This window comes from Mobula birostris, chromosome 9 (assembly GCF_030028105.1).
Source record: "Mobula birostris isolate sMobBir1 chromosome 9, sMobBir1.hap1, whole genome shotgun sequence".
NCBI lineage: Eukaryota > Metazoa > Chordata > Chondrichthyes > Myliobatiformes > Myliobatidae > Mobula > Mobula birostris.
In genome coordinates, this window is record NC_092378.1 from 28845334 (window position 1) to 28989512 (window position 144179).

At 41.0% G+C, this 144179-nt stretch overlaps 2 protein-coding genes across 5 annotated transcripts in view; both read left to right on the forward strand.

Moving 5' to 3' along the window:
* Positions 1-17427: 17427 nt before the first annotated feature.
* On the forward strand, positions 17428-101783 carry LOC140202620 (protein mono-ADP-ribosyltransferase PARP12-like). 3 transcript variants are annotated; one of them, XM_072267686.1, is made up of 12 exons: positions 17428-17812; positions 22877-23012; positions 28555-28819; positions 36434-36529; positions 44403-44526; positions 45253-45421; positions 47591-47681; positions 59561-59657; positions 70712-70805; positions 79812-79942; positions 83661-83815; positions 101393-101783. In XM_072267686.1, exons 1-12 carry the CDS (start codon positions 17478-17480, stop codon positions 101395-101397), a joined length of 1698 nt encoding a protein of 565 aa, XP_072123787.1. In that variant the 5' UTR covers positions 17428-17477; the 3' UTR covers positions 101398-101783. The 3 variants fall into 3 exon arrangements, with proteins under 3 accessions (XP_072123787.1, XP_072123785.1, XP_072123786.1); XM_072267684.1 differs by lacking the exon at positions 101393-101783 and adding an exon at positions 87784-91794; XM_072267685.1 differs by lacking the exon at positions 101393-101783 and adding an exon at positions 85660-85935.
* Positions 101784-134779: 32996 nt separating this feature from the next.
* The window catches only part of LOC140203345 (uncharacterized), a 14464-nt gene continuing 5064 nt past the window's right edge, over positions 134780-144179 (forward strand). The window contains exons 1-3 of one of the 2 annotated variants that reach the window (XM_072269376.1): positions 134780-134861; positions 135181-135265; positions 142323-144179. The exon at positions 142323-144179 is cut by the window's right edge and continues 2120 nt beyond it. In XM_072269376.1, the coding sequence (XP_072125477.1) occupies positions 135211-135265; positions 142323-144179 (1912 nt within the window). In that variant the 5' untranslated portion in view covers positions 134780-134861; positions 135181-135210. Of the gene's footprint in view, positions 134862-134910; positions 134974-135180; positions 135266-142322 lie in introns of those variants that run through there. The other variant, XM_072269377.1, reaches the window with a different exon arrangement.

Genomic DNA, 144179 nt, shown 5'->3' on the forward strand with positions numbered 1-144179 from the left:
CAACAAGGTTGTAACGAGGATTCAGCACCATTTTTCCAGAAGATTCCGTTATGTTTGGAACCTGGAATCATTAGCCTGAGGGAGTGGTGGAGGCAGGTACTCTCACAACATTTAAAAATTATGTAGTTGAGTGCTTAAAACACCAGGCCCACGAGGGTTATGTGCCAAATGCTGGAAAATGAGACTAGTATTGTGAAGAGCACACACAAAACACTGGCGTGTCTGAAAATTTAAAGAGTCAATATTTTGGGCTGAGACCCTTCTTCAGTATTGGAAGGGAAGGGAGAAGATGCCAGAATAAAAAGAAGGGGAGGGAGGACTAGCTAGAAGGTGATAGGTGAAGCCAGGTGGGTGAGAAAGGTAAAAGGCTGGAGAAGAAGGAATCTGATGGGACAGGGGAGTGGACCATGGGAGAAAGGAAGGAGGGGCACCGGGGGAAGTGGTAGGCATGTGAGGAGAAGAGGTAAGAAGCCAGAGTAGGGAATAGAAAAAGAGGCAGGGGAAAAATTACTGAAAGGAGAAATTAATGTTCATGCCATAAGGTTGGAAGCTACCTAGATGGAATATGGGGTGTTGCTCCTCCATCCTGAGAATGGCCTCATTGTGGTAAAAGAGGAGGCCATGGACTAACATCAGAATATAAAGCATTAGCCACCAGGACATTACACTTTTGGCAAATGGAATGGAGCTGCTCAACAGAGCAGTTCCTCATTTTATATCAGGTCTCACCAACGCAGAGGAGGCTGTGTTGCGAGCACCGGATACAACAGATGAACTCAAACAATTCACAGGTGAGGTGTTGCCTCACCTGGAAGGACTGTTTGGGGGCCATAATGGAGGTGAGTGGGCAGATGTACCATTTCTATCACTTGCAGGGATAGTTGCTAGGAGGGAGATTGGTGGGGAAAGATGAATGGACAAGGGAGTCGTGGAGGGAGTGATCCCTGTGGAAAGCAGAGAGTGGGTGTGGGGTAGATAAAGTTGTGTTTGGTGGTAAGATCCCATTGAAGATGCTGGAAATTATGGAGGCTGATGTGTTGAATGCAGAGGCTCATGGGGCGGTAGTTGACTACAAGAGGAACTCTATCCCTATTAAGGCAGCAGGAAGATGGGGTGAGTACAGGTGTCCGGGAAATGGAGGAGTTGCGGGTGAGAACAGCATCAAAGATGGAGGAATAGAAGCCTTGTTCTCTGAAGAAGGTGGGGGGGGGGGGGGGGGCATTTCTGATGTCCTGTAAAGGAAAGCCTCAACCTGGGATGAAGGAACTGAGAAAAAGGAGTTGCATTTTTACAGGAGACATGGTGGGGTCTTAGACAAGATAACAGTGGAGACAGATCAAAAAAGGGGAGAGAGGTGTTAGAAATGGAGCAAGTGAATTTAAGGGGCAGGGTGAAAGTTGATGAAATTGACAAGCTCAGCATGGGTGCATGAAGTCAATGTAGTGCAAAGAGAGTTAGGGAGCATTGCCAAGGAAGGCTTGTACATGGACTGTTCTACATAGCCAACGAAAAGGCAGGCATAGATGGGGCCCATGCAGATACCCATGGCTACCTCTTGTGTTTGGATGAAGTGGGGAGGAGCTGAAGGAGACATTGTTGAGGGTGAGAACCATTTCTACCACATGGAGGAGGGTGGTGATGGAGGTTACCTAGTTAAGTCTTTTGTTGAGAAAAAAGCAAAGAGCTTTAAGGCCTTCTTAATGGGGGATAGAAGTGTATAAGGACTAGACATCAATGGTGGAAAAAAAGGCAGCTTGGGCCAGGGAATTGAAAGTTGTTGAGATTGAGAGTATGTGAAGTGTCGTGGATGTAGACGGGAAGGGACTAAACCAAGGGGGTAGAAAGTAAGTGGACAAGAGTTCATTGAGGCAGGAACAGGGAGAAACAATGGGTCTACCCATTCAGGTCTATAGATCTTGGTTAGGATGTAGAAAAAGCCACGTGGGGTAAGGGAACTATGAGATTGACAGTGGATGGAAGTTCTGAGTTGAATAAGGTTGGTGATGGTGTCAGAGACTATCTTCTGATGGTCCGGAGTGGGGTCCTTATCAAAGGGTAAGTAAATGGAGGTGTCTGAGAGTTGCCGCCTGGCCTTGGCAAGGTAGGGGACAGTCCACCACACTACAACAGCACCCCCTTTGTCTACAGGTTTGATGTTAAGGTTTGGCTTGGTGCAGAGAGTGGAGGGTAATGTGTTCCAAGGGTAAGGTTGGAGGAGAGAAGAGTGCTGAAGTTGATCCAGTTGATGTCTCAATAGACAATAGGTGCAGGAGTAGGCCATTTGACCCTTCGAGCCAGCACTGCCATTCACTGTGATCATGGCTGATCATCCACAATCAGTACCCTGTTCCTGCCTTCTTCCCATGTCCCTTGACTCCGCTATCTTTAAGAGTTCTATCTAACTCTTTATTGAAAGAATCCAGAGAATTGACTTCCATTGCCTTCTTAGGCAGAGCATTCCACAGATCCACAGCCCTCTGTGCGGAAAAAGTTCTTCCACAACTCCGTTCTAAATGGTCTACCCCTTATTCTTAAACTGTGGCCTCTGGTTCTGGACTCCCCCAACATCGGGAACATGTTTCCTGCCTCTAGCGTGTCCAATCCCTTAATCTTACATGTTTCAATCAGATCCCCTTTCATCCTTCTAAATTCCAGTGTATACAAGCCCAGTCGCTCCAATCTTTCAACATATGATATTCCCGCCATCCCTGGAATTAACCCAGTGAACCTACGCTGCACTCCCTCCATAGCTAGAATGTCCTTCCTCAAATTTGGAGACCAAAACTGCACACAGTACTCCAGATGGGGTCTCACCAGGGCCTTGTACAACTGCAGAAGGACCTCTTTGCTCCTATACTCAACTCCCCTTGTTATGAAGGCCAACATGCCATTAGCTTTCTTCACTGCCTGCTGTACCTGCATGCTTACTTTCAGTGACTGATGAACAAGGACACCCAGATCTTGTACTTCCCCCTTTTCCTAACTTGACACCATTCAGATAGTAATCTGCCTTCCTGTTCTTGCCACCAAAGTGGATAACCTCACATTTATCCACATTATACTGCATCTGCCCACTCACCCAACCCGTCCAAGTCACCCTGTATTCTCATAACATCCTCCTCACATTTCACACTGTCACCCAGCTTTGTGTCATCTGCAAATTTGCTAATGTTACTTTTAATCCCTTCATCTAAATCATTAATGTATATTGTCAATAGCTGTGGTCCCAGCACCGAGCCTTGTGGTACCCCACTAGTCACTGCCTGCCATTCTGAAAAGGACCCATTAATCCCTACTCTTTGTTTCCTGTCTGCCAACCAATTTTCTATCCATGTCAGTACCTACCCCCAATACCATGTGCTCTAATTTTGCCCACTAACCTATGTGGGACTTTATCAAAGGCTTTCTGAAAGTCCGGGTACACTACATCCACTGGCTTTCCCGTGTCCACTTTCACAGCTACATCTGTACGGGGTCTTTCTTTTTTTGTATGTTAAATTTAAAATGACTTCTTTGTTATGTTATACCCAGGAATGCTTCTTTGTTATGTTAAATGCTGAGAAAGTCTCCAGCTAGACAGTTGCTTGGGTTAATACAGACAGCAGGGTGCTATTAGCCAATGGGTGGTCATGTATCGTTTTGTTTTCGGATGATAATGCTGTCTCATATGAGTGGGAACTGGGTTTTTGGGGGGAGTCGGAGGAGAGACGGGGAGGACGGTGGACGGGGTTTTTGGCAGGGAGTCGGAGGAGAGACGGGGAGGACGGCGGACGTGCAGAAAGACTCCAGTCAATCACTTCGGGTGGTCCCGAGCCGTGAGTTGACAGGATCCGGGTGGTCGTCAGGAATCGATTGAGCTCCAACGGTTGCATGCGAAGAACTTGGACTTTGATAAGTCTTGGCACCTTTTTTTTTCATTACTTCCTTTTCTGTATCGAATTTATATTAATGTCATAGACTTAGTAATATCTATAAAGTGTACTTGGTAAAACGTACTGGGTGTGCTGGCTGATGATTGATGTTTGGGATTGATTCGGGTGGCAACCGACTTCGTGGGAAGCGTTGAGGCAGGTGCTGGGTGGGATTTCCCCTAGACATATACGAGCCAATATAACTGAGCGTTACACATCCTCAAAAAATTCCAGAAGATTAGTCTCGTATTGGGAGGTATTTGATAGCTAGTATGAAAATGGTGGACTGAAGGGCCTGTGCAATGCTGTATGAGGGGTGATTGATATGTTCGTGGCCTACGGGAGAAGGAGTCAATTTTAGAAAACCTAGCACATTTATTTGTCAACATAGTCTACTCCTACATTTACACACTTCGTCCAGCGGTTGTGGGCATACGGATCTTGGACCTCCAGAAAGTGTCCACAGATGGGTGATTGTTAAGTTTGTGGCCTAAGCTAGAAGGAGATGAGTTATACAGCTCTCATTACATGCACATGCAGGTCAACTCTGAGTGATTATGCAGAAAATTTGAAGTTAATAACTCATCTCCTTCTACCTTAGGCCACGAACTTATCAATCATCCCCATGGGTTATTAACTTAAAGCTTTCTGCATAATCACTCAAAGAATTGAACTGCATGTGCATGTAAAGAGACCTGTATAACTCATCTTCTACCTTAAGCTACAAACTTATCAATCACCCCTGTTATGGATGCTTTCTGGAGGTCCAAGATCCGTATGCTCCACGACTGCTGGGCTAAGTGTGTAAATGTAGGAGGGGACTATATTGAAAAATAAATGTGCTAGGTTTTCTAAAATTGACTCCTCCTACCTTAGGCCATGAACTTATCAACCACCCCTCGTACAACTCTTAATTCTTTAAAAAATGTTTCTAGTTATTGTTTTAGAACTATACACAACCCAATTATTTTATAGCTGTGAACTCTTAATTTCTAGAGTGACCATTTAGAGAATCAATAGCTAGTTCCTGTTTATTGCCAGGAATGGAATTTTAAGTTAGTGGATGTGGCGGTTAAGGGAAACTCAACCTGACTAATTGAGGCTAGGCCTGGGCAGCCTTTTATAGTGGATTAAACTGGGGTCAGGACTAGGATTTACAACTCCAATTTATTATATTTGATCTGAATTCTGATTTGATCATATTTTTGGTTACCTGGTGCTGCTGACATTAGTCACTGAAAATATTAATTGCATTTCCTTTGGTAAACTCGACATTAGGTTCTGGATAAAATATTTCAATTTTGATCTGGAGTAAATTGGCTATCAATTCCTATGATTCAAAAAACACATTGCAAATGTTTAAAATGTTTATTAATATTTAATAAGTTTGGCTATGTTGAAGCAACTATATTATTACAACAATATGTAACTAATATCCTGTGATGTATTCAGCACAGTGAGAAGCAGGAAGTGTTCTAGTTCAGCAAAAGCAATATAACTTCTAACTAAAGTCTTTATACAGCTTGTCATTTTAACAATGCATAGAGGGTTTTTTAAAAAAAAACAGCTTTCAGTTTACTGACTCATAACACAGTTGAAATCCAGGCTCAGTGAAATGAGCTCAATCCACACAGTAGTATCAAAGCTGCCCAGCTGTCATCAGGAAATACAGGCACACTTTAATTCTTTTCCTCCTGTATTGCATTATCTTTGCCTCCTCTCTTGTCTCCCCTCCCAGTTTGTTTCTCTCCCTCTTTAAGGGAGGAAGGCTGGGAATACCGGCTTGAAAGTAGGAAGAGTACATCAGAAAACGCTGAGCAGCGTAAGCCGAAGTAAGTTGGTTTCTTTGCTTCAACAGTATGCAAGAGGGCTAAAAATATTTGGAGCAGAAGATAATTGGAAAGTGTGTAGAATCAGGATATCTAAAATCATTATTACACATCGACTAAAATTGCTGTGATGTTGATTTCATTACTTTTTAATGTTGATGTCTCACCCCTATCCAATTCTATTCATCCCACAAGTTGTAATCACATTTCACCTACAAGCAGCAAAAGCTAACATGCTATATAGTGAAAATCTGAAATAATGCAGAATGCTAGAAATACTCAAGTCCTTCATCAAAGAGGCATAGATAACAATAGTTATAGATATCACCATGGCCTTCTATTTTGAATCTACCTTTAAAAAACATAATAAAGCTTTTAAATACTTGAAAGAAAACGACAATAGCTAACAAATCAATTGATAACGAGCATTGATTAGTTAGAATATCATGTATTTCAGACTGAACGTCAACCAGAACATTATCCCTCCCCACTCATCCCCTTCATCCTTCCCTTCAACCTCTCCACCCTCCCCCTCTTCAAGTTACTAATGCCTCAATAATGAGCTGAACTCCTGCACCATATCCCATGTGACTGATAAGAATTTAATGTTTATACAAGTGTCAGTGTAGAACCAAATGAGAGATATGGTAGTGGCAATGCTAACAACACAATACCACAGAGAATTGCTCCCATACTGTAGAAATCGAATAGAAGCAAGCTAGGTAGTTTCTAGGAATAGGGCTGCTCCAATAGCATTAGACTATTGATTTCTAACCCAAGGTATCTATCCCAGACTTCCTAAATTCCCTGGAGGTTCAGTGACTGGGAGGCAGTGAGCGTGTCTCATGCTTTTATCTCATTTTCAGACCCCAGACAGTCAGATTGGCAACAACATCTCCTCCACAATTTCCATCAGCACAGGTACACCACAAGGCTGTGCGCTTAGCCCCCTATTCTGCTCTCTTTACACTTGTAACAGCTCCAATGCCATCTTCTAGTTTGCTATGACACCATGGTCATAGGGTGAATCAAAGGTGGTGACATATCAGCATGTAGGAGGGAGATTGAAAATCTGGGTGAGTGGTGCCACAGCAATAACCTCTTACTCAATGTCAGCAAGACTAAGGGGCTGATTATTGACCGCTGGAGGATGAGACAGGAAGTCCATGACCCAGTCCTCATCAGAGGTGGAGAGGGTCAGCAACTTTAAATTCCTTGGTGTTATCATTTCAGCAGACTTATCCTGGGTCCAGCACTTGAGTGAAATTCCAAAGAAGGCACGGCAGCACCTCTACGTACCTAGAAGTGTGCGGAGATTCAACATGACATCGAAAACTTGAAAGAAGTTCTATAAATTCTGGTGGAGAGTATATTGACCGGCTGCATCACAGCCTTGTATGGGAACGCCAATGCCCTTGAATGGAAAATCCTATAAGATTGTGGATATGGCCCAGTCCATCACAGGTAAAGCCCTCCCCACCAGTGAGCTCATCTGCACAGAGCATAGACTCAGGAAAGCAGCATCCATCATAAGGGACCCCCACCACCAGGTCATGCTCTTTACTCGCTGCTGCCATCAGGAACCTCAAGGTACAGGACCTTCAAGACTCACCATCAGGTTCAGGAACAATTATGATCCTTCAATCATCACACTCTTGAAGCAAAGGGGATAGTTTTACTCAATTTCACTTGCCCTATCACTGAAATGTCCCCACAACCGATGGACTCACTCTCAAGGACTCGTCTTCCCATGTTCTCTATTTATTCCTTATTTATTTCTTCTTCTTATTATTATTATTTGTATTGCACAGTTTGTTGTCTTTTGCATTCTGATTGTCTGCCCTGTTAGTGTGATCTTTCATTGATTCTATTCTGATTATTGGATTCGTTGAGTATACCCACAAGAAAATGAATCTCAGGGTTGTACATGGTGGCGTATATGTACTTTGATAATAAATTTACTTTTTGAACTTGGAGTTTGCCTAAAATCAGAATTAAGCAGCTACAAATGAGTCAAATTGGGTAAACAAATTAAGAGTAGGAGTAGGTCAATTGGACCTTCTTGACTGCTCCATAATTTAAGAATTTTACTCATCTGTCTAACCTTAACTCTGTTCTTAAGTGCCTGTGGTGGCCTTTCATTATAAAGTTTATTAACTCAGAATCAAGTTTATCACTGATATCCAAAGACATACAAATAATTAGTAGGTTATTTGATCATTGTAAATTGTCCTGTGATTAGTCTAGAATTAAATCAGGGGGTTGCTGGGCAGTGCAGTTTGAAGGACCAGAAGGACATATTCCACTCTATATCTTTAAAATAAAAATATATTAAGACAATATTAATAGGAGCAGAAGTAGGCCATTTGGCCCATCGAGTCTGCTCTGCCATTCAATTATGGGCTGATCCAATTCATCTAGGCATCTCCTGCTTTCACCTCATACCCTCTGATGCCCTGGCTAATCAAGAACCTATCTATCTCTGCCTTAAATACATCCAATGACTTGGCCTCCACAGCCACTCATGGCAACAAATTCCACAGATTTACCACCCTCTGACTAAAGTAATTTCTCAGCATCTCAGTTCTAAAAGGACGTCCTTCAATCCTGAAGTCGTGCCCTCTTGTCCTAGAATCCCCTACCATGGGAAATAACTTTGCCATATCTAATCTGCTCAGACCATTTAACATTCAAAATGTTTCTATGAGATTGCCCCCCCCCCATTCTCCTAATGCAGATCAGTGCATAACATAACAGTTATTATAAATTACTATAAAATATATTAAAATAAATAGTGCAATATGGGAACAAAATAGTGAGGGAGTGTGCTTTAGTTCTTGAAGTGTTGAGATATCCGAGATCAGAAGTGAAGAAGCTGTTCCCAAAATGTTGAGTGTATCTTCTGGCTCCTGTACCTCCTTCCTGAAATGGTAATGAGAAGAGGGTATGTTCTGGATGCTGAGGGTCCTTCATGATGGATGCCACTTTCATGAGGAATCACCTTTTGAAGATATCCCCAGTGGTATGAAGATAAGTGCCCATGATGGAGCTGGCTGAATTTGCAACACTCTGCAGCTTTTTCTGATCAGGTGCATTGGCACCTCCATACCAGATGGTGATGCAACCATTCTAAATGTTCTCCAAGATGCATCTGCAGAAATTTGCGAGACTTTGGTGACATGCCAAATCTCCTCAAACTCCAAATAAATTTCTTTTTGTAATTGCATCAATATGTTGGTCCCAGATGGATCTTCAGAGACATTGACAGCAAGGAACTTAAAGCTGCTGACCACTTGATAGGGCAATTGTGTGTTTTCCTGATTTCCTCTTCCTTAAGTTCACAATCAGTTTGTTGGTCTTACTGACACTAAGTGCAGGTTGTTGTTCTGACATCACTTAACCAGCCACTCTATCTCACTCCTGTCTTCTTCTTTGTCACCATCTGAGTCTGCAATGGTGTCATCAACAAATTTCTAGATGGTATTTGAGCTGTGCCTAGCCTCATAGTCATGCTGGAGAGAGTCCAGTATAGTAGGCTAGGCTTACATCCTTGAGGTCCACCTATGTTGATTGTCAAGAAGGAGGAGATGTTAGTAACAATCTGCACTCACTGGGGTCTGCTGATGAGGAAGTCTGAGATCCAGTTGCGGAGAAAGGTATAGAGGTCCAGGTTTTAAAGCTCGTTGATTAGTATTGAGGGGATGATGATGTTAAATGCTGAGCTGTACCAAGTTCTGTCTGAAAAAGTGTTCAAAAGCTCTACTTTCTCAAGCCTTTGCAGGAGTGTTTGCAACTCTCTTCAGAAGAAACATATTCACATTTCTGTTGAAGTATTATGCTTTTCCTGCAACATTAGGCAAGGGACCTGGGTTAAAATAATGGATCTGGAAGAGATGACTTGGAAATACAGCAGTGCCATCTAGTGATGAGAGTGCACCAGTGGTTTTGTACATTGAGGCTTTATATTCCACCAACTCTTGGCAATTTGTTGGGATTGAGGGTGACTTGCTTATACTGAAGTTCTGAATTAAACTGAGACCATTGTGGTAACTGGCATAATTTGGGCACCAGGTGCCTTGTGGGGTGAATGGGTAGATAGTTTAAAAGATGGTGTGCTACTTTTGCCATTTTTATGAAGTTTCAATTTCAAGTTTATTGTCATCTGACTACGCATATGTGCAACCAAATAAAACAATGTTCCTCCAGACCACAGTGCACGCACAAAGCATATGTCATATACTGCACATAAAACAAAATATTACCACATATTTTAATAATATAATTCAGAGTGCATGTAGTGCAAAAACACAGGTAAGTAGTAATATGTTGCTTTCCTAGTGACGAGACGTCAGATGCGGTAGGGTATTCAGTAGTCTCACAACCTGAGGGAAGAGGTCTGGTTGTCCTTGTCCTGATGTTCGTGTACCTCCTTCCTGATGGTAGTGGGCCAAAGAGATTGCGGGATGGGTGATAGGGATCCTTGAAAATGTTTCAGGCCCTTTGTATATAACACTCCCAATAAATGGCAGAAATAGGAGGGAGGAAGATGAGATGGAGTGGAGGGCCAAGGCTAGGGCATCATCAGTGCGCTGGGTTGAGTGGTGGGCAAATTGGAAAAGGGTCCAATGAAGCTGGAAGGTGGGATGTTACATGATTCATTACCAACCACTCAAAGCACTTCTTGATTGTTGAGGTCAGTGTCACTAGGTAGTAATTGTTTAGGCCAGTTACCGTCACTCTCTTGGCCACCGGAACGATGGTGGCTGTGTTGAAGCCTGCAGGGGCAGTGGACTGTTGCAAAGAGATATTAAAGATGTCTGTTAGTTAAGACCTGTGTTGGCTGAGTCGCATATTCTCTCAGCACCCAACCAGGTACGTTGTCCAGCTCTGCAACTTTGCGTGGGTTTACTCTGAATAAGATCCTCCTCACCTTGGCTGCTCCTCAAGGAGAGAGGAGGTTTTCCTCATGTGTTACACCATTCATTGCATCAAATCATGTGTTAAAAGCATTCAGCCTACCAGGATAGGAGGCATTGCTGTTGTTATTGCGTTGGGTGGATTTGTATATCAGTTATGTTTTGTATATCTTGCCACATGTGCCTTGACCCTGGTGTCACAAAGGTGCCTGAATTTTCTGTGAGTACTCCCTCTTTACCATCTTGATGTCACATAAGAGTACAACTTTTGCTGACCTTAGAGTCATTCTGTTCTCTGATCTGAAGGTAGTGTCCCAATCCCGAAGCAGTACACAAACCTCTACAGTCAACCATAGTTTCAGGTTTCCCCTAGCAGTGTAGTGCTTAATCACAGCCACATCCTCAATGCATTTTACTACGTTTAGTAGTCAGTTACCAAACCTGCATTTTCATCAATGTTGATGTGATAATCGTAGGTAGCCACCTTCTGGCCAGGTCCTGGTCTTCCTGCAAACTGGTTTGATTCACTGAACCAGTGGTCTGTATGCAGAGATTAGCAAAATGGATATGTGGTCAGAGTATATGAGGGCAAGGGGCAGCCTTGTAGGCTTCATGAATGTTGGTATAGACAAGGTCTAATACATTTTCTCCTCTGGTTGTGAAGTTGATATGCTGGTAGAACTTCAGTGTACTCTGTACAAATGGACTTCAAGTTCTCAATGTCATCCCAAATGTTCCTCTGGTTTGAACAGTCATAAGGTACACATTCCCAAATTCAGGAGGGGCATATCACCTTTTTCACAGATAAAGGCAAGCGAACAATATCCTGCCCACGTGAAAAGATGAAGTATATTTGAGAACGTTGACCTTGGAGACAACATGAGTGCTTATCTTGCTAGGCATGATCTGGAGGATTTTGCAGAGGCAGTGTCGCTATTATTGCCACAATCATTTGAGGTATTTCTTGTACACATTCCACAACTCTGAACTACACAGGCAGACAAGATTATTCCTGCCTGGTATACTAGGAATTTCGTTCAGGTTTTGAAGTTTGAACTTTTTTCCTTAGTGGGCCGAAACCTGTCCCAGCACAGTCAAGGCGGTGGTGAATTTTATCATTGATGTCTACCATTATTGAAAAGTAACTTCCAAGATATGGGAAGTGATCCTGGTGTTTTTCAGTGACTTGTTCAGGGAGGGGTGTCGTATAACAATAGTCAGGTTGGTAGATTACGTTTATTTGGTGAATATTACATCTGAGACCCATTTTGTATGCTTCAGTGAACATTTGAGTAACGTGGAATTCAGTCTTCAAATGTGCTGGATGCAAATATCATATTTATATTTTCTGCACTTCTCTTTAGCCTCCCTTCTTCATATAGATTGTCAATGCAAGTAGACATGTTTCAATAGTAATTTTGCTGCAGGGCAGAAAGTTGGTTTGTTCATTTCAAATGAATGATCCATACGCTTTCTTGATTGTATAAAGTCTGCCACTGCCGAAATTAGAAATAAGCTTTATCACTTCACTAAAGTACATATATTTATTCGGTTATCACCTACTGGCTAACCCAAACAGGAGGCTGCATGATCTGACATCATTGTCCCTTACAGGTTCTTGCCGTAAGACCATAAGATAGAGGAGCAGAATTGGGCTTCTTGGCCCATTGAGTCTGCACCGCCATTTCATCCAATTTTCCTATCAGCCCATTCTCTTGCCTTCTCCCCGTATCCTTTCATGCCTTGACCAATCAAGAATCTATCAACCTCTGCCTTAAATATATAAATATAAAGACTTGGCCTCCACAGCTGCCTGTGGCAAAGAACTCCAAAGATTCATCGCTCTTTGGCTAAAGATATTCCTCCTCATCTCCATTCTAAAAGGATGCCCCTCTATTCTGAGGCTGTGTCCTCTGGACTTTCCCACCTTAGGAAATATTTCTCCACAGCCACTTTATCGAGGCCTTTCACCATTTGATAGGTTTCAATTAGGTCACTCCTTCTTCTGAATTCCAGTGAACACAAGTCCAGAGCCATCAAACGCACTTCATATGACAAACCATTCAATCCTGGAATCATTTTCTTGAACCTCCTTTGGACCCTCTCCAGTTTCAGCACATCCTTTCTCAGATAAGGGGCCTAAAACTGCTCACAATTCTCCAAGTGAGGCCTCACTAGTGCTTCATAAAGCCTCTACATTACATCCTTTTATGTATAGTCTCGTCCTCTTGAAATGAATGCTAACATTGAATTATCCTTCCTTGACACAGACTCAATCTGCAAATTAACCTTGAGGGAATTCTGCACAATTATTCCCAAGTCCCTCTGCACCAATTTGTTTTGGTATTTTCTCTCCATAGCTTAGTTAAGGCTTAGATATAGTAATAATACTGGGCACAGGTCCATTAGCTCCAATTAGCACATTCCTCCAGGGGTCTTCTAGTATCTCCTACCTCGTACTCTGTAAGTAGCAATCTCCTTCACCTACTTTCACTTGATACCACATATCCACTATTACCTTGCAGCATGTTGTTACTGTATGCAGACGTGATTGGCTGGTTATGAATGCAAGCAGGCTTTTTCCACTGAGGCTAGGGGAGAAAAAAAACAGAGGACATGGGTTAAAGGTGAAGGGGGAAAAGTTTAAAGGGAACATTGGGGGGGCTTCTTCACACAGAGAGTGGTGGGAGTGTGGAATGGGCTGCCAGATGAAGTGGTAAATGCAGGCTCACTTTCAACGTTGAAGAAAAACTTGGACAGGTACATAGATGAGAGGTGTATGGAGGGATATGGTCCAGGTGCAGGTCAGTGGGACTAGGCAGAAAAATGGTTCAGCACAGCCAAGAAGGGCCGGAAGGCCTGTTTCTGTGCTGTAGTGTTCTATGGTTATCATGGAGGCACCCTTGGAATAAACTCCATTATCTTTCAATACATTAATAAAAAAAAACACTTGATGATCTTGAAAATTACTAACATAATAGCTTGTGTCATTATGTCAACATTTTGCTACGCATGTCACTTCACTTGATGAGTAGAAATGCATGTGTCATGCACACAAGAGCTAGCAGTCATACATGGTGTCATGTCATATTTACTGCAATTAGATTAACCCTCAGTACAGATTACCCTGTGTGTGATCTCACCACCTCATGGAGAATTTCTCAGTCAAAGTGAATCAAGGTAAAATGTATTATCAAAGTGCACATATGTCACCATATACAACAATGAGATTCATTTTCTTGTGCGCATACACAATAAGTCTATAAAATAATAACCATAACAGAATCAATGAAAGACTACCCAACTTGGGCGTTTAACCAGAGTGCAGAAGACAACAAATTGCAACAAAAGAAATAATAATAACAATAATAATAAATAGGCAATAAACTTCAAGGACATGAGATGAAGAGTCTTTGAAAGTGAATTCATTGGTTGTGGAAACAGTTCAGTGATGGAGTAAGTGAGTGAAATCATCCCCTTTAGTTCAAGAGCTGGGGGGTAGTAACTGTTCCCGAACCTGGTGGTATAAGTCCTGAGGGCAGCAGTGAGGAGCGAGCATGTCCTGGGTGGGGGGGGGGTGTTCCCTGATGATGGATGCTGCTTTCCTGCAGCAGTACTTCAAGTAGATGTACTCGATGGTGGGGAGGGCTTTACCCATGATAGACTAGGCCGTATCCTCTACTTTTTGCTCGATTTTCCGTTAAAGGGCATTGGTGTTTCCATACCAGGCTGTGATGCAGTCAATATACTCTCCACTACACATATACAGAAGTTTGTCAGCGTTTTAGATGAAATGCCGAATCGGCGCAAGCTCTGAAGGAAGCAAAGGTGTTGCTGTGCTTTCTTTGTAATTGTACTTGCATGCTGGGCCCAGGACAGGTCCTCCGAAGTAATAACAAATTTAAAGCTGCTAACCCTCTGCACCTCTGATCCTTCAGTGACCGCTGGTTTCCTTCTCCTGAAGTCAACACTCAGCTGCTTGGTCTTGCTGACATTGAGCAAGAGGCTGTTATGGCACCACTCAGCCAGATTTTCAATCTCCCTTCATCACCACCTTTAATTCGGCGTAAGACAGTGGAGTCGTCAGCAAACTTGAATGTGGCATTGCAGTTGTGCTTAACTGTACCGTCACAAGCGTAAAGTGAGTACAGCAGGGGCTTGAGCACATGGTCTTGTGCTGATGGAATTCTAAAGTAATTCTTAACTAGGATGTGCCAACACTGTTGTAGAAAACATCCAACAATTCCCTCATCTGTCCTTCTTATGAGCTATCTTAAGGAAACTGAGAATTTTGTATTTTTTTTCTCTTTGCTATGTTCATTTTGGTTTGACATTCACTTTAAAAAAAAACCATAAATTTATATAAGTAACTTCTTATAAATCTATATGCGTGCATGTGAAAATCAAGCAACAGTCGGTGTTTTTTTAAAAAACTATCACCAATGAGCAAAACTTTTGTAATAGTCCTGCTCATATGGTAAAGAAATATAATTATTCACACAACACACACAAACTGCCGGAGGAACTCAGCAGGCCAGGCAGCATCTATGGAAGAGAGCACAGTCAAGGTTTCGGGCTGAGACCCTTCATCAGGACTGGGGAAAAAAGATGAGGAGTCAGAGAAAGAAAGTGCGGGAGGGAAGGAAGAAACACAAGGTGATAGGTGAAACTGGGAGGTGGGGCCGGGTGAGGTAAAGAGCTGGGAAGTTGTTTGGTGAAAGAGATACGGAGCTGGAGAAGGGGGAACCTATTAGGTGAGGACAGAAGGCCATGGAAGAAACAAAATGGGGAAGAGCAGCAGAGGGAGGTGAAAAGGTGAGAGAGGGAAACAGGAACGGGGAATAGTGAAGGGGAGGGGTGCATTACTGGAAGTTCATGAAATCTATCTTCATATCTTCAAGTGGGAGGCTATCCATATGGAATACAACGTGTTGCTCCTCCAACCTGAGTGTGTCCTCATTGTGACAGTAGAGGAGGCCATTGACCAAAATGTCAGAATGGGAAATGGAATTAAAATGGGTGGCTACTGGGAAATCTGGCTTTTTCTGGTGGACAGTGTGTACATGCTCGGTGAAGTGGACTCCCTATCTGCATTGGGTCTCACCGATATACAGGAGACCACATTGGGAGCACCGGATACAGTACATGACCCCAACAGACTCACAGGTGAAGTATCACCTCACATGGAAGGGTTGATTGGGGTTCTGAATGGTAGTGAGGGAGGAGGTGTTGAGGCAGGTGTAGTACTTGTTCCACTTGCAAGAATAAGTGCCAGAAGGGAGATCAGTGGGAAGAGACGAATGGACAAGGGAGTCGTGTAGGGAGCTATTCCTGTGGAAAGCAGAAAGTGGGGAGAAGAAAAGATGTGCTTGGTGGTGGGATCACACTGGAAATGGCAGAAGTTATGGAGAATTATGTGTTGGACGCAGAGGATGGTGGGGTGATAGGCGAGGACAAGAGCAACCATAACCCTGGTGGGATAGCAGGAGGATGGGGTGAGGACAGACGTGTATGAAATGGAAGAGATGCAGTAGAGGGCAGTGCTGATGGTGGAGGAAGGGAACCCCCTTTCTTTAAAGAAGAGACTGTCCCCTTAGTTCTTGAATGAAACACCTCATGCTGAGAGCAAATGTGACAGAGGTGGAGGAATTAAGAGAAGGGGATGGAATTTTTACACTGAACAGAGTGGGAAGAGGTATAGTTCAGGCAGCAGTAAGAATCAGTACGAGTGTAGATAAGCTGTCTCCAGAGATGGAGAATGTAAGATTGAAAAAAGGGGATGGAGGTTTTGAAAATGGACCAGGTAAATTTGAGGGCAGGGTGGAAGTTGGAGGCAAAGTTGATGAAATTGACAAGCTCTGCGTAGCAGCATCAATGCGGTCATCAGTGTAGCGTAGGGAAATTTGGGGGGGGGGGGGAGCGATACCAACGTAGGCTTCGAACACAGACTGTTCCACGTAGTCGACAAACAGGCAGGCATAGCTGGGACCCACATGAGTACCCATGACTACACCTTTTATTTGAAGGAAGTGTGAGGAGCCGAAAGAGAAATTATTAAGAGTGAGGACAAATTCCACCAGATGGAGGAGAGTGGTGGTGGAGGGGAACTAGTTGGGTTTGGTGTCCTGAAAGAAACTGACAGCTTCGAGGCTTTCCTGGCGGGGGGATAGAGATGTATGGGGACTGGACATCCATAGCGAAAATAAGATGATTAGGACCAGGGAGCTTGAAATCATTGAAAAGATCAAGAATGTGTGAAGTGTCACGGGTATAGGTAGGAAGGGACTGGGGCTGGGGGATAAAGTGGATTTGAAGTATGCATACAAGTTCAGTGGGGCAGGAACAAGCTGAAACAATAGGTCTACCTGGACAATGGGGTTTGTGGATCTTGGGTAGGAGGTAAAACGGGAGGGGGGGAGCGGGTTAAGGGAACTATGAGGTTAGTGGCAGTTAATAAGGTCGGTGATAGTGTGGGAGACAATAGTTATTCACATGGCTTTTACAGACTGTAAATAATTGATAGAACAACATAAAGCAGGCCAGGTGTACTCATACTCTACTAAATAGCTTTCGCCATCGCCTACATTTAGTACTCAGTACAAGAAATATTTATCATTATCTGCCAATGTACTGCTGCTACATACAGATATGCTCCTGGAATGAATATGAACGTTCAATTAACCTTCAGCTGGTGGTTGCATAGTCACTCCCATTTACTTAATTAATTATACTATTCCGTCACTAGAATAGTTTCACTTTCATTTCTTACGTTTCCGACTAAATTGCACTTCCTTTATTTTGAGATACAAGTAAGAGCAACAATGTCTTTCTCAAAACTCTCTAAGACTGTCTTCAAAGTTCTCTGTTCAAATAGTGGGTCTTTGGATTATGAAGACCTCCTCAGTATAATGACCCGCATCGGTGCGGTGTCTGATTTGAATCTGAAATCAGTATTGTCAAACCATCAGCTTTTCCTCGTCGTCCCAGGACCAGGGAGTGACGCTTCTACATCTGGGATAACCTTGGATAGTCGAATAATTTCCACCTCCTCCATAAGGCTGTGTAAAAAATATCCAAACAAGGAATGCCGAGATTGTGGAATGCTTCACCTCTGCAGGTTTTTTATACTTGGCAATTGCAAATTTGGAGTAAAAAGGTAAATCATGTTGATAGTAATATACAGGTATTGAACCAATATGAATTACTAAGATAATCTAAAACAAAGTGAGTATTTGTAGTTACCGATAACAGTAATAAGTGCTAATTGTAGTTTTGCATTATCGACCTCCTTACAACGTGAATTATAAGTGAAATGTTCACCTGTAGAATTGGCAGTAAAAGTAAGGAAGCAAGACTACCTTCACTAGCAAGAAGCTTGCCGTGTCAAGTAGCAGTGATGGCTGGGCTGACAGTTACCTGTTCTATTCTGTACGTCAGCACAGGTCTGTATAAACGCCCAACAGCAGAAATAGTATACTACCAACACACCATGACTGTATTTTGCACCATGAACCAACGAGGTGGTAGGAAGTTCCTCTATTTGCATTCCATTCGGAGGGCGGTACGGGCACTGTGCTCGTAAAACTGCGGCTTGACGATCCAGAGACCCCGGTTCAGTCCTGACTTTGGTGCTAAGTGTGGAGGACTTCGGCATTTTTTCCATGGCTGTGGGTTTTGTCCTCCCACATTCCAAAGATGTGTGTTGGTAGGTTAATTGTCCATTTGCAAATAGTGTAGTGGTTAGTGGTGTTAGTGGTAGAATCTATGGGAGTGTGCAGAAAACCAACTAGGATTAGTGCAGAAAAGTATTTGGGAAATTACTGGCCAGCTCTGATTTGATAAGCAGTGTGACTGTCTTTATGATAGTTTTACAAAAAAGCATTCTGCACGGACAAATACTGTTCTTATATCTGCTCTACCTATTTGCAGAACTTTACAGCTTTTGGCCATTCCATCATTTAGAGAGTCCTGGTTTTAAGTTCCTGGAAGATTTGTTTTCCCAAAGTAAAGTATTTTTTTAAAGCACTTCAACTTCACTGTAATGTTGGTTAGTTCGCTGGTTTATAGTGGTGACACATACCACCATACAGTGAAAAGTTTGTCTTGCCAACTGTTTATACAGATGAAATCATTTTGGGGGCTCCCAATCACGCTGGTAGCCATTAGCGCAATAATATTACAGCTCGGGGCACCGGAGTTTGGAGTTCCGGGGCGTCTGTACGTCCTGCCTGTGAACGGACTGAATTTTCTACTGGTCCTCCGGTTTTCGGCCACAGTCCAAAGACGTACCGGTTAGAGGGTTAACTGGTCATTATAAATTTTCCTGCGATTAGGGTAGGGTTAAATCGGGGGTTGCAGTCCGAAGGATCGGAAGGATCCACGCTATATCTGTAAATAAAAAAACAGCACATTGAGCTCGAATAAGGTAAAACAATAACAATGCGGAATAAAGAGTAAAAGCTACTGGAAAAAATGCAGTGCAGGTAAACGACAAGCGCAAGATTATAATGAGGGAGATTGTGAGGCCAAGAGTCCATTTTTATCGTACAAGGGGCCCATTCAAGAGTCATAGAAACCCTACAGCACAATACAGGCCCTTCGGCCCACAAAACTGTCCCGAACATGGCCTTACCTTAGAAATTACCTAGGGTTACCCATAGCCCTCTATTTTTCTAAGCTCCATGTACACGTCCTGGAGTCTCTTAAAAAACCCTATAGTATCAGCCGCCACCACCGTCACCGGCAGCCCATTCCATGCACTGACCACTCTCAGCGTAAAAAAACTTACCCCTGACATCTCCTCTGTACCTACTTCCAAGCACCTTAAAACTTTGTCCTCTTGTGCTAGCCATTTCAGTCCTGGGAAAAAGCCTCTGACTATCCACATGATCAATGCCTCTCATCATCTTGTATACCTCTATCAGGTCACCTCTCATCCTTCGTTGCTCCAAGGAAAAAAGGCCAAGTTCAAGCAACCTATTCTCTTAAGACATTCTCCCCGATCCAGGCAACATCTCCTCTCCACCCTTTCTATGGTTTCCACATCCTTCCTGTAGTGAGGCGACCAGAACTGAGCACAATACTCCAAGTGGGGTCTGACCATCATTACCTCTCTGTATAGCTGTAACATTACCTCTTGGCTCCTAAACTCATTCCCATGATTGATGAAGGCCAATGCACCATATGCTTTCTTAACCACAGAGTCAACCTGCGCAGCAGCTTTGAGTATCCTATGGACTCGGCCCCCAAGATCCCCCTGATCCTCCACACTGCCAAGAGTCTTGCCATTAATACTATATTCTGCCATCATATTTGACCTACCAAAATGAACCAGTTAACACTTATTTGGGTTGAACTCCATTTGTCACTTCTCAGCCCAGTTTTTCATCCTACCAATGTCCCGCTGTAACCTCTCACAGCCCTCCACACTATCCACAACACCCTCAACATTTGTGTCATCAGCAAATTTACTAACCCATCCCTCCACTTCCTCATCCAGGTCACTTATCAAAATCATGAAGAGTAGGGGCCCCAGAACAGATCCCTGAGGCACAGCACTGGTCACTGACCTCCATGCAGAATATGACCTGTCTACAACTACTCTTTGCCTTCTGTGGGCAAGCCAGTTCTGTAACAGTGTATCACTAGTAACAGAGGGACAGAGGCTTCTGGCACATGCTTTTGTACCTTCTGCCTGATGGGTGAGGAGAGGCGAATGTCTGGGTGGGTGGGGTCTTTGACTGTGATGGCTGCATCACTGAGGCAGTGAGAAGTTTTACCAGATTCCATAGAGGAGAGGCTGACCCCTATGATGTCCTGTGATGTGTCCTCAACTCTGCAGTTGTATCAGCCATGTGGAGATCAGTTGGGATATCAAGCTGTTATGCCTCCAGACAGAATGTTTTCTATGGTGCATCAGTGAAAATTGTTAAGTGTTGATGGAGACATGTCAAATTTCTTTAGCATCTTGAAGAAGTAGATCCACTGATGAAATTCTCAAGGAATTTAGCAGGGCAGGCTGCTACTGTGGAAATGAAAAGAGTCAACGTTTCAGACCGAGACCCTTCATCAGTACCGGAAAGGAAAGCGGGGGGGATAGAAGCCAGAGTCAGAAGATAGGGAGAGGGGAAGGAGCTCAAACTAGAAGGTGATAGGTGAAGCCAGGCAGTGGGGAGGGGGGAATGAAGTGAGAAGCTGGGAGGTGAAAGTTGGAAAAGGGAAAGGGCTGGAGAAGGAATCTGATAGTAAAGGAGAGTGCACCATCAGAGAAAGGGAAAGAGGAGGTCTGCCAGGGGAAAGTGATAGGCAGGTGAGGAGAAGAGCTAATGGAGAGCCAGAGTGAGGAATTGAAGAAGAAGGGGGGGGGGGAAGTTTTTTTGCTCTACCTATTTTAACTTAACTATTTAATAGACATATATACTTTAATTCATTTTTTTCCTATGTTTATTTATTACGTATTTCATTGTGCTGCTGCCGTAGAATGAACAAATTTAAAGATATATGCCGGTGATATCAATATCTATCTATCTATCTATATATATAAATATATTACTTGAAGTTGGAGAAATTCGTGTTCATGCCATTAAGTTGGAGGCCACCTAGATGGCATATGAAGTGTTTGCTCCTCCAACCTGACAGTGGCCTCATCATTGTAGTAGAGGAGACCATTGGCATACATGTCAAAATGGGAATACGAATTGGAATTAAAATAGGTGCCCACAGGAAAATTATGCTTTTTGCAGATAGAGTGGTGCTGCTTGACAAAGCCGTCCCCCAATCTACGTCGGGTCTCACCAATGTAGAGGATGCTACATCAGGAGCACTGGATAGAATGGATGACCCCATCTGATTCGTAGGTGGTGTGTTGCCTCATCTGGAGGGACTGTTTGAAACCCTGAATGGAGGTGAGGGCGGAAATTAACAGGCAGGCATTGTACTTCTGCTTACAGGGATATGTGCCAGGAGGGAGATTAGTGGGGAGGGAAGAATGGACAAGGGAGCAATGGCTGCAGAAAGCTGAGAGTGGGTTGGGGGGGGAGTAATGATGTGTTTGGTAGCAGGGTCCTGTTGAATGTTCAGGAAATGGAGGCGATGCAGTTGGGGGGAGCGTCAGTGGTAGAGGAAGAGAATCCCTGTTCTTTGAAGGAGGAGGACATCTCTGATTTTTTCTGATGTCGAGCACCTTTGCTTTATCCACACAAAAAAACAGAATTTCCCAGTGGCCAACCATTTAAATTCCTATCCCCATCCCCATGATCAGGTCACTTTCAGGTTGGAAGAGCAATGCTTCATATAATGTATGGATATCCTCCAACCTGATGGCATGAGCATCAATTTCTCCAACATGCAGTAATTTTTCCCCTTTCCTCTTCTTCCATTCCCTACTCTGTCTCCTGTCTTAGCTCTTCTCTTCTTCTCACCTGCAGGGCACTGGTGCTCCTCCTCCTTCTGTTCTTTCCATGGTTCACTCTCCCCTCCTATCAGATTTCACCTTCTTCAGTCCCTTACCTTTCCCACCTACCACTTCTCAGGTTCTTACTTCAAACCCCCCCCCCCCCACCCACCTGGCTTCACCTATCACCTTCTGGCTTGTACTCCTTCCCCTCCCCCCCCCCACCTTCCTTTCCAGTCCTGCTGAAGGGTCTCAGCCCGATAAGTCGACTGCTTATTCATTTCCATAGGTGCTGCCTGACCTGCTGAGTTCCTCCGGCATCTTGTGTGTCTTGCTCTGGATTTCCAGCATCTTGAGAATATAACAAATGTGTTTATGAAGGATTGGTGAGCCTTCTTGGCCGTGACATTGATATGGTTGGACCAGAATAGGCTATTGGTGATGTTCCCACCTACAAATGTTCATTGAACTGAGCTGGAGTGAAAATGCAAAGTGGTAAGCAGAGATAGAACCCTGGCTTGTCAGGAACAGTGCAGAAGGACACATCTGGGCACATCTGACCTCCAGCACGTTCCACACATCTGCTGCACTCTGCAGGCTTTAGAATGCAAAGCACAATCTAGGCAGCAGTGCCCCATGGACCCAGTGGTTAGCCATCGGCAAGATGTCTTAACCAATGAAATCATCCTTCGTTCTCCTAAACTTCCTCTTTGGACTGACTGGGTTTCCCACCAGGAATGAAAGTTAGGCTATGATCTCTTGGTACGAAAGTAATCAAAAAGACCAGTTTTCTTTCTTCCTTTATTAATTGTTCCTTATTTATTTCAGCAATCCTTGCAAACATTCTCATGACATCCATGATTTCCACAACTGGAATGTCCTCAGCATGAAATCTCTCCAGGAACTGAGTGTGAATGAACTGCGCATTCTTCTGCTTCAGAATGACCCATCGTTTCTACCTGAGGTAAATTCATCGAACCATGTGGGCTCCTCAGCTCATTGTAACTGTGCCAACCATCACGTATGGCAGTCTATGCCATAGCTTTTTAAGAGTTTATCTATAAACTTTATAAATAATGTGTTCCTGCCTCCACTCCTCCACCAGAGATCTATGTTCAAAATTTGCTACACTCTACATTTGACAACTGAGCAGTTCGTGCCTTTCTAAAAATTCCAGTTACTAAATATGATGAAATGTTTTCTGTCTTCTTTAATGTCTCTGTTCTGTGTTAATATGAGGAGGTAGAGGGGGTGGCACCATTTTAAAGTGATTGGGGGAAAGTATAGAGAGGACGTCAGAGTTAAATTATTTACATAGAGTAGTGGGTGCATAGGACACCCTGCCAGGAGAAGTGGTAGAGGCAGATACATTAGGGGCATTTATGAAACTCTTAGATATGTACAAGGAGGATAGAAAAATGGAGGGTTATGTAGGAAGGAAGGACTAGATTAATCTAATTGTAGCTTAAATGTTTGGCACAATGTCATGGGTGGAAGGACGTTTACTGTGCGGTTATGTTCTATATCTATTTGATGCGAATGTTCATCTATTTTAATATCTTTGCATGTAGAGTTAGGGGTGAGAGTTATAAAATAGATACTGGTATCAAACAATGGAACAACTGAAGTGATAATAACCAGTACAACTTAGTTTGATAAGCTATAAATATTAGGTTGGACAATTAAGCTTTATTGAATCCCTCAGATATTGATTCAGTTTGATCCCATCAGACCCAGCAGCATTTTTTTAACTCAGATATTGGGTTAACACCTTTTCTTAAACAAGGCTAATAAACTTGACTTGAGATTATTCTACCACCAACATAGAGCCTCTCTGACAGCTTGGATCACAACATAGAGCTCTGTTCTCTGAGTTGAAGTTGCTGATAACCGGGCTCCACATTGGGCATAGAGCTTTGCTTGAGACGTGTAGAACTTTGAGAGTATACCTCTTATCTTCTGATCAGCTTTCAGTGTCATTCAAGAGATGATTGATTTCTTGCTGCCAATGAAAAAGAACATTGCGTAGATCAAACCACTGTTTGATCTACAGTAGTCAGGGTTCCTACTGGCAGTTGTCGTGTGAAATTACTAGAGAACTTGAATCATGTTTCATCCCCTATCTCAAAACCTTCCTATTCCACCTTCGTAGTCTCCAACCAGATAAACTTTGATTTCTCTAACTTCCAGTAAACACTGTCTACCTTTATCCCTTTATTTCTTTTCATTTCCAATCCCTGGTAAAAAGTCTGATTTACATTTTAGTCCCGATAGGGGTTCGTGGTCTGAAATGTTGACTGTTAATTCTTGTCCATAGATGCTGCCTGACCTGCTGAATTCCTCCAGCATTTTGTTTGTGGTTGCTCTAGATTGCCAGCAATGCACAATCTGTTGTGTTTCCATTTTAGGATTTCCCAGTCGGCATCTGCAGAGGGAAATGTTGAAGTTTTGAGTAGAGACTCTTCATCAGGATTGGAATTAAAGGGGGAGAAGTTGGTATATAAGTGTAGGGGGAGGATGTGGAGCAAGATCTGGTGGGTGTTAAGTGGATCCAGGTGAGTGGGGTGATAGGAAGGCAAGGGAGGGGGCAGAGATGGAATGATGTACATAGCTGGGAGGTGACAATGGGATCTCATAGGAGAAAACAATGAAACATAGAATAAAGGGAAGGAGGTGGGGAGAGGATCCAGTGGGAAAAGTGTGTTGGTGATGGACAGACTGATAAAACATGTGAGGGGAAAGAAGTGGCGTGGTGGGGAAAAATAAAGGGGGAGAGTGTTTACTGGAAGTTAGAGAGATCAATGTTTATCAGGTTGGAGGCTACAAAAGCGGAATATGAAGTGCTGGTCCTTTAATCTGTGACTAGCCTTAACTTGGCAGTAGAGGAGGCTATAGACAGACATGTCACTGTGGGAATGGGCCATGGAATTAAAGTGGTTGAACACTGGGAGATCCTAGCTGGTAAGGCAGACAGAGTGAAGGCACTTGGTGAAGAGATTTCCCCCAACATGCGTATGCTCTCAGTGATGTAGGCAAGGCTGTACCAAATACACTAGATGCAACAAACCACCCCATGGGATTCACATGTGATGGATTGCCTCACCTGGAAGGACTGGTAAATTACCTATCTCCCCTCTTCTTTTCCAGTCCTGATTGAAAAGACTTGACCTAAAACATCGCCTGACCATTTCCCTCCACAGACGCTGCCTGACACACTGAGTTCCTCCAGCTCCTCGTGTGCTGCTCCAGATTTTCAGCATGTGTGGACTCTTGTGTCAGGCCCTCTCTGTTCTGGTTCCCATCCTAATCCAGTTTTATATCTACTGCTAGCAATATTTGTAATGGATCCCGTTCCCAAACTGAGCTGGCATTAAATGCACAAAAGGGCAGCTTCTATTCACAACGGGAGGTAAAAAGCAAGACTTGACAGGCTAGTTTGCTTAACATTTGTCAATGGGAAAATGCTGGAATCTATTATCAGGGAAGTAATAGCAGAACATTCAAAAAAGTCCTGGTACCACCTAGCAGTTGACATGAGAAATTTATTTGAAAAACTTGTTAGAACTCTGGATGTATAACAAGCAGGATGGATAAAGGGGAACCAGTGGATGAAGTGCATTTATATTGTAAAAAGGCATTTGATAAGTATCACATATAAGATTATTATGTGCTCTAGGCATTGGCATAATAAATTAAATATACAGCAATAGAAAATGGAGATCAGTGCAAACGTGGTATGCTCAGGTGAGCAAGCTGTAATTAATGGGCTGCCACAGGGAACAGACCATGGATTTCAACTGGACATGTTTCACATTAATGACCCAGATGAGGAGGCTGAACTTATTGTGGTATGATTTACCGACTGCATGAAGAAGTGCAGAAGGAAATATTATGAGGAGAACACAAAGCCACAATTACACACCGATGGTGAGCTCAGGCTAGCTGTCAAGTATGTAGCTGCGGCGCAAGAATCTGCCCATTCATAACTTCCATATGTGAATCAGTTCATCCTAAGATGACGGACCTGGTACACTTTATACCTTTCCCCTCAGCTTTGGGCCAGCCATGTCAGCTTTTTCATTCGTTTGAAAGGGTTATCAACCTCAATGGATACTGTCAGTGAAATTCCCAGTCTTTTTTAATGCTAATTAATATCAATGTTCTTAATTAATTTTTGAAGAAATTATTTTAAGTGAATGTATTCTTGATAAATATTCTGTTTTACATTTCAATCTGTTTCAGTTGATTATAAATGCCTCTGAATGTCAATGATATTTAGAGGCAATTGAGCAGGTTTTTGATTGATTCCACATACAATTCCGATGGTTAGTAGGCAAATAAAAGCTTGTGGCAGCAAAGTCTAATTTCAGACTAATCTACTTTCTAAGAGGGATGGTAGTGAAAAGATGTGAAGATTTTAATTAAAATATGTATGATGAATATAAACTCACATGAAAGTAATACAAAATCTAAATGAACTGTTCTAACATTCTAGATTTATACCATTAATATAAATATAATTGACATCTAGTTTGCAATAAAAATTATTCACACCATTTATTTTATCTGATCTTTACTGTCTCAAGGGGGAGTTGTATTGGCAATGGTAAAAGAACTCAGATATTTTGCGTATGATGAAATTATTTAACCACACGCATATATAGTAATCCATTCCAGTCATAACTTGTGGCCAAATATATTTTCCCATCTTGAAGGCTGAAGCCAATTGTGGTGGCTATCCTCCCATTCCAAATGAGGTCATCTAACCTCATCCAAATGAAGTGTTAGTTCCTGGTCCTTTTTATGTCATAGTCATAGTCATACTTTATTGATCCCGAGGGAAATTGGTTTTCATTACAGTTGCACCATAAATAGTTAAATAGTAATATGTAAATTATGCCAGGAAGTAAGTCCAGGACCAGCCTATTGGCTCAGGGTGTCTGACTCTCCAAGGGAGGAGTTGTAACTAGGAGTTATGGGTTAGTAACCAGCTATTCAGAAGTAAATTCAGACATGTACTGTATATGCCTACAGCACATGACCTCAGAACACACATAATATAAATTGCACGTAGATTAGACATGAACTTGGGCTATACAGTGTAAAAAAAAAACACTGCAAACACAAGACCTTAATGCAAAAAAAAAAACAATCAAAGTCAGCTTCATGGTAGTGTAAGAGTTTGTAGCGTTTTGGGGCTGATTTGGGGTTAGGGTTTAGAGTTAATTCTAGGAACTAGCTGTTTCAGAATCTAGTACTGTGGGACTTCAGGCTTCTGTAAGTCCTCCCGGACAGTAGCAGTGAGAGGAGGGCATGACGCAGTTGGTGGAGGGTGCTTGATAGATACTACTTTCTGGAGACGATCAATTTATCCTAAGTTTCCCATTGATCTAATCTGCACAAAATATAGGGAGCCTGAATATAAAGCAATTCCGTCTTTCCATATTACTTCATGACACAGAAAGAAGCCATTTCAACCTCTCTAGTCTCGGCTGTCTCATTTAGCACTATCATTCCCTACTCATTTGTCCTGTGACCTATTCCCCTAGACTCTAACAAACCAGGAACAAATCACAGTGACCAACTAATTTACCAAACTGCAAATACTTGAAATGTGGGAGCCACCAAGAGCATGCTGATTTTCAGGGTGATCATGCAAGCTGCTGTGGAGTCATTAGAGTTGTAATGCATCAGCTGCACCAGTGGTACCACCGTTCTCTCCTTACAGCAAATTTCAATAGGTTTCAAAGGCACATTTAATGTCAGAAAAATGTGTACAATGTACATCCTGAATTTCTTTTTCTTCACAAACATCCACGACAACAGAGGAATGCCCCCAAAGAATGAGTGACGGTTAAATATTAGAAACCCAAAGCACCCCCCCCCCCAGCTCCCCCCACCCAAGCATTGCAGCCATACCACAGGCTCTCTCTCTCTCTCCCTAATAAAGGGAAAAAAGGTGTCTCAGTTTCACAGCGACAGGGGAGACATAACAAAACAACTTGCTGATTTATGGTGTTAAAGGCCTGTTGCGTCGCTTTTTCCGAGTTCTGTGCTCAAGGAACTCAGGTCCCCGGGCACACAGCCGGCAGCCAACTCGCTGCTTTCGATCTTCCATCTCCCACGACGCACCAGCTGGTGGCACTGACCTTGGGTCCGTCCACCTCCAGAGCCACGGAAATCCGGCACCCTGAGGCGCGCTAGTCTTCTGGGCCGCGTCCTTGACATATCGAAAAACGGCCAGTCGTGAGACCTCGAGAGAGGGTCCCATTCCTGTAAAGAACCAGTCAGTGTGTAACTCCAGGTCAGGGTCTTCAAAAGAACCCTGAAATAGAAAAATACAGATATTAAAGATGGAAATAGAGCTGTTTCCAAAGATGCAAGCAGAGGAGTTGCCGTTAGGCACCATCGTCCTCCAAAGCTCTGCCCTTCAGTTGCAGAGAGTAAAAGGTCTGAAAAAGTCTTTCTCTACAGTTCAAGCTAATTTTGAATTTGAACTCTTCCAGATCTGCTTGCATTACAATAAGGGAAATGAAACTCTTCACCATGGAATCTGTTCCCGTAAAGAGGCCTGTAATAAACTTCACATCTGCTCTCACTATGTCTCAGGAAGTTGTAAATTTGGGGATCAGTGTCGACGTTCTCACAGCTTGTATGATGATGACATTTGTGTCCTACTCAGAAAATTATGTTTGGATGAGCACGTGATGCAGAATCTGCTGAAGATATATCAGAACAGGAACTACATTAAGCAAGTTAACAGCACTGACGGTAAGCATGGGACATTTCTAATCTTTTTGCATGTACACTGGAATACACCTCTGTGCTTCCAAACCATCCTGCAGCCTGTGGTGATGTCAGTTTGAGCCCTAGGTTCAGGCAGTTTCAACTCGGACAGGGCAACAGTCGAGAAGTTTGTTGTTCTCCGCTTCCTTGCTGATGAGTGTGGAAGTGTAGGGGACAGCTGATGACAGGATTGAAATAGAAACAGGAACCATTCACCTGGTCAGGCAGCAACTCTGGAAAGAGAAACAGAATTCCGAACAATGATCGTGGGTGTGGAATGTTAACTCTGTTTCTCTTCCTGCAGATACTGTCTGACCTGTTGGGTGTCCCCATCATTTTCTGTTCCTTTTCAGATTTTCTGCATTTGCAGTTTATTGATTTTTGTACTTAAATGGCCTGGTTAATTATACCACAATATGGCTATAAAGTGTTTGTAAATATGAAATATTGGATTTGAACATACAATGCGTCATCTTCATATCACTCCCACAGCTCTCTACAATTGCAATTTTCTTTGTCTCAGTTCTTGGTTCATTGTAAACTAATTGCAATGAACTATCAACGACTCCACTGTCATTGAATCATGTCACTATGAGGGAAACAGAAGATAAATTAACCTAATACTGCTCAGTTCACTACTCCTTCCATGACACAAGGCAGAGCAGGCTCTGAGCAATGGTGACTGAGGCTCTGGCCGTGTGTCTTGTTAACGTTACCTGTTTACTTTGCTCCTGAGAAAAGAGTTTGGCTTGCCCTTTTTGTAAGGGAATAGTAATTTTAAATAATATATGGTCTCCTTTATTTGCTACCTTTTTGTTATTTGCTACCTTTTGCCACCCAAATGCCAATTTTTTGTTATTGAGTAATGTTTTTGTAATGCAAGCAATTAAATAGTTCAGAGCAACACCCCCAAAATAAGATATTACTTTAGCAGGTCAGGCAACAGCTATGGAAATGAATAAACCGTCGAGGTTTTGGGCCAAGACTCTTCTTCAGGACTGAAAGGAAGGGGGAGGATGCTAAAATAAAAAAAAGTGGGGAGGAGGAAAAGAAGGATAGGATAGCTAGGAGAGGATGGGTGAATAGATGTGGTTGGGTAAGGTAGAGGACTGGAGAAGGCTGCAACTCTCAGCTGACCTCTACCTTGCTGAGGCATGGAGCAACTCTCAGGCACCTTCTCTTTCTTACCCATTGAAAAGAACCCCAGAAAATTGTCTCTGACATCATCACTAATCTTATCAATTCTGGAGATCACCCATCCACTGCCACCAAATACATAATTTCCTCTTACCCCACATTGCTTGTTTTTACCACCTACCCAAGATCCACAAACCTGACATCCAGGTAGGCTCATTGTCTTTGCCTGTTCCTACCCCACTGAACTCATGTCTGCATTCCTGTCCATTCTATCCCCCTTGGTTTAGTCCCTTCCCACCTACATCGCATGCTCTTGATCTCCTCAACAACTTTCAATTCCATGGCTCTGCCGCCTCATCTTCACCTTGAATGTTCAGTTGTTATAAACTTCTATCCCCTATCAAGAAGGCCTGAATGCTTTCAGCTTCTTTCTCAACAAAAGACCCAACTAGTTGCTCTCCACACCATCCTTCTCCATCTGGCAGAACTGATCTTCACCCTCAACAATTTCTCTTTTGGCTGGTGATGCCTCCCTCCCAGATGCATTGAATAACTTCTACACTCGTTTTGAGGCGGAAAATGATTTGGCAGCAAGGAAGACCACCCCTCCTCCAAATGACCAGGTGTTGTGTCTTACCGTGGCTGATGTGAGGAGAACCCTGTGCAGGGTCAACCCACGTAAGGCTGCTGGACCAGACAATATTCCTGGCAGAGTGCTTAGAGGATGTGCAGACCAGCTGGCAGATATTCTCACTGAGATCTTCAACATCTCCCTGAGCAGCGCCGTCGTTCCTACATGCTTCAAGGCTGCCACCATCGTCCCCATGCCGAAGAAGTCTTCAGTGTCCTGCCTCAATGACTACCGTCCTGTTGTACTCACATCCATCATCATGAAGTGTTTTGAGAGGCTCGTCATTAGGCACATCAAGACCCTGCTGCCCCCCTCACTGGACCCCCTGCAGTTCGTGTACCATCCCAACCGTTCAACAAACAACGCCATTACCATCACCCTTCACCTGCCCAAACCCACCTGGACAAAAAAGACACTTACATTCGAATGCTGTTCATAGACTTCAGTTCAGCATTCAACACAATCATTCCTCAGAAACTGATTGGAAAGCTGAGCCTACTGGGCCTGAACACCTCCCTCTGCAACTGGATCCTAGACTTCCTGACTGGGAGACCTCAGTCAGTCTGGATTGGAAGCAGCATCTCCAACACCATCACACTGAGCATGGGGGCCCCCCCAGGGCTGTGTGCTCAGTCCACTGCTGTTCACTCTGCTGACCCACGACTGTGCTGCAACACACAGCTCAAACCACATCATCAAGTTCGCCGATGACATGACCGTGGTGGGTCTCATCGGAAAGAACGATGGGTCAGCATACAGAGAGAAGGTGCAGCAGCTAACGGACTGGTGCAGAGCCAACAACCTGTCTCTAAATGTGAACAAAACAAAAGAGATGGTTGTTGATTTCAGGAGGACACGGAACGACCACTCTCCTCTGAACATCGACGACTCCTCAGTAGAGATCGTTAAGAGCACCAAATTTCTGGTTGTTCACCTGGTGGAGAATCTCACTTGGTCCCTCAACACTAGCTCCATAGCAAAGAAAGCCCAGCAGCGTCTCTATTTTCTGCGAAGGCTGAGAAAAGTCCATCCCCCACCTCCCATCCTCACCATATTCTACAGAGGTTGTATTGAGAGCATCCTGAGCAGCTGCATCACTGCCTGGTTCGGAAATTGCACCACCTCGGATCGCAAGATCCTGCAGTGGATGGTGAGGTCAGCTGAGAAGATCATCGGGGTCTCTCTTCCCGCCACTACAGACATTTACACCACACGCTGCATCCGTAAAGCAAACAGCATTATGAAGGACCCCACACACCCCTCATACAAACTCTTCTCCCTCCGGCCATCTGGCAAAAATCACCGAAGTATTCAGGCTCTCATGACCAGACTACGTAACAGTTTCTTCCCCCAAGCCATCAGACTCCTTAATACCCAGAGCCTGGACTGACACCAACCTACTGCCCTCTACTGTACCTATTGTCTTGTTTATTATTTATTGTAATGCCTGCACTGTTTTGTGCACTTTATGCAGTCCTGAGTAGGTCTGTAGTTTAGTGTAGTTTTGTGTTGTTTTACGTAGTTCAGTGTAGTTTTTGTATTGTTCATGTAGCACCATGGTCCTAAAAAACGTTATCTCATTTTTACTATGTACTGTACCAGCAGTTATGGTTGAAATGACAATAAAAAGTGACTTGACTTGACAGAAGGGGAAGCCATGGGCACCCAAAAGGGCCCCAGCTATGCCTGCCTTTTTGTTGCCTATGTGGAACAGTGCGTGTTCCAAGTCTTCCATGGTAATGCTCCCCAACTCTTCCTGCGTGGCATAGACAACTGCATTGGTGCTGCTTCATGCACCCATGCTGAGCTTGTTAATTCATCAACTTTGCCTCCAACTCTAACTTCCATCCTGCCCTCAAATTCACTTGGTCCATTTCTGCCATTCTCTCCTTTCTTGATCTCTCTATATACATATCTGGAGACAAACTGTCTACCGCCATCTTTCATAAACCTACTAATTCCCACAGCTATTTTGACTATACCTTTTCCCACCCTGTCTCCTGTACAAATGCTATTGCTTTTCTCAGTTCCTTCATCTCCAATGTATCTGTTCCCAGGTCGAGGTTTTCCTTTCCAGGACATCAGAGATGTCCTCCACCTTCAAAGAATGTGGTTTCCTACCTCCACCATTGTTGCTCACTGCCACTTATGCACGGGAGGGGAGAACTGGGGGGGACTTTGGGGTTCTCATGTTTAACTGTCGTTCATTCTTTGGGGCACTTCTCTGTTTTTGTGGATGTTTGCAAAGAAAAAGCATTTTGGGATGTAGATTGTATACATTTCTCTGACATTGAATTGGATCTTTGACTTTTGAACCTTTGCTGCCCTCACCCGCAACTCCTCCATTTCCTGGATGTCTGTGTTCATCCCATTTTCCCACTGCCTTAAAAGGGATAGAGCTCCTCTTGTCCTCACCTACCACCCCATGAGCCTCTGCATCTGACACATCCACAGTTTCTGTTCCCTTCAGCAGGATCCCACCACCAAACACAACTTCACCTCACCCCAACCCTCCGTTTTCTGCAGGGGTCGCTGTCTCTGTGAGTCCCTTGTACACTGGTCCCTCTCTACTAATCCCTTTCCTGGCACATGACCCTGCAAGCGATGGAAATGCTACATCTGCCCATTCACCTTCTCCCTTACTTTCATTCAGAGCCCCAAACAGTCCTATCAAGTGAGGCAATGCTTCACCTGTGAATTTGTTGGGGTCCACTATTATATTCGGTGCTCCTGATGCCGCCTTCTCTGCATTGCTGAGACCTGATGTAAATTGGGGGATTGTTTTGTCGGAACACCTTTGCTCCATCTGCCAAAAGTGGAAATTTTGGCAGGCCAGTTGTTTTCATTTCTACCTCCATTCCCGTTCTGACATGTTGGCCATGGCCTCCTCTTTTGTGACAATGAGGACACACTCAAGGTGGCAGAGCAACACCTCCTATTCCATCTAGGTAGTCTCCAACCTAAAAGCAGGAACATCGATTTCTCCTTCGGATAATTTTTTCCCTCCTCCTTCCCTCTTCTATTCCCCACTCTGGTCTCTTATTGTTGGTTGGTGCATGGAATGCACTGCCTGAGTCAGTGGTGGAGGCAGATACGCTAGTGAAGTTTAAGAGACTACTAGACAGGTATATGGAGGAATTTAAGGTGGGGGCTTATATGGGAGGCAGGATTTGAGGGTCGGCACAACATTGTGGGCCGAAGGGCCTGTATTGTGCTGTACTATTCTATGTTCTCCACCCACCTATCACCTCCCCCTGATGACCCTCCTCCTTCCCTTTCTCCCATCGTCCACTGTCATCTCCTAACAGATTCCTTCTTCTCTAGCCCTGTACCTTTCCCACCCACCTGGCTTCACCTACCACCTTCTAGTTAGTTCTCCTTCCTCCCCGCCCTCCAACCTTTTTATTCTGGCAGTTTCCCCTTTCCTTACCAATCCTGAAGAAGGGTCTTGACCTGAGAAGTTTCCACTGATGCTGCCTGACCTGCTGAGTTCCTCCACCATTTTGTGTGTATTGCTCTGGATTTCCAGCATCGACAGAAGTCAGCATCTATGTTTATAATGACCTAATTCAGCAAAAGCTTCTGCATCCTCTCCAAAGTCTCCACACCCTTCCTGTAATGGGGTGACCATAATTGCACACAATACTTCAAGTGCAGCTTAACCAAAGTTTTGTACAGAGGTAGTACGGTATGTGTTCCAGATTCTCATATTCAGTGTTCTGACCAATGAAAGCAAGCATGCCATTCACCTTCTTTCCCACCCTATCTACTCGTGTTGCCTCTTTCAAGGAGCCATAGACTTGGACCAAGACTCCTCTGTACATCACTTCTTCTAATGGATCTACCACTTCCTGTTTACTTTCCCTTTACATTTGACCTGCCACAGTGCAACTTGTCGCATTCATCTCCATCTGTGATTTCTCTGCACCAATCTGCAATTGATTATATTCGGCAGTAGCCTATGACAACCTTATTCACTCCCCATACTACCACCAATTTTAGCATTGTCTGCAAACTTACAGCCCAAATACATTTTCATCCAAATCATTTATATATTACAACAAGAGATCCTCCAGTTAGGGTAACAGCCTTCTACCACCACTCTCTTATTTCAGCACATAGTATGGGCTGAGGAGTCTGTTGTAAGCTCTATGTTCTATCTCTATGTTCTGACTTCCAAGTCCGAGCCAATTTTGAATCCAATCTACCAAGTCACTGTGGATCCTATGCGTCTTAATCTGGATCAGCCTACCATGAGTTACCTTGTCAGATGCCTTAGGAAAGTCCTTGTAGCAGCATCCATTGCTCTACTTGTGCCCCCCACCCCCCTCCCAAGTTTAGTTGCAACCCATCCTGGGACAGTTCCCACCTGCTCTAGAAGAGAGCCCATGATCCATGCTCCTTCTGCACCAGCTCCTTAGTTTTGCATTTAACTGTACTACGTTCTGATTTCTTGTCTTGCTTGCCCATGACGCAAGAAGTAATCTTGAGGTTACCACCTTTGGAAGTCCTCTTTTTTTAACATTCCACCTAACTCCCTAAATGATTTAACATGCAACTAAAATAATCTAGGAATTCTGAGGCTCTTTCATGTACACAGGTTTCATTTCATTTAAGCAAACTGTTATTCATCAAAACAGTTACCTCTTTCTGCCTATATCATTAGTAGCAAAATGGACCATGACCTCTGGCTGTTCACCTTCCTCTTTCCGAGTGAATTATGCCCACTCAGAGACATTCTGGTCCCTCACACAAGGGAGACAACACATTCTATTAGAGTCTCGCTCACAACTACTCTTGTCTGTGCCATTGAATGAAGAATTCCCATCATTATTGGTCGCCTAGATAATGCCCTGTCCTGCTGTGCAACAGATCCTGCTGTCGTCATTTTCCCCGGTAAGAGACTAACCCTACTACCCCAAACAGTACACTTGTTCGAGAGGGAAGCAGACACAGGAAATCCTTGTGCTACCTGCCTGTCTCACCTGGCAAATTCCCACTTAAGTGGAAGAAACTTTAGTGTAACCACTTCCCTAAAACTTGTATCACTTTATGCCTCCAGTATCTTCCTGAAAGAGTCAAGTTGCCTCTTCAGATCCATATAGTCTGAGCATCCAACTTGTTGGTAATCTCTCCCCTTCCCACTTCTCTCTTTTCCTATTCCCCATCCTGGCTCCCCTCTTACCCCTTCTTCTCACCTGCCTGTCATGACTCTGAGGTGACCCTTCTCTTTTCCCCAATGTCCACTGTCCTCTCCTCCTATCACATTCCTCCTTCTTCAGCCCTTTACCTCTTTCACCTATCCCCCTTCTCACTTTACCCCTCCCCCCTCCTCCCCGGCTTACCCACCCTTCCCACTCCCTGGTTTTTCCTATCACTTGCCAACTTGTATTCCGGCCTCTCTCCTCACCTCCTTATTCCCCCTTCCTTTTCAGTCCTGATGAAGGGTCTTGGCCCAAAATATCGACTGTGTATTCCTCTCCATAGATGCCCCCTGGCCATCTGAGTTCCTCCAGCATTTTGGGTGTGCTGTTTTCCCTCCTCACTGTAGCCCAGTATTCACCAAATCTTGACTTAACCTGCCAGCAGCACTTTCAACTCAAAGTAGTTCCTCTTGAAATAGCTTTCCAAGATGTCCTTCCACTGTAACTCATTTATTTCCAAACATCTCAGACCATGATTTAACATGCAACCATAATAATCCAGGGCTTTTTGTTTCCTTCATGTGCGCAGGTTTCATTTCAATTGAGAAAACTGTTATTTGTCAATACGGTTACTTCTTCAAGAGGAAAGTACCATGGTTACAACTGTTTGTGATTTTTTTTTTGTAGGAAGAAGTGCTGCCACAGGACACGCTTGCGCAGGTATCAACACAAATGATCAGGAGATCTGTCTCTACTTCATCCGAAAACACTGCAGCTTCAAAGGTACCTGTAAAGGCTGTTTTAGTGATATATTTTGCCTCTGACTTTTAATTAAGCATTTAAGATGTTTTTTTTTTAATCACATTGCTTTGCACTTGTGTTGCAATATCATATCTAATGTTTTCTTAAAAGAGAGCAGCAACAGGACGGCAGTGCGTTTGGGACCCTGAGACAATGCTGTTTCCATGGGGCTCAGGCCTGTAGCCAGAGATCTATTCTCCTCATTAAGTTTGGATCAATTAGCACATTGATGTTATTGAAAATAGTGCTTCTGGAAAAATATATTGTATCACTTCTGATTCATTCAAGACAAACAGAATCAAAACCATTATTGCCCTGTTTGCCTTTTCAGGCTATTACGATGGATCAAAAACAAAACAAAATTACAAATTGACCTCAAACTCAGGAAAGTGTAGTTACTTACATGCTGAGCATTTATGGGTAGCTTGTTATGCAACACAATGTAGATACTTCCATATAGATCTAACAGCTTTGGAATATAATTCAAAATTTAAATCTAAGCATTTCTGTGAACTGGACAGAGCATTACAAGGTCTACATAAAATAAAAAAGCTGGAGACAGGTATCTCTGTGAGACGTGGAATTACTTGAAGAACCTGAATACCTACCCAAATTTGGCATGTAGGTTTGACACTTAAATATTTAATCTTAATTGCACTTTAAGTTTTTATTTTGTTTATGTAGAATGAGGTAAACTCATAACATTATAGGTGCATAAGTAGTTATCAAATTTGCACATCACAGAATTGATGGCCAATTTATATTTCAAATGAAATAGCAGATGTTGTTGCTTGTTGAGATAACTAACTTTTCTACCTAGACTAACTTATTTCTCTCTTTCTCACATATAATCAACGGTCCCATATTTGAAATATTAACTTTTTGCCTTTCCACAGATGCTGCCCAGCTTGTTGGGTTTTTTACTACATTTTCTCTTTTTAATTCAGATTTCGTGCCTGCAATATTTGGTAAAACTTTAATTCCAGTCTCCCTGAGTTACTCCCAAAATTGTGTTTGCCGTTCTAGGCTCTAATCAATAGATCTTTAGAACCTTCAGGAGAACAGTGAGAGGACTGCACTCTATCTTATAAGAGGAGTGAGAATACGCTATCGAGCTCTTGAAGCCTATTCCACCATTCACCAAGATTTTGTTTGATCTAATACCTCAGCCCCATTTTCCAGCACTTTCCCCATATCCCATGAGTCCCTTAATGTTCAGATATGTACATCTAGTGGTCAAATGTCATTCATTTTATCTGCCGAGAGAGTTTTCTGCCATCATCCTGGTAGCAGTGTACATTCCAGCTCAGGCCAACATCAGGCAGGCACTGGAGGAGCTGAGCACTGTGATCTGCTGTCACGAAACAGTGCACTTGATGTCTTTCCTATCATTGTGGGCAATTTCAACCAGGTCAGCTTGAACGAGTCTCTGAGCTACTACCACAACATATGACCTATGAAACCAGAGGAGTCAACACACTTGACCACTATAATACCACCATCAAGAATGCTTACCGTGCCATCCCATGCCCACACTTGGTAAAGTCCGATCACCTGGCTGTACTTCTACTTTCAGCATATAGGCAGAAACTAAAGACCATGGCAATAGTGGAGAGGACCAAGAAGTGCTTTCAGGACCTCTTTGAGTCGGGGGACTAGATACCATTCAGGATTCATCTTCAAATCTGAATGAATACGCCACAGTCGTCACCAACTGGCAGGAGTGTTCAAGGACATCTTCAGTCTGTCACTGCTGCAGTCGGAGATTCCCACCTGCTTCCAATGGGCGACAATCATAGAAATGTCCAAAAAGAACAGGGTGAGCTGCCTCAATGATTATCACCCTGTTGCACTCACATCTACTGTGATGAAGTGCTTTGAGAGGTTGGTCATGGCGAGAATCAACTCCTGCCTGAGCAAGCATCTGGACCCGCTGCAATTTGCCTATCGACACAACAGGTCTACAGCAGATGCAATCTTACTGGCTCCGTAATTGGCCTGGACAATAGCACCACCCACGTCAGACTGCTGTTTATTGATTACAGCACAGCGTTCAACACAATTGTACCTTCAGTGCTATTCAACTCATTGGGAGACCACAGTCTATACGGATTGAAAATATAATCTTGTTCTTGCTGCCAACCAACACTGGCACACTTCAAGAATGTACTCTACTGCTCTGCTCCCTCTATGCCCATGACTATGAATTTGCTGATGACACCACTATTGTTGGCAGAATTTCAGATGGTGTTGAGGAGGCGTATAGGGGCGAGATAGATCAGCTTGGTTGTGTGGTATCACAACAACAACCTTGCACTCAACATCAGTAAAACTAGGGAGTTGATTGTGGACCAGGAAAAAGAAGTCGAGGAATCAGCTGTGGAAAGTGTGAGCAGTTTCAATCTCTTGGGTGTCAGCATTTCTGAAGACTGATTCTGGGCCCAACTTAATTGTGCACCAATTCTACGTCAGAAGTTTGCAAAGGAACATTTAAACACGCTTGATGCATTTTGGAAACAAGCCCTGTGGACTGATAAAGTTAAAATAGAACTTTTTGGCTGCAATGAGCAAAGGAATGTTTGGAGAAAAAAGGGTGCAGGATTTCATGAAAAGAACATCTCTCCAACTGTTAAACATGGGGGTGGATCGATTATGCTTTGGGCTTGTGTTGCAGCCAGTGGCACGGGGGACATTTCACTGGTAGAGGGAAGAATTAATTCAATTAAATACCAGCAAATTCTGGAAGCAAACATCACACCATCTGTAACAATGCTGAAGATGAAAAGAGGATGGCTTCTACAACAGGATAATGAACCTAAACACATCTCAAAATCCACAATGGACTACCTCAAGAGGCGCAAGCTGAAGGTTTTGCCATGGCCCTCACAGTCCCCTGACCTAAACATCATCGAGAATCTGTGGATAGACCTCAAAAGAGCAGTGCATGCAAGACGGCCCAAGACTCTCACAGAACTGGAAGCCTTTTGCAAGGAAGAATGGGCAAAAATCCCCCAAACAAGAATTGAAAGACTTTTAGCTGGCTACAGAAAGCGTTTACAAGCTGTGATACTTGCCAGAGGGGGTATTACTAAGTACTGACCATGCAGGGTGCCCAAACTTTTGCTTCGGACCCTTTTCCTTTTTTGTTATTTTGAAACTGTAAAAGATGGAAATAAAAAAGTAATCTTAAAATATTAAAGAAATGTGCCATCTTTAACGTTATGCCTTTTGGAAATCAGGTCATCTTTTACTCGCTTAGCTATTCACAGTAACGGAAATTTTGACCGGGGTGCCCAAACTTTTGCATACCACTGTACATCTTATTGTAATTTATAGTTTCTTTATTTTTATTATTATGTACTGCTGTCGCAAAACAACAAATTTCATAACATATGCCAGTGATATATCTGATTTTGATACATATTGTTTCTATGTTGAATGAACAGACAGTTGAGCCTCTGTAACCCCTCTGGATAGAGAATTCCAAATTTTCACTACCCACTGAATGAAGAAAATTTTACTCATTTTGATCCTACCCTTAAACTGTTTTCTATGGCCCTAGGCTCCTCAGCTATTAGAACTCTGCTTCTACCCTTAAAAACTCTTTAAGAAGTTGTTATGGTTCAATGAGGTCTCGTTTAAATTCCAGCCCCAGTTTACTTAGTTTCTCCTCAAGGGCAATCTGCTGTTCTTGGAACCAGGGACTCCCTCTATAACAAATACATATTTCCTTAGATAAGGAGATGAAGCAGTGCTGTGAAAAGAATATAATTATCTCAACATGCATTGACCTTAGGGAAGTGGTGCATATTTATCAGATTGTTAGCAGGATTTCAGACCACGAGCATACAATGTACAGTGGGTTCCAGTTAATTGGGACATATCTGCATATTTCAAAATATGCGGTGAATCTAAGTATCACCAGGAAATAAACAAATTAGTGTCCTGGTGCAGTCACATTAACTTGGAACTGAATGCCCTCAAAACCGTGGAGGTGCACATGAGACTTCAGGAGAAATAAGTCTCCTCTGCACCCATTTATCATCACCCTATTGATAGTTAGCACCGATTCAACATTCAGGTCCCTGAGCATCGTTATTTTGCAGGACCTCATACGAGAGAACCACATCTCCTTCATTAACAAAAAGTCTCGACGGTGGATGTACGTACTTCATGTGGTAGTCAGTAAAATTCCATCTTCCCCAGAACATACTGATGCAATTCTGCACAGCCACCATAGACAGCATCCTCATACCAGCCATCATTGTCCAGTTTGGTACAGCATCTCCTCAGAATATATGAAAACTACAGCAAACTGTCAGGTCAACAGGAAAGGTCATTGGCTGCAGTCTAACATCACTGCTGGATCATTGTGTGTGCAGGACAAAGAAAAGGGCATGAAAAATCATTGTGGGCACAACCACCCTGCAAACTGCCATTTTCAAACACTCCCTTCTGGAAATCATTATAGGGCTATTAAAACAAAAGCTTCATGCCATTACCCAGGCAGCTAATCTGGTCAACCATTTGAATTAGCCCCCCTGTCCCATCTCCTCTATGTGTTACCCCTCTCACTGCACTACACTCTAAACACTTTAATCCACTTTATATAATGTTTATATTGTAAATACATGCTGGTATTTATTTATGCACATTTTATCCCATATCTGTAGGTTAACCTCTAACTTTATTTTTTACCTAATTCTTTATAATTGTTGAATGTAATTTTTGTTGCATGTCGTGCCAATGCACCACAGAACATTTCTAATTCATGTAAATGTATATGGTGAATAAAGTTGATCTTTAATTTTTGCTGCCTTTTTGTCTTCAGATTACAGTCTCTAATAATCTGTTTTCTTGATATCAATGGATTAAAGTGATCACACAAGATGACAGAATGAACCAGCATGATGAGTAACATCCAATTTCATCCACATATATCCATATAACATATAACCATATAACAATTACAGCACGGAAACAGGCCATCTCGGCCATTCTAGTCCATGCCAAACGCTTACTCTCACCTGGTCCCACCGACCTGCACTCAGCCCATAACCCTCCATTCCTTTCCTGTCCATATAGCTATCCGTTTTTACTTTAAATGACAATATCGAACCTGCCTCTACCACTTCTGCTGGAAGCTCGTTCCACACAGCTACCACTCTCTGAGTAAAGAAGTTCCCCCTCGTGTTACCCCTAAACTTTTGCCCCCTAACTCTCAGCTCATGTCCTCTTGTTTGAATCTCCCCTACTCTCAATGGAAAAAGCCTATCCATGTCAACTCTATCTATCCCCCTCGTAATTTTAAATACCTCTATCAAGTCCCCCCTCAACTTTCTACTCTCCAAGGAATAAAGACCTAACTTGTTCAACCTTTCTCTGTAACTTAGGTGATGAAACCCAGGTAACATTCTAGTAAATCTTCTCTGTACTCTCTCTATTTTGTTGACATCTTTCCTATAATTCGGTGACCAGAACTGTACACATTACTCCAAATTTGGCCTTACCAATGCCTCGTACAATTTTAACATTACATCCCAACTCCTATACTCAATGCTCTGATTTATGAAGGTCAGCATACCAAAAGCTTTCTTCACCACCCTATCCACATGAGATTCCACCTTCAGGGAACTATGCACCATTATTCCTAGATCCCTCTGTTTTACTGCATTCTTCAATGCCCTACCATTTACCATGTATGTCCTATTTTGATTAGTCCTACAAAAATGTATCACCTCACAATTATCAGCATTAAACTCCATCTGCCATCTTTCAGCCCACTCTTCTAACTGGCCTAAATCTCTCTACAAGCTTTGAAAACCTGCTTCATTATCCACAATGCCACCTATCTTATTATCATCTGCATACTTACTAATCCAATTTATCTCCCCATCATCCAGATCATTAATGTATATGACAAACAATATTGGACCCAGTACAGATCCCTGAGACACACCACTAGACACCAGCTTCCAACCTGACAAACAGTTATCCTCCACTACTCTCTGGTGTCTCCCATTCAGCCACTGCTGAATACATTTTACTACTTCAATATTAATACCTAATGATTAAACCTTCCTAACTAACCTTCCGTGTGGAACCTTGTCAAAGGCCTTACTGAAGACCATATAGACAACATCCACTGCTTTACCCTTGTCAACTTTCCTAGTAACCTCTTCAAAAAATTCAATAAGATTCGTCAAATATGACCTTCCACACACAAATCCATGTTGACTGTTCCTAATCAGACCCAGTCTATCCAGATACTTCTATCCAGACTATCCAGTCTATACCATCTCTAAGAATACGTTCCATCAATTTACCCACCACTGATGTCAAACTTACAGGCCGGTAATTGCTAGGTTTACTCTTAAAACCCTTTTAAAACATGAGCAATACACCAATCCTCCGACACCATCCCTGTTTCTAATGACATTTGAAATATTTCTGTCAGAGCCCCTGCTATTTCTACACTAGCTTCCCTTGAGGTCCTAGGGAATATCCTATCAGGACCCGGAGACTTATCAACTTTTATATTCCTTAAAAGCACCAGTACTTCCTCTTGTTTAATCATCATAGTTTCCATAACTTCCCTACTTGTTTCCCTTACCTTACACAATTCAATATCCTTCTCCTTAGTGAATACCGAAGAAAAGAAATTGTTCAAAATCTCTCCCAACTCTTTCAGCTCCACACATAGCTGTCCACTCTGATTCTCTAAGGGACCAATTTTATCCCTCACTATCCTTTTGCTATTAATATAACTATAGAAACCCTTTGGATTTATTTTCACCTTACTTGCCAAAGCAACCTCGTATCTTCTTTTAGCTTTTCTAATTTCTTTCTTAAGATTCTTTTTACATTCTTTATATTCCTCAAGCACCTCATTTACTCCATGCTGCCTATATTTATTGTAGATATCTCTCTTTTTCCAAACCAAATTTCCAATATCCCTTGAAAACCATGGCTCTCTCAAACGTTTAACCTTTCCTTTCAATCTAACAGGAACATAAAGATTCTGTACCATCAAAATTTCACCTTTAAATGACCTCCATTTCTCTATTACACCCTTCCCATAAAACAATTTGTCCCAATCCACTCCTTCTAAATCCCTTTGCATCTCCCTAAAGTTAGCCTTTCTCCAATCAAAAATCTCAACCCTGGGCCCAGACCTATCCTTCTCCATAATTATATTGAAACTAATGGCATTGTGATCACCGGACCTGAAGTGCTCCCCAAGACATACTTCCGTCACCTGACCTATCTCATTCCCTAACAGGAGATTCAACACTGCCCCTTCTCTAGTTGGTACCTCTATGTATTGCTGCAAAAAACTATCCTGCACACATTTTACAAACTCCGAACCATCCAGCCCTTTTACAGTATGGGCTTCCCAGTCTCTGTGTGGAAAATTAAAATCTCCCACAATCGCAAAATTGTGCTTACTACAAATATCTGCTATCTCCTTACAGTTTTGCTCCAATTCTCGCTCCCCAGTAGGTGGTCTATAATACACCCCTATAAGTGTTACTGCACCTTTCCCATTCCTCAATTCCACCCAAATAGCCTCCCTAGACGAGCCCTCTAATTTATCCTGCCAGAGCACTGCTGTAATATTTTTTCTGACAAGCAATGAAACACCTCCCCCTCTTATCCCTCCGATTCTATCACACCTGAAGCAACAAAATCCAGGAATATTTAGTTGCCAATCACACCCCTTCTGCAACCATGTTTCACTAATAGCTACAACATCATATTTCCAGGTATCAATCCATGCTCTAGGCTCATCCACCTTTCTTACAGTGCTCCTAGCATTAAAATAAATGGAATAAATGAAATTGTTTTTTTACAGAAAAGTGCATACGAGATCACTTCCACCTGCCCTATAGGTGGCAGATATACAAAGAAAGATGGGAGGATTTGCCAAACATGGAAGAAGTTGAAATGGATTTCTGTGACCCAAACAATATCACCAGGTAGCTTTTTCATTATAATTGAACTTGTAATTAAAATAAATTGTATCCTCAATTACTTTAAAATGGAATTAACTGTACTCGATCTCAATTAATTAGTGTATGCCATTCCTTGTTTTTCTATAGTTAATGAACTACAAGTGAAAAGATCTAAAAGTTTGGTTTAGATCAATACTGCCTTTTGAAAATAAATTAATGTATGTATGGTGAGGGAAAAGGCTACTTATTCCTTTCCCAGTTCACACACAATCCAGTCCAATCTGTATTTACTCAGTGGAAGTACATCAGGACATTTGAAAGTAGTTAAAAACAAATCAGGAAATCCTCATTGTGCAAGTCCTGCTGTACTATCCACTGTGTCAATATTGTCCCTCAGTATGAATGCAACAATCATACATATGGAATATTTGGTAAACGTCATTCTTCATTTATTCTTGTAGTTACCTGTTCTGTCACATCAACTTTAAGGAAATGGTTAGTTTTCATCCCTGCCAACTCCACAATGGTTAGAATTGTAAACCAATTTATTACCAGGCCTTCATGCTGCAGTAGTGTTACTTACAAGACATTAAATGGGCTTGTTAGTGCCCTGTTCCACATATACATTGCAAAGCCAGGAAATAGATATCCTAATCATTAGTTTGATGAGTCTTAACTATATAACTACTAGCATTTTAAAGATTTGGATCATGCCTCCTCAAAATTTACTTTTCTAAATTATTTTAACAGCTCAGGGATTTGTCCCATTAACTTTGAGACAATGATGTTTGGGTCTTACAAGGTGAGGCGACTCTCCACTGCATCTTCTGTAACTAAACCCCCGGACTACATCCTGACCACTGAATGGCTGTGGTATGCAAAGAATGCTTCTGGAAAATGGACTGAATATGAAAGTCAGGTAAGTTTCCTTTTCCTTTGACTTTGACTTTTTTGTTCTTGGATCATTTTTAACAATTCAAAAATTTTGTATACTCAGACATAGCAAAATCAAAGTTGTAACTTGTGAATAGATTTTCAACTTGTTACCTGAGCATAATGATGGTATTGGAATGAGTAAACTACCTTCAGTGAAGAGCATGACACTTGAAGCTTAATAATTTTGCATTCACAATAAAATGTAAACTTTTTTTGACATAACTTTTACATTTTTTAGAAATTATATTGTTATCTTCCTTACAAATATTGATTGCTCTAAAATATGTGTTAAGTTCTTTAAGATTCTCCTTTATCGTACTTGTCAAGGTCATTTCAAAGTCAAGTCGAGTCAAAGTACATTTATTTATTTATGCAACCTTGAAGTTCATCTGCTTACAGGCAGCCATAAAGCACGAAAATCAAAGGAACCCAATTTAAAAAAAAAGACAAACACCCACTGTTCTGAGGAAGAGAGAATAAAAAACACAAATCATCCGTACTATACAAGCAAGCAACAGCATTCTGAACCAAATTAAGTCTATAGTTCCAAATCCCAAATCCCAGAGCAGCCGGAGTAGGCCGATAGCCTCGGCCTCAGTTCATCATATAGTGGAAATAGCCATGAAGCTCGCAGACACAAAGTGCATAGCAGCCGGAATAGTCTCAAAGCTTTAGCGACACGGAGAGATGAGTGAACATCACAGAAAAGTGAGTGGAATCGGCCCAACCATTGCCTCTGTCCCAACATTCTGCCTTTCCAGTCTATCTGGGCCAGCATTTAAATCATCCAAACACTGGATCGTGCTGTGCACTAAGAGCCGGACCCTCCTGCAGCAATACACTCTGGGCCTAGACCTCACCTCCCAACCCGAAGCTATTCTCAGCCTTTCCAAATTGGCTTGGTGCTGATCCAAACTCATTCCCAGTTTAGGTGGACAGGCATCAAAGCTCCTCTGCCTTGATTCCTCTCCGAACCACTTGCTCCAACTCCAACTCCGACTCTGACGCTGTCTCAAACACATTAAGCTCTGACTTCGCAACACACCAGCACAGCTCATCCCTCAAGACAGCTTCGCCTTTACTCCCCTCTTCATTGTTTATGGTGATATTTTACCACAATGTACCTCAAAAAATGTTATTAATAATGTTTAGTTGAATTCCTTTCCTTTTGAACTACCAGTAACTTGTTGTCTGACTTCCGTAGCTCCATCTTAAACTGGCATTTCATGGCCCCTTCTAGTCTCCTAATTTCTAGTTTGTTCTTTCCTATATATTCCTAAGTGGTCTTGTTGAATTTCAGCTTCCTAAACTTTACAGTTGCTTCATTTTTAATTTTCACTAAACTTACAATATCTCCTGTCACCCAAGGTTCCCAAACCTTACCATCCTTATTTTTTATCCTTACAGGAATATGCTGGTCCTGAATTCCAACCAACTGGCCTGAAATCTATTTTCCTTTGGCTAAGTCATACTTCTCGGTCTCAATTTTAGACAATAAGTTTTTATGTTTCAGATGTCAAGGGGCAAATCACCTCTATATAATTATATCCCATGTCATGCGGCGAAATATGCACTGGCATTCATTTCTGCCCTGCCCCTCCCTCTCTCCCCCCTCCCCCCCGTCCATGCATACAGTATATATGTGTACATACTGTTAGGTTTAGTACGTGGAAATTTACTTGAAAATACAAGCTACATGGATCCTACTTCTTAAGAACCCCTATGTGTACCACAGCTTGTGTTTCCTCCAAAGGTATACCTAACTTCTTGATTCCTATACTGTGTGTTTTAGTGTCTTTGCCCAAAAAATACGTCCGTTTCCTACCCTGTGTGAAAGAAAGGCCTCTGTTTTTGTATATCTTACAGTTTTTACATTTTTTTCTTGTATTTGAACTCTCGAACACATTGAACAATTTTTTAGATTATCCTCATAGCCATCCTTCATACATTTGAAAATACCAGATCATAATTTTTCAAAGGAATCAACTAAGTTTCTTTAATCTTCTATAATCTAAATCTTAGATTTCAAAGTTGCCACGTTTGCTCATCGCTATCAAAATCGGTGTCCAATGTGTTAATAATTAATGTTTTTAGTGAAGTGCAAAGCTTTAATAACCAGTGAGCCTAATGACCTGATTGATAAATTTAACAGGATCAAGTATGTTCGGCGGACCTTGAGAAACTGTACTTGGCTGAAATCAGTGAAGTGTCTTCAGAATCCAGTGCAAAACAAAGTTTTAAAGGTATAGTTATTCCATGGAAATCTGTCATTTGTATTACCTTATCACTAGTGAACTCACACACAATATTACAGAAAACTACGGAAAAGGATTTTGGCGATTGTAGGAATGACTTGCCGCAGACTGAAAAGCTTGAACGTGTAGATATTAAAGAAGAGCATTTGCTGGAGCCTTTAGAAAGCATCAAGTTGGATAAGACAATGGGACCAGACAAGATGTACCCCAGGCTACTGTAAGAGGCGAGGGAGGAGATTGTTGAGCCTCTGGCGATGGATCTTTGCGTCATCAATGGGGACGGGAGAGGTTCTGGAGGATTGGAGGGTTCCCTTATTCAAGAAAGGGTGTAGAGATAGCCCAGGAAATTATAGACCATTGAGTCTTACTTCAGTGGTTAGTAAGTAGATGCAGAAGACCCTGAGACGCAGGATTTATGAACATTTGGAGAGGCATAATATGATTAAGAATAGTCAGCATGGCTTTGTCAAAGGCTGGTCGTGCCTTACAAGCCTGGTTGAATTTTTTGAGGATGTGACTAAACACATTGAAGGTAGAGTAGTAGATGTAATGTATATGGATTTTAGCAAGGCATTTGATAAGGTACCCCATGCAAGGCTTATTGAGAAAGTAAGGAGGCATGGGATCCAAGGGGACATTGTTTTGTGGAACCAGAACTGGCTTGCCCACAGAAGGCAAAAAGTGGTTGTAGACGGGTCATATTCTGCATGGAGGTCAGTGACCAGTGGTATGCCTCAGGGATCTGTTCTGGGACCCCTACTCTTCATGACTTTTATAAATGACCTGGATGAAGAAGTGGAGGGACGGGTTAGTAAATTTGCTGATGACACAAAAGTTTGGGGTGTTGTGGATAGTGTGGAGGCCTGTCTGAGGTTACAGTGGGACATTGATAGGATGCAAAACTGGGCTGAGAAGTGGCAGATGGAGTTCAACCCAGATAAGTGTGAGGTGGTTCATTTTGGTAGGTCAAATATGATGGCAGAATATAGTATTAATGGTAAGACTGTTGGCAGTGTAGAGGATCAGAGGGATCTTGGGGTCCAAGTCCATAGGACACTCAAAGCTCTGTGAAGGTTGACTGTGTGGTTAAGAAGGTATACGATGCATTGGCCTTCATCAACCGTGGGATTGAGTTCAAGAACCGAAAGCTAATGTTGCGGCTATATAGGACCCTAGTCAGACCCCACTTGGAGTATTGTGCTCAGTTCTGGTCGCCTCACTACAGGAAGGATATGGAAACCATAGGGAGGGTGCAGAGGAGATTTACAAGGATGTTGCCTGATTTGGGGAGCATGCCTTATGAGAAAAGGTTAAGTGAACTCGGCCTTTTCTCCTTGGAGCGACGGAGGATGAGTGATGACCTGATAGAGGTGTACAAGATGATGAGAGGTATTGGTTGTGTGGATAGTCAGAGGCTTTTTCCCAGGGCTGAAATGGCTAGGCTGAGAGGGCACAGTTTTAAGGTGCTTGGAAGTAGGTACAGAGGAGATGTCAGGGGTAATTTTTTTCACGCAGAGAGTGGTGAGAGCGTGGAATGGGCTGCTGGCGACAGTAGTGGAGGTGGATATGATAGGGTATTTCAAGAGACTCTTGGATAGGTGCATGGAGCTCAGAAAAATAGAGGGCTATGGGTAACCCTAGGTAATTTCTAAGGTAAGGACGTGTTCGGCACGGCTTTGTGCTGTAGGTTTTCTATGTTTCTATGCTTCTACATTTCTGTTATACAAATCTAAATGCAAGAGATTCTGCCAATGAAGCAAATCCAGAGCAACATACACCATATGCTGGAGGAACTCCACAGGTCAGGCAATATCTGAGGAAAGGAATAAAAAGTTGACGCCTCAGGCCAAGACACTTTGTTAGGGCCATATTTGTTTAGATTTGAGTGCTGATGAAGAGTCTTAGCCCGAAGTGCTGGTTCTTTATTCCTCTCCATAAATGCTGTCTGACCTACTAAGTTCCTCCAGCACTTTGTGTGTGTTATTGTACAAATATGGCTTGTATCTTAATTTCATGTTCTCTGCAGTAGCTAAGTTTCAGCTATGAGGGTAATGTGCACATTCTGGCTATCTGTATTATTAATACCCATGTTTACTGGGATGGTTAAATAAAGACAATACTTCCTAATGCTTAAAAGCAGCCACATTAGCCCATCGAGTTGTTACAAGAATCACCCCTTGTAATAATGATCAGGAGGCACAGAGAGAATCTGTAATTACCAACCAGTACCTATACTGTCTCAACAGAAGAACATGTGAATTTGCACAACTGGATACTTGTGTGCACACCTACTAAGTTCTTCTGACCTTCCATGAACAGTCAAAGAACACCTCATAAACAACTTCTTATTTGGAAATGATCCCTAGTGCAGCAGATCACACTGATTAGGCCAAGCAACTTAATCTCGCAAAATGGAAGAGTAAGAATCTCTTCATAAAATGGCAGCCTTCATCTCCTTCCTCATAGCAAGAACAAAGACAATTGGTCTGACTACTTCTATTGTCCTTGATTCATCTGAATTCACAAATCTGTAGACTGTAGTTCTTTCTGGCCAACATTTCCCTCCTCTTGATCCAAAGATATTTATCTTAGGATCACTATCCTCCTATATTCTGTTGACTATTCATAGGACTGCCTTGAATCCCAAGCAGGTGTGCAGCAGTTATGCAAAGATAAAGGTATCATTTACATATTGAATTCATACACTATGTATACAGACAAACGTTCACTCAGTATTACAGAACCATCATCATCATCATCTTCCTTTTGCATGAGCTTAGCCTTCCACCTTCTAAGGTGATACACATTAAACAATACAATTATCTGGTACATAAAATTGGTATTACAGCAGCATGTGATACTGTCCTCACCCATAGATACATTTGTACATTTGATCCCCAATTCCAGAATTTACCTAAGAGTCTGAGTTGTTCATTACTTCATTTGCTTTATCACTGTGTCTTGATAGATTTTATATGTTTAATCCATTGATGGATTATCTCCTTTGCTTCTGCCACAACTCGTGTCCAGTCTACAGTCAAATGAGGAATCGGCAGCAACTCGGTAACAACGTAGTCCTACAAACATCGATCCATATCAATTTGTTGGATTGTGAGGTTCTCTTTTGTTACCACATTTATTGCTATCTGAGACAAAGCTCGTTCTTCATTAGTCAAATCAGAAATCATGCTCCCAACTGCAACAGTATGACTTTGTCAAGGACACTATTTTTGTCCCTTGGAATAACTCATTGTTACTGTTGCTATATAATATGTCTGTCCCACCAGTGCATATTGTGAGAAAATCTCATTATTTACCAGCAGAATGGACAATGTCAAATTCTCATAAGTACCGAAACCACAATTCAGAAGTTTTTGTCATGCACTCCCTTCTGGATAGGCCCAGTGGTTTCTCCTTTGATGACATCTTGATAAACCTATTGATTTCCTGATACCATTCGCAACCCTAACGTGTATGCAGTTTACTTAAGAATATCCAAGTCGACTTATGATATTTGCCCACCTTGTGAACTCTTTCAAAGGGTAGGTTAAATTATTTCCATGTTTGGGAATCTGAAATATGGCACTGACATGAAAACCTTCCTTTACCGTGATCACAGTACCCAATATTCTATTGGTTAGTATAAGCCTTCTAATATGACACAAGGTTACCTTTCCCAAACCCCTTGTCTTAGTTGCTCATCTGATACCCAATTTGCTACTAGATGTGCATCAATTTGCAATGCATTCATACCAATCGTGGTGGAAAACGAACTAGCAGATGTAGCACAGATCTCAGCTTTATGCATTTCCTTAGATATGAGGTCTGTGTGGTCAATATTCAGACTTGTTTGTATCTTGAAGGGCTTCAGAAACTTAAGTGAGTCCAGAGTTACCTGTGATGCACTCTGACCAATTTGATTAGTCTGTATCTGAACCCAATAATTTTCTCCAGTAATATCTCACATTTTCTGCTGAAGGGGCTGTATCTAGCTTCCTAATTCTCCTATGCATAACCTGCTCCCAATAATTCCAATAGTCCTCTCTTTTTTTCCCATTTTTAATTGACTTGAACTGCTTAGTTGTCTCCCAAGAAGATAAGTAAATAACTGTTTCATTGAGAGGAGCACCATTCAGGCACCATTATTTTAGTTAGATTTAAAAGTTACCTGTACATACTGGTACCTTGGTACCAAAGTGACAAACTCTCCTCCCCACCCCCCCCCCGTGTATTCTCTGATACTAATCCTGCCCTATTTGTGTTACATTGGGTCTCACTACATTTAGGTTCTAGTGTAGTTCCGGCTATTTGAGGTTATGGGGCAGTCAATTTTACATAATTCTCGTCATTTTGAATTAAACCTGTAACACACAAATGTAATTTCTGCTCTTATTTCCGCTTTCAAATTTCAATCATAAATCATTATCAGTCCATATTTTCTATCTGTTTTTCAAACTCATCCAATCCATGCTCCCAATTGTCCTGGTACTCAAGCCATCCATCTTTTTCCACCCAATTTCATTTCAGGATATGGGAGGCAGGAACAAATAAGTTTTCCCTTTTCTTAATTTTTTTGGCAAAACTTCCCTGATTCTCAGACTGAGAGAAGGCACAAATTCCTCCTTGGTCAAATGTTGTTATCTACTTGGGACAGCTTTTCCAACCCCAAATCTTCCAATTCAGGATTATCATGTGCATCAATTGTTACATGCTAGTGGTGACAACATTCCTGTTTTTCCCCCACCAGTTTCAATTGGTTGATGTGGTACCATCCATTTTTATCTGGAGAAATCAGTACCCCGTATACTGATGGGCTTGCCTTGTCTATAGTTTCATAGGGCCCTGTAAATCTTGGATTTAAAAAAAGAAGTTAGTTCGTGTATTTGAATCATCACTTCTTGTCTTGGACTTAATTCTATGGGACTGACTTTTAAGTCAAAATAGGCTTCACTCTGTTGCCTTTTCTTTCTTAGTTGATGAGCTGTCACGTAATGGGCCTCCTTCAATTATTGTACCACACTTTATTGACAGAATCCCATTGATTTCAGGCTCTAACAAGTCTAGTCCTAACAACTCCCCCAATCTTCTCATGTCTCTTCCAGTCATGAGTTTATAGGGGGTGTAACCGGTCGATGATGCTGCTGCATTCCTTATTATCATCAGTACGTAAGGCCAAACCACCTGCTCTGTTGTTCCACCATTTTGGCCATCATACTTTTTTTAGTATTGGATTCATCCTTTCCACAAGTCCACTAGACTATAGGGTATATGAAATCTCTGCTTGATTCAGGTCATCTTGCATTCTCTGTGAGGAGGTTCATGAGGATGATTCTGGGAATGAAGGGGTTAACATTTGAGGAGCATTTGGCAGCTTTGGGACTGTACTCACCAGAATTTAAAAGAATGCAGAGGGATCTCATTGAAATCTACCGAATGTTGAAAGGACCAGATAGGGTGGATGTGGAGAGAATGTTTCCTGTGGTGGAGGTATCCAGAACTAGAGGGCACAACCTCAAAATTGAGAGGCAACCCTTTAGAACAGAGGTAAAGAGGAATTTATTTAGCCAGAGAGTAATAAATCTGTGGAATGCTCTGCCACAGACTGCGATGGAGGCCAAGTCCGTGTGTATTTTTAAGGCGGAAGTTGATTGTTTTCTGATTGGTCAGGGCATCAAACGATATGGTGAGAAGGCAGGTGAATGGGGTTGAGTGGGATCTGGGATTTTCCATGATGGAATGGCAGAGCAGACTTGATGGGCTGAATGGCCTAATTCTGCTCCTATGACTTATGGGCTGTAAAATCTATGCCTTAATCTGATTCTATATTCTGAGGTAATCCCCAGTGAATGGAGACTCTTTCCATCAGATTTTTGCAGTGGCTTTGACTGTGTTTGTCTTAGCTAGGAAAGCTATCCACCCACTTGTAGAAACTATCTACCACTGCAAGAATATATTTGTACCCTCCTGGGGTAAATTACCAACATAATATATCTGCAAATTAGTCCAAGGCCCTTCCACCGGTCTGGTATGTCGGAGGCTCCTTTCTTTACATTCCTTTTTAATTCTCTATCTTCCTTCTGCCCCTCGGTGAAATCCATAACCTTAACCTTTGCCTCCTTCTGCCATCCCTTCTCCCCAACCGTGACTGCCACTCCTACCCATTTAAAGCACCTTGTTTCACTAACTCAACAGGCTTCTTATTCCCCTTGGGATAACTTAGACTGGGCTTTTACCTTCATGGCTCCGTATTCTTTCCCCTTTGCTTCTTCAAATACAGTATATACCACAACAGAGCAGCGTATCGGAGGGGCTTTCCGTCAGCAGAAATAAAGCCTCTTGCTTCCCTCAGAGGAATATGTTCTGTAAGGCTATTACAAACATACATACTATCAGAATGTATGACTGATCCTGGTAGAAAACTTTCTTGGTGGCTAATCACATATGCCGCAGCTGCCACTTCTGCTGTCTGTGCACCTACAAACTTTAAAGCTATACCATACTTCCCTGGCCATGTTCATCCTCTACGTATGTATAATCACACCCAGTTCTCCTTTCGCCCATCTGTACTAATGAGGAGCCACCTACAAAAAAAAAACATTTTTTTCCTATGTTTGCGTCTTTTTCTCGGGTGTTCCTTCTCCTTCATCCTCCCCCTCCCCCATTATTTTAATACAAATGGTCCCTTGGGATCATTTGCTATCATATCCTGACGCACATGCAGTTCTCCAGTACAATAAAAATTATCTGCAAGGAAGGTAGAAACTTTATTATCTCATATCCGGAATAGAGATGCACAAATTTCATTCTCAACCCACATTTGATCTGGCCATTGTGGAATCTGAGTTTCTCTAAATTCAATTCCACAGAAAATGAATGAAGAAACACAAACCAAGAATACAGATGAGACAAACAAAAATCCATGCTTACTCTGTTCTTCCTTTAGAACCTTCCGCAAGTGACTGCAAAACTTAATTACTTCCATGAAAAGCTTTTCAAAGAACCAAGGAAGAGTGAAAATAACTGCTGGATGGGGACATCGATACATTAATGCAAACTCTTAAAGGCATGGTCTTTTAAACAGCTCTCTCTCAGTCACACTCACACTTTATCTCTTTTAGATATGGCTACACTTTACACACTTGAAACATGTAAACCATTTGCACTTTAAACCATTTTAGAAATCTCTTGTTCCTAAGGGTTAAACTATTACCCAAATATCCAGTTACAATTCGACAACATTGAGGAAATGTTTTACTCTATGCCTTTAAAACAAAGAAATGTGGAAGTTATTCATCATGTACAATTTGTGTTCGTCCATCGTCAACGTCGATGAGGACCTTGACACCATTATGATGGTGTCGAGACTAGCGCGTGATTTGGATTTAAGTGAGGGAGAGTTGCGCAGCGTCAGCCTCACTCTCTCTTCCCAATTCCCATCTGGATCCAGTGGCAAGAAGACAGAGTTGAGATGACTGGAGATGGGACTAGGCGCAGTGGATGACCAGGACGCCTCCTCTGTCTTGTCCTGCTCTACACGTTCCACGACGCTTGCAGAGACCGCCTTCTTGACCGTTGGACCTTTCAGTGGTCTCGTCTGCTCAATCCACCAGAGTCTGTCTTCACACGCTGGGATAGACAACTCCCTATCTGACTGAGGGTTTGAGACCCGTCGGCTACCCTCACCTGGTTTAGCCGGCTTGTCGAAGCCGTTGCCCGGGGTGTGGCCACTGTCGCATGCAAACAGCTACGGGGAGCCACAGGTGAGAGCTGAGTGCCAGGTGGGGACTAAAGGTGGACGAACCACCTTGAAAAGGATGCGACATGTTCCCCCACCAGAGGTGCTACCCCTCCCTGGCATCCCATACACCCCATACAAGTAGATAGATAGATATCTGTACAAGTAGATAGATAGATAGACACTTTATTAATCCCAAAGGAAAATACAGTGTCACAGTAGCATTACCAGTGCAGAGATATACAAATATTAGAAGGAAGAAAGAATAAAAAATAAGTTACCGCAAACAGTCTGACAGGAGGGGTGGGGTAATGACTTTCTTGACTATAGGTTAACTCATTATAGATCCTAATGGCAGAGGGTAAGAATTAACTCATATAGCACTCTTTGGAGCAGTGCAATTGTCTTAGTCTTTTACTAGAAGTGCTCCTGTGTTCAGCCAAGGTGGCATGCAGAGGGTGAGAAACATTGTGTAGAATTGCCAGGGTTTTCTGTAGGGTCCTTTGTTTTACCACAGCCTCCAGTGTGTCCAATTTGATTTCTATAACAGAGCCAGTCTTTCTATTCATTTTATTGAACCTGTTGGCATCTCCTGTGTTGATGTCATTGCCTCAGTACACCAGTGCATAGAAGTTTGTACTGGTGACAACAGACTGGTAGAACATGTGAAGGAGAGGCCTGCGTACTTCAAAGGACCTCAGTCTCCCCAGGAAGTAGAGGTGACTCTGGCTCTTCTTGTATACAGCCTCTGTGTTGGTGCTCCTCTCAAGTCTGTCATCCAGGTGTACCCCTACAACATTCAAAAGTTTAAAGCATGAAATCCCCATACTAACCAAAATTACAACATATTCTAGCCCTTCTATAAGTCCAATCTCTGATCTTTGTTAGGATTTAAATTACATCAACTGTTTGCTGTATTGTTCCAGGCATAATGACCCATATTACCACAGCTGTTTTGAGCTGATTGGGCAAAGGTGCACTACATTGCTGTGTTACTTCCATTCTGCAATCTCTCTGCTGGCTTCTGTCCTGACCCGCATTTCCCCACATTATATCCTGGTTGTATGTCAGCAGGGTATCCTTGAGTGGAATCTCCACATTATGACCATTTCTGATCGCCCTACCTATAAAATCATGCCAATCCACAACTTCATTTTCATCCTGCTCTGCTCTTTCAGATCCAAAAGCACGCATTATTCCTCTGTGCAGCAAGTTGGTCATGCAGCTTTTGTGTCTGCTTTAAACACTTTGTATAATTGCCAGTATTGTGTTCCTTCTCATGAACTGATTGATTTCTGTATTGCATTCATAGCTGCTTTTAAATCACTGCATTGTTTCTTTCATTTCTCCAATTTGTTCTTAGTTAAATTGGTTCCTTCCTCCTGCTTACTCCTGTCTTTAACCAATTTCTCACACTTCAGCTGAAATCGGTTCATATGCACCAAATTCATACTTCTTTATCCCTGCAAATCAATAACCACCTACTACCGCTCTCTGACTTCTTCTGCAAAGCCAATGTCTAATCCAGTTTCCTACCTCATCCTGAATACCAAGCGGCTGAACCGACTTGAGCATCCTCCCACGCAGGACCTTGCTGAAGTCCCTGAAAACAATATCCATTACCTTGCCTTCATCAACTTTCCTGGGAACTTCCTTGAGAGATACTAAGATTATTTAGAAATATGACCCCTACCACACACAATACCATTTTGATTATCCCTAATCAGTCCCTGTTTATCCAAATACTTATATAGCTGGTCCCTTAGAATACCTTCCAATAATTTACCCGCTACTGATATTAGTTTCACTGGCATGTAACTTCCTGCCATATTCTTAGAGCATTTCTTAAACAACGGAACAACATTAACTATCCAGCAATCCTCCAGCATCTCATCCGTGACTAAAGACGTTTTAAATATCTCTCCTGTTTTTGGGATATGCAAGGAAAACTGAGCACCCGGGGGAAACCTATGTAATCTCAGGGAGAAAGTGCAAACACCACACAGACAGAACTAGGCATCAGGACTGAGCCAAGTTAATGGAGCTGTAAGTCTTCAGCTTTGCCAGCTGTGCCACTGTGTGAACTTTTATATGAGTACTAGCTTTATACTGAACCATGCAGCAAGTTTCCAGGACAGAAGACTGGAAGTTCAAAGAGGCAGATTTCAGCACTACCTTAGCAGGAAGTTTAGGGATATAATTGCAGATCTTAGGGCTTGGATAGCTGTAAGCAAAGTGACCAATCAAAAACAAAACTAGCAGATGCTGGAAATTGGAAATACTGTAGAAACAGAGAATGTCGATGATACTTAGCAGATCAGTCAGCACCTGAGGTGAGACAAAGTGACAATGTAGCAGGTTGTTGATCCATCTTCAGAACTGGGAAGTTTTTAAGATGTAGAGAATGAAGAGGTTAGAGAGAATATAGGAGGTGATTGCAATGGGATGGAGACCAGGAGTGTGCAGGTGATATAACGCTGCTGATAAAAGTGGTGAATATTTGTTGATTGTAACTGGTCTGTTAGGTGGAATGTTATTAGAGGCAGATGGATAAAAAGAGAGAGGAAACAAAATGCTGGAACAATTTGATGCAGAACATAGCAGTTACTGGGAATCTGAGATAAAAAAGAATGCTCAAAATATTCAACAGGTCAGGCAGCATCTATGGAGAATGAAAAACTGAATTAATGTCACAGGTGGATGACTTCACAATGGAACGGGCCAGTTGTGTGCTACACAAGAATGGGTGGCTATTCAGAAGGTGGAAGAATTAAAGTTTGTTGATAATCAAGAGAATTAGAAGAGAGCAGAAACCATATGCCTAACATTCCCAACATTTGGTTTTAATAGCGGTACCTTTCCCTCCTCAAGAGGTGTGTCAGTAATGTAGTAATTATTCCAATACAGGTCCTCCCTAGGTTAAGGCAGAGTTTTGATCCAGCGAACCGTTTGTAACCTAAACTGTTCCTAAGTGGGAAATTCAGCTGCAGACTACGTTCCTACATGGCAAGAGATGCCTGCAGTCTTGCTGCAGCTAACAAATCTACTGACCAGTCTCCCAAATGAATGCTCATATGTATGGGTTGTACATACCTAGGCAGTCATAAGCTGGTTAAGAGCTGTGACTGAAAATTTGTTTTACATTGAATTGTTATATGCCTATTTTCAGGCCTTGGGTAAGCTGAGGCAGGGAGAGGCGAATTCAGGTTGGTTCCAGTTGAAGGGTCAGTCCATGTCAACAAAGGAAATGGGGTACAAGGGAAATCAGACCAGATGAAAGGTCTTATCCAAAATATTGGCTGCCCAATTCCCTCCATAGACACTGCCTGACCTGAAGAATTCCTCCAGCTTCTTCTTTGCAGTTCTAGCATTGTTCGCATGTCAGGAGGAACAGCAGTGTTTCCTTCCACCCCCATATTGTCTCTCCTAATCCCGTCATCTGAAAACACATGCCCAGATCAATTTATCTTCCCATCTCACCTCATTTTCTCTCAGACTCCATTCCTCAGCTGCATCTTTAGGCCAGAATCTCAGATTGCTGGCTCCTGCTAGGAATGGGCAAAATGTTTAACTGTAGTTCTGATGTAGGAGTCTGTGAGAAACTCCAGGTTTACCAGCTGCAACAAACCTTGAATTATAGGTGAGTAGATAATCTTCTATTGCTGAATTATTAGCCATATCCTTAAGTTCCAAGTAGATCTTTCGAGAAATTCATTTTAAAATTTTAAATAGAAAATAAAAGAATGAGAAAAATGTTTCCTTTGAATACCTTCAATAAGAAAATAACCTCAAAGAGATCAGTAGATATTAAAAGAAAAATATGTTCATATCTGAGCATTGCTCACCTATATCCCAAGTTAAAGAACTATGGGATAAAAGGCCATCTATATTCCTCTCTGGATGTTGTCTGATAAGGAAGTTTGAATTACTTGGTAGTTGCCCAGTACCAGGTGGAAAGAGAATTCCTTGGTTAAGTTATTTTAAGTCCTGAAGATATTTGTTTGGGAACCAAGAGTTCCCAGATTATCTGGTACATCCTCTTTACAATGCAATTTGGACATTAAGTAATTTCCACATTAGGCTTTGTTATGCATTGATTACTTTTGAAGTACCAAAGCTTTTTTCCTTCCAGAAATGTGCCAGAAGTTTATACGTTTTGAAAGTGAAGACGATTTTCGCAGAAGACCAAGATTTGTCTCGAAACAAGACGTGGAGAAAATAATACAGAGGTATTGACATGTAAATTATCTCCTAGATAATAGCAAGAACTCTTCGCTACTGCTTCTGGCAATTTAACTTCTGCTTCTTCCATTTGCTTTAGGGTTTATGAAGGTGCATGGTTACAATATAGACAGATGTTGCACCTTCTAGTTCAGTCAATTAGTGTTGGGGATAAGCATGCCCAAGGAAGGTACTACAGGGAGAGTTTGCAGGTAGCCTAGAGTATTTTGCCCCACAGTGTGTCTTTGTCCAATGTTTGCAACAATTTTCAGTATCTCTTTCTTCAAAAGTGTAATTGTGCATCCAGAGTCGTAAAGAATGTTGCTCTTATTTCTTTCAGCTAAGCCAAATTTGAATTACTTGAAATAGGCTTCCACATCATGATAGTGGCTCCTAAAATTAAAAAAGTCATCCCCTATGTGCTGGAGTTTGTCTCTTCTATCTTGGGCAAAGTTGATCAGTTTCCCGGTGACCTCACCTTATCTTCCACATTGTCCACCTCGTCTCTGTTCTTTCAAAATCCAGGCCACTAAAACAAATCCTTTTCCTGCACTTATATTAAACTTTGCCATTTCAACATCCCATTAAACCCCAGGCCAAGTCCTGGAAATGCTGCCTATCAACTCTCTTTAATCTTTCATGGAAATATAAGTTAGACATGATTTGGAGATCTGATTTTGTAAGGGCGAGCATTAATAATCAGAGTGAAATGGGGTTGAATCCTGTGAAATCACAAACATTGAAATGTTAGTCCAAACTGTCTTCTCCTTTTAATTGCTGTGTGTCAGGAGAGGCTGTTGTCAGTTTTAATATATTAGTGATTCATTTGGAGATGGATTAATTTATTTAAACTTAAATGTGACTGCATGGTTTTCTAGACTTAATAGAAATTGTTAGTGAGCTACTGACAAGAAGACCAGTCAAGGGGGCTTAAGACCTGATAAGGATAGACAGTATTAAGTAGCAAACCCCTCCCAGTAGCTTTCTCAACTGGCCATGTGAAAGGCTTTGGCCTCGTGCCTCATGTCAACTTTGGAGGGTTGAGTACCAGATTTCTACTTTGCATCCGTGCTGGTCTTGTTCAACAACAAATGAGAATCAGAGGAGTTGCAGCAACCTGCCTCTCTTGGTTTGCAGGGAACCTTGGTGAGTTTTAGTGCTGCACACAGCCTGGGTTTAACACACCAACTAAAGGTACAATTGAATTTCTAGGCAGGTGTATCAGAGGCTTAGACACAACTGACTTATTTATGTCTGAATCTGTTCCAGTGCTTTGCAGAGATATCTGTAGCATCTTGTAGCATCTGGCTGCAAATCGAGAAAAGAGGTGGGTAGTCTTTGGTGTGTTTGCCAGAGCTGCCAGATATGTGAATTGTTATTTTAAGCTGAGCTCAACTGGCTTCCTGGGATGCCAGGGTCATTAACTTCAGGCATATACCAGAAGCAATGCACTGAATGCCATACGATGACCAGCTATGTCACTGATATACCAGGATTATATTAAGGTATCTGGAGAGGTTTGGAACTCCCTTCAGTTTCCAGGGTCTCCAGGAGGGTAGTGATGAACTGCCCTCCGTACAACTTTGCACATTGAGCTTTGGAGCATATTAGTGATTGGGCTGTCTTTTATTGAATCGGTCCCCTTCTGACTTTCATATGTTAAAAAGTCTTGTGTTTCCCCCAACTAGGAACACCTCTATAAAGACCCAAACATCTGTTTTGAGCCCTCCTCTCCATTGCTGGTTTGATTTATGTCTCATCAGTGGTTAAAAAGTCACTTGCTAGCTCTGATCAAAAATGGGTTAAAAGAACAAATGAAGGAATTAATTTACATTTACATGGATCAAAAATAACATCGAAATTTACCAGTTTAATACTGGGTAGTGGGGTTGAGATATGACTCTACCAAATGAGGTGTAAGGTGCTCCTTCCTTCCACTAGCCTGCAGGTCACCCTTATGCAAGGTGTAGCACCTGTTTAGCCCCCTGATTAGGGTCACATGAAGCCATGGGAGCAGGCGGTAGATAGTCGTATGAGCAGCTGGTGCATATCACAAGTCTTGGTTATGCAGCCACTGGACGCCAGGCAGACGATCTCTGAAGAGTATTGATAATGGCTGGGATCACCCATCTTGTAAAAATACTGCCCAGAAGAAGCCAATGGCAAGCCACTTCTATAGAAAAGTTTGCCAAGAACAATCATGGCCAAAGACCATGTTCGCTCATGTCATATGATATAGCACATCGCTGGGACCGCAGATATTTTAAATATACATTAATGATTTAGATGAAGGGATTAAATGTAATATTAGAAAATTTGAAGATGACACAAAGCTGGGTGGCAGTGTGAAATATGAGGAGGATGTTATGAGAATGCAGGGTGACTTGGACAGGTTGGGTGAGTGGGCAGATGCATGACAGATGCAGTTTAATGTGGATAAATATGAGGTTATCCACTTTGGTGGCAAGAACAGGAAGGCAGATTACTATCTGAATGGTGTCAAGTTAGGAAAAGGGGAAGTACGAGATCTGGGTGTCCTTGTTCATCAGTCACTGAAAGTAAGCATGCAGGTACAGCAAGCAGTGAAGAAAGCTAATGGCATGTTGACCTTCATAACAAGGGGAGTTGAGTATAGGAGCAAAGAGGTCCTTCTGCAGTTGTACAGGGCCCTGGTGAGAGCACACCTGGAGTATTGTGTACAGTTTTGGTCTCCAAATTTGAGGAAGGACATTCTAGCTATGGAGGAAGTGCAGCGTATGTTCATGAGGTTAATTCCCGGGATGGTGGGTCTGTCATATCTTGAAAGATTGGAGCGACTAGGGTTGTATACACTGGAATTTAGAAGGATGAGAGGGGATCTGATTGAAACGTATAAGATTATTAAGGGATTGGACACGCTAGGGGCAGGAAGCATGTTCCCGATGTTGGGGGAGTCCAGAACCAGAGGCCACAGTTTAAAAACAATTTAGAACGGAGTTGAGGAAAAACTTTTTCACACAGAGGGTTGTAGTTCTGTGGAATGCTCTGCCTTGCAGGCCAATTCTCTGGATTCTTTCAAAAAAGAGTTAGCTAGAGCTCTTAAAGATAGCGAAGTGAAGGGATATGGGGAGAAGGCAGGAAAAGGATACTGATTGTGGATGATCAGCCATGATCACAGTGAATGGTGGTGCTGGCTCAAAGGGCTGAATGGCCTACTCCTGCACCTATTGTCTATAGCACATAATGATGATGTCATATAACACACCACATAATGGTGATGATAATGATGATGAATGAAAATTGGGTACCAGTACACACTATGCTTCTTCAAACTTTATTATTCTTCCTTTCATCGCTGCTACCTCTGTGGCTTCATCAGTAATCGAGGCAGATGATCTAAAACCGTACTCTGATTGCTGAAATGCTTTTGCTTCTTGGATGCCTTCTGGGTTTTGGAATCCAGCAGAGACAGCTTCACTGGCACCCATGAAGTGCAGCCTTGGCCATCGGGGTCTCAGGTAACACACACTGACTGAAGGAATCGGGCCACGATGGCCAATAGTGAAGAAATGAAAATGTTTTGAGCTAAACCTGCACTTCTAATATCCTCGGGCCTAAAGGGTCTCCCACACACATCCCTTCTTGAAATGAGCAGCCTTGTACATTATTGTAGGTCAGTGGAACAATATATTCTGTAGAAGAATCACATTGATAGAAAATGATAACCCTGTTTCTCTCTGCACAGATTATATGTGACCTGCTGAGCTTTTCCAGTACTTTGTTTTATTATTGCAGCAAATAGCTAAGCCTAAAATCCCATGTATCTCACTTAAGGTACCTTTAATACTCTGCAAACTATCTATGTAAGCCTTTGCCATTCGTTTGATTGTCATATTTGATTCTCAATGGAAATAGATAATCTTATTGTAACAGTTTACAATGTAATCCCACTCATGTTTGAAATGGATTTTCTGAACAGAGGTGTGTGAGCAATAAACTCTGTAACTGGAAGTGTAGAGCCCTGTGACAGCTGCTGATAATTTAACAGGTCCCAGAAGTTTAATCATGATAGGAAAATCTTAGTGAAGAAGGCACACCAGGGAGATCAACAAACAGGAGAAGGTGCCTCCACAATTAATTAACTTTACCCATGCATGGTGCTGGGAAGCAAGGCTCTACCTATGAGTAATACTTATGGAAAATGCAAACCCTTCACTACTAGAGCATCTACCACTCACCATTAACGGCGTCCTTTACTCTTCTGTTTGACTTCATTTTTTTTTAGGATGTGGTTGTCACTGACAACTCAAACATCAGTAATTATCTGTGAGAAAGGACTTGTTTACTATTTTTTTTTTTGGAACTCTTCAGTCTACCATGCAGGTGTTCTGACTTAGCAGACTGATAATTTTGCTAGGCCGTATTAGGACTGTGTTAATGCTGTAGGACTGGACTCACAGAAATGGTTTTTGCTACAATCCAGTACTAGTTGTATCACGGTCACCATTATTGATTTTTATAATTTTCAAATTTTATTTCCAAATTACTTAATGAAATGAACTTCAATTCAGCTGTTTTGATAGGATTTAACTCTGGCTTCACAGCTTTTGGTCTGGGAAGTTAACTACGATGCTCCAATTTTAAGGGTAGTTTCACCGTTCTACCATCAGCAGCAAAAGGTCTTGTTAGCAGTCTCTAAAGTAGGGACATTACCATCACTAGTAGTCTTCTTGAACTTTGCAATGATCTTAGCCTTTCCAGCTTAGTCAATGTCCTCTCAACCCACACCCCACCTCATTAGTGCAACACCTGAAGTAGGGTCACATTTAAAATCATTTGTTGGGACAAGTTTCTCAAAAATACCAACAGATAGTCCCAACAGGAAATTGGTCAATGTTTAGCTTGCCCTATGACCAAAACGAAACTCATTAACTTAAACATTAAGATTTGGGTTAATATTGAAGCAGTTCATGGCAAGTACTTTCAACCTAACCTTGAGAAAGGGTGAGCAAAACTCCATCTAAATTACATGAGCAAGATAATTAACAACTTATGCATTATTGACAAATGATCTCTTCCAGTGGACTAGATGCAACAATAACCATTTATAGCATAGGCCCTTCATTAAACCAATCCAGAGCTAATTCTAATTTTCCATGTCTTTGCTTTGCCATTTTCCTCTCAATACTTATCCACTTTACCTTAAGATATCGCTACATCAGCAAGGCATCTCATGGTCTAACAGTCTATGCTAGAAGAATTTTGTCCTGTTCTTCCTCAACAACAGCAATTATAAACTGATAAACTCATCGCAGGAAATTTGTCACTTCAATCAATTTTATTATTTATAGATGACAGCTAATTCTTCCTTAGAAGTTTGTGAATATTTGGCATTTCATCTAAAACTTTGACCAACTTCTATAGATGTGTGGTGGAGAGTTTATTTACTGGTTGCATCATGGCCTGGTTCACCAATGCCCTTGAATGGAAAATCCTACAGAAAGTAGGGGATATAGCCCAGAAATCATAGAGCACAACTACACAGAGCGTTAGTCAAGAACACCCACCACCCAGGCCATGCTGCTGCCATCAGGAAAAGGTACAGGAGCCTCAGGACCCATACCACCAGTTTCAAGAATAGTTATTATCCCTCAATCATCAGACTTTTGTACGAAAAGGGATGACTTCACTCAACTTCATTTGCCCCATTGCTGAAATGTTCCCACAACCTATGGACTCAATTTCAAGGATTCTTCATCTTGTGTTCTAGATAATATTTGCTTACTTGTTTATTAATTAATTATTTTTTCCTTTTTTTATATTTGTACCATTTGTTATCCTTTCCACTTTGGTTGTTTGTCCATCCTGTTGGGTACAGTCGTTCATTGATTCTATTGTGTTTTTGTGAATGGCTGCAAAATATGAATCTCAGGATTGTGTATGGTGACAATACAGGTGTCCCCCGCTTTTCGAACGTTCGCTTTACGAAACCTCACTGTTACGAAAAACCTACATTGGTACCCTGTTTTTGCTTTCAGAAGGTGTTTTCACTGTAACGAAGAAAGGCAGCGCGCGATAAAAAATCAGCACGTGATAACAGGCAGCGCGCGTCCCGAGCAGCCGCTCTCCCCCGGATTCGGAACGGCATTGCTTAAACATGTGCCTGTGATCAGCTGTCAGCAAGATGAGTTCTGAGGTATTGGAAAATCCTAAAAGAGCTCGTAAGGGTGTTACACTTAGCGTAAAACTAGACATAATTAAGCGTTTTGATCGTGGTGAATGAAGCAAGGACAAAGTGAGTTTGGCTTGTGGAAGCTGATGAAGATGATGTTGAAGAGGTTTTGGCATCCCATGACCAAGAACTGATAGATGAAGAGTTGATGCAATTGGAGGAGGAAAGGATAAAAATTGAAACCGAATGCAGTAGCAAATGGACTGAAAGTGACTGTGTGAGATTTTCGCTGCAATGATAAAGTACGACTTTAATTTTGAAAGGGTAAGTAGGTTTAGGGGATATTTGCAGGATAGTTTGAGTCCTTACAAACAACTGTATGATAGAAAAATGCGCAAGGCTCAGCAGTCAAGCAAGCCTTCCACATCAGCCACAGCAGATGACGAACCTCGATCTTCGACATCGAGGCGGGCAGTCATAGGAGAAGATGAGCTGCCTGCCCTGATCAACGATGAGATGACACCCCCGTGTCCCACCACCCCAACACCTGGGCCCCGGACAGATACTGTACCGATTCGCGGAGAATGTAGCAGTAGCCAGGAGGCACACAGCACATCTTTAAGAAAAAAGCGGAAATAAACAAACTAATTAATTAGGTGCCGCTGACAATTACGTGGCGGCGGCACCAAATTAATTAGCATATTTGTTTTGGCTTTTTTCTTAAAGATGTGCTGTGTGCCTCCCGACTGCTGCTGCATTCTTCGCGGCAATGTATCGGGTCGGCGGCCCGGAGGGTGGGGGCCACTGCACCACCCAGCCTACAACGACTCAGTCTAACACACCATCACCAGTGTGCTCGGCGCTGTTTTCCCAATTTCAATAAGTGATACTACACTGTAGATACATTATTTCTACTTTATATAGGCTGTGTATTTTTACGTGTTACTTGGTAGATTTGGCAGCCTCATAGCTTAAAGGTAACTGGAGAGTGCATTTATGCCAACAGCGCTTGCGTGAGATTTTCTGCCGAGAGCGCTTACGTGAGATTTTCGCTATGGAGATCTGTGCAGGCAATCGTTGTAGAGAAGTATTTGTATGGGATCCAGGGAATGTTGGCCAGGTGGATTCAGAATTGGCTTGCCTGCAGAAGGCAGAGGGTCGTGGTGGAGAGAATACATTCAGATTGGAGGATTGTGACTAGTGGTGTCCCACAAGGATCTGTTCGGGGACCTCTACTTTTCGTGATTTTTATTAACGACCTGGATGTGGGGGTAGAAGGGTGGGTTGGCAAGTTTGCAGATGACACAAAGGTTGGTGGTGTTGTAGATAGTGTAGAGGATTGTCAAAGATTGTAGAGAGACATTGATAGCATGCAGAAGTGGACTGAGAAGTGGCAGATGGAGTTCAACCCAGAGAAGTGTGAGGTGGTGTACTTTGGGAGGACAAACTCCAAGGCAGAGTACAAAGTAAATGGCAGGATACTTGATAGTGTGGAGGAGCAGAGGGATCTCGGGGTACATGTCCACAGATCCCTGAAAGTTGTCTCACAGGTGGATAGGGTAGTTAAGAAAGCTTATGGGGTGTTAGCTTTCATAAGTCGAGGGATAGAGTTTAAGAGTCGCGATGTAATGATGCAGCTCTATAAAACTCTGGTTAGGCCACACTTGGAGTACTGTGTCCAGTTCTGGTCACCTCACTAAGGAAGGATGTGGAAGCATTGGAAAGAGTACAGAGGAGATTTACCAGGATGCTGCCTGGTTTAGAAAGTATGCATTATGATCAGAGATTAAGGGAGCTAGGGCTTTACTCTTTGGAGAGAAGGAGGATGAGAGGAGACATGATAGAGGTGTACAAGATAATAAGCGGAATAGATAGAGTGGATAGACAGAGCCTCTTCCCCAGGGCACCACTGCTCAATACAAGAGGACATGGCTTTAAGGTAAGGGGTGGGAAGTTCAAGGGGGATATTAGAGGAAGGTTTTTTACTCAGAGAGCGGTTGGTGCGTGGAATGCACTGCCTGAGTCAGTGGTGGAGGCAGATACACTAGTGAAGTTTAAGAGACTACTAGACAGGTATATGGAGGAATCTAAGGTGGGGGCTTATATGGGAGGCAGGGTTTGAGGGTCGGCACAACATTGTGGGCCGAAGGGCCTGTACTGTGCTGTACTATTCTATGTTCTATGTTTATATAGGCTGTGTATTTATCATATCATTCCTGCTTTTACTATATGTAACTGTTATTTTAGGTTTTATGTGTTATTTGTCATGATTTGGTAGGTTATTTTTGGGTCTGCGTACGCTCACAACATTTTCCCATATAAATAAATGGTAATTGCTTCTTTGCTTTACGACATTTCGGTGTACGAACTGTTTCATAGGAACGCTCTACCTTTGGATGGAGGGGGAAACCTGTATATGTACTTTGCTAATCAATTTACTTTGACTTTGGAGAAAAAGAGAAAGCTAGTCTCTCTACCTCACTTTTTTGCACCTGCTATATCTCTACACTCTCAGTCAATGCAGGGTCTGACCTGAAATGATGACTATCCCTTTGATAGTCCAGCTGCTGCTCCACTCACTGAGTCTCTGCCAGTTGTTCTTGCTACATATCCCAGATCTGCAGTCTCTTCTGCCTCCATGAGAATTAATTTCCTGTTAATTTTCTGTTGTATCTTCTGCTAGCTACTTTTACTGTAGAGGAAATGGCATTTTATTCCAAATTTCTCCATGTTCTGCACGCTTTCAAAGTTGCACTAAATTGATTTCAAATTTTGAGTATATTTTCTACAAAGTATTTCTACAACGCAAATTTGGAAGTAGTATCTATAGTTTGTCTTTCTGTTCACATACATGACTGAGTACTCTCAAATTCTTTAGGAGTATGCAGAGCAAAGGATGAATGGGAAATTATGCTCCAGTTTTCTGCACCTCCTTTCTGGTTTGGTGATATCTGTGAAAGACTCTGTTCCATCTAAATCGTATGGGTGCATGGTTATGCAGTAACTGAAATGCTCCCATGCACATAGCCTTTGTCACTGCACAGCTGGAATTTTTTTAGTATAATGTTAATATAATTGAAATTCTGTTCATATAATTTTTAAATTATGCTAATACATTTTGAAGTACCCTGAACTTAATTGTATTAATGAATATAATTCATCGTCGTCGTTATGTGTCATGTCGTATGACGTGTTCAATCATGGTCTTTCGATTACCAGGATTGCTCCTGGCAAGGTTTTCTATAGAAGTGGTTTGCCATTGCTTTCTTCTGGGCAGTGTCTTTACAAGACGGGTGACCCCAGCCATTATCAATACTCTTCAGAGGTTGTCTGTCTGGCATCAGTGGTCGCATAACCAGATCATGTGATATGCATGAGCTGCTCATAGAACAATCCTCCACCTGCTCCCATTGCTTCATGTGACCCTGACTGGGGGGCTAAGCAGGTGTTACACCTTGCTTAAGGGTGACCTGCAGGCTAATGGAGGGAAGGAGTGCCTTACACCTCCTTTGGTAGACATGCATCTCTGCCCCGCCACCCAATAAATTCTCTAAATAATAAATGCACCATAACCTTTATTTTGATACATCTTAGTGCCTCAATGTATTCACGTAGTCTGTGATTCAAGTTACAACACTGTTACAAATTGTAACAATAAAGGCAGAATGGAAGTTGGTAGCTCATTGTTAATAAGCCATCAACACCATCTAGTCAAAACATTTTACTTCAATCATTCTGTCTGTCAGTTGTTTTGACTGCCTGACATGGTTTACTTGTGTTGTGAGCTGTGATTTGTTTTTGCTTGATGTGAAAAATTCTATAAATGCCATAATTCTGTAAATTTAATTTTTACCCTTCAATTAATAAAATCAAAAAAATGTGATTTTTCAATTTTTATTCTAAATGAATTGTTGGAAAATCATGGGTAGATAATTGTGCAATTGTCTAACATATCTGACCAGAAGACATTTCTGGGCCTCTTTCTGTTTGAAGGATGAGTTTTATGAAAAATGAGGCATAAGGAGTTTTTAAAGTTATGATTTTGCAGGAGGACATCAACTTGATACCAATATTTAGCTTTCCTATTTTTTTTTGGAGAGAGCAGAGTAGGGGATGGATAAAACCAAGCAAAGTCATCTGTCCACCCAGATTTCCCAGAATTGGTGCTGATTTCAACCATGGTGTCTCTGTGTGGGATTACACACAGATTAGCACCATCCAGTAATCCTTATTTTGAGAATGCTGCTATAATTCACTCAGTGACCAGCAAATGAGCAGGGATATTTGGAGATATAAAAGACAATAGATCATAGAATTATAAGCAAAGAAGCAAAACTGCTGGAGGAACTCAGTAGGTCAAGCATCTTCTGTGGGTGGTTGACGTTTCAGGTTGTGTATTTGTAATAGAACAGTCCAGAGGATCTGACTCTTTAAAAGTAGATAAAGGTTAGCTTTATTTGTCACATGTGCATCGAAACATGCAGTGAAACGCACTGTTTGTGTTAAATCAAATCAGCGAGGAATGAACTGGGCAGTCTGTGGTATCGCTACTCTTTCAGAGCCAGCATATCATGCCCACAAATCACTAATCTTTACTGTATGTCTTTGTAATGTGGGAGGAAACACATGTGGTCACTGGGAGAATGTACAAGTTCCTTACAGACAGCAGCAGGAAACCCCAATCGGTGATCGCGAACACTGTAAAGTGATTGCACTAATTGTTATGCTACAATGCCACTCTATCCCTTAATGTTTTTATTGAAAGTGATGGTAAAAAAGATGATTTATTTACCATTTCATCTCAGCTAATTGTTCCATAGTTTGGCAAATACACAAATATTGCAAATATATTGAGTTATTCTCTACTGTATCATATAAAAGAGCTTTGTTTATTTTTAACTTGTTCGGCAGAGCCTCATCAAAACAAGATAAAACCAATGACTATAATTCGAAAAGCATTCCGGAAAATTGGGACAAGTCAGCTTTGGTGGACTTGGGATTCAAGGTAAAAGCTTTCAATTGCCACATTGCAGTCAGGTTCATTGATTCTGCAGAAGGTTATTATTTTAGTGCATTTGAAATCTCCGTAAAAAGGCTAACCAAAAACCAAAGAACTGCTGGTTCTAGACATCTGAAATAAATGCAGAAAATGCTGGGAACATCCAGCAGGTCTGGCCACATCTGTTCTGATTAATAATATGGTCTGATGAATAGTTGTGTCTCACTGGAAGAATTCTACTTCCCTGTATGGATGCTGGTCATATTCTGTCCATCTTTTCAATATCTATTCATAGATCCTTTTCAGCACTGGGTCAGTTTGTGCTTTCACACAAGATGTCCTTATTAACTACTTTTGATGAATAGGACCTACTTTCTCTTCTAGCATCAGTGTTTTCAGGAAGTGGTTACAACAGAGTGTCTGCCATGGTGTTCGAACAGTGTAGTGTAGTCTATTGTACAGTAATGCTGTGATATATGATTGCCCACTTTTGCATCATTAATACTATCAAGTTCAAGTTTAATTGCATTCAGTCATACACGTACCAGCAACACACAGCACATATAGCACATTTAATTATGATAGCAATAAACATACAGTCACAGAAGAATATAATAATATGGACCAAGTCTCTGAGTGTCATGTTGTGTAGATTGATGGTGCATGGGATGTTGTCAGCAAGAACAGACTCGCAGCAGTCTGATCATCGTACATAAGTGCAGCTGCAGATGAACAAATCCGGCTTGTCCTTCACTGTTCAAACACCGGAGGGCAGCACTCATGGGAGGGTCCTGCCACCAAACCAGCCTCACTGCCTATGATGTCCCCCCCCCCCCCCCCCCGGATGGCTACAACAGGCGAACCCCACGGCGCGAGGGCCTAGTCCACACTACAACTGAGGCCAAGCAGCTGCCTTGCCATCAGTCTCACCGATGGACCAGTGAACTGGAATTGCAATATTCTACATTACAATGTCTAACAGGGTCTTGCGATCACAAGAAAAACGTCAAAGGCAGTCACTCATTCCTTTCGTTAGATGGCACACCATTATAGCACAGAAACTCCGCTGTCTTTCTGTAGCAGACAGCGACAGAGTCTGCACCAAATCCAGTTCCTACATTATTGAGCAACTAACTGATGGGGTAGACCTGCAGAACATGATGTTCTTAACATGCAGCAGTGCCTTGCAATCGTAAAAAAGACATAAAAGTTGTATCATTGATTTGGAATCTTTTATTGCCAGTAGTAGCTTATGAGCTGTTATTAGGGTAAAACACAAAAGATTCTGCAGGTGAATAAGACGAGCTTTGCCTTCTAATCTTCTCCTGCAAATGCACTTTGTCGCTGCTGGCTCCATATGCATTTCAAACCCTCTATCAAAATATGAAGCAGTGGTCTAAACACCACTGCAAGATGTGGAGGGAATTACCTGTAAGTCTCCAGCATCCCAGAAACAGTCTTCCCTCCGCTATACTTTCAGAGTTTAGTGCTTTAGTGATGACTTTTTTCTCTTCAGTCACTGTGGGACATTAGCATCAACTGTATATATTTCTCATTGCAAAACATTTCTCTTTTACTTCACATTCTGCTCACAGAATCTCCTAAACACTTGTTCCAAAATGAGACTGTTTTCTCCTTTTGTGCTTCTGGCAATAAACAGATGATTTTGTTTATGCAGCAATGGTCCATCTTTTGCGAGGTTTTAATCATTATGGCTTGGAAAATCTTGCAATTGATAGAGTTGTTTCTTCATATTGATGGCTGGGCACTGCTGACTACTTTCATCAACAAGCGCACATATAGTTGTTTATTTGCAACTATATTCAGTTCCGCTGTCACTTCATCTAATGACAGCAAATGATGTCCATTGTTTCAATTGCAACTCACTGAAGTGATCCCACCTGTACTCTGGACTTAGTTTTGCTGCCTTAGACTCTACAGTAGTTCTTGGACTGTGGACTGCAACTATCCAACTGTTTTGTGGTTGGATGAAATTCTCCAAACACTTAATTTGATGTTTCCATCAAAATAGCATTGTACAAGCAAATTCAGATGTCTGGTTTTGTTTGCCTATCACCATTGACTGAAATTCTTAATTTACCAGTTCAAGCACAAGCCTTTTACATCAGATATGATCCAAAATGTCACCAATATATTCATTTAAAAACAGCTCTTTAGTGCAACAATGTACTCTCAAATTCATATCTGCTTCTGACTCCTTTCCTCAATTCAGTTTTCAGCTGTTTCTAAAGGCTTCAGGTTTAAGTAGTTCCTAAGTTTCTATAGAACGTCTTTGAACAAAGCATCTTTCATCTTAGCTACTGGTGCGATTTGTTAGTGAGCCATTTGCTTCTGGCCTGTTGTCTGTCAGGGTTATCACATTTTTTCAAAGTACATTTATTATCAAAGTATGTATGAATTATACAACCTTGAGACTTGCCTGCTTACAGGCAGCCACAAAGCAAGAGACCCAAGGAACCCAATCTAATAAAAAACAATGCACATAGAGAGAGAAAATAAAATCATGCAAACAATAAAGCAAGCATCAGCAATTAGAACAAAATAGAGTCTGTAAACCCGGAGCCCAGAGCAGCTGGGGCAGGCCCATTAGCTCAGTCTCCGTTCATCACACAGCAGGGCAAATTGCTGCGAAGCTTGCAGACACTAAGCCCACAGCAGCTGGAGCATGACAAAACCTCAGTCTCAGAGCTGAGAAGAGCGGAGTAAAAACGTTGTGGAGCAGAACCGGTCCCAACCCTTGCCTCAGGTCCCATCACCCCGCCTTTTCAGACCATCTGGCTCGGTGTTTAATTTAAGCACTGGGTCATCCCCTGCACTAGAACCCAGGCCCCACTGCAGAGATACGCTCTGGGCTGGCCTGTACTTGCTGTTTCCAAATTGGTCTGGCGCTTTTTTAGATCCTACCTTGCTCCCGGTTTAGCTAGACGGGCTCTGCACCAGCTCCACTCCAATTTTTCTCTGCTCCGCTCTCTCCAACACCGTCTCCAACTCCAACTTCTTATCAAACGTGCCTCGACCTCACACCAGAAACTCGAACGTGCCTTATTCGTACTCCAACTCCGTCTCGCACCCACAAGCCTCGACCCTTGGATCAGCCTCACCTTCGCTCTCCCCTTCATTGTTTGCAGTGATCGTTTATCACAATTTTCCACATGAAAATGTTTTTAATAGAATATTCAGTCATATTTCCTGCTTTGAAAATGGCCAGTAAGATGTCACCCACCTTTAGTAAGGTCATCTTAAACTACCTTTAGTAAGGTCATTTATCACTAACATCTCACATTTTTTGTGGTCTTCTGTTATTAGTTCTGCATGCTACTTCCAGGATATTGTTTTAAAGAACACTTCCACTGCTTTGATAAGAGTTGAATCGTACTTGGGCTCAGATATATAGAACTACTCTCAATCATACTCTGCCAGAGCAGCAATGATCCCCTTCTGCTTCAGCATTGAACTGCTAAACCTGCTCATGCAATGATCCCTGTCCTCTCCGTCATGAAATGCTGTCTTTCCATTATTGTTGGTGCACGAGGGCATGGTGAGACACTTGGCAGATAAAATTCCATACAAATAATTGCTGAAAATTGCCAAAAAATATCCTTCTGCTTCAATACAGCAAACTCAACTAAAATGTGTCAAATAAGAGCCATCAATATCCCATCAACCCTTAAATATTGCCAATCCTAAATTTTAAAGTCTGCAGAATTCTTTGAAACATAGCAAATATTGACATGAAAGGAATTGTTTTGGCTATAAGACAGCACACTATTTACAATTTGAGACCTTTGGCTGACAAGTTTGCCTGAGGAACTGTTATGTTGTTGGAGAAACAGGCACATTATACAACCCTAGAGAGATAAGAGACTGCAGGTGCTAGAATCGGAAGCAAAACAACGAACACCTGAAGCAACTGAGTCAAGCGGCATCTGGGGAATCAAAGAGATGGTTGGTGTTACAGGCCAAGGCTTGCATCAGTATACATGACTTTGCTGTCCAGTAGGATCACAAAACAAAGGTACACACAGTTACAGACAAAATAGTGTATTCCACGCTTAATAAATTACAGAAGGCAAAGTCAAGTTGTGTGTGGGCTCTGTGCCTATATTCACTGGAGTTGAGAAGAATGAAGGAGGATTTCATTGAAGCCAATTGAATATTGAAAGGCTCGATAGAGTCGATACGGAGAGGATAGTTCGTATAGTGGGGGAGTCTAGGACCAGAGGACACAGCCTCAGAATACAAGGACATTCTTCTAGCACAAAGATGAGGAGGAATTTCTTTAACCAGAGGGTGGTGAATCTGTGGACTTCATTGCCGTAGATGGTTTTCAAGGCCAAATCACTGGGTAGATGGTAGGTTCTTGATTAGTAAGGGAATTAAAGGCTACAGGGAGAATGCAGGTGAATGGGGATGACAGGGAAATAAACCAGCCATGATAGAATGGTGGAGAAGACTAGATGGTCTAATTCTGCTTGTATGTCTTTTGGTCTAGGTCTTCAGTTTAGCTTCAAAGAGATCACTTAGATTACTATGGGGAGAAGTTGGAACTATAAACAGGAGCAAGAGTAGGACCATTAAACCCTGGCGTCTGTTCCACTATAAATAAGAACATGATTGCTTTCATCTTGACCTCAGCACCACTTGCCAATTTTCTCCTTGTATCCAACGACTCCCTTGCAGCTTAAATGTCAGTTTACTCTTAGAATTTTTTCAACGATTCTGCTTCCACAGCACCATGAGTTCCAAAATTCACAATCCTCTGAAACGTTAAAAAAGCTATCTTTACTGTCTGCAGTGGGTGGCCCTTTGTTTTGAAGCTATGCCCTTATGCTTTAGAAACATTCACTTTGCATGCTCTCGGCACCTACCTTGTTAATCCTCGGTTTCTTGCATGTTTCCATCAGATCGCTTCTCATTCTTCCAAATTCTGATCAGTAAAGGCCTAACCTCAATTTTTCTTCATTCTTCCCAGGATTTAGGCTTATGAGGCTTCTCTGCACATCCTCCTCAAATATAGTGACCAAATTTGTACACGGTTTTCCAGGTTTGGTGTTACTGTAAAATTGCTTGAAACCTTCTACACTTGATACCTCTGGCAATTAAGGCAAAAATCCATTAGCCTTGTCAATTACTTGTGCTAACATGCTAACTTGTGGTAAGACCCCCAGATCCCCCTACTCCGCATTATTTTGAACTCTTGATCTATTTAAAAAATAAATAGAATTTTTATTCTTCTGTCCAAATGGATAGTAGCAAGAAATAATATCCAAGAGCAAAATTCAGGAAAGACTTCAGGACAATACACAGTTTGCAGTTAAATGGCAGGCAGGCATTACTGCCTGATTTAGTGATTAGGTGGCTGTGCTCTTACGTGGTTGTCTACAAGGAGGACTGTGCACTTTGGAACTTCAGATCTTTCCCTGCATCATGCTTGGTGGGGAAGTGACCAGGCCTGACGCTGTATGCTGCCCTGCAGGATATGGCAACCAATTTAGAGTTTGCATATTTGAAGGGATGGGTGAATTCATTCCACCATTTACTAAATAATCAGTGTATTCAGAAAATAAGTATACATTATAAAATATTCCCTATCAGCCAGTTGCTCATTTTACATTTATCTTTGTCAAACTTTCACAGATAAATTTTTTGTCATTATAGTGTGGTACCTAACTTTGAGTGTTCAATACATCTAAACATAGGAACATATTTCCCAATTTACTGACACTAGGTAAAGGACCTTCTCCCTATATATTGGGAAATATACAGATCTGTCACTTGCTTGACCTGTTCATGGATAGTAAGGTAGCTGGGCAGCATGTAGCACATGTTTTGCTGCTCCTGCCTTCCAGTTTTGGTGAACTGGTTCGACCCTGACGTTAGATGCTATTTGTGTGGAGCTTGCATGTTCTCCAGATGACAATGTGAATTTTCTCCAGGTGTTCCATTTTCTTCTCACACCAAAGTTAGTTTATTTAGCTACAGTAAATTAATCCGAGTAGACTGAGTGCCAGGAAAATAGGCGGGTGTTAACAGCATGTGACATGGGAAATAATCGGCAAAATACAATTGAATGATATTCTGTGAAGGATGGCATGGACCAGTGGTTTCCAAACCTCTTTGGATTAGAACCCCCTTTGTTCCCAGCAGCCCCTCTCCTCTTCTGGCCATTACATAAAAACTGGAAGGAATTTTGATTTACGATGCACAGTGAACGAAAATAGCTGTAAATTCAAAGCAGTGACAAATAATTGCAAAGATTATTCATATCTATTTAAAGCTTCAAATATAATTGTTTTATTTAATTACAGTAAAAACCATCTTCAACAATTTTAGAGTATATATTTGTTGTCCAACTTTTCACTACCTCATTGCTTTTTCACCTTTCATTGAGATGGATGGGGTTGGTGCAGTGATATCAGCTTCTCCACATCAGTTTGAATGTCACTCTGAAGGAGTCTCGGGTCGCCATGTTTCGTTGCTTTGATAGAAGTTGGCCGACTACACTGAAACTGCGCTGCACTGAATATGATGCTGGAAAGGCAATTAAGAACACCTTTACCTTTTCCAACAGTGCAGGATATCATTCAGAGATTGCTTTCTGCTTGCAAAAGTCTTGATATGATTTTTTGAACCTCGGCTTCAGGTCAAAGTCATCTTGTAGCAAGATCAGTTCTTCCTCCATCCAAGTGTTCAGGAATGGATTTATTGCCTAATCTGAAATTTGGATCAGGAAAAGATCCTGAAATCACTATGATATGTCTTTATGCAACTCACCTAGGTAGGCACAGTATACTTGAAGACCATCATTTAGTATTCTTTCTTTCTCTTCCAACAGTGGCAGAAATTGAAAAAGATTGCAACGGCCAAAGCTGCACTTAAATAGGGTTAACTTAGACAGAAGTGTGGAGATGACTGATTTGACTTTAATAAGATTCACAGCATTTCCTTGCAATTGAAAATTGATCTCATTAAACTTTGCAAACAATTCTGACAGTTCTGTCATGCATAATATCCTTGAGTTGATTACTCAATGAAGTATTCGAGTCTTAAAATAACTTTATCACAGTTTCAGTAGTTGAGAATTGAAAGCATGGGACTTGATTTTATTTACTGCTATGATAACGGTATTTAATGATTGTCCCGATCATTTAAGTTTATTGTTACAAGATGTTAATTGTGACACAATGAACAGTAAATATGCTTGTTACAACTTCTTTCAAGAAAGTAGCACAATGACAAGTGGTGTCCTGTCCTTGATGGTGCTCCATCTGTTACACAAGCAAGAACGTTGTTGAGTGGAATGTTCTTCTCTTAGAAACATTGTTCAGCAACCCAAAATATTGACTTTCCCTTCAAATCTGTTTCCAGTCCCCTTACAAATAACAACTCTTCAACCATGCTTTCACCTTTTGGAGAGCGTACATAAGCAAGAAGCAAAGGTTTATTGCTTGGCAAAATTGACTCAACCAACTGCAGAACAGAATCTGCTGTCCTAAGTATGTTGTACATGTGTCTTCCACATTCTCAGACATTTCATCTATTTGTCTTTGTGCCCAAGTGGAGTTTATTTAATCATTTGGTCTGGTGGGTTATGCAAAACCATACTCAGAACCTCCCTTACTACTGGCAGTATCAGATCTTCTCCAATTATATGGGGCTTTCCAGATTTAGCAATGAGCAATGCAATGTTGTATGAAGCACACAAACCATCACTGTTTTGTTGTGAAGTGCTGACAAACGTTTTAGAAGTGTTTTCCATTTCTGAAGGTTTTCACAAATTGGCTGAAAATAAGCCAGGTTTTTGTTGCTTTATCATACGTATTCTCTTCAAATGTTCAAGGAACCTGGATGGTTTCATTACTTCATTTGAAATAACTTTTTCATACAACAGACGTATTTGCTGCTGTTTGTTGTTTGGTGCTGCAATAAATCCATATTTCAGATATTCGACACTATACTGTCTACACTTTTTTGTTTCGTTTCAAGTCAAGTCAAGTCACTTCTATTGTCATTTCAACCATAACTGCTGGTACAGAACATAGTAAAAATGAGACAACGTTTTCCAGGACCATAATGCTACATGAAACAATACAAAAATTACACTGAACTACGTAAGAAAAAACACAATAACTATACTAGACTTCTGCCATTTTTGTTATGGATTAATAACCACGGTCAATCGCCTGTTGTTTAAATCCAACTTCAAGCACTGCGATCAATAAAGAGGAACGTTAAGATGTCATCATAGCGCAGGTAAAACAAGACTCTGTGCCTGAAGGTACATGAAGTGAGGCAGTGATATCTCAGTTGGGTCATTGGTTAGAAAAATGTGCTCAAGATTTTACTCCATTGAATGCTAATTCACTGGAATTACGTCACCGCATGATCAGAGTGTGGGAATCGTACTAGCTAACACCGTACTACAGTAGTGAATGGCAATAATTTGGAATTAACACAACTTCTTCAATTCAGATTTCTCATTACATGGCAAACTCCAAAGTGTCACATTGCTTTTCAACAACTATAATGTGCTTTGAGCAAATCTATGAGAAGGTGGGTTAGCAACATATGAGGTAAATATGTGATCATTGTAATCAATTATGAGGCACTAAAGATAAAATGCATATAATTAGTAATTCATTTCTTAAATTAACCCTGTAATCCCTCAGTTCCTCCATTTGCAACCAAGTGCCTCCCGATCACTCTATTTATTTTCACTGCTCCCTTAGAAACACCCACCACCCCCAGGAGGTGCTGAAATTGCCCACTTCGGGAATCACTGGCGTAGACTCAATGGGCTGACTTTCTGAAGTGGAGATGCAGTATTACTGGAGTGGCATGGTTTTACTGACTGTAAATAACAGGCTGTCAATTTGTCCGCAGTCAATCCTCCTGGCGATGTGAGATTGCAGGATGACCTTGCAGAGTGAAGTTTACTGTTAAGTTTGGTGTTATTACATGTGCTCTGATGATCTGGATTCTTTTTTGCAGCGTATTCAACTCTTACCATCATCTGAAGAGTATAAGAAAGTCCAGGCCCTCTTCCAGAGCAGTATGCAATCCAGCAAAATCCAGAAAATTGACAGAATCCAAAATGTTGGACTTTGGGAAATATTTCAGTGGTTTGTATATTGTTGTCATGATATTCAGTAGTGTCTGTCTGTCTATATTTCTTATGAGAAATGTACAGTACGGAATGTAGCAAAACGGGAAATAGAGACATTTAAATGGGGTATAAAAGGAGTTGAAAGACATAAGCTTTCACAAAATATCTTGAGCATAGCACAGTGATGAAGGTAAATATTTATCAAATTTTTACTGCTTTTAAAGAACAGAGTAAATGGATTTGTAGAAAAATCAGCACATTGTGTGGAAGAGAAATCATTGCAAGTGTGAAAAGAAAATTGTACTAAGTATGTTAACATAACCAAAAGTATTGTAATATTGTCATGCCCAATGTTTCAGCATTGTAGCTGCTATACAAACTATATGTAGGTTGTAACTATCATTTTTGGCAAAGGACAGGATGGCTTACATCTGGGATAGGAAAAGACTATTCCAGTAAGTTACAAACCAGATGATGAACTTGCATTCATATTTATGTAAACTTCTATGACTAAGTTTTTATGAATTTGTGCTGGAGGCCTTTGGAGTTCTTTGTGTCTTCCCATTTCAATTCTAGGAAGTAGCCATCCAAAATTTTCCCTATTTTGTGCTTATCCCCAGTTTGAAATCTACTCCAATTATGACTTTCAGATCCATAATTAGGTTTCTGCACTGCCATGGTAATTAAAAACGAACTCATAAGGAAGTATAAGTTGCATCCAGACTGAGTGGGGTAATGGTAAATGATCCTTTTTGACTCCACTGCAGTAGTTGTAACAACTGGCTAATTGATCGCTCTCTATTACCTTTTACCTTTGCCTGATTTTATTATTATCTAAGCAGTTTTAATCAAAGAATCACCTACTATGGCTCCAATGATATTATTTCTGTGACTCTTTACCTCATCTTCTTACAACCTTATTCTGCTGTTAACATTTCAAGTTAGTTTGCATTTTCTCAAGTATCTCAGAGAACCTTTCCTCCTTTCTCCATGCACTACATCAACTTGTCAAATATCCTTTTATCTTAATTTAATTTTGTTCCTGAATTCACTAGAGTCCCATTTGCTTAGCACTTGCATGTTAGCTTTTGGAATATATTTATCCTGAATGCTTTTTATTTATTCTGCTTTTCTTTGTAAAGTGTGTTGTTATTAAATTTATCTTTTATATAACCTATCAATTTTTGGTGTGCAGAAACATAGCTGTTTTTAGTACTGGTAGCCAGTTAGGTCAGCCACTACAAAAAGCTGCAAGATTGACAACTTCAGGGTCATTTGCAGCCACAAACAAACAATAAAATAAGATCTGCATGATTCCTGACAAAACCTCAGTCAATCTCATACAAATATGGGCAGCATACTAATGTGGTGATTACACAGTGCTGTTATGGCGCCAACCAAATTCAATTCTGGTACTGTAAGGAGTTTGTACATTCTCCCAGTGAGCATGTGGCTTTCTTCTCAGTGCTCTGTTTACCTCACACATTCAAAAGATGTACAGATTAGTAGGTTAATTGTTCATATGTGTGTAATGGGAAGTGGCAACACTATAGGAAGAATGTAACTCACGGTGTAGTCAGCATTGAATACACCAGGTTGTATATGGACAATGCATCTGATTAATGCCTCCGCCCAGCTGAGGGAGCAGTGCTCCTCCATACTGAACCACCCTTGGATAAAGGACTGAAAGCAGCAAGGATACAGAATGTTGCCTGGATCGTAGTTTGGTTGCACTACCACTGACTAAGTTGGGTGGGCTCTGCCAGATTCAATAGTAAGGGAACCAATGTAAGTAGATAAACCAACTTGAAGTCCTCATCTACAATCCACCCAAACAAATGAATCTGTCCATGCTAGCATTAATTAGTCACTGGTTTATTATTGTCACATGGACTGAGACAAAGAGAAAAGCTTTTGTTTGATTGCCACCCAGACAGATGAATTCATAGATCAGCACATCCAGGTAGAGCAAAAGGAAAACAATAACAGAATACAGAATATGGTGGCTGGCATCCGTCTGTCTCGAAGGACAATTGGCGACGATGATCATCTTCACAAGCCTGGGCAGAAGGTATGGATATCCTGAGATGCCCTGTCGTCAAGAGTCCCCTCTTGGCCTCATCAGTGTAGTCCAAAGGAAAGCTTATGAAGCAATGTGTTTGGCACCAGCTTGGCTTCAGGAGCCACTGGAAAGACTTTCAATGACGTCCAGCTGTCTTAGGGGCTCCACTCCGGACTTGCTGTCTGGGTTTACTCCCGTAGCCTTTGCCTCTCCTGAGGCTGCCCACAAGGCAGTGAGGCTATTTACCTATAGCTGGGGATCTGGTTCACAAGCAGCAAGGCATGTTCACACACCGATGGGCCTGCGTGCTGGGTGTGTAGGAGCCAGACCTCCTCCCCATCCTCTGTAGTTCAGCCTGAATCTGAAAGGAGTTCAGTTTCTGTGAGGAGGAACTATGTGAGGCTTGCTGTTGGAGAGGCTACATACCAGCAGGGAGAGTCTTACACATTCAGCTCTCCGTTTCGCAAGACTGCTAGCCAGCAATGGAAGCTGAAAGCGAGAACGACAAGCACTAACCACTACAATACCATACTAGACACGTCACAGCAACCATTTTGACATACAGAATGTAGTGCTACAGTTACAGAAGAAGTGATCATTAGTTCTCATGAATGCAAAGACCTGCCTGTCCACTGAGGATACCCTCCATCATGTTGTAGGGCACTACAATCATGCTAAATAGAATAAACAGAGCAAATTTGGAAATTCCAAACTGCTGAATGTCCATGGTAAGCATGGGAAATGGTCCTGGTGGGTTTAATGGGAAACAGGAACCAGTTAGTTTCAACGGAGCACAGAAAGCAGTTCCCTAGTAAATCTAAAGGCAGCGTGGGAAATGTGGGTCTAGTAAGTTAAAAAGGAGCACAGGTTACAGTAAGCCAGGTGCTGAACCATTGGGATTTCCAAACAACAAGAATTATTGATATTTTGCTGTTATTTCAAATTGGATTGAGGAAAGCAACATTGTGATGCAGCTTATGCCCAGTATTCTTGTTTAGCTCATTTGCTGATCAATAGTTCCTCAATATAATATCCAATGTGCTTGCTTACCTATTACCACAAAGAAGGAGACCACTCAGCCCATCAGATCTGTGCTAGCTCCCAGCAGAGCAATCCTCTATAATTAATTTTTTTCTCACATGCCTCTCCTCTTACCATTTATCCTCCACAATGGGGTAATTTACAGCAGACATACAAGCGTGTCTTTGGTGTTAGATTAGTGTAACATTTTTCTTAAACTTTACATTTTTCTGTGCTTGCTTATATTTAATCTATATCTTCTGTATGTGTGGTATTTATGGTATATTTTAAAGAGAACTTTCAGTAATTGTAGTATAGCTGATTCCATATTTTGCTAGAAGTTTTCCTGCAGTCCGTATCATTCCACTGAACCTGACTATTTCATGGTCTATGTCTTATCAATGGAATGTGCTTTATATGTCTAACTTGTATAAGCACAACTTTTGTTTTCTCCTTCTTTCATAACTTTTCTTTGTTCTTATAAAGCCTAATATCACAGTGGTAATCAAAACAACTCCAAATCCAACATTGAAAAAGTCAAGTTAAGTGTGATTGCAAAAGATCTGATACTTCTTAAAAAGGAGCTCAAAATTAATTTCTTGGAAATAGCTTCAGGAAATTTATTGCATTGAATTTGTATTTGGCTTCTCAGGAAAAAGGAGCAGATGAGGAAAATGAACGGAGCCAAGAATGTGAACGAACGCCTTCTTTTTCATGGGATAACAACTCCTGCAATTGTTGATGACATTTGCTTCCAGAACTTTGAATTGGGAACCGAGGCAGGAGATGGATCTCTATATGGCAAAGGTTGGTACTGTAGCTTTTCTTTATTATTACATTTCACAATTAAACCTACAAAATAATACTGGATATATCAGATATATAGATCTGGCTAAATTGTAATTTAACCTTCACCATTGTGATTTCCTTGAACCAACTTAGCTGCCAAATGAAATAGTAAAGGCAGAGAATATTGCACAAAGCTAATAAGAAATGACGTAAGACAATGCTCATTCCCAATGAACATATGATCAGACCTTGATCAGTTTCAATAGGTTCGTTAATCCCTACTGTAATTATGTTTACCATTGTAGGACTTGGGGAAAGGAAAGTTTAATCTTGATTCTCACCCTACTTCACTACCTGGAAGCTAGAATAATGATGGAATCGTTTTTATTTCCAGTGTTTCCTGGCTTAAATTTCTGATTGACACTCACTGTTAAGATCATGCCTAAATAATAACTACACTGGGAGTGAGCATGCTTCCATGTGATTGATCCAAAATAAAGCAAAGCATTAGATATGTTTTTGATAAAAACCTGTATCTTTTCAAAGAATTGCATGATTTGACAATGATTCACAGACATCATTCCAAATGTTGCTGTCAAATCTAGAATAAATTCAGATGGGGTGTCTCAACCCAGTTCACTGTAAACATGGTCCTTTGAACAAAACTGTTCCAAGGTGGTGCCAGAGCCCTCCAATCATGCAGCAGTTTATTTAGGAGGTGCTCCTCTCAAGGCAAATTTAGAATGTCTTGCATTTATTTCTGCTTTTCTTAACCTGGGAGAACTCAGTGCCAGAAGCATGATGCTCTCTATTCTCCACTGTTTACTCATAGATGAGCACAAAAGGTCATTAGCAATGTCATCACACAATTGTCAGCGGGAAGAGTGAAGCCATCCCTGTGTACTGAGCTGACCCTCCCTCCACACTATAACGTAGCTGTGACCAAGGGTGCAGGAAGTAGGAATCTGGCTTCTCCTGCAGTACTCCAGATATGAAATGATGCTGGTTCCAAATGCCCCTGTGTTTGACAGACTCAGTTGTGCTGGAAGTTATTCTTTTATAGAAAATATAATTGCGCGTGCGCACACACACACACTCTGATAAGTTTGTAGCCTAAGGTAGAAGGAGATGAGTTATTAACTTCAAACTTTCTGCATTATCACTCAAAGAGCTGAACTGCATGTGCATGTAACGAGAGTGTCTTGGACCTCCAGGTGGTCCACAGCAGGGGTGATTGATAAATTCGTGGCCTAAGGTAGAAGGAGATGAGTTATACAGCTCTCATTACATGCACGTGCAGTTCAACTCTTTGAGTGAAAATGCAGAAAGTTTGAAGTTTCTCCTCATCGCCTTCTTCCTTAGGCCACAAACTTATCAATCACCCCTGCTGTGGACCACTTTCTGGAGGTCCAAGATGCCGACTTCTACAAAGAAGGGATCCGTATGCTCCATGCCTGCTGGACTAAGTGTGTAAATGTAGGAAAAATAAATGTGCTAGGTTTTCTAAAATTGACTCCTTCTACCGTAGGCCATGAACTTATCAATCACCCCTCGTATATACACTGTATATATTATGTATAATTTACACACACACACCATTCTGCCATTGGTATTTAGGGCAGCAATGAAGGTCCTGCATCTCTGTCTGTCCTTGTCTACTCAGATGTCAAAGGATTCTTTATTGGTGTTTCTGTAATATATAGACATATATATTCTGGAGTTTCATTTTATTGCCTGCAGTAATCTAACTGATTATGCCAGATTTCCTTTCAGGAAATTAAGTATTGGTTTAGGAATTAAGAGTGAACAATAAAATCTTCAAGAGAGTAGGAACATGGTAATTTAATTTCTTTTCACTCCAGGGAAGCAGTAGCAGGCTACACGACTTCTCAAGTCCTCACCGAATCCTACATAAGTTCAGTGACTAACCACAAGAGATTCTGCAGATGTGCACACACAACGTGCTGGAGGAACTCGGCAGGTCAGGCAGCATCTGTGGAGAGGAATAAGCAGTCAAACTTGAGGTCCAAAACCCTTCATCGGGACTGTGAAAGATGGCTAAGGAAACAAGAATGAGAAGGTGGGGGATGGGAAGGAGATCAAGTTGGCAGGTAATAGGTGAAACCAGGTTCGGAGGAAGTTGGGTGGGTGGGGCAAGGGGAATGAAGTTCAGTGACTGAGCATCAACATTCCTCTGAAGTAAAGTAGTACAAATACTCACTAGGTTCTGCATAAATTTCAGCCCATCTCCCAATGGCCAACCCTCTTTCCCCTAGTTCTAAGCACCTCGAAGCAAAAATCCTGCCAAATTCCCTTGGAATTGTGTACATCTCAAGGAAACCAACTTTCACTCTTCTAAACTCATGTATACAGGGAAATCTTCAACAAGCATAATAGCACAGTCCTTTAACACAGGAAGTTAACAAACAAATCTGTAACCTGTGTAGTGGAAGTTGCAGCAAGGCAAGGACTAGAATAGTGTGCTGATAGAACAGAGTGCAGACACTGTATACTCCCAAGCTGAAGAAAACCTTTGAGAGCTAGACTTCCCTTTGATCAACCTTCTCTAAGTGTGATAAGCTGACTGAGACAGTACGCAGAATAGTACAGCTGCCCTAGCTGAACGTGGCACTTGAAAGCCCAGCTCTCCTTTCTATAGCCTTTCCGTTCAAACCTGGGAACCAGGGTCACCAAGCATACCAAGACAAGATAAAGATGCAAATGAAGGATCCTTGGGCTACACTTACTATTGGACAGTTATCTTACTAATTCTCAAGTATGATTGGCCTTTAACATATAGATTTAATTGGTTATTACAACCTGAAATCTGTATTATCATTGGTACTTAAATATGCAAATGATGGGATGCAGAAGTGCACAAAATTGCTATTGGGTCAATATCTGTATCTAACAAGTCAAATTCTGTGTAAAATGACATACCTGTTCAGACATCAGACATCTTAGTGACAGAGGCTGAACTGTTAACCTTGTGCACAAGTAAATAAAGTGTAAGTGATGAATGAGTGTGGGTTGTTCAGAGTCCATTTAATGAGTGACAACAGTGTGATAAAAGATTGGTAATAGAACAGAATATGGAGAAAAGCAGATGATGAGTCATTTTCAAGTTCTCACACTGTCCCTGGTGCTTACTTCAAGATAAGCACACTCGTGCTGACAACTTCATGTGACACCAGGTATGATCTAACCAAAATCCCGTACAATTACAGTGTGATTTCCTTCCTTCTGTATTCCCATGCCACTGTTCATCCATAGCTCTCAGAAATAAAGGCCAACAAACCATGTCCTTTCCTAATAGTTTGCCGCATCCCTGTGATTAGTTTCTGCAGTCTGTGATCCAGTGCGCAGAATTTCGTCTGCACACCCACACTCACTACATTCTCAGCACCTAAAAGTATTCTTTTTAAATAAATATTCCCCACACAAAGTGAATAACTGTATTTTTGCCACTGTGTATTCTGTCACCTTATTCGTTCACTTCTACCTGTGTACATTTCTTTTGCAAATTCTTACTTGAAGTTCACTTGAACACCAAGTTAATTTGGATATGAAGGCATCAATCTTTTCATATATATCATGTGACATGAATAACTGGGAGTCCCAAACTGATTGTTATGGCATACCACAAGTAACAATCTGCCAATTTGAAAGTTACAAGCTTGTTCCTTTCTTCTGTTTTCTGTTAAAACAATGACTGTAAATGGGCACGCAAGAGAGAGAATAAGTTGCAGGGCTACAGGATTGATTGGATTGCTTTACTGTGAGATGGCACGGAGTCAGAGAGATGAATGGTCTCCTTAAGTAATTCTGTTGTATAACCAATTTGTTATCATGCATACCTCCCAACCTCTTTAGTCCTTATTTACTTACAAGCATTTTGTAGTCCCTCATCAAAAGCCCTTTGGAAATCCATTTCTTTCCGTTCTTTGACTTCAACAACAAATAAATTAATTTATTTTCATCTACAGGAATACATTTTGCTGAGAAAGCATCTTGCTGTTTCTTTGACATGTACTCAGGATCTGCGAAAGAGCACAGCATCATGTTCTTGGCACGCGTACTGGTAGGAGAGTTTGCTCAAGGGCATAGAGCTTGTGACCAGCTGCCATCTAAGGATGGCACAAGGCTCAGTTGTTATGACAGTTGTGTTGACAACATTAGTGATCCCTCTATCTTTGTTATATTTGAGAAATATCAGATTTACCCAGAATATGTCATAGAATATAATACTAATTTAACGTAAAAGTCAAACGTTTCTGCAAACTGTCTGGAATAGAGGGTCATTCTCAAAAATGTGATGCAATCAGCACTCTCTTTACAGGAATTCAAAGCTTTCTAATTTTCACAGTTGTAGTTAATTGGCACTGTTGTGCACCTTATTTATTAATCTGTGTTACTGCCTGCCATAAATCAGAAACAACCTGTCCCAATACTTCCAAATGCTGGGGTAATGGCTAGCATACTCTTTCATTGCCTACAATTGAACAGACGGTGAGAGAATCTGAACAAAATTCCTACATGTTTATTACTGGCAACTAAAGATGAATCCTTTTTCCGTTTCCCACCCATGCCACCTGCCCCCGTCCACCCCCACCCTCTTTTTCCACCACCATTCACCAAATGAACGGCTCACGATCTAGAAATGGCAGCAGGGTTGCAGTGGCAGCCCCACATTTGTTTTACTCGGGTCCAACTTTGTTCTTGGCCAAACTTCCTTTAGTAAAATGCATGAGCACTGAAATTCATGAATCTCCTGTGTAGCTGGATTTACTCAGTTATCTGCAATGTGCATTTAATTAGTGTGGGAACTTTTTGATCTTTCTCATAGGATAAAATTTATTTTGGGGAGCAACAAGGATTTATTAAGTTGATAATTTATTTTTGGTGACAGTTTGATTTTGATTCAGGGAGAGAGAATCTTTAATACTATGGATGACTTTTAAATTGGCATAGGTGACTTTCCATTTGTTTATTTGATTTATTGCTTATATTTGCTATTGGAAATTTTTACTGATATGTAACCATGTTCAATGTATTGGAGTGGTATTACTTTATAACAATTATTATCACTACCTTCACAAATCTTGGAATGAAAATTATTTGACTGGTATTTGTTGCCATGAAAGATGTACTAAATATTCTGCTCCATCCGAAATGGGTCAACATGCTGATAAAGAGACTGTATTTGTTTCAATTTTACATTTTCACAATATGATTTTACAGTCACCTGTAGAGTTCAGAGCATTTACCTCATCTCGGTGTAATATTTTTAAAGAATTCAGTTTTGTGCTGAATATTTGTTACTTTGTTAAAGTATTAAAAAAATTGGAAAATGTTCTTGGATTAGCATCAGCTGATTTGTCTGATTATCAACAGGGTACTACATTCTTGTATATTATGGAGTTAATTTTTCAGTGCATAAGGTTTCCAGGCATAAAATATGAATTGGTAATTGTAAACTGCTTGACTAAATAATTGTGTTGCAGTTCACAGTTCCTTCTTTTGGGTCTTGCTCTGGGTGCCTTTGGTTACAATGGAGCAACCAGCTGACCATGCGGTTTTGTGATTTAGGGTTATAACAATATCCTTATGGTCTGTGTTACTACAAAAGAAAAAGAGAAAATGCTGCAGATACTTAGTAGGTTAAGCCACATCCATGGGAAGGGAAACAGGCTCAATGTTTGAGGTCGGAGACCTCAGTTAAAAATGAAAGTGAGACAATAGAAGCTTGTGAAGCTGAAGAAAGGATGGGTGACTGTGGGAGGAAGCTGTAAACAAAGCATCTGGTCACTGAATGAAAGGTACAAAGGAATGTGGGAGTTGCAAGGTGCAGATATTCTCTACTCCCACAGATTGAAAAAAAACTAATATTACAGATTACTGACTGATACGGAACAAGAAATCACATTACCTGAAGTAGTAGAATTCAAAAATGAGTCCAAGAGGTACTCACTTGTCAGAAAATGAGGTGGCTGTACAAACGACGACAGACCAATATGTCAGAGAGAGGGAGTGGATTAGAGAATGAAATTGCAAGTCAATGGGAAGCCCAGGGTTACCCCTGTGGACTTAGCACAGGCGGTCTGCAAAGTGATCACCCAATCTGTGTTGTGTTTCTCCAGTACAGAGGACAGTACATTGTGGACACAAATAAAGTGCAGTGGGTTAGAAGTGCAAATGAATTGCTGCTTCAACTGGAAAGATTATTTTAGTCCCTGAATGGTGAGAAGGAAAGCAGTGAATGGATAAGCACAACGTCAAAGGTTCAAAGGTTCATTTATTATCAGAGTAAACAACTCTGAAATTCTTCATTTCTCCGGGTAGCCATGAACTGTGGTTGCAAGGGAAATTGCCGTAAGAAGGGCAGTGTTGGTTGGAGGCAACAGCAGAGTGTCCCAGGTTAGCCTTCTGGACTCACTACTGAATTTTATAGCTTCAGGTGACGTTGCCTATATTGGTCAGCCATCTGTAATATTAGTACGGCATGTGTTTTGTATTTCCTTTTTGTTTCCTTCTCTAGGAGTGAAGGATATGCCCAGCCTGAACTGACCTGCATTTTGCAATTCCCACCTTTTGTCTGAGTTCTCACCCTCTGTATTCACTCAATGAACAGATAACCTGTTTATAACATATTCCCAGATCTAACCTATCAGCTACATCCCACCATCCCCACACACCCCTTTGCTTCTGCACTCCCCCGTCCCCACTGCATACAACTTCCAGTAAGCTGGTCGAGCATTCGGACGCACAGCCTCTCGGGGGTCAACGAAAGGTGCTTTTAGCTTTTTTAACGATTGCAAGATAATGCTGGACATTACGAACTTAGGTATTGCAGGTCTAGATCATCAGCGAGCTGCTTGTTGGAGGAGCTGGACCTGGTGTGGACCGTGTCGTTGCCTGCTACTGAAAGGTGTTGGAGTCAGTGCGCAAAGGCGTGTGCAGTCTAACAGTGGCTTGGACGTGATGGTCTTGGAGGTTTCTTCTGCCATCACAAGATCCTGTTGGACATCAATAATGCAAAATGCAGCAGGTCCGTTTCCCTTGTTTATTGGAACGACTGATGATGGGGGAGCTGTGTGGCCTCAGTTGCAGCCGCCCAGGAGAAGTGATGCCAGAGGCAGTGTGACATGGCATCCATGCCAGGTTGGGGGTTGGCCCCTCCCGTCAGTGCTGCTATCCAGTGTTTGCTTAGTGGAAGACAAGTTGGATTGCGTACATTCGTCTGCAGACTGCTGAGGACTACTTATTCTTGCCGATAACACTCATGTAATATCTATTTACAGGATATTTCACTCAAGGACTTGTACTATGTATTTTCTTTGTGTGATTATGTTTACTTGCAATTGTATATGTGCTATTTGTGTCTTGTGCTGTGTTTGACTGTTGGCACTATGTTTTGCACCTTGATCTCAGGGGAATGCTGTTTTGTTTGGCTGTATTCATGTATGATAATTGATTGATAATTAGACTTGACCTACTAACTTTATAAGCTTCTTTTTCTCCATTTCCATTCTGCAAAAAGGACTTTGATCCAGAACGTTTTCTTTCCACCATTATGGCCTGATCTGCCAGTTATTTACAGCATTTGTGTTTAAATATTTGTGTTTGAAATGTGTTTCTTCAGTCTCTCAAGGGATAGCAGCAAGCTCTGAGAAGACAAGACCAGCAATTAATTGTTCTGCTCTTTTATTTCATAATGAGCATACATTGGAAACTGTTACAATCAAGTTTAGTTCAACCTATACAATCCATCCTTTGTATAATAATACAAAATAATGAATACAGTATTTTCCACATCATCTCACTTAACTAAATTTATAATTACTCCACTGCACCAGTCTTTTCTGGGCATGACTTCATAGAATCCTGCAAGGAAGGAGGTCTTTCAGCCAGTTGATTATCCAATTCATTCTTACTCAATGACTTTTTTATTTTCTTTAAAAATAAACTCCATTTTTAAAGCTTCATTAATGTTCTTGCCTTTTCTTGTTTATAGTACAGAAAAGTTGATGCTTTCCCGACATAATGAGTTCGGGCTATGCAACAACTTCTCAGGCAAGGCCCTGAACTATTTACCTTTAATGGGACAAGTGACACCAAAGATGTTTTAATTACCTTTCCTGTTTCCCTGTAAAATCATGCACATCAAAATTACGTTATTTTACAAATTTATAGTAAGTGTCAAATAGGTCTTAACATATGCCTGGCATTTGGTTACTGATTCAATACTTAAAGGGAACTGGTTACAGCTGTATGTCAGAAAATTACACTAAAACAAAACAACTTATTTTGCAGTTCTCTTTATTAAATTGTTGCTAAGAAAGTGAATTCTAATTACTACAAATTATGTTATGAGCATTGCGATAAATCAGTCTGATTCATGATGCGCTGAGTATTTTGACTTCAAAGAAGTTTGTAGCCACAAACAAATGGGAGTTCATCTGAACAGACTCTGTTATCCCATGTGCCTCCAATGTCTGAAAGAATAATTGAACATTTTGTCACAAACATGGCTCAGATACTCCTTTGTGTATGTGTTGCTTTTCAATCTCCCGTTTATATACACAGATGTCTTCTGTTGTAAGTGAATACTGAATTAGGATATTTGATACTAGGTTTCTGATCGGTGATGGGAATGTACTTTCTACCAAGTCCAATGAGCTACCTTTACTAAATTCTATGACATAACTCTTTTGCATTCTAACTCCCTAACCATACTCATTTGTCCTGGATAAATAATTGGAAGTTGCGAAGAAATTGCAGGGAAAGTTCTAAAGAAGATATCAACACCTCCTTGGTTGACTGTGCTTCACTGATCCAGAGAAAAACAGTATGGATTCGCTATCACGAACAAACCAGACAGGATTGGGGCGATGAGGTTAAGGGTTGCTGTGATACTCCTCAGGGAATCCTTAGCCATTAGCTACTGATAGGTCACCTTAAGCAACATAGTTTACATGGGTGAAGTTCTAGGCTTGAGGTTTCTTTGATCATGCTCCTTATAATTTTAATTACCATGTTATAAACATGATTTATGTTCCAATTTCTTGTGGAATTGTCATGAGAAGTTCAAAGTCAATTCTCACAACTAATTTTCAGCTGATTCAATCTTTCTATCTATGCTCAACCCAGTGGAGGGTCTTTGTTACCTTAGCATTTTTGCAGGTTCCTGGAGTGACAAAGCATCAACAAATATTTTACAGTATTATCTTGACTGCTGTCCTTAAAGTTCTGAATACCGTTGATTTATGGTAGCATATGCTTCAGAACATGACCACATAGTCCTAGGACTAATGGAATAGATCCTGCAGTAATTAAAGAGATCTTTGATTAGAGTAAGAAACTCATCACAATTGATAACCTCTTTTTGAATAGATGGTGCTTTGATACAGAAAGTGTCGATACTTTTGAAATGAGAAGGATTACTGGAACATAAACACACAATGAACCTAATATAGAACCTTGTCATAATATTGAATGATAGCAAATGAAAGGAAAGACCCTGCAGTTGGCCTCAGTACTGAGCAGTTGAAGAGAACTATTTCATAAAATGCTGTGTGATATTCTGACCTCAGTACTGGTATTCCAACGAGTCATATTAATAAGGGACAGATCAACCAATTTAATTATGCATCTACCATAAAAGGAGCAACTTGATTTTTCAGGCCAATCTATGAAAGAAAATGTTCTAAAGATATGATAAACTAGATTTTAATGCTCAGTTCACCTCCTGTTGTTGAGCTCAGACGTATTTAGCCTTAAAGTTCCTGCTGTGCAAAACTCTAATGCCTATCTATAGAGAGGGTTCATTTTTTTGCCTCACCTTATCAGTTACACTCCTCCAAGCTTCTGAAATTTACTTGTGTATCCATACACACATCAACAGAAATCACGACTGCAACGTACCTTCAGAATTAGTGATTACACAGTTGTCCCTCTCTTCTTTATCTTCAGGTTGGTCATGTTTCCACTTTGTGAAATCAGTTGCTGATCCATCAGTCCAAAGGTAAACACCCTCCTTTATTAAACAGAAGGATCAGTAATAACGTAAATTTCTATTAGCATACCATTTGTGTCGAATTTGAAGTGGGATGCTCAGCATCATTGACAGCAGTCAGCCACTTGGAGGGGTAGAGAGTCCTCCTACAGTAATAATCATAAGAACAAGGTGGAGGTATTTAAGGAGGGAATCCCAAGGTATGGATTTTAACTGGATGAAGGACAATTTTGAGGCAAAGTAGACAGAGCTAAAGGCATTAGATAGATGTTGAAGAGCATAGTGTGAGAATGGGCATAGATGTAGGAAAGATGGTGAGCGTAATCTTTTTGGTAGAGAAGATATAATGCTAAAACACGTGTACATTTCTATCTTGTGTCATTTAAAACCACAAGTTCAAACTAAAATTGAGTACTGTAAACAGAGTCAAAGTGCATACTATTAGATAAAGTTTATGTTGCAATTACATTTATTGGTGGTAGTTCAAAGAAAGCAACTGTGACTCACCCAGGTCTGATTGCAGCCAAGCAATTGATCAGTACAACAGTTGAGTTGAGTACTGAAAAGTTACAACTGGACACTGTCAGTAAACATTTGAAGAGATTCAAGAAGGGGGCCAGTCAGAAGAGGAAAATGAGAGGGTAAAGGGTGGATGAATGAGAAGTCCAGCAGCAACTGGATGGGAAAATAAGCTGTTGCCATAAGTTATCTGGGTATGAATCATATAAGAAACTAAGGGAGCAAATCTTAAATTCTCTCAAGCTAGCTCGGCCACATGCTTTAAAGACTGATCCTAAACCTTCAATCTCCATTCCCTACACGATTTCCAAATCATGCCCAAATTGCTTAATCTTGAAAATTCCCAATGGGAGATACCCAACCCTTGAACCCAATTCTTTTAGTCAATCCTAAATGGCTGATCTTCACCTGGAGTCAATAACCCCTGATTCTACATGCTCCAGCTAAATGGCAGAGGCTCCTGGCATGTTCCCTGTCAATCTTTCTGTCTTCTTTGCCTCAAAGTGATAACATTTATTCTAAATTCCAATCTTTAATGGCTCCTCAGTACAGTAATGAAATTCTGCTGCACAGATTCAAAGGCAAGATCATACAGATTACTGTTGGTGTTGTCCTACCAAAGGACAAAACTCAGCCCTGTGGCATTGCAAGCAGTATCCTGACGGCCTGAAAATTGCCCATTTGTTCCCATTCTGTTTTCTGTCCTTGAACTAAACTTCTATGCATGATAGAATCCGGTGACCCTGCATTTTACCTCGGAGAGTTTTACATGGTATCCAATCAAATGTCTTTTGAACATCCAGATATAATATCTACTGCTTTCCTTTACTGGTTACATTGGTAAAGAAGCCTATAACTTTGTCAAACAGAATTTCATTTTAAGAAAAACGCTTATTTGATTTGAGTATAGTTTCTTGTGTTATAACTTTTGAATTAATGTCCTTCCACTTATTAAGTTGCCATTTTGTTCTATGACCTACCCCTGCTGTTCTTCCTTGACCTATTCTATGGCAGCAAGAATGGGAAGTCCTATCAAGATGGATACAGGCAGGTGAGGTTTTTGATGGGTGAGTACATGAAATTTCAGTTCATTAATTCAGTTGTTTCATTCAACACTTTCTTCCTCACTGAACATCAAAGACAGTTTTTCCCTTATGAGAATAGATTGAGTGAACTCGGCCTTTTCTCCTTGGAGCGATAGAGGATGAGAGGTGACCTGATAGAGGTGTATAAGATGATGAGAGGCCTTTATCACGTGGATAGCCAGAGGCTTTTTCCCAGGGCTGAAATGGCAAACACAAAGGGGCATAGTTTTAAGGTGTTTGGAAGTAGGTACAGGGGGGATGTTAGGGGTAAGTTTTCACACAGAGAGTGGTGGGTGTGTGGAATGCACTGCCAGTGACAGTGGTAGAAGCAGATGCAATGGGGCCTTTTAAAAGACTCTTAGATATGTGCATGGAACTTAGGAAGGGCTGTGCGGTAGGGTAATTCTAGGCAATTTCTAGAGTAGGCTGCATGGTTGGCACAACGTTATGGGCTGAGAAGTATGTAATGTGCTGTAGTTTTCTAGGTTCTATGTTCTAGATCATAAAGTATGTTCAGCTGAACTATTAGTGAAACTGGACCACATTGCTACAATCACACAGTCACATTTACCTTGTGGCAATCGCTTAGAACAATCCAAGCGCTGGTCTGAGCTGGGTTGTTACGTTTTATCAAATCCTGAATGAACTGATTGTGTTCTCCCCAGTGTATGGAGGCAAGGTGACCACCTGGTGCATACATTTGGCAATATATCTTCAAGTCAAAAGAAGATAGTTTTAGAACTTTTCTTTCCATTGATTATGTTAAGCAACATCAATTGTTTACTGTGCTTTGTGCTACCTAAGACCAAACCAGTAATACAGGAAAGATAAATTCTTTAAAAAGGCTTCTCATAAAATCATGGGAATAAAATTGGTTAATGGAAATGTACGTACAGATGGCAATTATACCCCTTCATTCCGTCCTTCGACTAGTCTTCCTGCTGAAAACTTTGTACTAATCTTGCCATTTATTTTCCCCTCAGCATCAGAAGGGATTGATGGCTGTGACTGGGATTACAGTGGAATTGTCTGAATGACCCAACCCCCACCCCCACCTCTGCCATCTTTTACCCTTCACTCTGCTCCTGCTTTCTTGGATCACTTTCCCTTCACCAGCTACTGCCCTTTTCCTGGTGTTGTCAAGCTTCTGTGATTGATAGCTTCCCAGGACAGCCAGCAAATGCCTCTAGTTCAATGACCTGATGTTTAATTTCTTTCCAGACAAAAATTAAGACAAGATACCAGGCCAAAGTTGTAGTGCTCTATGCTTTACTCAAGCCACCTTCCACCCTTATGAGTGCATCTGCCTAACCCATTGTTTTGCTCCCAGGTGTTAACATAAAACCTTTCTTGAAAGCATCTGTGATGCTTGCCGTAAGTTTGCCATGTCTTAACAAGTTCTAATCTCTACGCATTCTCTCTCCATGTAGATGTGTATTTCTTAAATTTTCAAATGAATTTACTTAGTATCAGTATTTTAACTGCATCTAAGATTGGTGTCCAAGCATCCACTGCCCCTTCATTAAAAAAGTTCCTCAACACATTAACAGCTAATTTTACCTTTCAAGAATCACTTCTTTGCTTTTAGGAATGATGTAATTCACTTCAAAAACAAAGCTCTTCGTTGTTTTAAATGATCCCAAACTGACCTTCCCAGTGACTAATTAGTTCTATCAGTGCCCACTCCTGTCTGTTCCTTCCTCTCCTGTAGGTGTAAACATGTTCCTCGTGTGTCCACTGTACACCAATTTCACTAATTATTCTTTGCTATGGACCCAAGCAGTGTTTACTACTGGGCTCATCTCTCCCTTGTCCCCACTGTGGGGACCGCATCCCAAAAAAGGGAACTGAATCTTCAACCTTGCCAATCAGCATTATTTAGCCGTGTTTTTTTTTAACTTTCCCTCGGTAGAAAAGCCTACCACTAGGCTTGCAGTCTCTATTCTCCATGGATGTGGGGATTGGGTTGGGTTTCAGGCCCATACAAATCCCAAAATGTTTGTTGTAATACTCAGCGCAATGGTTAGATAATATTGCATGTGTTTTTAACATAAGCTATCTATATATACATAAATAGTATTTTACTGCATTTTCCTGTTAGAATGAACAGATGAGCCATTTTTTAAAAGAGGAAGCAAATGAGCAGTCTGGTTCTTACCTCAGCTTGAATCCAACTCATTTTGGCATGGTAGTATCTGTAACAGGTAGATAAGTCAAGGTTATAAACCCACCCTACTAAGTAAGGTGCTTGGAAGATCTGGGCATCATGTGAAGATTTCTTTGGTGTTTTGTTCCCTGAAGAATTTGCTTTTTCATTTTCATCCTCTGTGGAAGAATCAGATTCTTTCTCTATCTCATCCTCTAGAAGATAAGCATCCATCTTTGTCACATTATCTGAAGAATGAGAGAATTCCGTTTCCGATCTGTGTTCTGAAGGGGGATAAAGTTCCACTTCAGGAAAAAGATCAGATGCCTTTTTGTGGTTCTTGGGAATGAAAGCAGGGAAAGGAAAAGAGAAAGGGATCTGGTGTGGATTGGTGTCTGGTGGGAATAGATTGCTGATCATGGGATGATTTTGAGTTGATAGTGCAAACAGAGGACGGGCAAAATCTCCAATGAGGGTTGGTTTGTTCTGAGAATAAAAAGGGTGAAGGTGGTGGGAAGGAGATGTGGGATAGGAGTAAGATCCTAATGCCTTGTTTTGAGGTGGAGGGACAGAATAGGCATAAGGTTTCATTAAGTTGGATTTCTCATGGAAAGGAGAAGCACGAGGATGCAACTTCACTTGAGCTTTGTTGTCGGGTAAATGGGGACGACGACTTGGCACTTGTTTCTCGTTCAGTCAACTTGCTATATTGTGAACACTAACAGTTGCTGTTAAATAAATAAACAAACTGAAAAAAAATCACCAGAAATCCCAAAAGTATTTTGTTTCTAAAAGCAACAGTCTTTGCACTTAAGCTAAATTCAAGCTAATGTCAATATTCCATTTCAGAATGCTACAAAAATTATACAAAGGTATATAGTTTAAATTGGAAGAAAAAACATGTTGAAATAGAAATTATATGAATCATTTGTAAATACTGAGTAAACTAGTACCAAATCAAATAATAATATAATACACTTTTTATTTAATATAATTTAGAAACAAAATATACTTCAAAATATTAAGCAATTTAATAACAAATCTGTATGTTCGATAAATGGGAAATTATTAATGAGCAGAAAGTAATAATGAGAAGCTACTTATCATGCATGTGAATCACCAATAGAAATTTATTGTGCAAGAGATGTTTCAGGATATTCCGATTTGAACATTGCTGGGAATATGAACAGACCAGAGATATTTCAATGCTAACCCAAAGGGAAAGATAATGGGACATATCATTGTTCCTGAATGCATCATGTAGTGACAGAGAGCATTGCAAGCTCAGAAGTGGACCTCCACCTCACAAACTGCCACCCAACAGCCTCCTTGCCCCCTCCCTGCCCCAACTGTGGCAATTCCCATATTGAGCCAGCAATTTGAGTTCCCAAACTTGAGCAACACACACAAAATGTTGCCTGGCCTGGGAGGGCGAGTTCCTCCAGCATTCTGTGTGTGTTGCTCAGATGTCCAGCATCTGCTGATATTCTCTTCTTTGTGTTCTCAAACTCAATGGTTTTGCCTGAATTATTTCTCAGCAGAAGACTCTTCCAAACAACTGCTATTCTTTGAAATAAGAGAAAGGATATTCTAACTATCTTAACATTTCCTTTAATTGTCTTAATCCATACCCTAAATGAAATCTGACAAGTTCGTTTACTCTCAGCAATCTAATAACTTAGTTCTCAAGCTACATCTAGTTTATCTTTGCTTACTGTATCTGTCATATTGCAATAGTAGAATCAGGAATCAAAATAATGGAATCAACTTGAGATGAAGAAAAAGAAAAATATATTTGTATGAATTCCAAGATTTAGATGATGGAAGGTTGCAGATGACTAACGGAAATTCACAAGAAAATAAATTTTATTTTGAGAAACTGTTATGCAGCAAAGAAATCTATTTTTGAAGAAGCACACACTTAAGTAAGTTGCAGGTATTTCACTATTAGCCTTTAAATTAAACTTTTATTTCCAACTCATAACAGCAATTGGGATGCTATTAACCATAAAACACAATTCTATATTTATTTTATGCTCTAAATTAAGTTTAATACACTGAAGATCACCAACTCCAAGGTCCTTTGTAACAGTCAGCAAGCCCCATGCATCATATATATTTGATATACTACACATTGCTTTTGAAAATTGCTGGAAATTGTCCACCTAAAAAATCAAAGTTCATCACACTAATCATCAATGACACCTACGTTTTGATAGTGGGTTTCTTCCCTCTATGTCAGATTCAAGTCCCATGTCATATACTTAAGGAAAATGTCAAAGTTGACAGTTAAGTTCAGTCTCAAGACATGCTCTAACGTTGGCAGTGCTGCCTTAAAATGAAGTCCCACCTAACCTTTCAGATGCATGCAAATGATCCCACGATAGCAAAAGAACAGCAGGGTGATTTTTACCTGATGTCCTGGCCAACAATTGAACCTATTTGTGGAAAATGTCACTCTTCCTAAGTAACAACAGTGATATTACCAAGTGCTTTTTTAAAAAAAATCAAATCTGTTTCGGAACATCATGAGAATGTGAAAGGTATTATAGAAATGCAGAACTCATTTAGTATAAATTCAATGAGTGCTAAATATCTACAGTAGCTTTTTTACATTCTATTGATTTCAATGCAACTACATTTCAGAGGTGGGGGTTAGTTTCTGACTGGTGATGAGTTTCAATACTTTTTTTTCCTCTTTTTTTTCTGATTGGCAGTCCACCTGTCGCTCATGCTGGAGCTAACAGTTTCAAGCAAAGCTACTTAGCTGGGAGATAGAGCTCAAGTTGAGATCACCAGGGTCAGATCTTTAACATTGTGGACTGCTTGGTTTTAAATGAATTTAAGTACCAAATGTCATTAGCTTTCTTGTTCAATAGTCAGGTTGTAACTTATAATTAAAGATGCCATAACTTGAACTTTCACTACGTTTGGTAAAGAGCACTATCAAGTTACATCACTAAAACTGACCTGCAGCATCAATGGAAAGCAGAACAGTGATCAGCGAAATCATCCTCAGTCTCACGTCAGAAAAATACTTCTGTTGGCTGAAATTTAAAAAAAAATAAATTTAATTGCAAACTACTTTTAATTTATTGATACAACGTACTAACTGTCCACTTAGATTTGTTCTTCATTCAGCATGATTATTACGTGTGCCAATTATATATGTGACAACAACAGCAATCCTCTAGAATTGCAATAACTACGTACAATTGGTTAGATCAGTCTTGATGTCAAAATCACAGTTGACCAATGAGTTATTGACAGCTGCTAGCAAGGACTGCAGTGATACAAAAAGTTGTGCTCTTTCTTCTCGTGACAGTAGTCACCAACAAGTTGAAAGATAGGACTGTCGTGAATATTCAGTTCAGGGAAAGACCCCCAGTCAAAGGGAAATTTAGAGTATAACAAATCTGTTTAAATCTGTGCTGAGTGTTACCTTCAATTCTAATTATAAGTAACTCATTAACTATATTTGGAGGGAAAATGCATGTACACATATCAAAAACGGATTCCAGGACCAAAGTATCCTGTCAGAGTGAAAAAATGTTGAAAGCACATACTGAAACAATTTTCTTTGTTTTACTCAATTTTGAGGTTTTGTTCAATTACCAGCTTACTTGATAATACTTCTTTCATAGCAGAATTGCAGATGGACTGTAGGTAAATACAAGATACAGGGGTGTATAGTTTCTGCTTTGGGGCAAATCAACAAACAAGACACACACATTGTGCTTGGTCTTAAGCATTGATATTTTTGGAAGTTTCCTCTCAGATTCATTCTCATTTCTTAGTGTAAAATCTTACTTATGAAAATTCTCTTACAGAGTGAAGGCATCTCTGGGCAACAGTCTGAACATGAATAGCATCCAACTCCAGGGAATAGATGATTAGTGCCATCTCTATGCTCAACAAGGATATCAAGCAGTTTCCTAGTGTGATGTCATTATTCCATTTTGGGTCGATGCCATGTGATCAGACCCCTGCGATATCTTTGTCAGAAGTGGCAACTCTCGGGCTCAGGTGCCAAGCTGCTTAATGTTTTCGGTATTCTGGCCGCATCCCAAACATTTCACAACAGTTGCTGCACTTGTTGTGTAGTTAATATTTCACTAATATTTGAGTAATATTGTAAATATATTATTTGATTAAGCATTCTTCATTGTTTACATAATTCATTACGAGTTATATGTAGAAGTATGTGAATGGTATACGTCATTATGCCACCATGTCAGAAGTAATCGCCTCACAAAAATATATTGAAACTAAGGAAACACTAAGCCCAGCTGTGTTTCTCTTTTGATTAGTTTTATGTTTTGGAGTTACCCTACATAACAGTGGTAAGAGATGACTACCTTCTTGTTGAAGCGCAGTGAGATATTTGAGTTTACAAAAGTGCATCACTCTTTCTTCGCAAGAAAAGTGAAAGCGTTGAGTCAAAAAAAAGGCAAAACTGGACAATATTCACAGGTTCATAAACAATGAGTACCGGGTGATAATAATAATACATTTTTTAGAAAGTAGAAATGGCTGGCTACATCAGAAAGATGGACACATTCAATTGCACATGAGAATACTGGATATTGTATAATGAACGAATTGAGCTGCACTTTGAAGCAAATGAAATAGTGAGTGAAAAGTGAGTGCCAATTTTTGTTGAGTGCACTGGGTGGAAAGGCATAGCTTGCTTAGAAGTTTAACTGCTTCAACCAAACCAGCCAAAATGAGTTTTGCTGATATCGTGAAAGTAATGCAGGAACATTTCAATCTGAAACCATTGTTGCTTGCAGAATGCTTTAGGTTTCATAGGTGGAATTGAAAAGAAGGGAAGTCCATTACAGCTTATGTGGCTGAATTGAAGAGATTCTCTGAGCACTGTCAGTTCAGTGATGAGTTTAATGATGCACTGAGAGATCAGTTAGCTTGTGGAATCTGACAAGAGATCATTGAAAAACATTTCCAAACTGAAGCACAGTTACATTTAAAAGAACAGTTAAAATCACTATCAATGGAAACTGCAGCCAGAGATGCAACTGAGTTGCCATCAGGAATGAAAATGAATGGGAACAAGATTGCAATGTCTAAACAGAAACCTACTTGGCCAAACAAACTCTGTCACCATTGTGGCAGGGGTTCGCACACACCAGACCAATGCAGGTTTAAAGGCAAAACTTGCAGAAAATGTAACAAAGTAGGACACATACAAAGAGCTTGTTAGGCAGACAAAAATAAATGGAACACACAGGAGAGGGAAGAAGCTGAAATGTCAAGCTGCAGCTTGAAAAAGAGCACTACTCTGCATGCTGTTGATGAAAAATTGGATAATAATGAGAGTGGCGCAGGTCTGGGTAGCCTTGAGATTTACAATGTAAACACAAACAATTGAGAAGCAATGTGGCTTTCACCAAAAGTAAGCAACAAATTAAATAAAATGGAATTGGACACTGGCTCAGCTGTTTCAGTCATTCCACAAAATGAGTTTGAATGGCATTTCAAAGATACTGAACTGAAGCCTCCAGATATCCAAGCAAGAATTTATACTGGAGAAAAGATAAGTCCTGTGGGAATGACATTCGTAACAGTGAAATACAACAACCAGCAAGCTACATTGGGCTTGTATGTAGTAAAACAGGAGGTTCAGCATTGTGCAGTTGTGAGTGGCTGAGACAACTACAACTCGATTGGAGATCCATCCACCATTTGCATGTCACATCCCCTGCAACAGAGTCAACTGGAAGTGAATTAAGAAAGGTACTGGATGATGCTACAGCAGTGTTCAAATATGGCATTGAAAAATTCAAACATATCAAGGATAAACTAGTGTTGAATGAAATTGCCACACCCAAGTTGTACAATGCCTATCCATTCCTTATAGCATTGTGATAAAGCAACCTGTGAGCTAGATTGCATGGAGACTGATGGAATTCTTTCCAGGGCTGAATGAAGTCAATGTACAACACTTGTGGCCCAAGTACCCAAGTAGAATGGGTCTGTTAGGATCTGTGGTTGTTTTAAGGCCATTGTCAACCCAGTACTGAAAGTAGATCAATACCATCTGCCCAGAATAAAGAATATCTTTGCAAACCTTTCTGGAGTAAAACACTTCAAGATGGACTTAGCTGAGACCTACTTACAAATGGAGATGGAAGAAGAGTCCAAAGTGTTTCTCACCATAAACACTCCCAAAGGGATTCATCACTATAATTGGCCTATTTTTGGAGTAGCATCTGCACCTGCACTCTGGCAGGAAGCTATGGACCAGGAGCTGTAAGGCTGCCCAGGTACTTAGTGTTACGTGGATGACATCATTGTTACCAGTATGACAAGGAACATCTCCAAAATCTCAAGACGTGTTAAAATGATTGGAAGATTAAGGGCTCAGAGCATGATGCAGCAAGTATGAGTTTTTTAAACAAAGCATCACTTGCTGTGATCACACCATTGATGCACAAGAATTACACAAGTGTGCTGAAAAATTTCAAAACATGGTGGATGCCCCAAGGCCAAAAGACAAGCCACAGTTGCATTATTTTTTTTAGGATTTTTAAATTGATACAACAGATACCCGTCAAATCTGGCTACTGTGCTGCACCCCTTAAAAATCATTACTACAGATTGGGAGTAAATAGCAATGGACAAAGCAATGTGAGGTGGCTTTCTAAAAAGAAAAGGAAATGGTGACATCACGCATTATGATCCACAGCATCCAGTGAGGCTTGCCTGTGCTGCCTTGCCTTATGTTATAGGTGCAGTCATGTTACAGTTGGTAAGTGATGGAAGTAAACACCCAACATGCCTTTACATCATGATCCCTTACCCCATGCAGAGAAAAATTACACAGAGATTGATAGAGAGGCCTTGAGTCTGATTTGGGGTGCAAACTATTTTAACCAGTACTTGTAGGGAGAGAGTTTACCCTAATCAACCACTAGTGTCCATTTTCAATCCACAGAAGGGTGTTCCACTAACAACAGCAGTACAAATGCAGAGATGTGCTCTGTTTCTTGGAGGACACAAATACAAGATCAAATTCAAGAGGAAAATTTATCATGGAAGTGCTGGTGGATTGTCCTGCTTACCCTTGGAAAAGGAAATATTTGGAATGTTTACAAAGGAGGACATATTCTCCAATGTGCAAATTGAAAGTCTTCCTACTATGGCAGAGATTATCCAAGGGAAACAGGAAAAAAACCCACACTGTATAAGGTCACATCTGGAATGTGCAACAGAATCTCCATTTTTACCAGCACCAGGGTGAACTTGCCCTTGATGGGGGTTGACTTATATGGGGACTGAAAGTTGTACCATCCAAGCTGAAAGCTAGTGCGTTGGAGGAGCTACATGCCGATATTCTAGGTGTGGTCAAAATGAAGGCATTGGCTTGAAGTTTTGTGCATGCAGCTACTAAGAGACCAGAAGTGTTCCCAATAGCCTCCACTACAGCCTCGCACATTGTTGATGTGTTGAGAAGCCCCTTCTCAAGGACTGATGTTCTAGGACAATGGATAGTAACAATCGATCAGTTTGTTGCAGAACAGTTTCAACCATTCCTGAAACTGAATGGAATAAGACGTATTACATCTGCACTGTACCACCCAGCTACAAATGACTTGGCAGAAAGGTTTGTCCAGAGTCTAAAGAACACGCTGCGAGCAATGTCAACAGAACACACCACACTGACACTGAGTCAGAAGCTTGCCAATTTCCTTGTCGTATATCACAATGCAGCACACTGCACAACCAACAACTCACCAGCTCTGTTGTTCCTGGGTTCTCCCCTGCGCTCAGGCTTGGATCTCCTCAAACCCAATCTCGGAAGGGGTATGCACGACAAAAAGCTGAGATAAATCGAAGGATCCTCAAACAAGGAGGTTCGATGTTTCACTCTTGGACAAACAGTCCTAGCGAGTGACTACAAAGGTGGTCAGAAGTGGGTACTTGGAAAGATTAAGGACAGAACTGGACCGCAGTCCTACACAGTGGAGATTGCGTCCGATGCCCTTTGGAGACAACACATCAAACATTTGAGGAGAATGGAGCCAATTGTTAGAGAAGAAAGCTGTCCAGAGCTGTCAGAACCTTTTCCTGTAGTCTCAGAGTCAACTCCTACAAGCACCAGAACCTGAGATTTTTTCACAGCCATAAGTCTCTCCTGCAATGTAGTCAACCCCTCCGTGCCTTGACAGGAAATATGTTATCTCACAAGAGTAAGAAATCCTCCACAGCGATTAAGTTTTTAGGCTTGAATGAAACAATTTAAAATTTACTATGCTGTGGATGCCTATACAGTAGTTGTATTATATAGTGTACTGTGTATATAAGTTGAAATGCATTCTATATTGAATTGGAGTTTATGGCTAAACAGGGAGAAGTGTTGTGCATTTAATATTTCAATATTTGCATAATATTGTAAAAATATTGTTTGATTAAGTTTTCTTTGTTGTTTATGTAATTCATTTCAGTTATAGGTAAAAGTATGTGAATGGCATACGTCATTATGCCACCAAGTCATAAAGTGTGTGCCTCACTAAAGTAAAACAAACATAAGGACGCGTTATCCCCAGTTCCCGTGTTTCTTTTTCAATTAGTTTTATGTTTTGAAGTTACAAAATGTAACAGCACTGACCTAGTGAATGTTACTCCCCGTAAGTGAGCCCTTCTGTCTCTCATTTTGTGCCATGCTGGGGTGGGTGGGTGGGTGTGTGTGTGTGTGTGTTACTTCCCACGTGAAAAGTTTTCATTTTCCGCCACAAACCTCACAGCATTTTATTAAATTCCTTAAAAATCTAAGTATCAGCCCTCCTTATCTATAGAAATTCATTAAATTGTTAAATTGGTTTCACTTTTTAAATTGCCATGATAATATTGTTAGTATTAGATTCAAAGCTTTTCTTCCTGATAAAGGTTAAAATAGTAGCCTGCAGTGCCTTGAATAAATTAATTACTTTTGCTATTTTCCAATTTAATTGAGCTTTGGCCAATCATAGGAATTTTGAACATTAAACATGATAGAATTTCTTGACCAAAAGACCATAAGATATAGGAGCAGAATTAAGTCATTTGGCCCATGGAGTCTGCTCCACCAGTTCATCATGACAGATCCATTCCCCCCTCAGCCCCAATCTGCTGCCTTCTTCCCATATCCCTTCATGCCCTGATTAATCAAGAATCTTATGAACATCTGTGCTTTGGTCCAAGATTCCCTCACCATAGGAAGCATCCTCTCCGTATCCAGTCATGCAAAAGATGCATGACATAGAAACAGACCATTCAGCCCATCCATTCTATGCTAAAATTTATGCTCCACTTGACACTTCTCTTGGGTTTTCTCTTCTAATTTTACCAACATAAGCCCTCTATTTCTTTCTTCCTGTTATGCATGTGCAGCTTCCCTTTGAATACATCCATATTTAAATTAGCTCTTGTTGCAGCAGCATCCTCACCATTTTTATTTGATATTAAAATTCCTTGTAAGTTCCCTATTAGGTATGACCTCTAGTTATTTTTTTTTTTAATCCTCCTACATTAATTCTTGCAAATTCCTTTATAGTTTAAAGATCTGAGGTCTTTAATTAAGTCACTCCTCAAGAGGTAAGAGACCAAATCTTTAACCCTTTCCTGATATGTATACTCTTGCACTAGTAGATTCTTCCCTCTATGGATACTTTTTGCACGGGCATGCAAATTAAATCCCATTAGTATTGTAGGGCATCCATATTGCCTCTTAAATAGATGGCTTTTCAGAGTCATGGGTTCAATGATCAGTTGACTGATCTGATGTTTCTGTTGTAGCATACTTGCCATCTATGAATGTATATAAATTTCCCTAAAACAAGGGAACAGAACGTTCCACTGAATCATCCTGATACATTATAATCACAATTTATTTCTGCCCTAGTCACCATCAACTAATGAAATGTGTTCCTGCCTGAAACAATGTGAACAGAGTCACAGAACAAAATGTTTTCTCCAGGAGAGAAACTATTGTAGTGGACATCATGAAACAGAATAAGTAATAATTAACAGCAATGCAACTTGTTTTGCAGTAACTGTAGTCTACATTCACGCTAAAGTGCTGGAAATTGCATTTTTGGCGGAATTGAAAATTGTAAGAATGTTAGTAATGCTTAAAGATTACAGCCAGAAACTTGCCCTAAATTTTGTTTCAGCCTACTCTCCATAATTCGGGGGTGGCCAACCTTTTACATTCCATGCGTCTATTTTTTCATGCATGAGTTCAGATGTGCCATGCAACTCTTGTACCTCCATTCAATTCTTGTAAAAATATGTTAATATAGACATATTTAGCTTTTTACATGATATATTGATTTAATATAAAAATAAGATAAACATTACTTACTTTAATGAGACTTTTAAAAAATATATTTTGTCTTCTTTTGATTTCTTCCTTTTCCTTAATCACATATTCTTTCTGTAACTCAGACCCAAGCACTAGCTTCAGTTTTCTTTCTACTTCAGTCTGATGTTGTGTTTTATAGTGTCTATTAAGATCATGTCTTCTATCATGTGAGAAAGTGTTTTCACAAACAATGCACAATGGTTTTCCTGACGGACCTGCTATAAATAAGAACTCATTTTCCCACTGTTCATTGAATTCATGCTTACTATCACTTTCTGCTTTTCTTTTGCTCACTTTCTTTTCCACTGTGATGGGTAACTGAATGTAAAAACAAGACTTAATTTTTGAAAAAGTACAAAACTGCAAATGTTCACAAAAGATGAACAAAGCACAACTTCCGTAGTGCACGAGTGTCAATTGTAAACTGACTGGCAAAAGCCTGCGATGCACCACTGGTGCAGATGCCTGGCGTCTCAGGATCAAACAAGTATCAAACATGCATTGAACAGTTATGGAACAACTGCAGAACCAAAGCCCTTCTTTCCTAGTTTGACTCATTGAACATTTTTTTAAAAATTGAAAACAGATTAATGTGAAAGAAGATAACATTCGCCCAAAGAAGTGCATGAAATAATAGAACCGCTAAAAATAATTGCTAAAACCCATTTCTAGCTCTAAGCTACTTGAATTCCTGTTATAGATTTTTTTTCTACAAATTGGTCTTTGGTTAATACTTTTTGCATGAGTAGACTTACTTTTTATTATTATCACTGGGGTGCAATGCATCACTTCTAATCGTCCAATGCGCCACTTTTGGCACATGTGCCATAGGTTGGCCATCCCTGCCACAATTGTTGAGTCACTATCATACTTAATTAGTCCACTACTATTGAGAAGCATGCATCAAGAGGATGGGTGAAGTTAGATGAGATCATGTGGCAGTGGATAACAGTGTTAGTGTGGAGCCCAGTGGAACAACAACCTAGTTGAGGCATCTGATCTCCATATCCTTTTTGCCTAACATCCTGGTTCGGGTGACCACCTGCTCAGATCCTATTAAACAGAGATTAATAATATTTTGCTGCTTCTTTTTAAGATTCTCTTATTTGATTCAGCAAAGATTTAAAGTTATCCTGTTCGGCTCTGGGGCTCTTTCATTAATTAGATGCCTTTTGTTATGAACCTTTTTGAGCCAGGAGATAATGATCTCTTATTGCAGTTATTTTGTTTTTATGTTATGCAGATAGTTTAGCTCAAGATGAAAGAGAGATGTCCAGCATTTTTGTAGTTGCAAAATGAATGCATTTTCAGTGAAAGTCTTGTAAAACAAAAAAGATAACTCTTTAAATTCCCTCTTCTATCTCTAAATGGCTTACTTCCTGTTAAATTCACAATTATTTCGATTTCACAGAATCTCCATTTCTTCTCAGAAAAAAAACATCTTCATCTGTAGGCTCACAATAATTGAGGGAAAAACATAAAATCAGATTCAATTAGATACAATCAACAATTTGGCTACTCTCCCCATGTTTACTCCAACATTATGCCAGCCTTTAGACTGTTGTGGATGTTCTGTCCAAAATGCAGAGAACAAATTGGAGGTGAAATATGGAAATTCAACTCAACAAAGGGCATGGAAACTTTCTTTCCATGTGCTATTTCCTGGACTGTCTGGTTGCACGCTTACAGTACTAACCCACCGTACGCATTGGCATGATGAAAATGAAAGAGTCAGACATAATCCAGGAGGTATCTCATTTCTTCCTTGTAGTGATTGGCTCCAGAATTTCCTAACTTTGTGCAAGTTTGTGAAACTTGTATGCATGTTTGCTTTTAGTCAGATTCAGTTACTTAAGCAAAGGCTGACCCTTGTTGTTCTTCCTCCTTAAATACTGTTGCATCTCTGGTAGATCATTCACTGTAAAATTCTTTAAACCGGGCAAAAAGCCATGCCTAAACCATCAAATATAATACTTTTAGTCCAGTGTTAATCCATTGCTATTCAGAACTATTTGTGGTTTTTAAATAGCCTGAATCTACAATAGCCATTTGTCTCAGCACAGATTGTCCTTGTTATAAGATTTCAAAGGTTCATTTATTGAAGTATATAACTCTGAAATTCTTCTTCTCCATGTAGTCACGAACCCAAGAAAATAAAGAAATGCAGCACAAGCATCAACCCCTAAATCTCTCCTCCCTGAACAAAAAAAAACGGAACAGGCATATCGACCCCTCCAAATCCCCCTCCCTCATACACAAGAAAACGAGAGTTCGGGTGGAAAACACAGAATAGAAAAAAACCACAAGACTGAAAAAAAGTCTATAGTCCAAGTGCATATGTGGTTGTTCCTTTGGGGAGTAGGGTTGTGCAGTAGACTACCATTGTTGTGTAAATGTTTAGTATAAAACTTATTTATTCATTACCATAGTGAAGAAAGTCAATAATGCCTTTATAACCCATCTCTCTGTGATCACATTTACACAGAATTCATTATTTTCTGTCCTTTGGATCAACATACAAAGATAGATTGCTTTTATGCCTTTTCCAAGAGTTAATTCAAGTATACTTAGTATTTTAGCTTTGAATCAAAGTTTGTTAAATGACCAGTGACAAAAGTTGTGAGTTAATCTTTCACTCATTTCAGAAATGCCAAAAATGACACCAAGTACAATGAGGAAAAAAGATACTTCTGATGCCACTTCTAGAAACAGAGTACTTGGATCTCATTTTCACAACTTTCAGAATTAATATATAGCTGGACAAGATGTGTAATTTTTAACAGAACTAGTGATGTAATCCTGCCCAGTGTTTGAAGATTATTAAAAAGTTTTCCAGTAAGATAGGATGGACTCTTGACCTCACAATTTATCTCGTTATGGTCTTGAACTTTATTGTACCTGCACTACACTTTCTCTGAAGCTTTAGCACTTTATTCTACATTGTTACTGTTTTACCTTGTTCTACCTCAGTTCACTGTGTAATGATGTGATCTCTATGAACAGTGTACAAGGTAAGCTTGATATGGTTTCCAGCACTTGCGACAATAATAAACAAATTCCAATTCCAGAATGTTTAGGAAGGATGATATAAACAACTTTGGATAGGAACTGAATAAATTTACTTAAAGGTGTCAATGTGATTGATGAATAAAGTACTAAAGAGTTCAATTACACTGGTTAAATTTGTACAGTGCAGGATAATTAACTATAAAGTGGCAATTGAAAATTAAACATAATCTCTTCTGTCTAATGGTAGACTTATTTCTGTCCCTTTTGCGGTACTGGTTCTACTATTGAAGCATATTTTTATTTATTTTAGCAGTAAAGTACAGATTAAGCCCTTCTTGCCCTTCAAGCCACGCTGCCCCAGCAACCTCTGACAACCCAGGTTAACCCAAGCCTAATCACGGGACAATTTATTTTGACCAATTAACCTATCCAGTACGTCTTTGGACTGTGGGAAGAAACCAGAAAACCTGGGGAAAACCCATGCATTTCACTCCTTACAGATGGCACTAGAATTGAACTCCAATCTCTGACTCCCCCAGCTGTAATCAAGTCTTTGTAATCACTACGCTACTGTGATGCCTGAATGTTTAGGGGCAGACTAATCTAATAAGTTACTGATAATGTAAAGCATCCTTTGTCAATGTTCTGGTCAAAAAAAAATCTCTCAGCCAGTACATAACCATTAATTAATTCATTGTTGTTTGTAGGATTCAGTTGTGAGTAAATTGGCATTGCCATTTCTGACATTGGAATGTAGACTGCACTCCAGAAATACATGATTGGCTGTAAAGCAATATGGGACATCTTGGAAAAATATTCATGTCTTTTTTTTAAACAAATTTTTAATATCTTTCTCAGTAATGGCTCTACTGCATTTGCCAACTGCCAGGAGAACGAGTGAAAACTTGCTTACTTCTGGGCAGGGCAAAGCTTCTCATACCAGCAGACTGAAAATGCTTAGGAATGGTTCAGAGATAATTCCTGGTAGGTCTGCTTTCCTGTTCCTCCTGGCTCCATATTAAGCTGAGATATTGTTAAGGGTGGCCTGCAAATCTTGAAGAAAATGAGATGAGGATAAATGGCAGGCAACCAGGAATTTGGATGACTGATTCACGATATTCCGAGAAGGGATTGTGAACCACCTAACTACTGTCATTCATCTAGAAACAAGTGCAAGAGTCCAATTTCATTCCAGTCCTTTTGGTCACTGATCTGTGTTTTGTCCTTTCTCTGAAATCCACAATTTGGTTCTTCTTTGCAATACTTTCTTATAGCTGGTTTTCATCTGTTGGGCTTTCTTTCCAGTGGTCACTGTGGTCAAAATTACTGGTTCTCTTCTATTGAATAGGGGTAGTATGTTTCATATCATAATGCAGTTACATATCTTATCCCTTTAGCTTTATGAATATTAGTAGGACGCAGACCTAGAGAGGTGAAATTGCTCTTTGTTCCTGTATAGGTTAAATATTGGATTAATAGTTGGGTTGCTGGACAGTGTGGCTCATTGGGCCAGAAGTGCTGTATCTCTGAATGATTAAGTAAATCTGCACAGCAAGAATATTAATATAGCATAGTGTGAAGCTCTAACAACATTTCTCATTCCACCCATGGGCCAACCCCTTCATTTTGAGAGTGTTACAGCCTTCCATCATCCTTTGAATAAAAATTGCATTCTGGTGTTAATTTTGAGGATGTATCCCCCTTATTTCTACCCAAGAGGAAAGCATCTTCCACACCAAACGTTAATACCTCAGGCAGATAACTTCTGGTCCCTTTCATATTTACACTTAGACCAAATTAGCCTGGATAGCAAGAATTCAGAGGCCCGATAATATAATGAATTAGTGTTTAAATCTCATTGTGGCTGTTTGAGAACTTGCATTCAGTTTCAATACAAATTTGACACACAAAGCCGGTATCAGGGATGTAACCATGGCTCCGCAGAATTATTGTAAAGAACCAGCATGTCATTTTGGGAGAGAAACTCACCATCCTTAGCCAATGTGAAGTATATGTGACTCCAACCCTACAAAACTGTTCACATTATAAAGTGACCAAAGAAATGATTAAGTTGTATTAGCCTAGTGCAAGTAACAAAGATCTGGAAATGTCCAACACTGAACATGTTTGGAATTGGCCCGTTTAATTTACTGTCATTGCTCTGTGTTCCTCTCCAAATAATTTTTGACAACGATCTCTATGCAAGCAGAACCTTTGCCAATTAAGGTTATGTATTGACTCTGTTTCTGAAGCGTGTCTTCAGGCTTGCCGCAGTTGTGTGGAGAACGCAGGGTAACTGCAGTTGGCAGCTCAGCATGTCTCAGACTTCCATGCATGTGGCTGGACTTCTGTGCCAAGGCTAGACTCGGCACTGAACCCTATCACAAATCACAAATGTGCTGAGAAGGTCAGATGTAGTTTTACATTAGAGCTCTGAAAAAAATGGTTCATTTTTAATGTAATGTCCTTCATTTGTTGCTAGCAATTTAGTGTTTTCTGTAACACTTTGTGATCACGTTATTAGGAACAGGAGTGGAACACAATGCAGTCTTGCGCTGGTGTTTTCTATTAAACCCAGTGATCACTTTATTAGGAACAGGAGTGGAACACAGTGCGGTCTTCTGTTGCTGTAGCACTTCCACTTCAAGGTTCAACATGTTCTGCGTTCAGAGATTCTCTTCTGCACACCATTGTTGTAATAGATGGTTATTTGAGTTACTGTCACCTTCCTGTCGGCTTGAACAAGGTTGGCCATTCTCCTCCGATTTCTCTCAATAACAAAGCATTTTCTCCAACAGAAATGCCAGTCACTGTATTTTTTTTGTGTTTTTGCACCATTCCCTGTAAACTCAACTCAAGAGATTGTTGTGCATGAAAATCACAGGGTAATCAGCAGTTTCTGAGAGACTCAACCTATCTTGTCTGGCACCAACAGTCATTCCACAGTCAAAGTCACTTAGATCACATTTCTTCCCCATTCTGATGTTGGTTTGAACAACTGAACCTCTTGACCATGTCTACAATTTCAAAGAAATTGTTATATTATTCTAGAGATGCTCTGAAGACAGGGACCAGACAACTGAATCTAATTCCCAGTTCAGAGCCTGCAACACCTTACATACTGCCTCTCATGTACGGAGACACAAAATATTCTGCAGATAATAATAATCTTGAGCAATGTTAGAGTGATTTTTGGGTTTAGGATATATACCTTTAACAATTAACTTTGGCTACCAATCTTCGTATCTGAAAATATATTGTGCATTTAATTTGGAGCTCTGAACAATGGGTTCCTAAAAGCTGTGAATCCCAGTCCAGACAATGCTGATTAAAATTCATTTGGATGTCTATGGTGTGGATATGAAATCAGGAGATGTGAAGGTTGTATGTAGTTTCAAAGAAGGCATTATCTACACATTGTAAATGTGGAGTTGTCCTTTGATGTTTGGCACATAAAATATCAAGCCCCATGTTGGGCCAGCAGACCTTTCCACCGAAAGCATCTCCATATGATGCCTGCTGCACCTTGTTTTGTAGAATAAAGAAGCTGCTTTGTATCTACCAGTATTTTCTCCGGTGACTTCATTCACGCAACAACAAGCAACACACACAGAATACTGGGGGAAATCAGCAAGTCAAGCAGCACCCATGGATGCTGTACAGAGGTTAGCTTGGTAGGCCGCTCTGCATTCAGAACAGATTATTATTGGTGAGCACAGTGGAATGTGAGTTAAGACAGGGTCCACGACAATCCATCTCATGATTTCCTGCTGGTTTTAGATTGCTGGTCCAGCCCAACCCAATGAGGTAATTTCATTTCCCACCTTCTCAGATCTGCCGTACTTAAGTATAATAGTATGGCTTGTGGCCCGACCTGCTCTCTTTCAAAAATAGTTGGAACACACATCAGTCCTCATTGAGGGATCAGCAGTGGAAAGCAGGTGAGCAGTTTCAAGTTCCTGGGTGTGAATATCGCTGAAGATCTATCCTGGGCCAACATGTTGTTGCAAGAAGGCACAACAGCGGCTATATTTCATTAGGAGTTTGTGGAGATTTGGTAGGTCACCAAAGATTTCTGAATGAACAACGATCCCATGCACACTACCTCTTTATTTTTGCTTTCTTTTTGCACTACTTATTTCATTCAATATGTACATCTGTCTGTAATTTATAGTTCTTTTTAGGGATTACAATGTACTGCTGACACAAAATACTAATAACATAGTTCACAACATATTCCAGTGATATTAAACCTGATTCCAATAATACCAAATTTGAAGGAGAGGGAACTTTTAATTTCTAAGATACAGGTATGAGTGCTAGCATCACACCCAGTTCCTGAAACCCACGTCACTAGTGCAGCATTAGCAATAACTCAGGTCTCTGTGATCTTTAGTTGCTGTCTCCCCTTAGAATACAACAGGTGACATAATACTATGGGCCAGGTGATGGTCCACTGATGTAGAAGAGGTTATGGATCTGCACAGATCATTATATTCCTAATGGTTTTGGCACATTATGACGGCTTTAAACCACAAAAAGAATTTTACAGGTGTAAGGAGCAGTCAACTGAACCCATTCATGTCCCAGTTGAGAGCACCAGTTAAGAGAACAGGAAAGATTTTAACCTTGAAGATTACTTGCCTTCCAGCCTACTTTACATACTGCATTTTTTACTGTTACTATTCTTACCTGTTGGTAATGCTGTTTCCACTAAGAAGATGACAAAACAGTAGAATCAGAGACGGCAAGAATATTGAATTTGGATTAGCCAAGGCAAATGGAAACATAGGTCCTGCTGAGATCACTGAAGGGTGAAAATGTCAACTTTTAATTTTTCATAAGGATGGGGAAAATATTACAAGCAACAGCAATAATGTCACAATATTGTTCCCTCTTGACTTTGAGCAGCTGTAGAAAATGTGATTCCAAGATCTTGCATCTTTTCTATATTGTGTCACACTTGTCAGTGCAAATAATGGATCTGCTACATCACTGGGCAATGATATTGATTCACTTGCAATATAGATTATTACAAATATATAAATGTTCAAGGAACCAAAAGAACTGTAGCATTAAATTTAGCTCATGCCATTCTGTATTCTATTACAATCAATGTTTTTCAGATCACATCTTTATTCACATTTCAGCCAGCTAGACTGAAAATAAAGTTTAGATGGTCTGGCAATGACATGATTCAGTAGGACAATGCAGCACTGGCTGTAAATACCAGCAGAGGGTGCTCTGCAACTATGAAACCTTAGCCCTGCAATACTGGATGTGGACCCAGCAGGTATTTTCTAATACTTCTCTTTCTGATAATTTATTTTGAAAGCTTTGGTTTGCAAAATCCTGTCAGCGTTAAAGCGATTTTTTTCAGAGCTCCCATTTTGTTGATGTTTTTATCACTGGCAAAGTGATGTGCGTCTTGAATAGCCCCTGACGACCTTGTCCATCTCCTGACCTTCATGTGTGGCTTAGCTACTAAGCCCGGCAGACCAGTTTCTACTGACAGGAGAAGGGGCAAAGGCGAGCTACTGGTCCCTTAGAACCAATCGCTTCAGGCAGATAGGACTCTTCAGCCGTGGTTGGCAGCTCATCTAGGAGAAAGAAAGCTTAGATCTCAAATCTTCACTGCCTTGTGGCTATACCCATTCATGGGGAAAGCTTTGGGAGTAAACCCTGAGGGAAAAATCCCGAGTTAGAGTCCATAAGGGATTCCAAATTTAAGCTTACTGCTGCCTGGCAACTCTTGTGAAGCTGCTGGTGCCAAACTGTATTGGTCTTTGCCGTTCCTTTGGATTCATCAGGTGCACAGAGAGGGAGAGCCTGCTGCATGGGCAAAAGCTTGCCTCCATATTGCACTGCCCTGGCTTGCACACCAGCTTACATATCACATAGACAGCTGGGACACAATATCCATGGTTGATCCCGACCAGCAGTGGGCCTCATATTAAAGTACCACTTCTCTACCAGCCATTCCTCTTCTCCTGGTTAACATGGACAACCTGGAGGAGAAGTAAAAACAGAAGGCAAATTGCCTGAGGACCTGAAGTCAGCAATTGAAATACCCTACCTGGTTTGTTCATACTGTTATTTGAAGTAAGATCTGGATGCACAAGGTCTACCCTGTGGCAATGAACCAACTGGGTTTCTGCAGTGGATGCTTCAAGATTACTTTAAGCTGAGAAGCACTTCCCACAGGGGTTTGTTAAGGTGACAAGGTTGAAGATCTCTTCCATTTCTAGATCCTGTTAACATCTATAATACCAGCTAGGTAACTGAGGTCCCTCATTTAACAGGTGACAGATTCGATCATCATTATCTTGATAGCCTCAAAGACTATTTCCCGGTAGCACTCACATCTGCTGTAATGAAGTACTTTCATAGGTTGGTCATGACTAGAATTAACCTCTGTCTGAGCAAGAGCCTGGACCTCCTGCAATTTGCTTACCACAACAACAGATCTACAGAGGATGCAATCTGACTGGCTCTCCACTCAGCCTTGGACAACCTGAACAACAGCAACACTTAAATACATCAAGCTGCTGTTTGTTGATTACAGCTCAACGTACATCACCATCATCCCCTCAGTACTAATCAACAAGCTTCAAAACCTGGGCCTCTGTACCTCCCTCTGCAATTGGATCCTTGACTCCACCATTGGGAGACCACAGTCAGTGCAGATCGATAATAACATTTCCTCTTCTTGAGCAATCAACTCTGCTACATCAACAGTTTGCTGCTATCTATAAATTCACCAATCACACCACTGTTGTTAGAATCTCAGGAGGTGACAAGGTGTGAGATTGTTCAGCTGGTTGTGTGTTGTCACAACAACCTTGCACTCAGTAAGAACAAGGAATTGATTGTGAAATTCGGAAAGGGGAGGTTGGGAGAGCACACATCTGTCCTCTTTAAGGGGTCAGCAATGGAAAGGGCAAGCAGAGTCAAGTCCCTGGGCCTCAACACCTCAGAGAGTCTGTCCTGGGCCCAAAATATTGATGCAATCACAAAAAAGAAGCATGCCAGCAGCTACATTTTGTTAGGAGTTTGAGATCAAAGCCTCTAGCAAATTCTGGTTGCATCACCCCATGGTATGGAGGCTCCAATGCACAAGATCAAAAGAGGCTGCAGAGAATTGTGTACTCAACCAGATCTACTACAGCACAACTCGCCCAATCATCAAGGACATCTTCATGCCTCAAGAAGGCGTCATCCGTGATTAAGGACCCTCACCAGCTGTGGTATGTCCTCCTTTCCTTACTACCATCATGGAGGAAATACAAGAGCCTAAAGATACACACTCAATGATTCAGGAACAGCTTCGTTCCCTCTGCCATCAGATTTCTGAACGGTCCATGAACACTACCTCACTATTCTTTCATGTCAGCTATTTATTTTATTTCTTATTGTAAATTACAGAAACTTCTTCATGGTTTGCACTGCACCACAGCCACAGAACAAAAAACCATATAAAAAAGTCTTAATAAACCTTATACTGGTTCTGATGAAGTATTTTGACTTTGTGAATTAAGTCTGTACAAACAGGATCATTGAGCTAGAGACCCAGGGGAGTAGTTAGTGTATGTTGTACTTGAAGAAATCTATCACTGACCAGCAGTAAGGATTACCATTGACTGAGTTAATTGTCTATAATGCCCAATTCATAAATTCATCAAGAAAACACTCCTAACTAGGACTGGAGAACAGTCATGATTACATTCTAGAAAATTTAATTTAAAAATTATATTTGGAAGTTGATTAGCTCGATTTTAAATGTTTCAGCTCATTTGTCTCCCAGTGTCATGCGTCAATCGAATTTCTGGTCTCTATTCCCAGCTACATATAGAGCCACGTGGTACATCTATGGACCAATCTTTGGCTGTGCCATCCACAAGGTCTCATGATTCACAATTGAAGATCATTTAATATAATTTCCTGTGCACACGTGTAAAGGAAAACAAAGTAATTGTTGCTCTGGATCCGATATAGATCTAACAAAAACACAAAAGATAAAGAACGCAATAATAATAAAAAACACAATAAATATAAATGCAAAAGATAGCTCATATAAATAGTTTGTTTGTTTGTTCATACAGTGACGCTGGGCCGTACGTAAGGTGACTGAAAGGAAATTAATAAAGCATTTGCGGAGTTAATGAATGGAGGTGTTGATCAGTTTTACTGCTTGGGGAAAGTAACTGTTTTTGGGTCTGCTGGTCCTGGCGTGGATGTTACATAGTCTCCTCCCTGATGGGACTGGTTCACTTTTGACTTTGCCTAGCAATAGATGAACTGACAGCTTAGTAAAGAAGGTACACAAATATAAATTAATGTGAAGCTGTGGATGAAAAATGTACCAGCATTTGTCACCAAACACACCATTCCAGCAATTTTTTTTCAATTTGTTTTCATTTGTTAGTTTCACTGTTCTAACGTAGTAACTCTCACCATCATTGTATCCTTCATGATTTGATAAAATTAAATTTGATTCTTTTCCCCTCAATGGAATGCCAGTCCTCCAGCACCTGTCCTCTCTGCACCTGGATCTGTGAATAATTATAGAAATTGATGATCCATGTAACTTAAAAAGTTATGAAGTCTGACACTTGTTCTATGCCAGTTGCAATGTCATGCACCAGCAAAGAGGAAAGTAGCCGTACCATGTCAAAAGCCAGCACCCCACCCCCCCCCGTGTCACCAACACACCTTCTGTTTGGAGAATATCTCCTCAAAAAGTTTGTCAGGTCAGGCTTGCTTTCAGAAAGAATGCCGGCTGTCAGCTAAACAGACATATCTTTGTTGTACTTTTATCATTGAATGGATATTTACATGTCAAGAATATACAAACAGGCCTTTCATGCATTGGAATCTCTAACTGTATAGCACCATCTCAGTATTCTATTGTCGGTCTCTGGATGACATGATCATGTCATTGGATTAGAACTAGCCCATGCCCTGGCTCAGAAGCAAGCACACCAACAATAGACTAAGGCTCTTGATGAGCAATTAGGACTGCTGTAATAGATATCGACCGTCAGACTGCAAGGAAAGCTATACTGGGAGAATTAACCCATACTCATCTCACAAAATTATTTGAACTGTCACTCTGGTAGACATACAACTTTTACTCAGTCATACATCTGGCGTTACCAATCGGTTGCTAAAACAGGGTTAACAGACATAAAAACTAGGAAGCTCTTGATTGGCAACCAATCCATAACACCAGTTTAATGCCAGTTGAAGGGAAATTCAAAATCATATTATATTTTCCAGAAAATTATTCCATAATCTACAATAGTCCTGATACAAAACTTTATTTTTACTATTTCTGTGAAGGTTATCAATGACTGTTATTCCAAAAATTGCTTTGCCCCATGGTGATCTATCTAAAAACAGCAGAAAAAGGGAAGCACAAGGAAGATTGAAACAGATAGGTAGGTACTTCATCAATCCCTAAGGAAATTACAGTTCCATTACAAGTGCAAAGGAATACAAATATTCGAAGTAGAGGTAAGATAGAATAAAAATAATTTACGTCAAAAATATGATGTACAAGATATACAAGTTCACACTGATAAGATTGTAGTACAAGAATTAACTTAATATTATACAGTAATAGGTGCACAGTCACACCTTCCAGATAAGAAGTGATGGTACTATTGCACAGTACTGGACAGGGTGTCCGCAATAGCAGGGTGAGGTAAAGAGAGCTTAAACAGAGCTCTGGTAAACAGAGGTTAGTAACAGGAGGGGACTATCACTCACCTGGCTGTAGGTTGACTCATTATAGCGGTTCTATCAGTCCATTGCTGAAAGCGCTCCTCTGTTCAGCCAAGGTGGCAGGTAGATGGTGAAAAACGTTGTCCAGAATTGCCAGGACCTTCCAGAGCGTTCTTTGTTCTACCACAGCCTCCAGTATGTCGAGTTTGAAAGTGTGACAATTATATTCTTGGATAGGTATTCCTTTTTGATATTCCCATTCAATGCAGTGAATGTGATTGAGAAGATGGCATACTGTGTTTCACCAGTATTGCCGAAAGTGAGCTGAAAGGAGGTATAGAGAAAAATATTTATCTTTTATAAGTACCCTGAATAGTGTGAAAAATGTTTATGATAAGTATTAACCCGTATTTGGTTATTTGAATTTCTGGCTGATAACTAGGTTATGGATATTAAGATACAGGCAGTTATTTTAAAATATTGAATAATAAATAGTGTTTTTCCTAATGTTTTTCTTAATTGCATGGCGTAAGTTAGCATTCATTGCTACATTTTACTGCTAATAAATAAAAATTCTCTGTTAGTGAGGGAATTTTATGCATTTAATACTTCAGAAATATTTGAGTAATGTTTAAAGCATTCTTTGTTGTTTACACAAATCGTTACGGACTTATATAAGAAGCATGTGAATGGCTAACATAATTTTGCTATCACGCCATAAGTGTATGCCTCGCTAAAGAAGTAAAACGAAATACACATGACGTCCCCGGGCTCCCGTGTTTATATTTCAATTAGTTTGGAGTAGCAATGAGTAAGTTTTCCAATGAACACAAAAAAATCTGCAGATGCTGGAAATCCAAAGCAACACAGACAAAATGCTGGAGGAACTCAGCAGGCCAGGGAGCACCTTATGGAAAAGATGGTTCGGGCTGAGGCCCTTCATTAGGACTGGAAAAAGAAGATGAGGGAGGAAGAAGTACAAGGTGGCAGGTGATAGGTAATACTGGGAGAAGGGTGGGGTTGAAGTAAAGAGCTGGGAAGTAGTTTGGTGAAAGAGATAAAGGGTTAGAGAAGGAGGAATCGATAGGAGAAGGTAGGAGACCATAGACAAAGGGAAGGGAGAGGAGCACCAAAGGGAGATGATAAGCAGGCGGGGAGATAAGGTGAGAGAGGGAAATGGGAATGGGGGAAAGGTGAAGGGAGGGGTGGTGCAATGACCTACCATGTCAATAACCTCCGCATCCAGCACATAGTTCTCCATAATTTCCACCATCTCCAACGGGATCCCACTACCAAGCACTTCTTTCCTTCCCACCCAACTTCTGTCTTTCCACAGGGATCGCTCCACGATTTCCTTGTCCATTCATCCCTCCCCATTGATCTCCCTCCTGGTGCTTATCCTTGCAAGCGGAACAGGTGCTACACCTGCCCCTACACCTCCTCCCTCACTACCATTCAGGGCCCTGAACAGTCCTTCCAGGTGAGGCGATAGTTCACCTGTGAGTCTGTTGAGGTCATATACTGTATCTGGTGTGCCCTCTTGTATATCGGTGAGACCCAACGTAGATTGGGAGACCGCTTTGCCGATCACCTACGCACTGTCCGCCAGAAAAAGTGGGATCTCCCAGTAGCCACTGTTGTAACTTCTACTTTGAAAAAAACCACTTGACAACTTCATGCCAAAAAAACAACTTTATCTGGGACGGCAAAACCAATATTTACATGCAGAGGTTTTCACTGAACCGTACAGCATGGCAGAAAAGCTATACACATGTACACCGAAAAAATGGAAGTAAACCACCCCACCCCCCAACCCCGGAACCAGCCTCTCTTTACAAACAGCTTCTCCAAGCGGGAGTATTGCTATATTACCATTATCCTAATTAGTATTAGTATTTTTATAATGCTCACATTACAACAGCCACCCATTTTAATTCTACTTCCCATTCCCATTCCGACATGTCAGTCCATAGCCTCCTCTACTGCCACAATGAGGCCACACTCAGGTTGGAGAAGCAACACCCTATATTCCGCCTGGGCAGCCTCCAACCTGATGGCATGAACATCAATTTCTCAAACTTCCAGTATTTGCCTCCACCCCCCTTTTTTATGATCCGTTCACTGTTTGACAGTCACCTCCCTTGCAACAGAATCAACTGAAGGTGAATAAAGAAAGGTACTGGATACTGCCACAACAGTGTTCAAGGATGGCTTGGGAAAACCAGACATATCAAGGGTAAAATAGTGTTAACTGAAAATGCCGCACAATTTTACAAAACCTGTCTGGTTCCTTCTATCATCTGTGATAAAGTAACCCGCGAGCTAGATCACATGGAGGTCGAAGGAACTCCTTCCAAGATTGATTGGAGCCCTTGAGCAACACCAATTGTCTCAGTAGCCAAGGAGAATGGGTCTGTCAGGACCGGCGGCAATTTTAGTTACCATCAACTGAGTACTGAAAGTCGATCAATACGCTCTGCCCAGGATAAGGATATCTTTGCTAATCCTTCCAGAGTAAAACACTTCAGCAAAGTGGACTTAACTGAGGCCTACTTACAGACTGAGATGGAAGAAGAGTCCAAAGTGTTTCTCTCATAAACACGCACAAAGGGTTTTATTGCTATAACAGACTTACTTTTGGGATATCATCTGCACCTGCACTCTGGTAGAAAGCTAAGAACCATGTGCAGCAAGCCTGCTCAAATATTCAGTGTTACCTGGATGACATCATCGTTACCAGTAAGGATGACAAAGAACATCTCCAACATCTAGTGACAGTTTTAAAAAGATGAGAAGATTATGGGCTCAGAGCATGATGCAACAAGTGTGAATTCTTTAAGCCAAGCATCACTTGCTGTGATCACACCATCGACGCACAAGATTTACTTAAGGGTACAGAAAAAATTCAAGCAGTGGATACACCAAGGCCAACCAACATGTCACAGTTGTGGTCCTTTTTAGGATTTGTCAGTTACTATAACAAGATCCTGCCAAACCTGGCTACTATGCTGCACCCTTTGAATGCACTACGAAAGACTGGGAAATAATGCAATGGACAAAGCAGTGTGAGGTGGCTTTCAAAAAGACACTGTACTCAGACATTATGATACACAACATCCAGTGAAGTTTGCCTGTGATGTTTCACCTTATGGTATAGGTGCAGTCATGTTACATATGATGAGCGATGGAGGTTTTTGCAACACATTCCCTTACTGCAGCAGAGAAAAGAATATGCATAGGTTGATAGTGAGGCTTTGAGTTTAGTTTGGAGTAGACATCATTTCAACCAGTACTTGTATGGAAGAGAGTTTATCAACCACTAGTGCCATTTTCAATCCACAGAAAGTTTTTCCACAAACAGCAGCAGTGCTGTTTCTTGGGGGACTCAATTACAGAATTGAATTCAAGAGGACAATCAATCATGGATTAATTGATTTAATGGATTTTCCCATTTATCCTTAGAAAAGAAAATGCCTGAAAAATTTACACTCCTATTGACATATTCTCCCAAACACAAATCAAAGGTCTCCCTATTATGGCAAAGATGATCCAAAGGAAAACCAGAAAAAACTGCACACTGTCTCAGGTCTACAGTACATTGCAACCCAAAACTTTCAAACGTGCAGCAGAAATTCCAGCTTCCCAATATTTACCAGCACTGGGATGAACTTGCCCTTGATGGATGTTGCCTCACGTGGGGTATGAGAGTCGATGTACCATCTGAGCTGAGAGCTAAAGTGTTGGTGGTGCTACGTTCCAGTAATCGAGGCATGGTCAAAATGAAAGCGTTTGGCTCAAAGCTTTATCTGGAGGCCTGGGATAGATCAACAGATTAAGAAGCTTGCCATGCACTTTTCAGGATGCCAACATGCTCAGAAGATGCCTAGAGCAGCACCTCTCCACCCCTTGGAATGGCCTGCATTGCGCTGGCAGGGGATGCACGTGGATTTCGCTGGACCTTTCGTGGGCACAAATTTCTTGATAGTAGTGGATACAGCTACGAAGTGGTTGTAAGTTTTCCCAATAGCCTCCACTACATAGAAACATAGAAACATAGAAAATAGGTGCAGGAGTAGGCCATTCAGCCCTTCAAGCCTGCATCGCCATTTATTATGATCATGGCTGATCATCCAACTCAGAACCCTGCACCAGCCTTCCCTCCATACCCTCTGATCCCCGTAGCCACAAGGGCCATATCTAACTCCCTCTTAAATAGAGCCAATGAACTGGCCTCAACTGTTTCCTGTGGCAGAGAATTCCACAGATTCACCACTCTCTGTGTGAAGAAGTTTTTCCTAATCTCGGTCCTAAAAGGCTTCCCCTTTATCCTCAAACTGTGACCCCTCGTTCTGGACTTCCCCAACATCAGGAACAATCTTCCTGCATCTAGCCTGTCCAATCCCTTTAGGATTTTATACGTTTCAATCAGATCCCCCCTCAATCTTCTAAATTCCAATGAGTACAAGCCCAGTTCATCCAGTCTTTCTTCATATGAAAGTCCTGCCATCCCAGGCATCAATCTGGTGAACCTTCTTTGTACTCCCTCTATGGCAAGGATGTCTTTCCTCAGATTAGGGGACCAAAACTGCACACAATACTCCAGGTGTGGCCTCACCAAGGCCTTGTACAACTGCAGTAGTACCTCCCTGCTCCTGTACTCGTATCCTCTCGCTATAAATGCCAGCATACCATTCGCCTTTTTCACCGCCTGCTGTACCTGCATGCCCACTTTCAATGACTGGTGTATAATGACACCCAGGTCTCGTTGCACCTCCCCTTTTCCTAATCGGCCACCATTCAGATAATAATCTGTTTTCCTATTTTTGCCACCAAAGTGGATAACTTCACATTTATCCACATTAAATTGCATCTGCCATGAATTTGCCCACTCACCCAACCTATCCAAGTCGCTCTGCATCCTCTTAGCATCCTCCTCACAGCTAACACGGCCACCCAGCTTCGTGTCATCCGCAAACTTGGAGATGCTGCATTTAATTCCCTCATCCAAGTCATTAATATATATTGTAAACAACTGGGGTCCCAGCACTGAGCCTTGCGGTACCCCACTAGTCACTGCCTGCCATTCTGAAAAGGTCCCGTTTATTCCCACTCTTTGCTTCCTGTCTGCTAACCAATTCTCCATCCACATCAATACCTTACCCCCAATACCGTGTGCTTTAAGTTTGCACACTAATCTCCTGTGTGGGACCTTGTCAAAAGCCTTTTGAAAATCCAAATATACCACATCCACTGCTTCTCCCCTATCCACTCTACTAGTTACATCCTCAAAAAATTGTATGAGATTCGTCAGACATGATTTTTCTTTCACAAATCTATGCTGACTTTGTCCGATGATTTCACTGTTTTCCAAATGTGCTGTTATCACATCTTTGATAACTGACTCCAGCAGTTTCCCCACCACCGACATTAGGCTAACTGGTCTATAATTCCCCGGTTTCTCTCTCCCTCCTTTTTTAAAAAGTGGGGTTACATTAGCCACCCTCCAATCCTCAGGAACTAGTCCAGAATCTAATGAGTTTTGAAAAATTATCACTAATGCATCCACTATTTCTTGGGCTACTTCCTTAAGCACTCTGGGATGCAGACCATCTGGCCCTGGGGATTTATCTGCCTTTAATCCCTTCAATTTACCTAACACCACTTCCCTACTAACATGTATTTCGCTCAGTTCCTCCATCTCACTGGACCCTCTGTCTCCTACTATTTCTGGAAGATTATTTATGTCCTCCTTAGTGAAGACAGAACCAAAGAAATTATTCAATTGGTCTGCCATGTCCTTGCTTCCCATAATCAATTCACCTGTTTCTAACAGTGTTGGTGTGTTGAGCTGCCTCTTCTCAAGGTCTAGTGTTCCAGAAAACTTAGTCAGTGACAATAGACCACAATTTGTCATTCCTTTCAGTCATTCCTGAAAATGAATAGAATAAGACATATTGCATCTGCACCGGACCACCCAACTACAAATGGCTTGGCAGAAAAGTTTGTGCAGAATCTAAAGAATACACTGTGAGCAATATCAGCAGAATGTACTACACTGACACTGAGTCACAAGCTTGCTAATTTCCTCTTTGCGTATCGCAATGCAGCATATTCACAATCAACATATCACCAGCTATGCTGTTCTTGGGTTGTCCATTGTGCTGAAGTTTGGATTTCTTCAAACCCAGTCTCAGAAATAGGCAGACAAACTGAGGGCTTCTCAAACAAGGAGGTTCAATGTTTCACTCCTGGACAAGCAGATCTTAGTGGGGGACTACAGAGTGGTCAAAACTGGGCACCTGGAAAGATTAAGGACAGAACTGGACCTGTCTCCTACACAGTGGAGATTGTATCTGCTGTCATCTGGAGATGACACATCGATCAGTGAAGGAGAGCAGAGTTAAATGCTTGAGAAGAAAGGTGTGTAGAGCTGTCAGAACCACTTCCTGCAGTCCCAGAGTCAACTCCTACAACCACCATGGAGGAGGCCCCAGAACCTGAGATTGCTTCACAGCCACATCTCACCTGCCAAGTAATGTGACCCCCACAACCCCCTTCTGTCAGGAATGATATTATCCCACAAGAATAAAAATCCTCCACAGCTATTATATCTTTAGGCCTGAATGGGACAATTTAAAATTTACGATGCTGTTGTGTCTGTATAGTAGTTGTAGTATATAGTATTCTGTGTGTGTATATATAGTATATACTGTTATAGATGACCAAAGAGCAACACATTATATATTTGAGTTGAAATGCATTCTATATTGAGTTGGAATTTATAGCTAAGCAGGGAGGAGTGTGGTGTATTTAACATTTCCGTAATATTAGAATAATATTGCCAATATTTTGTTTGATTAAGCATTCTTTGTTTGTTTACATCATTCCTTACTTTAGAAGAATATAAATAGTATATGCTATTATGCCGCTACATCATAAGTACGAACCTCACTAAAGAAATAAAATGAAATATGCACGTTGTCCCCGTGAATCTGTGTTTTTCTTTTGATTAGCTTTGGGGTTACAAATCACTTAAAAATGAGATCTAACATGTCAATAGAAAGGAAAATAGTTTGATATGCAGATGAACACTCGTAATTCTAACATGACATGTTTTAGATTACCATTTTGATAAGTCATTGAAGCATAAAATCACACAGCAAGGAGAGATAATATTCAACTCGCTGTGCTTCTGGCACCCTTTTGCTGGATCTGTCCAATCTGCCCCACTTCCTATTCTCTTTCTCTATATCATTAAAAGCATTTCTTTTTCAAATAAACAAACAATTGCTTTTTGAATAGTGGTGGACAATGGTTTGAGTAGACTCTGTTGGAGCAATACTTTAACGATCAGAACAGTTCAATGTAGAGAAATTCTCCTCCTTCATCTCTATGGAAATACATCCAATGAGCGCACATCATATTACTAGTCGAAGCTGAAGCACTTTGTCCTGATGTTACAGGTGTAATGAAAAACTAAGTTATCAGAAGATTGATACTGATGAGAGAGATAAGGGAGACAATGGAGAAGCGTTCAAAATGTTAATGAGAGAGGAGAGAGAGGTAACAGAAAAGAAACACAATTAAGAGTATTGACAGACTGGTTGCTTTGAACCTGAACTGTTTGAAGTTTGATGGACAGGCGATACCCCAGCAGGGGGATAAAAAGAACAGGTTCGCTAAGGCACAACGGACACCACGAGATCACGAGATAACGAGACCCTGGAACAGCGGTGTGCCCCCACAAGTTGGCGGGAGTTTGGAGGTCTGGTCGTGGGACCGACCATAGACGCACAGGGTGAAAAGGTACGATCGGCGGGAACCTGGTGTGTGTGTCCGCCCTTGCCTGGGTGCCGGGTTCACCGCAGAAGAACGGTCGTAACCAGAATGGAGGGGTCACAGTCAGTGACCACAGAAGACATAAAAGGGTTCGCCCGAAATCTAACTGCGAAGAACAAAGGTCTGTGTGAATCAGATTTTGCATATCATCCTCTCTCTCTCTCTCCAACGGCACAACAGTGATTACTGCGAACTGTACTAAGCAGAACTGAACTCAGCGTCACTTGAGACTGATCATTTTACCCCTAGACTGCGATAGAGCTTGATTGATTCCTATTATCCTAGTTCTGTGTACGTGTGTGTTTTATCATTGCTAATCTGTTGCATTCATATCCTTACGATTAGAGTACTGTGTTACTTATTTCTTTAATAAAGCTTTCTTAGTTCCAGCAATCCAGACTCCAACTAAGTGGTCCATTTCTGCTGGTTTGGCAACCCAGTTACAGGGTACGTAACACAGGGCAGTGAGAGAGTTGGAAAGGTCGAATGTTAAACACCATGCCTAATGAGGAGAGCTGAAAATAAGTCAGAAAGTAAAGCTGAAGACTCTTGAAGGCACAATGGGGAGTTCAAATTCAGATTTTAATGGATATGTTGCATTAGATTGAGCCACAGGTTTTCCAGCTGCATCTCAAAGAAAGAGTTGAAATAGAATTAATGTGGAAACTGAGAAGTGTGGTAATTGTGGAAAACAGAACATAAAGCACATGCAATTTTTGATTTAGGTTCCACCCTAACAATTGCAAACCAAGTCCAAGGGCCATCTCATATCAGACCATTAGCTCTAAAAATATGCATCATGGTTAGAGAGCACCCTGATACCTCCCAATGTTCCTGATATAATTCTGTACTCTAGGGGATCTACCCTTGCAGAAATTTAGCACAGGAATCCTGCTTCAAGGTCTTCTTTATCACTGAACTAATGTCAGAGGTTTTGAGGGCTTTCAGTTCAATGCAAGCCCCTTTCAAGGCAATATTGTGCATAGTGTTTTTTGAAACCTATCTAATCTATAATTTTCCTCTGTTTGATCCATGCATCTGAACCATTAACGATGGCAGTCACAGATTGTAAATTTCACTGACCCGTTCACTGGGTAGTTGGGTAGTTAATGTTAAAATATTTGCAAAAAAATCTATTCAATAGTTTGCTATTATGCCTGAGGCGAGAGGGTGAATGGGTTATGCTATATGGGCCAAGTTGGTTAACTTTGTATGTGTGGAAGAAATATCAGTATGTGAGAACTGGTGCTGTGCAGCTTCAACAACTAGAATGTAGAACAGTGCTTCAAACTGAGAGGCAATCAATTAGAAGGAAGAATGCCAGCTCCTGGTTGGAAGTTCCACGGATTAGTAATGTACATCAATGTACACCCATTCCCTGGCTTCAGACACTTTCAGTCTATCCACTTACTTCAGTGATCTCAGCAAATGAAATTGATGTATTTACAGTTTGTTCTTCAGTACTTGGCCAACTGGACAAGCACTGCCTTTATTGAGACTACTTTGGCAGCAGATATCACCCTCTATCTCAACTTCATTGAGTGCTTCCCTCAGATCTTTGCGCAAGCATTTTGTAATATTTGCACAATCTGACTGAGATCTGATTCCGCAACAGAGGAATGTAGAATAAGAAACAGTTGAATTTATTACAAAAAAAGGATATAGAGCTTTCCCGGCATATATGATGAATAACCTCTACTCGGGCTTCTAGCTGGATACAGGTATCGATTTTAACCTATGTTTTGATGACAAACTCTGCCACTTTCATCAGGGTTGATGCCTGGGCACGTCTAGTCCGGTGGTATATATACACCGGTCATCCGTCCCTCCTGGTCGGTTCGTCCTCATGCAATCAGGTTTCTGCTGTCCCACCTTGTTTTCAATTGAATTCCAGTTCTTACTTTGTCTTTGTTAAAACTGAATTTATATGTTGCAATTCTGCAGTTGGGACAGGGATTGTAATAAAGGAGACCTGGATATTGAGTAGTAAATATTATGTAGCCTGGGGAAAAGTACAACAGGACAACAAAGACTTTTTCGGGTTTTAGTTCCTTTATCTGTCTTAGATGTTTAAGTGCCAGAAGAGGGTCACGAAACAAAATGAACGCATTTACAACCAGTTTAACTTTCGATCCACACCCTCGTGTGTGGACAGAATTGCGTACGCAGTATAAAAAATACCTGAACTAAATCGGTACAAATACAGTAGTGGCAATCCTGAAGGAACACAATACAAACAACATTAGAATCCCACCCATCCTGCATTTTATACATAACAGCGAAAAATGTAAGCGAATACATCTCATCTAAGACGTACACACGTGCTGAACTTCCGAACAGGGACTAAACATTCACGTTACGCGGTTACATGCACAATCAGTCCCGATACAATAAAGTTAGACAAAAGGTTCACTTTGGCACAACTTTTACAAGGTATTGCCTGGTAGTTAAATTACAGGAAGACTGACCTACTTGGATGGTGAGGTGAGCCATGCTACCCAGCACTGATTTCTTCACTCGTGAAAATCTAAAGCACCCACATGTAAAACATGTCAAATTACCGATATTCTCGATCCGCCAACAAGCATAAACGAATTCACATGGGTATTGTCAATTAATGCTCACCTTTCCTCACCCTGCCCAGCACACTCTGGGAGGACCCAATTCTAACGCCTTACCACGTCTTCAGCAGAAAGCAAAATGGTCTCCCCACTATCCCGCGTGTGCGTAATGACATCACCGTCTCCCTTAAAGGTACAGGCAACTATTCTAGCATTACCTGGATGGATGCCCAAGTACACTTTTAACAATGCCGAGTAAGATCCAACGGTCACCCAGTTACGATTATCATGACAGACATTAACTGATGTGAGACTGCATTCTCAGCTCGTGTACTTGCCCCAGAAGTTTGTGCAGAGAATTTTGAGACTGATAGGGATAACAATGCTTAAGCCCTGACCAGGTATGATGCCAGAGGCTTAGCTGACAGATCCAATATGTCAGAATAAAAAGGTCCATCTTACAATATGTAAAAAAGCCTCTTTGTCCAAGGACAAGGCTACTCTATGATGGTAGATTTAGCTTACGTGTGAGCACAGTGGAAACATACTAACACACACAGTGAATTAACTGAGCTAATTCAATCTGATGTTTTCTCTTGGTAATTATAAAGCCCAAAATTGGTCAAAATTGCACCTCTTATAGGTGCAATAGAATATCTGTCCATTGACTGAAAAAAAATAAGGTCTAGAAATTGTTCATTGGAAGGGTGCACTAAACCAAGGGTGAGAGGTGGGATTGGAGTACAAGAATGGTTGCCAGTATTGTGTTCGGTTACTTGTCGTAAGACTTTATTGCTAAGCCTTATTGCCGTAAGACTTTGTTGCTAAATAGGCCCAAGCCACAGTACACGATTCAACACAATTGTGATTACAAAGACCTTTCTTCTACATCTCAACATCTATCTAACCATACCATTTAGGATTTTACACGTTTCAACAAGATTACCCTCTGATGTTATAGATGGAGATGGTGATGGACTTTAGGAAGACTAAGCCTGCATTTCTCCCGGTTACTATTGATGGTGAGGACCTACAAGTACCTGGGGGTGCACTTGGAGGACAGAACTGAGTGGAGCAGCAACACAGAGGCTCTGTACAAGAAGGGCCACAGTTGCCTCTACTTCCTGAGGAGACTGAGGTCCTTTAGAGTATGCAGGCCTCTTCTTCACATGTTCTACCAGTCAGTCGGCGCTAGTATTTGTTGCTTCCGTGCGGTGGTGTGCAGGGGCAATGGCATCATCAATGGTGGTGCCAACAGCCTCAATAAATTGATTAGGAAGGCTGGCTCTGTTATTGGAATCAAACTGGACACACTGGAGGCTGTGTTAGAACAAAGGACCCTATGGAAAATCCTGGCAATTCTGGACAATGTTTCTCGCTCTCTGCGTGCCACCTTGGCTGAACAGAGGAGCACTTTTAGTAATAGACTAGGACAACTGCTCTGCTCCAAAGAGCGCTATATGAGGTTGTTCTTACTCTCGACCATTAGGGTCAATTATGGGTCAACCTATAGCTGGTGGAGTGATGACGCTTTCCTGTTGGACTGGTTGTGGTAACTTTTTTAAAATTATTTATACTTCTTTTCTAATATTTGTATATCTGTACACTTGTAATGCTACTGTGATATTGTTATTTCCTTTGGGATCAATAAAGTATCTATCTATCTCTATCTATCTTATAAAACCTTTTTGGACAACCCTTTTATTCAATTTAATTTGGACATCATTAGGCACTAATAGTTCCAGACCATGTTTCCTCAGAACATGTCTTCATGACCTGTTAGAGATTTAAAAAATTAAAGCACTGCAAGCAAGCATGATAGCATAACTAATTGTTGGATGTTTCTAGCTTGCCCTCTGTCTTTTTAGTTTAAAGCTAGCTGAAAGTTTTCTATAAAATCTTCTAAAATATTAAAAGCAATAAGGTCAATTCTGTGGTGTGTGTGAGATCACTTTCATTTTTCAAAGTCAACTCTTAATAATGTTTTTCTGCTTCCTTGTTAGGATCCAGCAGAAGGCAACACAAAGAAGAGGACAATGTCTTGGAGCTTTTGGAATAAGTTTGAAATCCTTGCTTCACAATGTTTACAGAAGTATCATACGTCATGTGATTAGAGAAGCTGGATTCCAGCTGCACCATACAAAAGCTTCATGGTACGCCAATGAAAGAGTGAAGTTCATCATTAGAGAGGGAAGTTGTTATGTTCTGCCTCTCGCAATCCCACTCATCTTTTGTATTTGTCCTCAAAGTCCCTTGTCTTTAATTATTGACATTTTTATTTGATATAACCACTGCTAAAGCTTCCTTCTTTACATGAAGCATTTGTGTGTCTTACTACCCTCTATTCCGATTTGGTCTGCTTCACTGTTACTTCTCAGAATGATAAAGAATACTGGAACTAGAGAGGGTTCAAGGGAGATTCATGAAAATGATCCCAGAATTGAATGGCTTGTAGCAATTGATGGTCCTGGGCCTGTATTCACTAGAATTCAGAAGAATGAGGGGTGATCTCATTGAAACCTATAGAATGGTGAAAGGCTTTGATAGGGTGGATGTGGAGAGGATGTTTCCTATGGTGGGAGAGTCTAAGACCAGAGGACACAGCCTCAGAATAGAGGGGTGTCCTTTTAGAACAGTGATGGGAGGAATTTCTTCAGTCAGAGAGTGGTGAATCTGTGGAAATCTTTGTCACAGGCAGCTGTGGAGGCTAATTGGTCAGGGCATGAAGAAATACGGGGGGAAGGCAGGAGATTGGGGCTGAGAGGAAATTTACATCTGCCATGATGAAATGGGCTAATTCTGCTCCTACGTCTCTTGGTCTTATAGCCTTATATATCCCTTATCCTGTTTTAATTCTTACTAACAAAAAGTCTTCAAACCAAAGGCAAGTGTCACTGTTTTCTAGTTTCCATTTTCACCAAAACTAGCCACCAAAGATCTAAACAACAGGAATTCTGCAGATGCTGGAAATTCAAGCAACACACATCAAAGTTGCTGGTGAACGCAGCAGGCCAGGTAGCATCTCTAGGAAGAGGTACAGTTGACGTTTCAGGCCAAGACCTGACGAAGGGTCCTGACGAAGGGTCTCGGCCTGAAACGTCGACTGTACCTCTTCCTAGAGATGCTGCCTGGCCTGCTGCGTTCACCAGCAACTTTGGTGTGTGTTGCACCAAAGATCTAACCAACATCTGTTTCAAAATCAGCAATTGATTTCACTCTTCTAACCTTAAATGCTTTTTCATTTTCTGAGTTTTAATGTGGTTCGTAGTGTATTTTCTGAGTTTTAATGTGGTTCGTAGTGTATTTTCTGAGTTTTAATGTGGTTCGTAGTGTATTTTCTGAGGTTTAATGTGGTTTGTAGTGTATTTGGGCTTATCTGCTTCTTGTTGGCAGTTTTTTTGGACCTGATTTCCTACAGCAATTTGGACGACATTCAAATGTATTTTTCTGTGACTATAAGAAAACAACTGAAGTCACAAAGAAAATAAAATCCAAAGTGCACTGCCATTATGGTTAATTGTTACCTTACTTTGTTTTTTGGTGTGATTCTGCATTAAATAAAAACAGTTTGTTCTGAGATACTGCTCACCAAGTGTTTCAGGCTATTTAAGTGTTAATGAGCTGCTGATGGCAAATATGACAAGTGACCCCACAGAGAGAGTTGATTTAAAAGCAGTTGTTGGACCTTCCTGCCCCTTTGTTTAAGATCTAGTTCCAAGTTTCTTGTTACCAGAAATGGAGCTTTCTCCTTGATCTCACTTGGAACATGTGCTGATTGGTTTGAAAGGTTTGGGAAACGTAGTAAGTATTGCAACAGCCATGGTTCACTCCATTAACACTGCTCCACAGTGACGAGTCCACCAGCTCCACATCTTCTTTATCTCAGTTCTAGTAAGAAACAAATAGCTGGCTGGTAACACACATCAGTTATTTTATCATCAGTGTTGATCTACCAATTGTATCAGATTTCTGTACTTTCAAATGTGGCACAGATCTGATGTATATATAATTACTTATGTAAATTATCTCTCTGTCGACTGGAGAAAAGATATTGGAAGAGATCTGGAATGTCTTTAATTATTTTTAATTTATCAGTGTAAAGTTTTGTTTTTCCTTTCAGGTTGCAGGAAAAGAGGTTCATGATACAATCATGATATTGAGGATCATTTTTCTGATAAGCGGAAGGCTCTTGATCGATGCTGCAGGTAATTACAGTGTGACATCTGAGAACGCATTTCTCAGTATATTAACTTTGATGAAGACGTAGATGCGGGATGTGTCTATACAGAGGTAGATTCCAGAGTAAAATTATAAGAGGCTGTTTTGATTGTTTGTATCATTGCTGCAATCCCTCTGTAGCAAACACATTTTTTTTAGGTAAACAGACCAAACAATGCATGGTACTCCAGGTGCAGTCTCTTTGAAACCCATTATAACTTCAGTAAGGCATCTTTACTCCTGCAGCAAAATCTTCTCATAATAAAAGCCAAGGTACCATTCGTTTTCCTATTTGCTCACTGCATCTGCACCTTGGCTTTCAGTGACTTTGAACAGTAACATTCTTTCGTCTCCCATTATTTAAAAATATAGTGGGTTCTGGTTAATTGGGACACATCGGGACCAGTACATTTTGGCCCAATTAAGCGGCTGCCCCAATTAACTGAAGTTTCATGGAAATAATTAAAAATATATAAAAATGAAAAACTACCATTTAACTGAGTAAAAAATTATGTATTTAACTGAAATACCAAACAATTTAGTAAACTATCAGTACTACTGCAGTTCTATAAAACTGTGTATTAGTTCCTAATAGTTATCTGTGGAGAAATTCAGCTTATGCTGCTGCGTTCTTTTGATTTACTGTAAATAATCAAAATCAATGCAGACACCTCCTATAGATAATGGATTATCTTCATATAATGCTATCAATGATTGCAAACTTTAAATCTTCATTTTAATTATAATATTCAAGATGATTGTCAATACCTTCAGATTAATCGTAGTTCCTAACTGGTTGAAGTAGTGAAATCGTTTCACTTTCACTCCCGACCGTTCCTGGCATCTCCAAGCCTGAATGCTTGAAACCACGGTGAGCAAGAACAGTTCTGAGTTGTCTTACTGCTTATTTCTTGTCAACTATCAGTGACAAAAATCACTGCTTTTTGAACACAAGCATATGCAACTGACACTGTTTAAAAACTTTTCGCTCGAAGCATAATGTAGTGTCTAACGGCCAGACAAGTGCAGGCACCTGATGCTGGTTATAAACTGTTCAATTACAATTAAGCAGCATAGTATCCCAAATAAATGAAGGGAATCCCCACTATTTTCTTGATTAGTTTGTTTTCTTTAAGAATTGTCCCAAATAAGCAGGTGCCTCGATTAACCAAAGGTCCAATTAACCAGAATCCACTGTATATTGCTTCTCAGTTTTGTTCTTTCTACCTTGTATTGCATTTATCTTGTTCTTGGTCACTTACTCAGTGTCTTCTGCACTTTGATGCTTCTTTGCATTCTCCTCCCTACTTACAATACTACCTAGTTTTAAATCAGCAGCAAAATTGGAAACACTACATTTAGTCCATTCACACAATTGCTGACATGGATTGTGAATAAATGACACCATAGTCCTGCCCTTTGTGGTAACCAGCTAGTCACAGCCTGCAAACCTGAGGAACATCTATTGATTTCCACATCTTGCTTTCTGTCTGATAACTAATTCTCCATCCATGTCAATAAACTACCTCCATTTGTTTGCTCTAACCTTTTTGACTATCCTCCTACCTCAAGACCTGAAGATCCAAATACGCCACATCCACCAGTTTCCCCCATTTATTCCAGCCATGCTCACAGCTAATTAGTTTTGAGAGATGTTAGGGGCCAATATTACAAAAATGTTATTATCATTTGGCTTTCTAGAAAACCACTAATGAAAACATGTTGATGGAAATCCATTTAGGGTGTAGAACATAGGTCAGTACAGCATAGTACAAGTCCTTCAGCCTCGATCTTACCCTTCCCTCCAGCATAGACCTCCATTTATCTTCCATTCACATGCCTATCTAAGAGTATCTTAAAAGTCTCTTACCACTCTCTGTATAAAAAAGCTACCCCTGACATCCCTCCTATACTTTCCTCCAAGCACCATGAAGTTATGCCCCCTTGTATTTGCCATTTTTGCCCTAAGAAAAAGTCTGCCTGTGCACTCTAACCATGCCTGTTATTATCTTGTACATCTCCAGCAAGTCACCTCTCCTCTCCCTCCTCTCCATTGTAAGTTAATAAATATGTGACATTATTTTGGAAATGTAATGAGATATATACAACCTCTTGTATTCTGGAGTAGCTTATCATTATGCAGTAAGATTATACTTTATACTTATACTATTAATTATACTTATACATTCAATTAGAATACCAATTTGTTTTTAAAGCCACATAATTTCAGTATTTCCTTTACTAACATCTATCTGGGATTGAAGGTATGTTGACATACTAATAAGAATGCAACACTAGAGGCCACTACATTTAGCGCCGCACTCTTGATCCACTATGTTGCTATTGTGTCTGCTTCCAAAGGCTGGACCGGTTAGACTTGTATCCACTAGAACATACACGAGTAAGAGGATTAGACTGGAGCATATGAGATTCTGAAGCGTCTCCACGGGTATATGTGGAGAGTATGTTCGCTCTTGTGGAGGAACTAGAACTTGGAGTTGCTGTTTAAAAGTAAGAGGTCACTCATTTCGGCTGATTTGAGGCAATTTTTAAAAAATATATATACTTCAACATGTTGTTTGTCTTTGGAACTCCTGCCAATGGTGATACAGGCAGCATTTGAAAATTTTAAGGCAGGGAAAGAGTTTCTTTAATAACGCAAGGGAATAGTAAAGAGAGGTTGAGTTTACAGTCAGATTAGCCAAGTTCATATTGAACGGAAGGGAAATAGCCTACTCTTGCATGCTATCTGTCTTTTAATTACTGTTCATTTCCTTCATACTTTCACTCCTATATTAACTTCCTCTGGTTCATTGTACCCTTGGCTGGGGTTAAATCGAAGTGTTATTGCCAGGAAGGGCCTGTGGGCGCTGTATCTTAAAATATATAATTAAAAAAAAATAATGATTCTTATAGGGAGCCTGATTCAGCTGCTGAACAAGAGAGACCCGGTTGTGTTCAGAAGCCAAGGACATGGCTATAATGTCAGCAACATTGCTCCCTCACCACCTTCTACAGCCTCATTATTTCCAATAACTTCCTGCTTCCTGCAAAACTCTCCCAACAGTGAACCAGCATACTTCCTTTTCATTTTATTAACATATTCAATATTTTCACATCTTTAATGTGAATTTTACCACAATGTTTTCATTCATTTCTTCACATGCCTGTCACTAATATATTTGGTGCAAGCAAAATCACCACCTAACTCCACACAAAGAAAGTGTCTCAGATTCTCTGCGCACATTGTCTCTTTGAACAAACCATCACAGAGATGATCAGGAAAAAGAAGGCCATGGTGACTGCCAGTGCAAATCGGAATTCCTCTTTTTTTTCTTTTTCCCTTCTTATTTCTGGTTCAGATTCCACATTTTGTATGCCAATTGCCAGATGTTTTCAAACAGTCCATCTCTACATTAAAGCTAAATCCGATCCATTCTTAACTTTTGGGTCCTTGAAAATGTAGAGGTCTCTCTGCCAGAAGTGAAGCCCAGGTAGTATCATTTGAGTTGATCCTCACAGGGGCCAGCTTAAAGACTGTGTACTTTAAAGGCTGCTCAAAGCAGCTCAAGTCACCCTTATCAACTACCATTTCACCAGCAACTGCGGCAATATATATCGATAGTGCTATCGAATGGCACTTGTTCACTAATTACCATCTCTCCGATGCTTGGTCAAGAACCTTGATGGTTCATTATAATCTTGGCACTAAATACACTTGAAACATTTTCATTTTATATTTAAAACTTTGAATGAAACACAATAAGTGAAACAAATGTAAGCTAATTAATTCCTCCCCACAACCCGCAATTAACATTCATATGAGTAGAATCACAGCTCCTGTGACATCTAATCTGATAGAATTCAAGAACAGATTTCTCAGCGTAACTAATGGAAATTCCACTCTGCAATTTTACAAAGCAAATAGACCCACTCTCTTACTGCTCATTATTCCAATGCAGTGGCTTTAAGAGACCAGGGCACGACCCAGATATTGAACGCCAATGATCCTGATCGTAAATGGATGATCGTAGACACACTGAGCACTCAAATCTCCTGTGACAGCGATTGTACCATTTTCATGCATCCCACAAGGAAAAGGGGCAATTCAAAGAACAAATTGGCAATAATGGTATTTAACAGTTATCGTGCATTATTCAGAAGATATTGTTCAAATTGGGTCCAAGTAAGAGTGAGCATCTTCCCCTTTGTTACTTTTTCCAGATAAATCTTTCTATTAATGATATTTTGATTGACACTTGGAAGATTCCTCAGTAATTTTCACTTAAGTTGAATAATCTTTTTGTAAAATTAATCAATCCATCTCGATTTTGCTTTGCACCATTTTAGTAAATTTCACAGAGGTTTTTCAGAGAATAAATTTGAATTCTCCGAAAACCATTAATACCTATTCTTGTTACAGGTAGCATTGCTAACTTCAGGATTTCATTTAAAATGCTCTTTGCATTACAATTAAAATATTAGGCTTTATAATTTATCATATTCACTGGCCAGGATAATAAAGGTTAAAACTAGAGGCATAGGTTTAGTGTGAGGGAGAAGGACTTAAAACATGAGACCTGGTTGGCGTGGCTGAGTTGGGTTGAATGGTCTACTTCCATCCTGTATAACTATGAAGTTACAGTGCTATATTTAATTCAAGAGCGAAAAGGGAACACTATTTTGAATTCATTTAATTGATTAACTTCTGACCTGGCTGTCACAGGGCTGAAATAGGCTACTGGATGTCCTGCGGTTTACATGTTTCAAAAGGGACAGGGAGGGAGGTAAAAGACTGGGCAAGTGGCTTCGCTAATTATGGATTTAGTATCACAGCTGCAGAAGGAGAGGACGTCATGGAGGGACTGTATACTGAGTCAGTGTGGGTAGAACTCAGAAACAGGAAGGGAGCAAGCACTCTGTTTGGAGTATTCAACAGACCACCCCCACCCTGCCCCAATAACAACAGTAATGCTAAAGGACAGATTGGCAAGCTGATTGTGTGTCACCACTTTCTGCTGTTATGTGTGACTTCAACTTCCCTAATATTGATAGGCTCCTCCTTAGCGCAAAAGGTTTAGATAGGGTAGAATTTGTTAGACGTGGCCAGGTAGGATTCCTGACAAAATACATAGACCGGCCAATTAGAGGAGAGGATACTAGGCAGTGAGCTGGCCAAGTGACAAATCTCTCTGAGGGTGAGCGCTTCAGAGACAGTGACCATAATTCTGTGATCTTTAACATAACCTTGGACAGGGATCGGAGCAGAAAGTATTGGAAAATATTTACTCAGGGAGGGTAAATTATAATACTATTAGGCAGGAACTTGGGAGCTTTACTGGGAACAGATGATCTCTGGGTAATGTACACCAGAAATGAGGACGTTGTTTAGCGAGCACTTGCATGGAGTTCTGGCTAGATTTGTTCCATTGAGGTAAGGAAAGCATGCAGGGTGAAGGAACCAAGAGATGTGGAACATCTAGTCAAGAGGAAGAAAGAAACATCCTTAAGGTTTAGGAAGCAATGATCAGATAGGGCATTTGAGAGTTACAAGGTAGTAAAGAAGGAGCATAAGAATTAACTTAGGAGAGTTAGAAGGGTACACAAGAAGGCCTTGGTGAGTAGGGTTAAGGAGAACCCATGTCATTTTACATATACGTGAAGAACAGGATGACTAGAGTGAGGGTGGGACCTATCAGGGATAAAAGAAAAAACATGTGCGTGGAGTCAGAGGAAGTATGGAAGGTCCTTAATGAATACTTTCCTTCAGTATTCACCAGTGAGAGAGGCCTTGTCATATATGAGGACAACGTAACACAGTTGATGTGCTGGAACATATGCAAGTTAAGAAAGAGGTTGTGCTGGAACTTTTGAAAAACATTAGGATAGATAAATATATTGGCAGATTGGAGGATGGCAAATGTTATTCCTTTCTTCAAGAAAGGTAATAGAGATGGCCTTAGGAATTGTGTTCAGTTCTTGTCACCTCATTATAGGAAGGATGTGGAAGCTTTAGTGCGTGTGCAAAGGAGATTTACCAGGGTGCTGCCTGGATTAGAGGGCATGTGTTATGGGGATAGGTTGAGCAAGTTAAGGTTTTTCTCTTTGGAGTGAAGGAAGATGAGAGGTGACTTGATAGAGTTGTACAAGATAAAAAGAGGCATAGATAGATGAATAGCCAGTGCTTTTTTCCGGGGGGGGGATTTGAGGGGGTATGATTTTAAGGTGATTGGAGTAGAGTATCGGGGCATGTCTCAAATAGTTGTTTTTTACACAGGAGGTGGTCAGTGCTAGAATATGCTGCCAAAGGTGGGGGTAGGGACAGATACAGAAGAGACTCTAAGATAGGCATACAGATGAGAGAAAAGTGGAGGGCTCTGTGGGAGGGAAGGGTTAGATTGATCTCTGACTACATTAAAAGGACAGCACAACAGGGCCTGTACTGTGCTGCACTGTTCTATGTTCTATGTAGGTACCTAAGCATTTCTCATTGAAGGTAGCTGAATAGTTCAAATGAACCACGTTTCAGAGATACTATTAAAAACTACATTATGCTAACAATAAATAACTAAATGGGTGACACAGCAATGTAGTTGTTAGCACAACGCTTTACAGTACAGGGTTCAATTCCTGCTGCTGTCCGTAAGGAGTTTGTATGTTCTCCCTGTGACCACTTGGGTTTTCTCCAGGTGTTCCAGTTTCCTCCCACATTCCAAAGACATACCAGTTGGTAGGTTAGTTGATAATTGTGAATTGTCCTGTGATTAGGCAGGAGTTAAATTGGGGGTTGCTGGGCAATGTGCCTTGAAGGGTTGGAAGGGCCTTCTCCGCGCTGCATCTCAATAAAATAAAATAAATACTGATTCATGATTAACTAAAATGTTTAATTCATCTTCTATAATTTTCATTGTAGCTAACATTCAGTGTGCACTTGTATTAGATAATTTCAGTTCTCATTAAACTGGACATGAGGCATGTGTTTTAAACTGGTATGAGGAGACAGTATTTATGGGAATTTCAGCCTTGCTTTTTATTTAATCACAGCTTTCGATATTCAAAGATTGTCAGGCATGCTGAAGAAGCGACAAATGATACAGCGAGCATATCCTATAAATGAGAAACTTGTGAATCCTTATTATAATAATGAAGGAGCTCAGCATCTATATCATGAATTAGGATCAAACCCTTATCGTGAAGCAGTACTCTATCATGATTATGCAGATGTCAAACAAAGTTACACTCAACAGTATCTGGAAAAAACAGCTCTGGCTTTTCCTGAGAAAGAAAAGAAATCCAATCCTTCATCAGAAGGAACACATTCCACGACGCAATCATTTACTAATCATCAAACAGGCCCCATTAAGGATGCTGAAGCAAGGCAAGGGGACCATGCTGCAGTACCATCTTATCCTTCTTCAAAAATAATCTCTTCCTCCCATCCTGATGCCATATCTCAGCCTAAAGCTGCAGAAGACCCATTGATATATCATGAGATGACTCCTCCACCTTATTCCAAACTGAAATTACTTTCTTCATCTACAGGGAAAGTGCCAGTTTCTCCTCAGAAGGAAGCAACGCATAATTCTAAACTGGTTCAACCACCCTTAGTTAAGCAAGTATCACCTCAGGCTTTCCCGAAGGTGGCACCAGCACCTAAACAGGCCTCTCCATCAACAGTTAAAACAACTCCTGCTTCATCACCCTCACTGCCTCCTCTGACATCACCTTCACCTCCCCCTCTGGCATCACCCTCACCACTTTCTCCATCACCCACTGAAGTTTCCCCTCCATCACCAACTGAAGCAACCCCTCTATCATCCACCTCACTGCCCCCTCTATCATCCCCCTCACTGCCCTCTCTATCAACCCCCTCACTGCCCCCTCTATCATCCCCTTCATTGCCCCCTCTATCATCCCCCTTACTGCCCCCTCTATCAGCCCCCTCACTGCCTCCTCTATCATCCCCCTCACTGCCCTCTCTATCAACCCCCTCACTGCCCCCTCTATCATCCCCCTCACTGCCCCCTCCATCATCCCACTCACTGTCCTCCCAGTCATCACCTACTGAAGTGTCCCCTCCATCATCTCCCTCACTGCCCACTCTGTCACCAGCTGAAGAGTCCCCTCCAACATCACCTTCACAGCCTCCTCCTTCCCCAAATGAAGAACCATATCCTCCATTACAGTCATCACTGCTCCCTCCATCAACGCATACACAGCACCCTCCGTCATGGGTCTCACTGTCCCCTCCGTCATCATCCTCACTGGTTCTTCCTTCATCACCTTCCCCAACCCCTCCTTCACCACCCTCACCGACTCCTCCATCGCCAACTGAGCAGCCCCCTCCGTCATCAGCCTCACCACTCCCTCCATCAGCAACTGAACTGTCCCATCCTACACCACTCTCACCGTCCCCTGCTCCATCAGCTGAAGCACCCCTTCCGTCATCTCATGAATTACCCCCACTATCATCACCCTCACCAACCCCTTGGTCACCATCTGAAGTGCCTCTTCTGTCGACAGCTGCACTGCCTCTTCCATCACCACCCTCTCCATCATTACCGGAACTACCCCCTTCATTTTCACCCGAACTGCCCCCATCATCATCTCGTGAAATTTCCCTTCCATCTTTGCCCAAATTGCCCCTTCTGTCAGCAGCAAAACTGCCCCCTGAGATGCTTCCGTTATCATATGAGCTGCCTCTTCCATCACCACGTGAGCTGCCCCCTCCATCGTCTAAAGTACCCCCTTCATCACCCTCTCCTTCTTTGCCCAATATATCACCACCTTCAGCTGCAGTGACCCCATCTTCTCCTGAAGTATCACCTCCATCATCACTTCTGTCTTCACTGGATGTGCCAGTTCCAAGTTCAGCCAACCTAACACCACCTCCATCTTCAT

What these genes read in the sequence shown, in the direction of transcription:
- LOC140202620 (XM_072267684.1), top strand. Translation starts at nt 17,478, where the DNA reads ATGTCTTTCTCAAAACTCTCTAAGACTGTCTTCAAAGTTCTCTGTTCA. An exon ending in CTTTGGGAAATATTTCAGTG is followed by an intron (nt 79,943 to 83,660) that starts GTTTGTATATTG and finishes TTGGCTTCTCAG; the next exon opens with GAAAAAGGAGCAGATGAGGA. An exon ending in TGGATCTCTATATGGCAAAG is followed by an intron (nt 83,816 to 87,783) that starts GTTGGTACTGTA and finishes TTTCATCTACAG; the next exon opens with GAATACATTTTGCTGAGAAA.